The sequence below is a fragment of the Pelobates fuscus genome, chromosome 1, assembly GCF_036172605.1.
Source record: "Pelobates fuscus isolate aPelFus1 chromosome 1, aPelFus1.pri, whole genome shotgun sequence".
Taxonomy (NCBI): domain Eukaryota; kingdom Metazoa; phylum Chordata; class Amphibia; order Anura; family Pelobatidae; genus Pelobates; species Pelobates fuscus.
This window is the reverse complement of record NC_086317.1, coordinates 460,717,529-460,839,424: the sequence shown is the minus strand read 5'-3', so window position 1 is coordinate 460,839,424 and position 121,896 is coordinate 460,717,529. Positions and strand designations below refer to the sequence as shown.

The window sequence follows — 121,896 nt, the reverse complement described above, 5'->3', positions numbered from 1 at the left end:
GTAAATGTCATTAACCACATTTTTATAAGCGGATGAATACGTGACAGCCATGCTCCCCCAGTTATTAGTGTAACAGACAATTGCCCAGTTTCCATATATGCTGTAATTGAATTGAAAGTATGTGCCTTTCCCACTCTTCCCTTCCCTGTCTTATTGTTCTCCGGGCAGGGCATTGTTCCATTGTTCCAGGGACACTTCCAGACCAGTTCAAAGTGGCTTACATGTCACTCCTTTAAATCTCCCATGTGGTCCTCGGCCCTTGTTATTGTCTCTACCCACACTTCCTTATAACCACCGTGCTCCATTCACACTAGTTGTAATGTAATTAAGCTCTGTAGTGTAATTGGTTGCTATTCCAAGTCTATACTGCTATTGGTTAACTTGGGCTTACTGTACGGTTTGGGGAAGGGGGGAGGGGGGGAGTTACAGTTGCAGACCTAAAGGGGAACTTTGTGTACCACAGTAACCGTTATTTGAGAGGCTGTTGGAGATATAAATGAATGCGCTGTCTTGGCTAGTATTTCGGTGGAAGGGGCAATATGACTATAATTACTGCCTTGTTATAATCACTGTCCTATAGGAGAGAAAATCTCTAGAGCTATAATAACTGCAACCTGGTCCAAGGAAAAGGTCATCAGAGATCCCAGTCAAGCTTCAGACTTTGAGCTCCTGGTGGCATTGTCAGGACTACGCTTACCTGGGGGTCTCCCGCCACGTGTCCGTCCACTCCTGCGGCGGCCCCTCCTCGCTGCACACCCCGGACTCCAATGGGTCCGGCCGCAAGGACAGACGACCGGCATCCCACTGACTCGTGGAAGCGGCATGGCAGCTCTCCACACAATGCTGCGACCTGCGGGAAGCTCCAGCCGAACCCACATGTAAACTGCACTCACTTTAGATGCACGTGTCCGACAGCTGGCCTCTTCAAGGGACAGAACACCTGAAAATCTTAAAGAGCTAATCACTGTTTAACCAATGATATGTGAGAGGTGGATACATAAACCCAGCTAACCTCTACCTCAGTGCTCAGTTATACTGTGCTCTTCGGTACATACATTTCTGTGAATCCTGCCTTATCCAGCCCTTAACCTATCTGGCTGTTATACCATTCCTGAACTTGTGCTGCTTGTCCTCGACCTTGACTAACCTGACTACGAGACTGTCTTATCCCTAATTGGTACCTCACTTTTGTCTCATTACTGCCCCCTGGGCCCCACCTGTCAAAGACCGAACAGGCAGAGAAGAAACTGACCTAACAAAGGTACTTAGCCGGAGTACAGGAGCTCTGCCACCCTAACTATTGGCCACCTATGCTCTAGTGAGGCGGCGTTTCTTAACAATTCTTGCACCGTGGCCCAAGAGTTTCTAGTTACGCTCCTGGCATTAAAGGGAACCTATAGTGCCAGGAGAACAAAGTCCCGGAAGTCCCTCTCGTGACTGTCTGGTAGATTCCATGCCGTCCTAATGGTGTTATACCCCATCTGTGAAGGAAGGCATGAAATGTCCTAATGTCCAGAAGGACTTAATACTTCTGTTCTTCTTCTCTGCTAAAAAAGACTTTGACGTCTAAAATTTATAGCAGAGCTTCCTCTTACACATCTCATAATGGTCTGTGTTGTAAAGAATAACTCCATAGATGTAGTTAATAACATTATTTACAAAGTACCATCAACAGGGCCGGTGCAAGGATTTTTGGGTACATAGGCGAAGATGCATTTTTCCGCCCCCCCCCTCTAAAATTAACATCTTCACCTATGTGCCTCCTAACCAGCCCCTCCCTCTTCCCTGTCCCTTAGTGTTCCTCTCCCCTCCCACTTCCTTTCCCTGTCCCTTGGTTTTTCTCTCCCCTCCCCTCTCTGTCCCTTGGTGCACCCCCCACCCTCTTAGCGGTCACACTCCCCTTCCTGGTGTGCCTCCTACCTGTCTTGTAGCGTTGCGGAGCAGACCCTCTACAGGAGCTTCAGTTTTCTGTACCTGGCTGGACTGACAGGAAGTGCTCTCTCAGTGAGCACCTCCTCTCAGTCTGACCAGGTACAGGAAACAGAAGCTCCTGTACTGCGCTCTGCTAAGCCACGCTACAATCAGTGGTGAATACACACTAACAGCCACACACACTCAATGACAAACACACAGACGTCACTGATCTGACACACACTCATTCATTGACAGACACACACTCAATCACAAACATAATCTCACTGATTTGACAGACACTCACAAACACACACTCATACACTGACAGACACACACACATTCATACAATCATTCACAAACACACACAGACACACACATACACACTCACAGACAAACACATACACAGACACACTCACAGACAAACACATACACAGACAAACACATAGACACACACTCACAGACAAACACACACACACACTGACAAACACATACACACACACTGACAGACACACTCACACACACACTGATAGACACATACACACACACACACTGACAGACACATACACACACACTCACAGACACACACACACACTCACAGACAAACACATGCACAGACACACACACTCACAGACAAACACACACTCACACATACACTTTCAGACACATACACACACACTTACACTCACAGACAAACACATACACAGACACACACACACACACACTTACATTCACAGACAAACACATACACAGACACACACTCACAGACAAACACACACTCACACATACACTTTCAGACACACACTCACAGACACATACACACACACTTACACTCACAGACAAACACATACACAGACACACACTCACAGACAAACACTTTCAGACACACACTCACAGACACACACACTCACAGACACATACACACACACTCACAGACAAACACATACATACAAACACACATTCACACATACACTTTCAGACACACACTCACAGACACATACACACACTCACAGACACACACACTCACAGACAAACACATACACAGACACACACACTCACAGACAAACACACACTCACACATACACTTTCAGGCACACACTCACATTTACACTCACAGACAAACACAGACACACACACACTTTCAGACACACACACTCACACATACACTTTCAGACACACACAAATTAATAATAATATCCACCCAGCCTCCCTACCTGGAGAGAGCTGGTGTGGATGTGTCCCTGGGGTCCAGTGGGGCTTCAGTGCGGCAGCGTTCTAATGAGAGGCGGAAAGGGAGCTCTAACCTGTCTGCTCTGCTCCCTCGCGGGCTGTCTGCTGATGCTGGGAGCCGGAATATGACGTCATATTCCGGCTCCCGCAGAATCAGCACAGGGCGCGCGAGGGAGCAGAGCAGACAGGTTAGAGCTCCCTCGCCGCCTCTCATTAGAACGCTGCCGCCCGCCGGGGATCCAGAAGGTGACCTGGCAGGAGGGAGCACTTCCCTTCTGCCGGTCACTGAAATCTGGCGCCCCCAGAGCCGGTGCGCCCTAAGGCGGCCGCCTGTGCCGCCTTATGGACGCGCCGGCCCTGACCATCAAATATGTAGACCAACAAACAGATGGAACAAGACAAGTTCTACATAAATGGTGCAGAGGAATCTATTCAAACAAGATTGCATTCTAAGGGTGAGTGGGGTAAAATTAGGTAAAGGGTAAGTTGTATTTTATGTATAGAGACGTTGGTAGCAAGAAAAGTTTACAATGAAGGCTGGCACAGTTATTCACTAAAGGGGGAATTGAGGGGAATCGGAAGTGAATTTCAATTGTAAGGCCAAATTAGCCAAACTGAAAACAGAATTGACTTGGAAATTTCTGCATTGGTTATTTTGGCCTGAATTCTGAAAATTCACTCTTAATTCCCAGCAACTCTCACTTTAATGAATAACCCTGTTAGCTTTTTAAGTTGACACATTTAAGCAAGGTGAGTTAGTGCGGAATGGGGAGGATGAGGGTGGGAATGTGAAATTGTCATGTAATAGCTGTGTCTCAATGATTAATGCCAATGTGGTAATTACTTTTTCCATTGAATGAATTCTCATTGATTAATAAATGCATATCTTTCCTGCAGCATGTGAATTCTACATACACAGGGCAATACTTTTCATACCATGTCCATCTGCAAAAAGAAGCTAAATTCCCCAGGAAAAAAAGAAATGCATTCATTGTGTCAAAAACAGAATTTAGCATGTACATTTTTTTAGACTAACTTCCCCTCGCATATAGCTGAACTACAACGTCACTATTCTCAAGCAAGCTATTATTTTACAAAAATAAAGTCGAGGCAGTGCACACAGAGTTTAAGATCTCTACCTTAGGCCCATTCCCTGGGTTTTTGCTTCTCTGAAAGCAAGAGAAATTCAGGATTCCGAAGTTAATCCCATGTTTATTAACCGTGCAAAGTCCTGCATGCTACTTAAGATAATCACTAATGGCATGTTTTGCATTTCCACCAAGTCTCCTGAATTTGTATCCTGCCAAGGATTTCCAAACCAACCTGTCGAACCAGTCTTGCTGTTTTTACACCAATACATTAGGCAGGTATCATATTTCAGTGGCCATTGCTATTGCATTGCTGCACAATCTGCTTGAAACACATGGAAGCTGTAGGCTTAAAAAAAACAAGCCTCGTGTAGGTTAAGAATCATCTATAGCAGTCAGATGAATAGCAAGCACCGTAATATACCTTTCACTTTGACTATTGCTCTGCATCAGTAGGGATTGTATAAAGAGAGACGTACGCCGCTGTAGCAGGAGCTGTGACAAACAGGAAAACAACAACCTGAGACACCTGTACCTGGTCTATGGGAACATTCTAAACATTAACACATGCTCCTATTTAGCTTCACAGGGAGTACAGACTTGTTAAGTCTTTAAACATTTGTTAAGCTAGGTTTGCAATTATTTTATTCTATTTATTCTGTTCTACCTGTGTTCAAGGAGAAGTATCCTGACCGATGTACTGGTAAGAAACACCTTACAAAGTTCCCAGGTATGTAAAGATGGGTGAGGAGGAGGCTGGCGTGTGCCATACACACAGTACTGAAATTTAAAGTGCAATGGGATTTATCAGATGGTTAGAAATATAACTCATTACATGCTTTGCAATCTGTCATTTTTTTTAAATCAAATTAGCATGATCATTTTGCCCAGAATGCCAGGTGATAGGGAAAGGGGGGCAATTTTTCCAGTGTTGAAAATTATCTTTTTGGGATCTTGTAAATTGAAAAGCAACTAATATTGAAAGTACCCTTTCTCTAATCTGATCTAATCTGTATTGAGTTATAATACCTGATATATTAATACATTTTTATTTAATTACCTATAGTTGCTATGTACATGAAGTGAACCGAATATTTCTCCTTAGATGGATGACCTCAATACGCTCATCTGTTCTAGGTAATGTCAAACCTCCCAATCAGGTATTAACTAATAACAGCCTTACTACACATGCACATATTTAACTATATTAACTCTTTCAGTACATTACGGGAATATAATAAATTAAATATACTATTCTCTCCTGTGGAACAATTATATATAAAGAAATCAAAATTACATAATTTGTTAAAACAAAAAATCTTCATCGTATGCATAAAGGAACACTACAAGAATCATATTGGTGAAGTCCTCTGTTATATTATTTATGTCCCCCCTGCAGCTGAAAACATTGCCATTCTGCAGGAACGGCAAGATTTGCATTGCAGGGTTAAACTGCCTCTAGTCGATATGACGGCCAATAGAGGTGCTTCCGTAAAATAGCAAAGTAAAATTATAATATTTTAATCAGACGGTCAGGAGACTATCTGATGGGTGCAGCGTGCGATTTTTTTTGCCGTGCATGCACAGTAGTCTCCTAATGCTACCTATGGGTAAGGATTGGATGAGATCATCAACATTGATAATCTCATCAAAACAAAAGAGGCAGAGCTATACAGAGGAGGCTGGCGTTGCAAGGGCTGATAGGTAAGTAAATAACCTTTTTAAACTCTATCAGCACTGGCCAAGTCATGCAAACGGTGACATGGACACTATAGTGTTAGAATTACATATAGGAGATATTCTGTACCCCATATGCAGGCATGAGGGAAGGGAACCCTAGGCATCTATACCATTAGTTTACCACAATCATTTGCACTTGGATTGTGGAAACAGAGGTTCCATAGCACAGGTTCCCCTGTTTTATAGTAGGAAGTGGGGACACCCACATTGAATTATTCATTCACTGCGAAGGACGAGCGAATGAGCAAGTGGAATGTCAATTTCTATCTGCTTCAAACAATTAAATAAATGATGGTGGGAGAGAACATGGCTGCCATTATGTAACAGGGGATATGTAACTTGATTTTTTTTTCCATTCCTCCCTCCAATCCCTAGTTTCGTGTTTTAAGAGAGGGAGAATTCACGGACTGTACAGCTCTTCAACGTTTGTGGCGTTCACAGAATAAAACCGTATGGAATAAAGGTAGGCTGGTTATGGTTAGTGAAGAGTACAGACATGAACTTCACGGACTGTGTTTATTTACTTTTATTTCAATTTATCTAAGGGAAAAAAATATTAATAAACACAATCAAATCTATTTTCAAACTGACAAATTGCTCAGAACAGGTTACATTTAGAAAGTTTGCTCAAGAAGTAATTTGAATTGCCTTCAATGGGTGCAGAGCTTAGTAAATAACCTCACCACTATAGTGCAATGAAAACATACTTATTTTCCTGGCTCTATAGGGTCCTTGGGTCCCCCTCACCCTCTGGGCCCCCCTCCCGCCAGGCTCTAGGGTGAGGAAGGGGTTAATCCCTTAACTTTGTTCCAGCACCGTGCTCCCTCGGCGCTGGGGACTCTCCTCCTCCTTTCCCCGTCATCGGCAGAATGCGCATGAGCCACGCGTGCATTCAGCCAGTCCATAGGAAAGCATTCTCAATGCTTTCCTATGGACGCTGGCATCTTCTCACTGTGAAAATCACAGTGAGAAGCGCGGAAGCGCCTCTAGCGGCTGTCAATGAGACAGCCACTAGAGGCTGGATTAAACCAAAGTGAAACATAGCGGTTTCTCTGAAACTGCTATGTTTACAGCAGAGAGGGTTAATCCTAGCTAGACTTGGCACCCAGACCACTTCATTAAAGGACCACTCTAGGCACCCAGACCACTTCAGCTTAATGAAGTGGTCTGGGTGCCAGGTCCAGCTAGCTTTTACCCTTTTTTTTTTTTTATAAACATAGCAGTTTCAGAGAAACTGCTATGTTTATACTGAGGGTTAAGCCAGCCTCTAGTGGCTGTCTCATTGACAGCCGCTAGAAGCGCTTGCGTGCTTCTCACTGTGAAAATCACAGTGAGAGCACGCAAGCGTCCATAGGAAAGCATTATGAATGCTTTCCTATGCGACTGGCTGAATGCGAGCGCGGCTCCTGCCGCGCATGCGCATTCAGCCGATGACGTCGCAAGGAAGAAGGAGAGGAGGAGGAGAGCTCCCCGCCAGGCGCTGGAGAAAGAGGTAAGTTTAACCCCTTCCTCCCCCCAGAGCCCGGCGGGAGTGGGTCCCTGAGGGTGGGGGCACCCTCAGGGCACTCTAGTGCCAGGAAAACGAGTATGTTTTACTGGCACTAGAGTGGTCCTTTAAGCTGAAGTGGTCTGGCTGCCTATAGTGGTACTTTAATCACTTTCTAAGACTTGCACAGTTCAGGACTATTAACTATGGAATAAACACTGCAGTGTACAAAGTATCAAACACATAGAATAATATGTAATTTTAGAGTATGTGTTTGAATGGCTCCGTAATACCAGCTACCAGGCAATAACAAATACTGTTTATTTAAAATAGTTGTAATTGTTAGCCGAACCAGTGCCTGTATGCACACAATGCTATCACCTTCCCCTAAAGCAGATATAATGAGTTTAATCAATTAACTAGAGACTTTAAAGGCAAAAATAAAACTGTTTGTATGTATGTATGTATGTATATATATATATATATATATATATATATACATACACATATGCAGGTTTCGACTAAGACATCCCAATATGCAAAAACCCATTTCAGGGAGGAGGCTTCACCAACTACAGCCCCCCACCCAATGTATGAACACCACACAGAAGCACTAGAACATACACACTAGCACACACACTCAGATATACACTCATTTACAAACAGTGACATACAGGCACACATCCACACTCAGATACACACACTCAGATGCACAAACTGGCAAGTACATTCAGATACACACAGTGACATACGAATAGACACTGACACACATACTGACATACAGGTACACACTGGCACACACACCCACACACAGATACACACAGTGACATACAGATACACACTGACACACAGTTACACACACACTAAGATACACACCGTGACATACAGACACATACTGGCACACACACACACACTTTGTTTGTGCCAGGAAACCATTGTTTTCCTGGCACTATAGTTTCCCTTTAACGCCTTAAGGATACATGACATGTGTGACATGTCATGATTCCCTTTTATTCCAGAAGTTTGGTCCTTAAGGGGTTAAATGGAAAGCGTTTAGGTTTTGGAGGGGCTAAATTTAGTGTTAGATCAAAAAGTGATGTTTATGGTACAGACCTGTGAAATTGTTTTCAAAGTACTCACAATTGTACTATTGATAGCAGAGCTGCAGTTATACAATGTGCATTACTCAGTGCTATCCCTGCTCCTCCTGCAAGGCATTTCCATACCTTTCAACATTTCAAATGGACACTTTCATTTTAGGAGTGTGACTCAGGTTGTGACCAGGTGCAGGGCTGTTCTGAGAAATTTTAGGTGACTTACAAATAATTTTTGCAACTAAAATGTAATTTAGAATAAGAAAGATGCATCTTATTTACACACTGATTTCTCAAAATGTTTATTGTAGCTTTACGACACATTACTGGGAGCATTATTGCTGTGGAACTCTGTTACTTATTCAGACACACCAACAATATGAAAAAGAGGGACAGAGGAATTTGGGCCCAAAATAAGGACTGTCCCAACCAAACAGGGACACTTGGGAGGTTTTCCTGTGTGAGAGGTTATTAATGGACTGATGAGGCCCTGGGGAGAGAGCGCAGCTAAGCGGACAAGGGCTCATGTAGGAGTGTGGGGATAGATGCATGGGATTGGTTGGGTAAGAGTGTGTGGGTGGGATTATGTTCTGTGTAAGTTAGTGTGGGGGAGGTCTTACCTCAGTGCCACTTGGGATTCGGGCCAGCAAACAGCTTCCCTCCCGCCCGCCCTATTTAGTATATTTCGTCACAGCTAGCCGGGGGTATGTCCTTGCCAATTGAGTTTGAGGTTACGTGTAAGTATATGGAATGAGATGAACACGTTTTTAAGGTCTCAAACCTCCCCTGCTCCAAAGGTTAAACTTTAGGTTGCCTGAGGTCTCGGATAAGGTCGGCTGATGGCAGGCATTGGAAAGTTATGATTTTTATGACGAGGGGGGAGGTGAGAGGGAGTGGTGATTAGGAACCACTCTATGTTTATTGGCAAGGACGGTTGGGTCACTGTATAACACTACGTGTGGAGTTATATATGTATATATTAATTAATGCTTATTTATGTCTAACGTTTTGGTTACAGAAAAGAAGAGATTTAATAAATAAAGTTATGGATGTGTTATGCAGTAATTTAGTTTGTGATAATAAATGCTGTGGCCTGTTTCATCCATACTACGTGGTCTGTCGTTATTGGGGGGGTTGAATGGGGTTAGATTTTGTTCTAGGCTGCATCGCGATTCCCCACTACGTACATACATGATCCACTCCACTTCCTGCATAGCCCTACACACAGACACTGGATGAAATGGGGAGTTCTAAATGTAAGGCCAGAATACCCAAACTAAGCACAGGGGATTTAGGAAATGTTTCCTGCTTGGCTATTTTGACCTTAGATTTAAAACTCATTTTGAGTCTCACATTAGTAAATAACCCGGTAAGTTTTACAACCTCTATAATAGTTCCTGCAAGTCCACTATTAAGAAAATGAACTACACAAGACAGTGGGCAAGACTCCTGGTACTTCTCCCCAGACACCCTCCCCCCCCCCTCCCCCAAGCTCCAAAAATGCACATATTACACGTGTTGTAAATAGGTGCCCTCATAGAACAGGCACCTGTTAACATGGGCGTCTCCTATGTTGTATAGGTGCCCCCTGTAGGTCAGGCAACCGATGAAAGATGCCTTCTTTGCCTAATGAAGAAACCTGGCCCCAAATGCGAACCTGCTGTAGTTTTAGCAGACTAAGAAAATCACTTATTAATCCGGTCCACTATCTGCAAGATTGTAATGATGAAATCTGTTTAAAAAAAAAAAAAAGATATATATAAACATAGAATGTGACGGCAGATAAGAACCATTCGGCCCATCTAGTCTGTCCAATTTTCTAAATACTTTTATTAGTCCCTGGCCTTATCTTATAGCTAGGATAGCCTTATGCCTATCCCACGCATGCTTAAACTCCTTTACTGTGTTAACCTCTACCACTTCAGCTGGAAGGCTATTCCATGCATCCACTACCCTCTCAGTAAAGTAATACTGCCTGATATTATTTTGAAACATTTGCCCCTCTAATTTAAGACTATGTCCTCTTGTTGTGGTAGTTTTTCTTCTTTTAAATATAGTCTAATCCTTTACTGTGTTGATTCCCTTTATGTATTTAAATGTTTCTATCATATCCCCCCTGTCTCGTCTTTCCTCCAAGCTATACATGTTAAGATCCTTTAACCTTTCCTGGTAAGTTTTATCCTGCAATCCATGAACCAGTTTAGTAGCCCTTCTCTGAACTCTCTCTAAGGTATCAATATCCTTCTGAAGATAGGGTCTCCAGTACTGCGTACAATACTCCAAGTGAGGTCTCACCAGTGTTCTATACAATGGCATGAGCACTTCCCTCTTTCTACTGCTAATACCTCTCCCTATACAACCAAGCATTCTGCTAGCATTTCCTGCTGCTCTATTACATTGTCTGCGCATATATATATATATATATATATATATATATATATATATACACACACACACAAAGTTATGAATAGAAATGTAGTAAAAATTGACATTGGAGGGAGCATGATCATCTAGCTGTGGGTCCCAAGGGTCACCGTTTGACAATCAAGCACTAGCACATTGACGTCAATGTGATTAAATAGTTTGTATGCTTGACACATTTTCTATGATACAAAATATTTACGGTGCAGTTCTACCAACTTCGAAAGTTCTTCCCATCCCACACGATTATCTGACACATTGTTTCCCAAGAAATTAGTTTCAGGTGGTGCCACTAGGGGGTGTGAAGAGGCAGCTTTGAGCAGAGAAAAGTTTGCTGTAGTCGTTTTCTTACAGAGTTCCACTCATCTCTCTTTCTAACAGGGATTGTGCACTAGGGAAGCAGAGGTAAAGTTCAGGACGATCATGGCTCGGAAAAAGGGTATGAAGCGCACATTTGTAGTGGTTTTCATGTCTCTGGCTGTGTTCTTTTTCTTGGGCATTCTTGTAGGTAAGTGAATGTCACAGTTTGTTGCTTTTTAAGTAAATGTTGTGTTTTGGAATTGCTGTTTTTAAAGGGTAACAATCATTGTTACATATGTTGCCATCCACTGCCAGAGCTATTGATTAAAGGGACAATTCAATACGAAATAGCCAGGACTTCAAAGCAAGTCAGACAAATGATGTGATTTTTAGAATTCTAGGCCTAAGTAGCCAAACTGAAAGTCTTGATGATTTAAAGAAAGTTTCCAATTTGACTATTTTTGCCTACATTTTTTTTATTGACATTCTGAAAATTCACACTTTACCGGATTATTTACTGAAGGGAGAATTCAAGGTGGGTTTAAAATTTAAGGCCAGAGCAGCCGAAGTAACAGCATAGCTGCTTTAGAGAATTTTCCTAGTATGACTATTTTGACCCGAACTTTGAAATTAATTTTAATTCACGTGGAATTCTATATCCGTGAATAACCCTGTAAGTGACTATCATGCTGAAATACGAGGTATGAAAACAGGGCTTATGAAGAAAAGTCCATGGGACTGCAAATCTTAAATTAATTTGTCATATTGAAAAAATAAAACAAATCTGCAAATCTGTCATTTTACCAGATTATTCTGGCCTTTAGTCTGCAATTCGCTTGTCACTTTTTAAGTTTTAGTTTCGGTAATAAACATATATTTTAGTTATTTATAAAATTGTTTCAAAATATTTTTGATTAACCGCATAAAAAGATGTGTTTTTTAAAGGTTGAGCTTCATGGACCTGAGTTTTTTTTGTTTTTTTTTATATATATATATATATTTTATATTCTACGTTACTATGTGACTGACCCCAAACTCATTCCATGCCATGGACTTTGCAAAAGGGTTTAAGGTAATAAATGTGATTGATGTCAGAACACGTTAACACATTCTTCTTGTTGGGAAAACAATGGAGACCTACTGGAGCTTTAAAAGGGATGCCAGGGTAAATGAGCAGATTACAGGATTATGGAGAGTAATATTGTACTCAGCAGAGAATATTGAGATGTCAAACGATATAGAATAATTGTTTTATATAAAAAAACAAAAAAATATATATTTTTTTTGCATTGGTACTGACAGAGAATATTAATGGTCTTTTATTTTCAACCAGATGATTTGGAAATCAAGCTGATATAAAAGTGCAAGTGGGAACCAAAATGGGAGAGGGGGACAATTTGTCACAGGACAGGCAGACAGATATATTCCTTGGCTTGATGGGCAGTCATTCAAGGTCTCAGAGTGAATGTTACTGTGCAGTTCTAGGTCAAATAGTCCCCAAGGTAAGAACATCGTCCAAATACAAGCATGTTACTGTGCAGTTCAGTAATAACCCCTACACACTGCACATTGTATGCAGAGCTCTGTGATACTCCTCTACACACTGCACATTGTATGCAGAGCTCTGTGATACTCCCCTACACATTGTATGCAGAGCTCTGTGATACTCCCCTACACACTGCACATTGTATGCAGAGCTCTGTGATACTCCCCTACACATTGTATGCAGAGCTCTGTGATACTCCCCTACACACTGCACATTGTATGCAGAGCTCTGGGATACTCCCCTACACATTGTATGCGGAGCTCTGGGATACTCCCCTACACACTGCACATTGTATGCAGAGCTCTGTGATACTCCCCTACACACTGCACATTGTATGCGGAGCTCTGTGATACTCCCCTACACACTGCACATTATATGTGGAGCTCTGTGTTACTCCCCTACACACTGCACATTGTATGCGGAGTTATGCGATACTCCCCTACACACTGCACATTGTATGCGGAGCTCTGTGATACTCCCCTGCACATTGTATGCGGAGCTCTGTGATACTCCCCTCCACACTATACATTATATATGAAGTTTGACAATACCTCCATACAAACTTTACAGTATACATGGAGCTCTGCAGTAACCCCATATGCACTGCATATTAATGTGAAGCTCTTTGGTACCTCCATACACACTGCACATTATATATGGAGCTCTGTGATACCTCATTTACAATTCGCATTATTTGTGGAGCTCTGTGATACCCCCATGGACATTGCACATTATATATGGAGCTCTGTGACACTTCATTCACAATGTTTATTATTTGTGGAGCTTTGCAACGCTTCCATGCACACTGTATATTACTCTGGGGCTTTATTAATTCTGGTGAATGGATAGAACTCCAGATGTGAAATCTCATTATTACAGGGTTGATTGCCAATAGGACAGTTGTCCCAAATGGGGACACTGCTGCTGGATCCAAGAGAGTTGCTAGCATTACTATGGAGCTCTGTAACACATTCACACACATTGTATAGTACTGTGGAGCTCTGTAACACATTCACACACATTGTATAGTACTGTGGAGCTCTGTAACACATTCACACACATTGTATAGTACTGTGGACCTCTGTAACACATTCACATACACACACTCACATTACTGTGGACCTCTGTAACACATTCACACACACACTCACATTACTGTGGACCTCTGTAATACATTCACACTCACATTACTGTGGAGCTCTGTAACACATTCACATACATTGTATAGTACTGTGGAGCTCTGTAACACATTCACACACATTGTATAGTACTGTGGAGCTCTGTAACACATTCACACACATTGTATAGTACTGTGGAGCTCTGTAACACATTCACACACACTCACATTACTGTGGAGCTCTGTAACACATTCACACACACTCACATTACTGTGGAGCTCTGTAACACATTCACACACACTCACATTACTGTGGAGCTCTAACACATTCACACACACTCACATTACTGTGGACCTCTGTAACACATTCACACACACACTCACATTACTGTGGAGCTCTGTAACACATTCACACGCATTGTATAGTACTGTACCCATGTCATGGGAGCTACAGAATTCTTTGCACAGGTCTCAATTTTGTCACAAAAAAGTGGTTTGGATTAGAGTGTAAAGTGGACTTTTTGTTACAGGCCATTTTGGGATAACACACCCCTGTTACAGGCCATTTTGGGATAACACACCCCTGTTACATACTGACTGGGCCCTGCTTGGGGGCATTGTTCAAAGTAAGGTCCATCTCCACTATGAATCCAACACAGAAGCTTCAATGCCAGGCCATCACTGTCCAAATGTAAAGGCATCAGTCCCTCTATTCTTCCTGCAAAGTTAAAGATGCCCCATGGTGAATAATTGCAGGAACTAAATAGCATACCACTACCTGAAGGTGGTTCTCCTGCTCTTGCCTCCATTACCCCTCCAAAATATATATATATATATATATATATATATATATATATATATATATATATATATATATATATATATATATATATTCACTCTCTCGCTCTCAGATACAGGTGCATTCCCACACACAGCCTTTTTTTTTATTTATTTATAAAATATTTTACCAGGAAGGATAAATTGAGATTTCTCTCGTTTTCACGTGTGTCCTGGGTCAACTGTACTTGCTGACTAAAGCATGGGTACCCTCTGCTAGTGGTTCTCCTGCTCTTGCCTGTCAGTCAGTGATGATAATTTATTGAAAAGGGCAATAATCCTATATTTATTGTGAAACTTCTATGAAAATCTATTCATTGCTTGCATGACATGTTCTGTGTACTACATACACGTTACTGGTCACATGATCTAATAAACAAAGCTCGGTCTTTATTGTTGCCAACCTGTCATTGAGAGTAAAATGTTCAAGAAATCAGTGCAGTTGAATCATGTGTCCCGACCTGCAAAGCAAAAATCTGTAATTTCACTTGCATGTGACCCCTCACCAGACAGACTATGTGTAGTTATGCATTAGTTCCACTAATCCCCTTGTGTTGAGTCATTTCAAAAACTGCCACACACTTTCTATTTGTTACTTTGAATTTAGCCTGTGGTAGTTGCCCGTCAAGTATAAACATTGCATGATTTATTAGTTTAATCCCGTTTGTATAATGTGTGTGTGTGTGTTTGCAACATGCTATTTGTGATTTTATGTTTAGAAATACATTGTGGGAGTTTTTCCTTTCTTTTTCTTTATTTTTTTTCCTTCTTTTTTTCTTTTTACCTGTATATATTTTGCATTCGGATGTAGTATTCAAATCTTTATTTTATATATATTTCTTTAATTGGCTTTTATTTAATTTTTTGTGTATCATTCGCTGTAGTTTTATTTAAACATAGAATTAGGAGTTTAACTTTGTTTTTTCTAAAGTATAAAATTCTGACTCAATCTCCACATGGCTGAGTTCGTAATCCCCATCCTCTAGTCTAGAAATACTATGTAGTTTGGTTCACTGCACTGGCAAACACTATTTGTGAGATTCTAACTTCTAAAGTTAGGTGCCTCTTTATAGAGTTAAAGCATGTTGACATTGTAGCTCATGAATGAATATACTATAGTAGAACCAAATAAACTGACAGAACGATATATGTATGATGGCTTTGCAGAGAATTGTAATTAGTAGGATATGATTATATATCCAGGGCAGATGAAAGGATTTTTGGCTATACATGCGTTTTGCTCCTCACCCACTATTGTGCAGCTCTCACACTGATATCATGAGTCCCTGCAATCTGGATGTATGTGAGAGAGCTGCAAAATTGTGGCTCCCACACCCGCAGGGCAAGATTTACCTTTACCTGTAGGCTCAGAATTTTGGAAGCAATTCCTACCCCTCCAAAAAAAAAAAATACAATACACACTCCTGAACATGGAGCATATTACAGTTGGGCAGAGTAGACACCAGCCATGAAGATAGAATGTGGCCTACACTGCCTCGGTAAAAGCCCCCAAAGCTCTTGGCATTGTTTTTGCTGCTTTAGCCTTACCTACTAATATATTCTACATTTTTTGTAAAAGCCCAGTTAAACACGTAGTGTCTGGATCACAGCATCACTTCCAGCTACTTCAAAGGGAAGATATTTTGAACCAACCGTGGTGCACCAGGCCAGTCTGGTGTTATCACATTTTTCCAACTATGTAAAATATTTTATGGTTATTTATCTATCTCTGCCCTCCTTATGAAAATGTCTTTGAGGGGTACTTTTCTGCTGGGTTTCTGAGACCCACTGTTTAACCCGAAAGTGTTAGCACAGAGTTCCAAGTGCCACCTGAAGGCTTGGGGTTTATTGAGTTGTAGAAGTGGTAGTGTCCTTAGAATGTTCTATGGGGGAATTTATCAAGGCAGAAACAGGTGCTACTCTTGGCTAAAAAAGGAGTAGTCTCCATAGAAACAAATCTAATTTCTCTCAACACTTAGCAATAGCACCACATCTAAAATAGCACCTGATTTTGCCTTGACAAATCCCCTCCCCCCCCCCCCCCCATGTGTTTAGAAAGTAAAAGCTGATAAACACAAGGGTCAGTGCAATAATCATTTATCTTCAATACAATGTACATTGTGCACAGTTATAACATGCGTGTAGTGTTGTGACAATATTTTTTGCGTATTATGTACAGTTGGTTAAAAATAAAACCTAGAAAAACTGATTTATAATTGACACACATATGATAAATGTTATCCGGTTCAATGTATTAATGTTTGAGGTGGTGGATTATGGGTAGGTTGTGTACAATATGTATTGTGTTCATGTTAAGGCTTGCAACGCTACTTAAGTCTTTTGTCATAAACATGATAGATAATGATGGTAACAATAACACGCAATTAATATAGCCTGTAATGTGACTGTATGCAATATAAAGTGTTTTCCCTTCCATATCTACAGAATACTTTTCCGTTTTCTCTCAAGTCCTTTGAGTGCCAACGTATAACATACCTGTCTGGCACTTGAATGGTTAAAATATTCTACCTTCCATTTTATTTAGGGTTGCCTCTGATGGAGCTCAAGATCACAGGATACCCTTATAGTACATCATACATGCACAACAATGGTAACTGTAATTATTTTATTAAAATAGTAAAATAGAGAATCACATAAATGCCAGATATACAAAATGACCTATTTCTTGGAATTCAATATCAAAAGAAATAATTTTTTATGGTTTAAGTAAGTTCAAAAGCAACGAAAGTGATTTCCGAATGTTAGAAGTTCACTCACGATGGGCCTTCTTTATAGCCCTTTTATAGAGGTCGGAGAACGGTAAAGCGGAAGAATTCACAAACGTTTGGTCTAGAGATCCTGCTTTTTCCTGGCCTGGGAATGATATGAAAATAAGTCAATCTTTAGTGGTAGCTTGCAATGGGCAGGTTAGAACAGACATTTCAAACACTTTGTTTTCTGTCAGTCTGCTTCTCCAAATAATTCTGAGACTTGTTAGCTGTAGGCAATCAACATTTGGGGGTGGGAGAGGGGGGAAAGTTCGATACCCCAAGGTTAGGGGCGAGAGGGAGAGAGTTGTGCTCAAAAGTTTGCATACCCTGGCAGAAATTGTGAAATGTTGGCATTGATTTTGAAAATATAACTGATCATGCAAAAAATGTATTTTATTGAAGGATATTGCCCATATGAAGCAATTTACTATCAATGTTCGGCTCCTTTTTTAAGTCATAATGATAACAGAAATCACCCAAATGGTCCTGATCAAATGTTTATAAACCCTTGAATGTTTGGCCTTGTTACAGGCACACCCGGTGACACACATGGGTTAAAATGGCAATTAAAGGTTAATTTCCCACACTTGTGGCTTTTTAAATGGCAATTCGTGTCTGTGTTTAAATATTCGAGTTTGTTAGCTCTCACGTGGATGCACTGAGCAGGCTAGATACTGAGCCATGGGGATCAAAAAAGAACTGTCAAAAGACCTGCGTAACAAGGTAATGGAACTTTATAAAGATGGAAAAGGATATAAAAAGATATCCAAAGCCTTGAAAATGCCAGTCGTTACTGTTCTAACACTTATTAAGAAATGGAAAATGTGGGGTTCTCTTGATACCATGCCATGGTCAAGTATACCAATAAAGATTTCCGCCACAACTGCCAGAAGAATTGTTCGGGATACAAAGAGAAACCCACAGGTAACCTCAGGAGAAATACAGGCTGCTCTGGAAAAAGACGGTATGGTTGTTTCAAAGAGCATAATATGACAATAACAAAAAATTAGCTGCATGGTCGAGTTGCCAGAAAGAAGCCTTTACTGCGCCAATGCCACAAAAAAGCCTGGTTACAATATGCCCGACAACACCTTACAACGCCTCACAGCTTCTGGCAGTAAGTGACGAGACCAAAATAGAGCTTTATGGTCACAACCATAAGAGCTATGTTTGGAAAGGGTCAACAAGGCCTATAGTGAAAAGAATACCATCCCCACTGTGGAGCATGGTGATGGCTCACTGCTGTTTTGGGTTTGTGTGAACGCTACAGGCACAGGGAATCTTGTGAAAGTTGGTGGCAAGATGAATGCCGCATGTTATCAGAAAATACTGGCAGACAGTTTGCATTCTTCATGAAGGCTGCGCATGGGACGCTCTTGGACCTTCCAGCATGACAATGACCCTAAGCACAAGGCCAAAAAAGAAAAAAGTTGACGGATCTGGAGTGGCCATACCAATCTCCTGACCCCAATACCATTGAGACACTCTGGGAAGATCTCAAATGTGCGGTTCGTGCAAGACGACCAAAGTCTTTGCATGACCTGGAGGCATTTTGCCAAGACGAATGGGCAGCTATACCACCTGCAAGAATAAGGGGCCTCATAGACCACGATTACAAAAGACTGCACGCTGTCATTGATGCTAAATAGGTAAATACACAGTATTAGGAACTAACACACACACACACACACTGCACCCTAATGATGACTTTTGAACAGGGGTCATTTCATTTTTTTCTTTGTGGCATTGTTTTGTTTTATGATTGTGACATTCTGTTATAACCTACAGTTGAATATGAATCCCATAAGAAATAAAATAAATGTTTTTGCCTGCTCACTCGTGTTTCCTTTAAAATGGTACATACATTACCAATTCTCCAAGGGTATACAGACTACATAATAAATATATATATATATCTCTATCAGAGTATTGCAGTATGCGATGATACCTTTTTATTGACTAACATAATATTTCAAGACAAGCTTTCAAGAGGAGGTATACACACACACACACACACACACAAAAGCTTGAAGTCCCTAGTCCTTGCACACGATTAAAGTATGCCTCCAAATTTCAGGTGCCAGCCAGGGCCTTAAAGGGACACTATAGTCACCAGAACAACTACAGCTTATTGAACTTGTTCTGGTGAGTAGAATCATTACCTTCAGGCTTTTTGCTGTAAACACTGTCTTTTCAGAGAAAATGCAGTGTTTACATTACAGCCTAGTGATACCTTCACTGGCCACTCCTTAGATGGCTGTTCAAGATCCTTCCTGGGTCATGGCTGCCTAAAATGCATCCAAACATTCAGTGTCTCCTCCCTCTGCATGCACACACTGAACTTTCCTCATAGAGATTCATTGATTCATTTCATCTCTATGAGGAGATGCTGATTGGCCAGGGCTGTGTTTGAATCATGCTGGCTCTGCCCCTGATCTGCCTCTTTGTCAGTCTCAGCCAATCCTATAGGGAAGCACTGTGATTGGATTAGGCTACCACTTCTGATGATGTCAGCAGACAGTCAGGTCAGAGCCAGAACTAGCAGCTCCAGACTTTAATACAAGTCTAGATGTTAAAATATTTATGGAGGCATGAGGGGCCCAGGGGGGCTAGATGGGTGTTTTAACACTATAGGGTCAGGAATACATGTTTGTGTTCCTGACCATATAGTGTTCCTTTAAGCAAGTATCCAAATGAAGGAGGGAGGAAGCTCGGTCTTCAATTAAAATCCAAAATTTTACTCGATATGCATTAAAAAGATCAACGTTTCAGTCCTTTGTCAGGTCTTTCCTCTGGATCAAATGCACACATGCACATACTCTGGAAGGCCTACTCTCCAATTTTAGGTGCAATTGCTAAGCTTAATTTACTCATCCCTAATGGGGATGTGTTACGCTTCACTCTTAGACAAACGGTTTTAAAATATGATTTTATTTTTTTTAAAGTTGCATGTCAACCAGTGTTTGTGTACATGTAGAACAAATTATACATTGTTGCACTGCAAAATATGTTGGTACTTTATGAATATATATTATCATACTAGTTTATTGTATACACAGTGTGCTAGCCAAATTGAAAGCAAATGCGTATATCACGGGAAACAATGATTACATATTCTGACTTCATTCAGAACCTTAATATTCAAATGACCAGAGGATAATAATCCCATTTGTTTCATGTTGCATACATTTATTTATATATAGACAAAAATACCAAATTTATTTATATATATATATAATCTTTTTTGTATTATAATTTTTATTAAAGCATGCTTTTATTTTTTATTTTTTGGAACTTTTTATTGTATTTATATGGATACACATTATTGCATTATATCCAAAATATAGGTTAATTATGAATAAACCATACACAGTATGGATTTTGTTTACATTTATTTAGAACAGTAATTTTTGTGGAACATAATCATTTCCATTTAAGCCTAGGAACAATGATGGAGATGCAGTGATTGGGCTTTTTTTTTTTTGGACAGTTAAACCCTTCATTAGTTTGTGCCTGGGCACACTTTGCACACTCCTAGGGCTTCATGATTTTTTTAAAAAGGACACACTAAACTCCATTATAGTTGTACCTTATTGTAGTTTTTATGGTACTTGATGTATTTGGGTACAGTTCCCCTGTTTTTCTGAACCATTCTTGAACTGTTTTGACAAAAAGTAGGGCTTCACCAGCGCTCAAAGCCTGCCGTGATAATGATAAAATTCACTTCTCTCATTATTAATATACATTTGGATAGCAGTGAAAGGCAATGATTGCTGGACAGCCTATTATGGCTGTTAATATCTCACAAACTGATTGAAAAAGGTTTGAAGAAACCCTCTCCCCCCTCCCCCCCCCAAAAAAAAGTAAAAAAAAAAACTACACCCAACGCGATTACTTGCAGTTTATAAACTGTTGTGATTACATGCTACATCAATGATAGAATATTCTGTTTGGAAACTAAATTAACTAATGTTACTGAGCATTGCACAGAATGTACCACATCCATCAAAGTATGACCTATTGACACTAATTCCATGAATAGGTCAGCTTGCACTAAACTGTCCTGTAGTAATTCTGCATGTTCTATTTTATCATAGAAGGCTACGTATCTATTTTTTGCATCACCTAGTTAATACTGCCTAAACTTTAATTTGGCTTAACCCTTTCCAACATCTCATAATGTTTCCTCTCCATATAATTATGTAAAATCTGGCTTATTATGTGGTACAAGGTAGAATTAACTTTATATCTTCCCATGTTTAAGAAAAAGACATTTAATTAAAGAATCTAGGGGAATCCGGTATTTGTTTTTACTTTTTTTTACTTAAATGCAAGAAAACAAAACAAAAAGTAAAACTTCTTCAGATTGATACAAGAGAACTGGTCCCTGACTTGGGACCTTGACTTATTCCATCCAGCGTTTGTCTCTATTCCTAAGGTGAAATATAGAGACAGCCTTTCCTTCCAGTAATGCTCGATGAGTAACACCAAGGATCTTCCAGAGAGAGAGTTTATGCAGAAGTTCTCCAGACACTGGATAAAGTAGGGAACAGCAATGTAGACTTTATTTAGACTCATACATGTTTTTTATACATTTCTTTCTACAGTGAACACAAGTCAACCAATAGCAGTATGGACATGGGATAGCAGCCAATCACATTAAGAAGTTTAATTAAATTACAACCAGTGTGTATGGAGTACTGTGTTTACAAGGAAGGGTAGGGACAGACTATATCATGAACTGTAGACCACATGGGAGACTTAAAGGACCACTATAGTGCCAGGAAAACATACTCGTTTTCCTGGCACTATAGTGCCCTGAGGGTGCCCCCACCCTCAGGGTCCCCCTCCCGCTGGGCTCTAGTGGGTGGAAGGGGTTAAATTTACCTCTTTTTTTCCAGCGCCGGGCGGGGAGCTCTTCTCCTCCTCTCCTCCTCCATAGCGACGTCATCGGCTGAATGCGCATGCGTGGCAGGAGCTGCGCGCGCATTCAGACAGTCCATAGGAAAGCATTCTCAATGCTTTCCTATGGACACTGGCGTCTTCTCACTGTGAAAATCACAGTGAGAAGCGCGGAAGTGCCTCTAGCGGCTGTCAATAAGACAGCCACTAAAGGCTGGATTAACCCTATTATAAACATAGCAGTTTCTCTGAAACTGCTACGTTTACAGCAAAAAGGGTTAATCCTAGCTGGACCTGGCACCCAGACCACGTCATTAAGCTGAAGTGGTCTGGGTGCCTATAGTGGTCCTTTAAGGAAGTGACTTGGCAACCAGTGTGAACTGGCTTGGAAGTCTACCTAGAACTATTGGAAGACAAAAAGACTGGAAAGGGGGAAGGGTGGGAAAGGACATACAAATGGGTAATCAATACATTTAATATAATTCTAACTGCACAATATATACAATTCCCAGCACTTTAAACCAGATAAGAAATTAAAGGTGGGGAAGCGTGTTACCCCTCTTATGTGATTGTTCATTTCTAGATTCGAAAAAAAAAAAGTTTTAACAGAATATCAAAAAACAATTGCAACGCAGACTGGAACTATTTACAATGAGATATATTTAGCCGCCATTTGGGAATAATACAATTAACCAAGTAAGGAATTGCTCAAACTGAAATGTTATGTGTTTTTACACTTTTACTGTTGCAAAATACATTCTTTGTTTTTGTTTTTTTGGAAGAATATTTATCACATTTTCCCAAAACAAAACAAGTCATATTGTGTTGCAGTAAACACGAACAATTTTTAATTTTTTTTTTTGTTGATGAAAAACAACTCCGATATGAGCCAATAACTGTTATTTAACGTAATCACTTTTATAATAGTTTTTTTCTTTTTGTGTTGGTGGTTACAGTTTATAATCGTAGCCTGGGGAAAGTTGTAGAATGTTACATAACCATAACTGTGAGCAGGCAATAGTTTACTTTAGATTCATAGTCATGTACTGACATAAAATCCCACTACATATGATTCACGATCCTATGTCTATCCTGTGCAGTGTCTAGAAGAAAAATCGTTGACACTCTTTCTTCAGCCAAAAAACTGCAGAACTCTCCAAACCTCTGCTGTTTACTGCTGCAACTGTTGGCATCATGTTTTGCACTTACTATTTCAATATCCGTTGACCCGATGAAAGCTGCTGAGGTCGCAGGTCTTCTAAAAAGTTACCTCACCCTTTCATGGTGTCTAGTACCGGTTACAAGGTTCTCGTATTGAAGTAGTGAGCTTTGGTTTTGATTCCGCTTGGTTACTTGCATATCCAATCTTCTGTAATATTGAACTTTTTTTTTATAGACTTTGGTGTTTAAATGACTACTATAGGCACCCAGACCACTTCAGCTCAATGAAGTGGTCTGGGTGCCAGGTCTCCCAGGTTTTAACCCTTCAGATGTAAACATAGCAGTTTCAGAGGAACTGCTCTGTTTACCCTGCAGGGTTAATCCAGCCTCTAGTGACTGTCTCACTGACAGCCACTAGAGGCCGCTTCCGTGATTCTCACTGAAAATCAGAGTGAGAAGATGCTGACGTACATAGGAAAGCATTGAGTAATGCTTTCCTATGGGCGTTTTGAATGCATGTGGCTCTGGCCACGCATTCGCATTCGGCTCCACTCAGGAGCCAACGTCAGAAGGGGAGGAGAGGGCGCCAGCGCCGAGGGAGCCCAGTGCTGGATAAAGATAAGTGGCTGAAGGAGGGGGGCCATGAAGGTGTGGGAGGGAGGGGAATCTAAGGACTACTTAGTGCCAGGAAAACAAGTTTTTCCTGGCACTCTAGTGGTCCTTTAAGCTAGATCACTCTAAGGATACGTAATACACCTTTTATCTGGTTTCCTTGCTTTTCCCATAATTTTGTTGGGGACTGTTCTATACTAGTGTGTTTGGTTATACTACTTCCTGACCTTATGCTTTTGGAGGTAAGTATTTTGTCAAAAATCAGTAGCATATCCTGTGTAAATAATAAGAGTTGGAAGATCAGTCTCTTAACTGAAAGCTTTGGCTCAGGAATTAAACGTTTGTTTTCTTTTAAATGATGTGACTAAAAAAGTAATTTTAAATTTGGCCCAATCTGCTTTTCTTAGAGTACAGTCTGCATTGTATTCTTTGTCAAACACAGATACAAAATGTCATTATAAGACCTATGAATACGTTGTGCTTAAAACAAATGATTAAAAATACACCACTGTGCAAGAGTTTTAGGCAGTTGTGAAAATAAAATGCTCTTAAGTAAGAATGCTTTCAAATATAATTTAAAAAATACAAAGTGAAGTCTTGGCGTGTCCTGGTTGGGCCGCGTCACCTCCATTAAAATGAATTTATTACCCAGATTTTTATACGCCTTTCAACCATTACCAATTCCCTCTAGATGGTCTGGATTTACTAACTTACAAACCTGGATTCATTTGGACAGGGGCAAAGGCCACAAATTCACAAAACTGTTATGTAAAGTCACAAGGAGGATTGGGGCTCCATAGCTTCCTTTACTATTTTAACGCAGCCCGATAAAGCCTGAATTCAGGAATTGCATACTCCACCATGGCTAAATTTTTTTAGAGAGAGCATCTTTCCCTCTATATGTGGCTACCTACCCAAACCACATCACCAATAAATACCACCAATAGCCCCACAAGATTATATATTCACTAGATCTATGGGACCAGTTTAATTTTGAATTTTCATCCTTTTTATTTTGTCCCCTATCATACCTACACTTCGAAACAAAATGTTCCTGCCAGGCCAGACCCCTAAAATTTTGTATGTTTCGAAGAGAGAGACCTAATATGTTAGATATATTTTCCCTGAACAAAATAGAATACACAGATGTCCCGGACCAGACTTCCCTTACCACACTTGATTACTTTAGGTACGGGCAACTTCATAGTTTAGCAGCCCCACACCAGCTGGTACAGTCCCTCTCACAGATTTTAAACAACGATGTATTGGGACAATCAAATCTCAGAACTACACTGTCATGGCTACACTACACAAATCAACTAACCAAACAAAAATTTGCCTCCTGCCAACTGCTAAGTGCTGGAAGTGCTGCGGCAAGATAGGTTCTTTCATGCATTGCTGGTGGACCTGCCCAAAACTCAAACCTTTATGGCTTAAAGTTACCATCTTGTTAGCCAAACTACTAGGTAGACCTTACCCGATAGACCCATGAACCTATAGAGACACACTCACAAGGATTGGGAATAAATTAGCAGCTAGAATAGCACTGGCTACTCGCTGAGCAATCGTACAACTTTGGCTCTTTGCTCATATACCAACCCTTGCTACAGGAAGATAAATGACCACTGAAGCTTTAGAAATGGATAGGTTCACATCCCATATTCATGATTCTCCCAAAACGTGTCACAAAATCTGGTTATCCCTGGCTAAATGGAGACACCATTTCTTTCTTAGAAGAAATTATATTTCCCCATAAAGGGCCAATGAGGTGTTTTTGACAAGTTATGTTCCTACCCCCTTCTGCTGCCCACTCATCTAATCCATCAGTGGTTAGGGTAAAAAACAACCTTCCTCCCCCTTTTTTGTTTTTCTTCCTTCTCTTAATCAGTCTGATTTATCCCTAGCCTCTAACTCTTAGAGGTTTCTTCTTCTGTATTCCAGTTTTCACACCTGCAAATAAATTCCAAGTTACTTTAAAACCTTCCCACAATGGCCCTCCCAATACTCCTCAACATTCTAATAACATTCAACAGCAAGTATGGTCCTTCTTCATTCATTGAGACTCTTTCTATACTGAATTTGTGATAGGTACTGAAACAACTCCGACCTGAAACAGAATGGAATATACCCTTCCCTTGGTAAATGACCCACCCCCACATACATATAGGATGTCCATTCCATCATTCAGACAACCAGAGCTGTTTAATGGTACCCATCCAGACTATATGGCAACACTAGAGGTCATAAGTGTTGACCTATAATAATACCCCATATATCAATGTTTTCTTGCTACGTCATGATGCTCTCTTAACCCATTATTCAAATTGTTCTGACTGAACATTCTTACCACAAAATCTGTATGTCTACTTTTGAAAAGGATAAAGACTAAAAAAGCAAAGTGAGTGAACAGAGAAAAGATCTAAATCAAATCAAGTATATTTAGTGTGACCACAATTTGCCTTCAAAATGGCATCAATTTATATAGGTACATTGGCACAGTTTTAGAAGGAACCTAACAAGTAGCTTGTTCCAAACATCTTAAAAAATCTAACCACAGTTGTTCTGTGAATTTAGGCAGCCTCTGTAGTTTGTCTTTTTGTGTAATCGCAGACAGACTTGATGTTGTTGAGATCAATTTATGGTTTACCTGTGGACCATATCATCACTTCCAAGACTTAATTTCTTAATGACATTGACTGTATGTTTGGAGTCCTTGTCCTGCTGCAGAGTAAATTTGAGGCCAATTGGATATGTCCTAGATGGCACTACATGATGGACAAGTATCTGCCTAGATTTCTTAGCATTACGGAGACCATTATTTCTGACCAAATACCCGTCTCCACTTTCAAAAATACCGTCCCAAACTTGCATGATACCACCACCATGCTTTGCTGTTGCCTTGTACCACTCTCCAGACCTTCACTGAACAAACTGTCTTCTGCTACAGCCTAATATTGTAAAATTTGAAATCATTCTTATTTTAAGGCATTTTTTATACCTGCGTAAACCTTTTGCACAGTAGCATATATAAGTGCATAAATAATAAAAAGAACAGACTTAACATGTAGGTTTGCTCTTTTTTTTTTTTGTTTGTGTAAGCAGGTTACTCTGGTACTTTTTGGATTACCTCTTCGTTAGATTGAGTAAAACATTATTTTTATTTATAAAATACCAATATATTCTGCAGCATTATACAAAACTACAATAAATACAAGACATGTGATGGACTTAGAAGATTGGTCAGTTTGTCAGAGCCAAAAGAAGGCTAATTTGTAGTAGAACCAGTAGTGGAAATACTGCTGGTGCGCTGCACCAGGGCACGCTGCACCAGGGCACGCTGGTGGGTCCATAAGGTGGCCGATGCACTTAGGGATACCCAATTACAATGTGTCTGTAGGGCCCAGTCATCCACTGGAGTGGAGCCTCCGACTCCCAACAGCCTCAGCTAGTAGGCCAGACCCCACCTTCCTGTACACAAAAGGTAGGAAACCGGAGGGTAGCTAAAAAAAAATTAATTTTGCGTTAAAAACACACATACACCTACATTCAAAGGCAAACACGACACACAAGTAAACCATTGCTTTTAAATGGAAACAGTACACTACACACAAATACTCTACATTCACACACACAAAAACATGCTTACATTCAAACACAAACACTGTTCAGTGCTAAATACAACACTGCAAGGATGGACAAATGCTAGATCCCCAGCTGGTAAAGCATTGTGAGAGTTGGACACAATTGGCCATCCTTGTGATAGGGGGGCCTAAACAATTGTTGCACCAGTGCCCTCTCTACCTTAGATCCGCCACCGAGTAGAACAAAGTCTAAACATTGAGGTGGATGATGCTCCTCGATGGGTGACATTTCTGTCTCTCTCAAATTAAAGATTAACGTTAGAATAAAGGAAGTGTATAACTCTGCAATTAGTAGTGTTTTTAGATCTCCGTAGAAGGAATTGTGTGCATAAGATGGAGATGGCACACATATGCGCAATTGTGAGTTAAAAATGGAAGAAACCAGAGGAAACACAAACACAACATCGCAACCGTTTCATGGACATGGAGTTAATTGCTTCAGAATACATACATGATAAATACACACCACTGATAAACAAGCTTCAAGGTTACAAAACTGAATTGTATTTACAGTTTTTTTTTTTTTTTATTAGAAATAGCCCTATTTTCTTTTTATTTTATTTTTTTATTCCACTCATTCACAGAATGAATTCTGAAGATGTCCTAACATTAGAACGTTTGCAATTATTTTTGCAGGATGGCTTGTTTCGACCTCAAGAAATCAGCAGAGGAAACACACTCAAAATGTAAGAATGCAGCTTGTTTCTGAAATGAAGGCAGAAAATATAAAAGCCTTTCTCAGGTAAGGAATGCACCTCATAACTAACATGTGCATTAAAGAAACCAGTTTTCCTGGCACTAGAGAATCCTGGAGTGCCCCCCCCCCCCCCCCCCCCGTCCGTCACACACCCCACTAACAGTGCCAGGGAAATAAACCAGTTTTCCTGGCACTAGAGAATCCTGGAGTGCCCCCCCTCTCCCCCCCCCCGTCCGTCACACACCCCACTAACAGTGCCATGGAAATAAACCAGTTTTCCTGGCACTAGAGAATCCTGGAGTGCCCCCCCTCTCCGTCAAACCTCCTATCCCACGATGTCTCTCTGTGCTGGGTAAGACTTTGCCCACGGTTATGGTGCTGGTCACAGTGGAAGTAGCAGGAAACACATTTGAATTACTGTTATTGATGGGAAAATGTGTTGGTTTTAGAATACTAACTCGCATAAATTTAAAAATACTAAATTCACCAATTATTCTGCATTGGCAAGATGTTTGCCACAAAAAAATTAAAAGATGTCATAGTAGGCTTACTATTGCGTGTTGTTTGCAATATTCCACTCATACTTCTTGGACATTGTACTGTATAACTTAGTTTGTTTACGGTTATTGTATTTTCAGAGATTTCACAAAAACTCCTCATCTGTCAGGAACAGAGCAGAACCTTGAGCTTGCCAAACGTATTCAGTCCCAGTGGAAAAACTTTGGACTGGATAAAGCAGAGCTAGTACATTATGATGTCTTGTTATCATACCCCAATGAAAGCAATCCCAACTACATCTCCATTATTGATGAAAATGGACATGAGGTAAGGTATACAGAGTCCAAAATTACCAAATGATATTGTGTATTGATTCTAAATATTGACATAGTTATTATCTAAAGTGAGACTTTTTGGGTGAATTCAAAGGGAATTTCAAAATTAGGGCCAAAATTTGCCCCAAAATTCCCAAGCCAAAGCCACTTTAGTTTGGCTATTTAGTCTAGAATTTGAAATTCATTTTGAATTCCATTTGTATTCTAGAGAATTCTCACGTTAGTGAATTACACTGATGATTTTCTTGTGTTGAGTAAGATATAAAACAAAGGCAGATAATGGGGTAAATTATAATTTTTATTATAATTTATAGAGCGCCAACATTTTCTGCAGAGCTTTATAATATTACAAAGGGGATAAAACAGCAAATAAGAGACTATTACAAATAATAACAGGGACATAAGGTTGGTCCTACTGTACAGCGCTACAGAATTTGCTGGTGCTATATAAATATAATTATAAATAATGAACCCTGCTCAAAAGCAGAAACCGTGTAGAGGAGATGAGGTATATAAAAACACAGAAGGAAAAATTAGTGCAGTATGCAATGAACTCTAATGTTGGGGATGAATAATTAACCCATTTCCGTTTGTTTACAGTAGATACTTATAAACTACCTTGAATTGATGGCGCATTTTAGCCATCTATTTGCTAAGCCCCACATATTTTAACTAGGGTTTGATCAATAAACTGGGAGTAACTTATAAGAGCAGTATTTAGAGAGTTTTGCTAGACCTACCCATTTTAGTACTTCTTGGTAGTTTCAGCAGATCACTCATAAAATCTCCTGGTCACTAATCTCCTTGACCTTTCTGTGACTTTTGACACTGTGGATCATAAACCGCTTCTTCTCATCCTCCGCAATATCGGTCTACAAGATATTGCTCTCTCCTGGTGCTCCTCCTACCTCTCTTTCAGTGTTTCTTTCTTCTTCTCCCCAATTCCTCTCTGTTGGTGTCCCCTAAGGTTTAGTTCTTGATCCCCTACTGTTCTCCATCTATACTGCCTCCCTTGGTAAACTCATTAGCTCCTTTGGCTTCCAATATCATTTCTGTGCGGATGACACGCAAATCTCTGTCCTCTCCTGATCTCTCCCCGTCCCTCTTGACTAGTGTCTCTGACTGTCTCTCTGCTATTGCTAACTGGATGGCTGCCCACTTCCTTAAACTAAACTTGACCAAAACTGAAATTCTGGTCTTTCCTCCCTCAAGTGTTGCTACTCCTGTGTCTGTCTCCCTCCAAGTCAACGGTGTGCTACTATCAGCTCCACCACGCAGGCTCGCTGCCTAGGTGTTCTCTTTGACGCCAACCTCTCCTTCACGCCTCATGTTCAGTCTATCGCCAAATCCTGTCCTTTCTCGCCTTGACTACTGTAATCCGCTTCTCAGTGGTCTTACGTGCTCCAGGCTTGCACCGTTACAGTCCATAATGAATGCGGTGGCGAGGCTCATCTTCCTGTCCGCCCGTACCGCCCACGCCTCACCCTTCTGTCAGTCCCTACATTGGCTTCCTGCAAGATATAGGGCTCAATTTAAAATTCTGGTTCTTGCTTTTAAACCTCTATATAATGCTGCTCCCACCAATCTATCCTCCATAATACACAAGAATGTCCCATCTAGGCCCTTACACTCTGCTGAAGACTTGCGTCTATCTTCTGTTCGTACTCCCACCTCTAATGCTCGCCTTCAAGACTTCAAGACGAGGGCTGCACCGTTCCTGTGGAACTCTCTTCTCTCCTCCGTTAGATGCTCACCCAGTCTCCACTCCTTCAAAAAATCTTTAAAAACCCACTTCTTCATAAAAGCATATAAATTAAACTGTTAATAGCTCCTGACTGATTCCTCTTCTGCAACTGTCATTAGTATAATACTATCCTTACCTTTTGTGTCACTTTACCCCATTCCCTCTAGCATGTAAGCTCATTGAGCAGGGCCCTTAACCCCTCTGTTCCTGTGTGTCCAACTTGTCTGGTTACAACTACATGTTTGTTCGTTCACACACTGTAAAGCGCTGCGGAATTTGTTGCGCTATATAAATAATAACATAGTAATAATAAGCTAAGCACCTAATATTTATGGCAAGTCTAGTACACTCGAGGTGAATTCTGCAGATAGAACTTTCACTTACCATTCAGATACCAAATGCTGTGTTTATCTGAACGCATTCCTAGTAAGATAAATAAAGATCTGTTACTCTGCATAGACTTCTGAGAGTTTGTGATGTTTTATGAAGGTCAAAAAAGATCCTGATGCTGTTTCACATTGAAGATCTGTAATGAAGGCAAATTGATTGAAAATAATAATTGATCAGTTTGACCTACGTGTTATGTACTCTGGAGAGATTATCCAGACACTTCCAAAAATAAAAGGATCTAGAGTAGTTAAAACTCGGACTCCCAGCTGTTTTAGGTTTTGCATAATTCTTTTTTAGTAAAGTGTCAGACTGACTTTGGAAATGTAATCTTTATAGTTCTTGGTGAATAGGAAACGCTGAGATATTGCTTTCAGAATAAGTGAATATATTTGAGTGACTCCAGATCTAAGTTTTAAACCGTTTCTGTATTTCAAAATCTGCCACAACATTCCCGATATAACGGTTGTCCTTACTTTTCAGATATACAACACGTCACTGTTTGAAATCCCCCCGAAAGGATATGAAAACTTTACAGACATTGTACCTCCTTACAATGCGTTTTCTGCGCAGGGTGAACCCGAGGTAAATGCATGGCACCTGATGTTGTGTTTAGAACAAAAATGATGTCTCTGTTTTTTCAAAAACAATGTTCAGTATTCTGTTGTATACATTATATATAGAACATTTGTAAAGTTGCGATTTCTCTTCTTTCATTAGGTACATAGAGCACAAAAATGTTGAAGTCTATGAGGGGTTAACACCCCCCCTCCTATAATTGGCCCAAAAAAAAATACATTTACCGTAATTAAATTAAATCCACAGTATTTCATTAGTGCTATGTTAGTGCTGTTTTGTGTATTAAAATTAAGATTTGTGCTGCTCTTATTATTAAGATATTAGCAATTGTTTTTGAGTTAGAACAGATTTTAAATAAAGGTCACTAACCCTCCCCTACAACAGCCAAAATACATGAAACTGGCTGGTTGGTTAGTGCTGCGTTTGTACTGTTTAAATCTCAGTTCTCTCTCATTTTGTTTTTGAGTTATTAACGATTTAATAAAGGTCACTGACCCCCTCCTCCAATAGCCAAAGGACTCGAAACCGGACTTCACACAGCCTGTTTCTATTACTAGATAATAGTTGGAGCTATGGCAAGTGTACATTAGTTTTCTAATGAAGTACAGATTGTCCCTGTTTCTTCATCTTTCACAAGCGAAATTGACTTTCTGTTTTGAACTGACAGATTGTTAGCCTGTTGCTTTGATGTAATCCCTGTTATTTTTATTACCACCAGAAAAAAGTATTATGCCCTGCATTCCTTTTGGATTTTTATTTTTTCCTCCAAAGGAAAAAGTGTTTGGGTCATTAACAAGTTGTTCGATTTTGGTTTTACATGCTTGAGTTTAAACCCTGAACATACAGCATGTTGGAAACTAGATCAGCATTGTTACAATAACTATTTGCTGGCACAGCATCAACCTTTAATTATGTCCAGATAAGGTAAAGGGATAAGATAAACAATACTCCTTCTCCTGTTCTTATTAAGCCTGGGTACTGGTTCTAACCAAAGCTTCTGTCAACTCCATGCTGATTTATTGTAAAGGATAACAACTCTCTTTCTTTCTGACATGCTGTGCTTGTCTTTCTCCCTCGTAGTTTCAGCAGATTTTGGTTTATTTTGAGTGGTTATCGATGTATATATTTGAAACCTTTCAGTTAAAAAAAAAAAATTGTTTTCATGAAAGATGAAGTTTTAAATATTGACAAAGGAGAGACACTTCAGATAATTAAAAGTAAAGAGTTGGAACACAGGGTCTCAATTGAGTTTTAGGTTTCCATGCTCTATAGCAGATTTCTATGCTTTTAGCTTAGAAAGTTATATCATTTTCAGAAACCGAAATCAAGTTAAATTGTAACAGACCTTAAATGGTTACTGTGACGTTAGTCGCAATCACCTAGACCTTCAGACAGACTATGCTGGACTTTTCTTATGTTTTAGTCACCCTGTACCCATTATAGGTGGAGGGTGTGTGTAATGCAATTGTTTATAGTGTGTGTGTGTGTGTGTATACTGTAAAATGTTTTGCCTGCTATCGTATACTGCTGAGGATTGCTACCAACTAGGTGGATTTGGCTATGGAGCCTGTGTAGTGCCCTCTGTTGGTAGCAACAGCAATATGCACATCTGAATAGCAAGGCTGGTTAATTTGCATATTCTGGCAGATTTGCATATTGCTAATTCTGCAGACAGGAGAGATAGTTTCTGTTAAGTATTGTCTTCCCCACTCGTTTTTAAATATGTAATTGTGTTATAATAAGTTGCTATATGTTGTCTGCTATGATTTGACTGTTTGTGATTTTATTGAGTTGTTGCCGCAATCTTAATGTAATAATCATATGGACTAGTCCCGGTAAAAAGAAAAGTTTTGTATGTCAGTTCCTTTTGGAACTTGTGTCATGTGTGGATTTGTAGGGATCCCAAAGATAGTCTTTGGACCTGTTTCTGGTTGCAGGATTCCTCTAGCCCTGGGATAAAGCAAGAGAACTTGGCTTGAGAGCTGCAAGTGTCAGGGACAAAGACAACTTAACTGGCTTGGATGATCCCCCGGCCTAGGTAGGGAGGAGTGTAGATGACTGCCAAATATGAGCACTTGCCTGGTAACAATCAAAGTCATAAAGCAAGCAGAGACAATCACACAGATAGCAAAACATGTGACATACTTGCACTGGGCCAAGATCAATGTACAAAGAATCACTCTGGTCTCAAATTCAACACTTGATCCAGACTCCAGCCCTCATAAAAACATCACCTCTAAGAATTTTTATCTTTCTTGCAAGATTTTATTTTCGCTTGTTCTTTCCAATAAGTATTTTAAAATATGAGAGGATGTGAGGATCTTAAACAGTCTTACAATTGCAAGTTCCCTGCAATTATGGAAGTGACTAATCAGTGGTAGATGATGGAGGATCGACAAATTGGTCATTTGGGGCAGTTCAAAATGAGGATAAGCCAATGGAGATTAATATGCACCTTAGGAAGACTAATTCGGGGTTGCAATGCGTTGTGCCATTTCTTTTTACTTTCATTTATATTTTATTCCTTCAGAAAGCAATTTATACCAGCTCTTTGAAGCACAGCAATGTTTGTGGAAGCTACCAAAGAAAGTCGGGATTGATTGATTCACTATACCTGTTACGTTTAGGACCATGTTATAAACTGATCACTGTGCATATAGAAAATGGTGAAATATATGCACAAAGCAAACAAAATTGGCCTAGGCCCAATAAACCAAACCCTGCAACTTCCCTTAGATGTAGCAAATGCCTTTAACAATTATTTTGTCGGATGCTCCACCACCCGGATTGCCAAGCTAATAAATGACACGCATCCTGAAACGACAAATGTGGATCAGGCCCCACTAAATTTGCATAGGCCCAATATAGACAAGTTCATTTTTAGACCTGTACCTATTAGTGTCGTTAAACACCTAAACAATCTAAAAATGAAAAAAACAGTCTGGACCTGATCAAATCCTAGCAATGCTGTTGAAGCTCAGTGCGCCAGCAATTGCTAAACCCGTCGAATCCCTAATTAACGAATCCTTTGTGTCTGGATACATACCCAAACTTTGGAAGACTGCGAGAGTAGTGCCTATCCATAGAAGTGGTGACACTACTTTGGTTTCGAACTATCGCCCAATATCATTGCTTCTGGTATTGTCAAAAATCTTAGAAAAATGTGTCCATACTCAACTATGTGAGTATTACCAACAATCAAACTATCTGACCCCTGATCAATCGGGTTTTCGCCAGAATCACTCCATTACAACTGCCCTCTTAAAAGTTTGCAATGACATCCAAACTGGCATGGGACAAGGAGACCTAACTGGAGCTATTTTCCTTGATTTTGAAAGGCGTTTGACACAGACCACGACATTTTACTGCACAAACTCAAAAACTCAGGTATTGGTGATTTGTTCGATAACCTGGTATCGATCGTATGTATCGGATCGCTCGCAATATGTGTCCATTTCTGACAGCAACTCCCTCCCTCTCCCAGTCACGTGTGGTGTTCCCCCAAGGTTCCATTCTCAGCCCTCTACTATTTACATTAGTTATAAATGATCTGCCTAATGTCTGCAAATCCTCAAATGTACACATGTACGCAGACGACACCGTAATCTATGCGAGCAAATCTGAGCTACCGCAGCTTGAGTCTGTGCTCCAAGACCAGTTTACAGAGGTAGAAAAGTGGATCGCAAAAAACAAACTCTTCCTAAACACTGACAAAACTGTCACAATGATCTTTGGAACAGTACCTAAATTACACAAATTACACAATTCCCACCTATCCATCAAAACAAATTCAAATAGCACACTGACCGCAGTCCACTCTTTCAAATACTTGGGTATGTTGTTAGACCCCAATCTACCTTTTGGCCTCCACATAGAAAAGCTTGCATCTAAACTTTATCCAAAACTAGGTGCCCTGTGCAGAAACAAATACTGCCTAAGCCCTACAGTAAAGGAAAAGATTGTATAGCAAATGCTGATGCCAATCATTGATTACACCCTGTTCCAAATTATTATACAAATTTTATTTAAGTGTCACAAAGATTAAATATTTTGTTTTTCAGTTTAACTCATGGATGGCATTGTGTCTCAGGGCTCTTTTGATCACTGAAAACAATCTCGGACACCTGTGATAATTAGATTGCCAGGGGAGCCCAATTTAAGGAAAGACTACTAAAGGAAGGTGTTCCACATTATTAAACAGAGCACCATTTTCCTGCTGCCGAAAAGAGTGAAATAGTTCAATGCCTTGGACGAGGTATAAAAACATTAGATATTTCACGAAAATGTAAGCGTGATCATGCACTACTAAGAAATTTGTGGCTAATTCAGAGCACAGACAGGTTCGTGCAGATAAAGGCACATTGAGGAAGATTTCTGACAGATCCATGCATCAGATCAAGAGAGCAGCTGTTCCTTAAATACCATTACATAGCAGCAAACAGATATTTGAAGCTGCTGGTGCCTCTGGAGTCCCACGGACATCAAGGTGTAGAGTCCTCCAGAGTCTTGCAACTGTGCATAAACCTTCTATTCGGCCACCACTAACCAATGTTCACAAGCAGAAACGGCTGCATTGGGCAGAAAAATACATGAAGACTAATCTTCAAACAGTCCTGTTCACTGAGTGCCATGCAACCCTGGATGGTCAAGATGGATGGAGTAGTGGATGGTTGGTTGACGGCCACCCTGTTCCAACAAGGCTGCGACGTCAGCAAGGCGGTGGTGGAGTCATGTTTTGGGCCGGAATCATGGGAAGAGAGCTGGTCGGCCCCTCTAGGGTGTAAAGATGACGTCTGCAAAGTATATGGAGTTTCTGACTGACCACTTTCTTCCCTGGTAGAGAAGGAAGAACTATGCTTTCCGTAATAAAATCATCTTCATGCATGGCAATGCACCATCTCATGCTGCAAAGAATACCTCTTAATCAATGGCTGCTATGGGGATAAAAGGAGAGAAAGTCATGGTGTGGCCTCCATCTTCTCTTGAGATCCTATGGAGCATCCTCAAGTAAACGATCTATGAGGGTGGGAGGCAGTTTACATCCAAACAGCAGCTCTGGGAGGCTATTCTGACTTCTTGCAAACATTCAAGCAGAAACTGTCCAAAAACTCACAAGTTCAATGGATGCAAGACTTGTGAAGTTGCTATCAAATAAGGGGTCCTATTTTAAATGTAACGTGACGGGGCGGAGCCTGACCAGCGACCGTGCAAGACGTGTGTTGCAGGAGCTCCTGCCACACGGGCGCTGAAAATGCCTACTTTCCGAGTTACAGGGCTCATATCCTCTTACCATGATGCCCACGATGCAGAGGAGACCCGCCGGAGCACAGCGACACCACACCCGACGCCCGGGCTGATCGAGCACCGCAACGGCAGAATGAGGCCTGACTCGAGAGGAGGCGGGGAAGGACGGCCGCTTTCCCGCCAAAGGCAAACAGCCACAAATGAATATTCTAGCCTTCCCCCCCCCCCCCCCTATGGACCGGTGGGGGAGATCCCGGTCCCCGCTGGGCAGGGTGCCCCACACTCTGCACCAAATGAGGATGCCTCCAACTCCTCCAAGCAAGATGGGAGCTGGGGCGCCCAAGATGGCGGACACAAGCACAACCAGCATGAGAAAGAAGCAACAGCCCGCCGGACTAGGCAACGGCGCACAGGCAAGAGACTCAATAAGCATAATATTTGATTGTTTCTGGGCCAAGCTACAGGCACACATACAGTCAGCAGGTTCACACAATTCGGAACCTAAGAAACGCACAGCACGTGGTGTAGGGAGGCCTGGGAAACCCCCGCGGGGCACCATGGAGCACCTAGCGACAAATCCCCTAGATGGGGGCCCTCTCGGGCTGGGAGCAACAGGGGCAATACCCCACAGGTGCCGACCACACCGGCGGAATGGGACTAGAGGTAACCAGCCACAAACGAAGAACCATACCCACCGCAACATCCCGACAAGGAAGACCCAGGACCACTACGGAAACCTGGCTCGTGGCACAAGAGCACCAGCTCCAGTACAGCGTCGGGGCAGAAGGGCACAAACGACAGACAACAGCTTCAGACGCTCCTCAAGCGGATTAAACCTGGGCCCACTATGGAGACTTCAGGGCCGAAACGCACAGCCCATAATGCCCAGCGGTAAACAGAAGAATATCCGGCGCCCAGCAGGGCCACAAGAACACCGCCAGATACACCCAGAGGCACCCAAGACCCACAAGGCCATATCGGACAGCCACCTCAGACACGCAACGATAACGCCCAGACAGGGCATCGGCTGAACTATGCTACCAGGGACTCACAGAGACTTTCAGGCTGTACCGAGCTGAGACACTGGCGAACGGTGCCAAGCTGTCCCGAGCAAGGTAACGGCGCCTCATCTCACCCAGGACTAACAGCCATGCAAAAGCATAGCCGTCCCCAGTTAATTTTGAGCCAGTCCAATTTGCCTGCACTGTTATCGGGTAACACCACAGTTCTATATGATGCTATGTTTCGTTATTGTTTAGATCTGCATTTACTAGAAAGGGCAATGCAAGCCTCTCACCTGATACATTAATTTGTTTTTGTTCGAGCGGGCACCCCAGCATATCGATGGGCATATTTCATGTTTTGGTAATGACCATCTGTGCACTCAGCTAAAGTCACACATATGCAGCACCCACCATTATATATTGTAAATATCTTCTTACTCGACACTGCAACTTAGACCTGCACAGAGATAACATAACACTTTAAGCTTGTTATACACCAACACGATTGGTTTATTCCCACACTCTCCTTTCTTATAAAACAATGTTCTGCGTCCTTGCGACCTGGCATATTTTTCTGTAAAACGCTGACGTCAAGCATAACGTTTATCACATAATTTACTTAGTCACCTGAAGCGCAGCTAGCTATATCTTAAAGCATATTATACCGCATAAGCGATGCCTAATAATCTGTTACCTTCATATAATTTGTAATCTCAATCTACGTTTGAACCTGTTTGATATGTAACATAAAACAAAAAAAGTGCTTTGTCTACCTAATACCCACTGTAACAAATGTTTAGCAATCAACGTATGGAATGCCGTTGGGGTACCATATGTAAACCTGTAACCATTATAAGCACTGCAAAAATAAAGAATTTAAAAGAAAAAAAAAAATGTAACGTGACCTGTTAAAATCTTTAAAAAGTTAAAATGTTGTTATAAGTTTGATTGCAATAGCTTTTGATTTCAGTAAATATGCTGCAAACACAACAAATGACAATTTTCAGTTCTTTACAACCTATAAAGTGTTTTGAAACTTACTGTGCGTAATAATTTGGAACAGTGCATTGTAACTTTTTTATGTTTAAAAAAATACTGTTATCATTAGGAAGTTTGTTCAATAAAATTTAAATTGTACTCTTAATAGTTGATAACATGAGAATTATGCTGACTGTTATTTACATCAATTATTTAGGTAAATGAGAAAAATATAATTTGCATAATAATTTGGAAAAGGGTGTATGTGGATGTAGTATATGCATCTGCACCGCAATCCCACATTAATAAACTCAATACATTGTATAACTCGTTCTGTCGATTTTGTGCTACAGTGTAATTAAAGGCCCCACCATTGTGACATGCTAAAATAACTAAACTGGCTGTCGTTGGAATCCAGACGCACCCTTCATCTTTCCAGCCTTGTGTTTAAGAGCTTTTCTGGGAGCTCCCACCCTACCTGAGCAGAATGCTCTCCTCGGCTGTTCCCACCTCCTATAACCTCCGATCCAGTACCAGCACTTTATTTAGTCTACCTCAATACAAAAAGAAAGCGGCCCGATCCGCCTCCTCCTACAGAGCGCCGCAATTGTGGAATGACCTCCCGCACACTTTTAAATCTTCCCCAAGCCTAAAGTCCTTTAAGAGATCCCTCTCTACATACCTCAAAACAGAATGCACGTGTCATGGTTGATTATATATTTCCTACCTGTTCTGTGTTAAATTTTGTATATATTGTGTATTAATATTGTTTTTTGTATTTTATTGTACTATAATGTATCAATGCAATGTTTTGTGGACCCAGGACATACTTGAAAACTAGAGAAATCTCAATGTATCTTTCCTGGTAAAATATTTTATAAATAAATAAAAGGATCGGTTGTATGTGAGTGACCCAAATTTAGGGAAGCTTAATTTTATGTTTGTTTATACATTCTACGCTGATTTATTTATTAATATGTTTTTTGTAGAGTTGCCAAATACTTGTTTACAGATTGTTTTATTGTGGGTGTTAACTATTATTACTGTGTGTGTGCTTTCACCTGTTTGTGTTGTTCAGAAAAGTAAATGGATACTAAACAAGTGATTTAATTGGATATAAAATCGCTAAGAATCAATAATGTAACACGGAGTAAACTTTCCAACAATATGATTCATGGTTAAGGTTAAAAACTTCTTAAAATTAAACATGAAAAGCCACTGGTTTTGTGTATTTTTTAAGAGACACTTTAGGCACTAGAATCACTACGGCTTAATGTATTGGGTCAGGGGCAAATAGATTGTCCCTGCAGCCTCAGCAGTATAAGCACTGCCTTTTCTGAGGAAAGGCAGTGTTTTGCATCGCTGCCTTAGGCCACCTCTAGTGATTTTGGTTCTGACAGCCACTAGAGGCACTTTCTTGATGAGGTTCCATAGAGCTGCATTGACTCGATAAATCTCTGAGGAGATGCTTATAGAGCATCCCCTGAGCAGGTGCACTGGTCCCCTAAGGCTTCCTTACTTCATGAGGGGCTCAATAATCCAAACGGAGTACATATTTGTATTCCTAACACTAGAGTTTCCTTTTTACCTTTTGTGTGTGCGTAACAGAGAACCAATTTACATTAATTAAATTTGCTTGGTTACGCATTTTTAAAATATATAATTAGCTCAGTGAATCATTTGCAAATTTATATATAATAAACTACATTTTGCAAAACAACTCCACCAGTCTTTGTTGTGTCAATCAGCTATCCACTTCAATGGGGAAGGTATTGTTGATACAATAAACAAGTTATTGTTTGTCGTTGTCTGGGATCTAATGGAGATAATGTTCTGGTTCTAGATATTGATGTCCCTGATGAAGCCCTTAACTACTATTCCAGAGGTGTTTAAACTCGAACTATAAAATATAAAGAAAGAACTATCTATACTCAAATCTAAATTTCAATTTAATTGCAACCTGAAGTATATTGAATATTTAGGAATTCAATTATTTTTTTAATCAGGATATTATACACCAGAATTATGGGGATATTTATACCTTAATTGAGAGGCAATTGAATAAGTGGAGCAAAATTGAGATCTTGTGGCTGGGGCATCTAAATATAGTTGACGCCTACTTAATTCCGAATTATTATTTTTTTAATTTTATTTTTTTTAGATCTCTACCTTTTAGACGAGGCAAGGATAAGATTCTACAATAGCAAAGATTATTTTCAAACTTTATTTGGGCAAATAAACGCCCAAGAATTTCTCAGAAGATCCTATAAAACAATTATGATAAGGCTGGTATTTCATTTCCGGATGTCGCAAAGTTATGCCAAACGTGTCTAATTGCGAATGTAATGGTATGGAATAAAATAAATATCCAGAAAAAAGCCTGGTTTCAAATAGAGCAAGAAAACTATCCACATGTCAATTTGAATACTGTATTCTGGTCAATTAACTTAGACGTAATGAAACAAAGAAATCTTTTAAACCCACTGATTATGGATATGCTAGAAGTTTTAATTAAACTTAACCTTTCAGATTCCATTCTTATGCAAGCCCCAATAGAAATTCTGTTTTATATCAGGATTTATGGCACCCCTGGATAACATATAGGAAAAATAAAAAACTTACTCTAAATTAAGGATGGTTTAGTGGATTAAGATAATTATCCCCCTGCCTTCCTAATATAACAAGAGTTCCCTTGGATATACTGAAATCATCGCACCTGCCATTGGGTCCCAAGGATTGCAGTCCTCAATTATGTACGTCCATATTCACACTGTATATTTTATTATTTGTTTGGAATAAGTACACTGCTTTAAATTCGCTATATTTCTGTACTAGACTTATATGAATCTGCTATGCCGAATGGTAATGAAATAATGATTTATTTGTATTTGTTTTTTTTTCTATTTTTGGCAATGTTGATGGCAAAATAAAAAAGAATAAATATAAAAAAAAAAATAATAATTGATCACAAACTAAATTATTTATTTCTTGCATATCTTATGAGAATCGGTAAACACGTCTTAGTATAAAAAAATAAGATTCAGTAAAGACATGCTAGATAAGGACATACAATTGTCTTCAGGCTCAAACCATTTCACCCACTTACACAGTTACTCCATAAACTGGGAGTCATTGAGAATTGAGCAGGGAATTCCACATAATAGTGTAAAATCGCAAGGTTGGAAATATTCTTCAATCTGGCTGCATTTTTTTTCAGCTCTGTTATTTTAACCCAAAACTTGAAACTCTCCTGTTTGTACTCAACCATTTTCAATTGTGTGAGTATTTTCAGCAAGTATTCACAAGTCCTTCTCTTCAGTAGGTGGATATATGTATAGATGTACTAACTATCCCACATAGCCCTGCGCATGACATATACGAAGATCTAAGGCATTCTACTATTTTACTGTATCCGTAGGATTTAAAACGCGTGGAGTATAATCTAAGAAATGGTCAGGGATAGATAGATCTAACATTAATCATTGGTCTCCCGTTACTTCACAAGAAGACACTATTACCCTTTTAGCAACATGTAGAAGGGAGGCCTTTGAGTCATTGTTCCATCCATGTTCCCAGGAAGGATAGTGTGATATAATTGAAGTCTGTGAGCATTGTAATTATTGGATTTTTTTCTCTGTTTTTCCTCGCAGGGAGATCTTGTGTATGTAAACTATGCCCGGACAGAAGATTTCTTCCTTTTGGAGCGGAATATGAGTATTAACTGTACTGGAAAAATTGTTATTGCCAGATATGGGAAAATCTTTCGAGGAAACAAAGTATCTATCTATTTTCTTTTTTTAATTCTGTCATGTACACAGTGTTTGTGGGTTATGCGTAAAGGGAATTTCAAGGGCAAAGTCTTACATGTTGCAAATTCGACAGGAATGTTATTGTGGTTTCTATAAGGATTTCAGCATTTTTAGAATGTTTCCACCAAAGTTTGCATCTAGTGCGAGGAATTAACGAGTATTATTATTATTAGTTTTATAAAGCACAAACAAATTCCGTAGCGCTTGACAATAGGTTGACTAACAGTCAAGTAATTATAACTAGACGAGTTGGACGCACAGGAGCAGAGGGGGTTGAGGGCCCTGCTCAAATGAGCTCACATGCTAGATGTTAAGGGAATCACACGTGTAAGCCTGTGAATTATGGCTACAAAGAACAAAAGTTGTCAGTGTTGTTGTTGATGTCTGGGACACCTTAGCATGTGATAAGACAGACACTGAGAGAGAAACCATCAAATATCTCCAGTACAAAACCTATAAACAAACAGAAGAAGTCAGATAGCTGGCCTCTCCTCTTTCTCCACGCCATGTGCTGTTCAATGGAGAGCAATTTTAATAATTAAAATATTTAATGTAAAAATTAATTATACTAGTGTAGCTCACCTCCTCTCACCTGGCACAACATTTATGCTAATAAAAGGGCTTTTTTTTTTCCTCCTCATTTGAGCTTGTAAACTTTGACACCAAATAGTGAATTGCAGATGTATTGCAGTTTCTATTGGTTTGAATTAGAACCCTTGTGCTCCAATTGGAACCTTTTACCAACTGGTGTTGTAGCAAGTAAGTAGCCAGTTATTAATTTGATATATTAAAGTCAATTTTCTCTGACGCCAAAAAACAAGCTCATTGGGGTCTGTGAGCGAATCAGTTGTTGGAGAGAGGGAGACTTGCCATCAGAGATCAGAAACACAGACGTGTCTGTCGGGATACATGTATTTCACCCATGCTTTCTGCCACTTGTTGTGGATCAGAATGTTGATCTTTGTTATATTCAGAGGAAACCCAAATTGTTGTTACAAGTGCACTCGGAGAAGCAAGAATTAGACACCAGACACCTGTTGGTATTCAAAATAAGCCTCTGACGTTTTTTATTCATCAGCTGGGTTTTATACATTAAAAAGTAAGTGCTTACGTGCAAATACTCTTAGAACAAAAATAGCAAGGGAATACAGATAAGACATAGGAATGAGCGCCATGTATACATAACAAATACGTTTCTGAGTAAGAGAGAACAACAAGATTAGAGTAGAGACATCTTAGGTGGGGGCTCTCTGCTCCCGGGACTTAGACATATATGGTCTTAAGTGTTGTTCAAGCATCAAGCAATCAATCCTGATTCCAAGTTAGCCAATTTTAATATAGGATATCATTATATGACACCTATAAGCTTGAGCCTTGGAATCAAGATAAATTCTATCACAATCCCCTCTTTTGATCCAAGGGTCACCCAAATGTCCAAGGTATATCCAGGCCTGCTAGCCAAAGCCTGTGGGACTTTCATTTATTGCTTCACCACGGTTCCCTTGGACTGAGCGACCACCAGAATCAGCGGAGGAGAATTCCTTCATTTGTTAGGCGAGGTAACATCATAAAACCCTTCAGAAGTCGGAGCTGGAATGTAAGTTAAGGTACGACCAACAGTAGGTTTGCTTTTACATAGAGAGGTTAGTAGACATGAAAAAAATCTAAAGGTTAGAAAAATAGCCATAATGACAAATATAGCTAATAGCAAAAAGTACAAAATTTTCTTAATTAGTAAAGTCAACCATGTTCCTAGCCCAAATGTCCAATCCCAATCCTCAAAGAAGCCGTTATCTTGTTTGATATCCTGTACTAAGTCATGTAAATCTTTTATATGTTTATGGATCATAGTGCCATGGTCAGATAGGTTAAAACAGCACATACCTTCAATAGCTTCACATCCTAAGTCATGTTTCATTAGTAAGTAGTCAATGGCTGCTCTATTCTCAAGGATTGCCTTCTTATTTGCCTGGTTGTCCATAAGTAGCTCTTCTAGGGCCTGTGAAGTGGCATTTAAACCTTTTGCAAGGGAACAGGCTACAGCATTAACTACTCGGGTATTATACAGTGCTAAGCCTGGGACTCCTACCAAGGTGTACGCTAGGGCAGAGTATTCGGCTTTGGATAAGAGAGTGATTTCAGAGTTACAATCAGAAGTAAGGGTGTTTTTAACATCTCTCCTGTCTCTCAGCAGTTTGTGTAGCTGGGTGGTTTTAGTGATCAGGTCAGATTTGGAAAACATGGTCATGGTTAGTCGAGAAATTGCACAGGGACCTCCTGTAATGTTACCTGGGACATAAGCATAAGTAATATTTCCACAGGAGAAAGTCCATCCTTTAGGAAGATAGACATTGTAGTGGTAACTCATAACTTGGTGAGTTTTGGTACAATTCATAGTGGTGCTCAGGGCTCTACAATTCGTGGTATTTTTCCACCATGTGGGGCAAAACAGGGATTCAGTATTAGGGTCTCTTGAACAATTACATGAAAAAGACCAACATAGTTCAGCGCCTGTCACATTAATTGTCTTCAGGGATAGGGGGGGGCATGCCTACCAGTGGTTTGAAGGCATAAGAATATAGTTGTAGAGATTTATGGGGTCTATGGGTATGTAGGTACTTCCTCAACAGTGAGATTGGTGTGGGGACAGCTATAAGACAAGATTCTATGGCGTTTTCAGTACTAAGGAGAGGGTTGAGGCAAAAGGAGGTTAAATTGAAAGCCTTTGCTATCTGCAACCATATATTTTCCTGCCATGCATTATTATTTTCTGGTCTCAAGTCAGAGTAGCATATCTGAACAGAGCATAATATGGTAAAGGATATGAACAGCTTCATGTTGGTGGATCAGTCGGAGTGACTTGTTTACAGTGACTGGCGTGTATCCACGTGGCTTTTCCTTCTAGTTTTACCGAGGTAGCCGTAGTCAAGAGCACTTGGAATGGACCGTCAAAGCGTGGTTCAAGTCCTTTCCTCACATGCCTCTTTATCACCACCCAATCACCAGGCTGCAGTTTGTGAGTTGCAGAGTCAGAGTCTGGATCAGTTCCTTCAGAAGCTTACTCGCTGTTATCTTTGTTGTGGCTTTCGACACTGGGTAGGCCTCTGGCCAACCTTTTCTCCACATTTTGTCATCATCAGGTTCTGCATCTTGTTTCCTCCAGAGGTCATGTTCTTCCTTGCTTGCCTGTCTTTGTAAGCTCAACAGTATATTGTAGTCAACGGCGTCATCTGTAAGAACAACTTGTAGGAAGGTTTTACCTTTAGAGGGATGAACTTGAATTGCTGCTTGCTTGGCAGCTTCGTCTGCTCTGTGGTTTCCTCTTGAAATTTCATCTGTGATCTTCACGTGAGCTGCCACCTTGATGATGCCTACTTGAGTGGGTAACAGGATAGCGTCCATAAGTGCACTCACGGCTTCAGAATTCTTGATTGGAGTTCCTGCTGAGGTGAGAAAATCACGAGCCCGCCAAATAGGGCCAAAATCATGGGCTATACCAAAAGCATAGCGAGAGTCTGTAAAACTATTAGCAGTCTTACCAGAAGCCATTTTACACGCTTCAGCGAGTGCCTTCAGCTCTGCCTCCTGTGCAGAGCAGTGAGGAGCGAGTGGTTCAGCTTTTATTATCTCATGTGCAGAGACTACAGCATATCCAGTGTGGAAATTACCCTTCTCATCAGCATATCTGGAACCATCTACAAAAAACTCAAAATCTGCATTAGATAATGGAGAATCAGTTACATGCAAAAAACCTGCTGTTTCTTGTGCCATTAGTGCTGCACAATCATGGGGTACCTGGGCATCAGCTAACTCATCTGGTGAAAGTGAATTTACAAAAAGATCAGAAGTACAAGTACCATTCCCACTCCCCTCTTTTAAATCCAGGGGAAGTAATGTAGATGGATTTATTACCATACACCTTTTAAGAGTAACATTAGGTGGCATAAGCAAGGCACATTGCATTCTGAGATGCCTTGCAGTATGTATGTGTTTTGGTTGAACTTGTATCAGTGGCTTTGTCCAGGAGGGCAGTAACAGCCGCCACTGCCCTAACACATGAGGGGGCACCCCTGGCAACAGGGTCCAATCTGGTGGAGTAGTAAGCTATTGGTCTTTGTTTACCACCATGGTCCTGTGTAAGGACAGATGTAGCATAACCTGATTGCTCAGTACAGAACAGGTTAAAATTCTTTCTGTAATCTGGGAGACCCAGTGCTGGAGCTGACGTTACCAGTATCTTAAGTGTATAGAAGGCATTTTCTGCCGCATGGTTTAATTTAAATGGTTTGTTTTCGTTGGCAAGACAATCATACAGTGGTTGCATGTAGATAGCTACTGAACGCAGCCAAGGACGACAGTAAGATATCAAACCGAGATACGTGCGAAGCTGGGCTAGGCTGCGGGGGGTTTTAATATTTTGAACTGCAGTCTTTCTACTCTCTGTGAGATGTTTTATGCCCTGGGAAATGCAATGTCCTAGGAAAATAACTTTCTCTACACAAGCTTGCAGTTTCGTTTTTGACGCTTTACAGCCTGCTTTTGCCAGGAATTTCAGCAAGGAGAGAGTGTTTTCAATACAAGATTCCATATTATCGCAACATAGAAGTAGGTCATCGATATACTGCAATAAAATTACATTATTTGGCCTTTTCCATTCTTCAAGAATCTGGGCCATTGCCATGCTGTACATAGTGGGTGAGTTTTGTGCGCCCTGTGGCAATACTGTCCAAGTGTACTGTTTGTGTTTATGTGTAAATGCAAATAAAAACTGACTGTCGGGATCCAGGGGGACACTGAAAAATGCATTTGCCAAGTCACTAACAGTAAATACCTTAGAGGAAGGTGGTATTTGTGCCAACAAGGAGTGTGGGTTGGGAACATTAGGGGCAATCAGTTCAGTTACAGCATTAATTGCCCTCAAATCATGTACCATACAGTATACCACAGGTTTACCTTTCTCTTGCTTTTTCTTAATTGGGTACAATGGTGTGTTACAAGGGGAGGTGGTCTGGACAACTACCCCTGCCTGCAGAAACTCTTGCACAGATTGCGAAATAGCATCTTCCTGTGCTGGGCTTAGGGGGTATTGTTTTTGGTATGGAGGTTTGGCTCCGGGCAGGAGATTCACTTTGACTGGGGGCACAGAGAGTCTGCCTGTATCTGTCTTCCCTGTAGCCCATAAGGAATCAGGGACTGAGGACAAGTCAATGGTAGGTTCTGGCACATGGCTGGGCATAGTGAGAGTTGCCAGAACATTTGAAAGAGATATCATTTGTTTGTCCTCTAAAGGCACAGACAATGTTACTTTTCCAGTGGGGCTATACTGGATATTTGCACTAAGAGCAGACAGTATATCACTGCCAAGTAGATTAACAGGGGCATTAGGGCTGACAAGTAGCCTTGTCACAAGGGCAGTAGAGTCGTGTAGCATCAATTTCAGCTTGTGGGTAAGGGGAATGTCATTTTCGATACCATCCACCCCTACACATGATAATACATCATTAGATTTCTCATACGGGAACACATATTTTTCCTGTAACATCGATTTAGCAGCGCCAGTGTCCAACAGGAAAGGGACTATTCGGCCCCCAGGTAGTGTAACATCGAAAATGGGTGAGGGTCCTGCAGAGTCAGGGATATTTATAATATGTAGGGACACTGGTTTGCCAATTTCCTATTGGGGAGGGGGAGGTGGTGGAGGTGGTTGGCTGTCTTGGGAGTTATCATTAGAATCCTGGGGTTTTCTATTTTTAGGAGGACACTTGCAGTTACGTTTAATGTGTCCTTTCCTGCCACAATTCCAGCATTCTACCTGCCTTCTGTCTCCGTCAGCTCTAGGGACAGTTACAGCCATTAGAGGTGTGCTCCTCTTTCTAGTATTTAGATTAGCTTCCACTCCCCTAGCCACCTTCACCAGATCACCATAGGTTAAACTTCTCCACTCAGGTCTAGCATTTTGGAGACCAGTCCTTATGGGTATGTGGATACCATCCATGAAGCAGTTAATAAGCAGTCTGGTTGAAGTGGTTTCAATATCTTTGTAACCTAATGCCTCCCAAGCCATCTGTAGTCTGGTGAAAAATGTTTCTACAGGTTCATCTTTCCCTTGCAATATATCTCCTAATTTATGGGCTAGTTCCTCTGTCTTTACCTTAGCCCATTCTCTCATTGCAGTGACATAGCATGCTCCAGATGCAGACTTGGTTCTAAACCATTCATCTGTTTGCATGTTGCTTTTTCTGAGGTTATCTTCATGGGCATCAGTATATTTAGCAATTATTCTAGCCCAAATGGGGCCAGCTTTTAGTGCCACAATCTGTTTTAAATCCATCCAAGTACACTGGTAAGTAGCTTGAATTGTGGATAGAGACTGAACTAGAGCTAAGGGGGTCTTTTCTACATCTGGCAGCTGCTGTATTATTGCCAGTTGTTCACTGGGTGTCCAGGGCTTATTTTCTTCCCAGTATTGGATACTTGAGCTCGGCTGTCTGTTCTCATGGTACAAGCTCTCGACTTTTGGTATAATTGGAGTAGAAAATTGCTGAGCTAATGGCCCCACTGGGGTGTCTATGGGGGCAACTAGGGGTTCCTTTAAGTCTGGGCTATCTGCCTGCTCTAATGAACCCATAGGTCTTACAGGGGCTGCTAGGGGACCATATGAAGTCCCACTGCGTAATATTACTGGAAAGAGAGGTTTTGATCTCTGTAAAAGGGAAAGCGCCTGTCCTTTAGGGACCAAAGGAGTCCCTGCATTATCCTGGTAAAGGGGTGGGTTTACAAGATTTTTTTTCCCAGGATCCTGCCTACTCTGGGACCCTAGAGGTCCAAAACATTGATAATATGGTACACCTTTCCTGGTGGTTTCTCTACAACCACATTTAGTTAATTCAACAGCAGTATCATGCCATTTTTGTGCAACTTCTACTAAGTTATTATCTTCTAACCAACCTCTGTAATTTGCCATAAATTCACTCCATATATGTGGGTCTAGAGTGCCCTCTGAGGGCATGCCAGCTTTCTTAAGTAACCTCTTAACATTCTTAATTGCTCCTTGTCCTTTGTGATGCTTGACAATAGTCAAAGCCGTAAATCCCCCTTGGGTACTTTCAGAGCTACCCATCTTAAAACTTGTAAGGGTTAATTACTTCCTTACACAAGACAAACTGTACAATAACAGTGTATTTAAACACTTATGACCGCTGCAGTGGAATTTTCACAGTTCTGTCTTCTAAACACAGATCAGGAGATCTGCCCTTGGAGGATTCTAACTCAAATTATAAAACAAATGACAAGGCAAACAATACAAATAACTTACAACCCACAGTTCTATTCCACTATCTCAAGATTCCTTTCACAAGACATAACACAACCTCCACCTGAATATAACCATAATACCACAGAAAACAAGTTCTTTAGATCAGACGTTTTTAAAATCCTTACCCACCCGGACCGGGGTCTCAAAGAGCACCAGAGAGTCTAAATCATTTATAGGTAGAAAAATAAAAGCTTTTTCTTACCCGCTGCAGCTGATTAACCGTCTGGGCTCCGAGCCAACCCTTCTGGGTCCGGATGAACTGGATTCGTCTGATCCCGGGTTTCGGCACCAAATTGTTGTGGATCAGAATGTTGATCTTTGTTATATTCAGAGGAAACCCAAATTGTTGTTACAAGTGCACTCGGAGAAGCAAGAATTAGACACCAGACACCTGTTGGTATTCAAAATAAGCCTCTGACGTTTTTTATTCATCAGCTGGGTTTTATACATTAAAAAGTAAGTGCTTACGTGCAAATACTCTTAGAACAAAAATAGCAAGGGAATACAGATAAGACATAGGAATGAGCGCCATGTATACATAACAAATACGTTTCTGAGTAAGAGAGAACAACAAGATTAGAGTAGAGACATCTTAGGTGGGGGCTCTCTGCTCCCGGGACTTAGACATATATGGTCTTAAGTGTTGTTCAAGCATCAAGCAATCAATCCTGATTCCAAGTTAGCCAATTTTAATATAGGATATCATTATATGACACCTATAAGCTTGAGCCTTGGAATCAAGATAAATTCTATCACACACTTGATATTTAAACAGACTTGACACACATGCCCTCCTCCAGCAAGCAGTTGTTACTGGCAATTGTCAAGGCAGCAGTTTGGAGAATACAGTGTCTCATTGTTTCACGACTACTTCAGTGAGAATCCCACATTTTACATGATATTCATAAAAGGGAATCTAAGAACGCTACTGTACAGGTTTAACGGCAAAAGTAGGCAATACATTACTATCCGCAACCCGAGGTGTCTGACAAGCGATTACAATGAAACACAGTAGCACCCAGCAAAAGCAGGGCAACGCGCAACACATGTATTAGACTAAAAAATGAACACTACTTGTGAGATAAAATACGCTCTGGCTTTCGGTAACAATTTGAAAAGAGGATACAGAAAATTTTACACAACCTGCAGTCAAAAATAAGAAAATTACATTATCAATGAGAGAAAAAAAAATAAAAACAAAAGACTGGGAGAAATTAAAAGATCTGAAATAAAGCCCTGACTGTCAATTTTAATCTAAATATATGAAATGAAGGATGAAGCAAACCAAAAAAATATTAATACATCACTGAAAAAACACAGTACACTGTCACACCGCTGGCACTTTGTAAGTATAGAAGTAAAAACTACCACTGCTAACACGGCTAAGGAATTCTTAATTTTAATATTATTCAAACTAATTTCATTTTGTGTGATTCAGAAATGCTCTATCTAAATGCCGCAACCTATCCCAAAATGATGTTTATGAAAAATATAATTTGCTGTAAACCATATCCGTTTCTTAGAATGACTGTGGATTGATCCCAGTCTGTCATTATAAAAGAAGGGCGTATAGATCTGGAATCTTTCTTGTGTAACCACTTCCTATCCACTCTTAATTTTTTGCTTTTATCCTGAGCCCCTCTGATAATTAGCAGCTGATCACTGGACCAGTGCACAACCAAGATAAACACGTTCCATCTGCCTTGCGGCAGGGAGGCTCTGTGTTCTATCAAAGTGGCTAAAGCAGGGTTTTTAACTTGGCTGGAAACAAGAGAAAGAGGTCTTCTTCAACTGAACTTTTTATAATCTATTCGGCAAAGTTAAGATCTATCATATGCTTTGATCACATGTATAGTAAACAAACCTCACATTTCTCTAACCTCTTCTTTTCTGCTACACGTAATGAACAATAATGAATATTGTAAAGCGCTGCGGAATTAGTTGGCGCTATATTAATACCAACAATAACATACAGTTATTGTTGATTCCCATGTTATCCCATTAGCAAGGATTCTATCATAGCAATCGCAAAACACCATTTTAATGGACTCCTATTTTAATTTTTTTAAATTCTTTTTACTATTCTAATTATCTCAACCCTCTGTGCCCCCCAAAAATATACCTTGCTGCGGATCTATTGTTGATTATATATAATTCACATTTAATCTATCCCTGCAACCTGATGTTTTTTTTTTTCTTTTCATATTACTATATTTGTTAATTAATTCTCCTGTCTGCTACCTCCAACCAATTTCCCCCAGTCGATGTCCATTCCATATGTGTGCTAATTTAGTCTGTTTTATATTGAGGCATGTTCACTATAAAATATTATATAAAGATCATGTTTTGGCTGTTGTTGTTCTATATCCATGATCGTTATTAAGTATAACCAAGAATGTGTAGGGAAGCAGATTAGTCTTGCATATTTACTTAACACCGCAGTACATTAAGGATTGTCAACATTTTAAGCAACAGACCTAATCCACATTACTTCTTGCATCTTACCATTGTTTCAAGTAACGTGGTAACAACGTATATGTGCTTTGTTTACATCCCTACATATTGATGGCAGGTTCACAACTCCAAATTTATCAATGTCATATTGCCTTTAACTCTATAATCTGCAGACTTTAAGGGCTACCATTGTAAAACATTTCCAGGCAAGCTTTACTGCTGTCATTTGTGGAATGTAGAGGTGGGAGGCTTAAGGTCAGCACGTTCTAATCTATTTGTTGGTGTAGCACTTAGGAGTGTGGGTGATTTAGTAATTGGAACTTCATTCCAAGATGGGTTGTCCATCTCTCTAACTCTTAAACAAAAAAAGTTAATTAAAAGGGGGAAATTGGCCAAATTGAAAACAAACGTATGGGAGAGGAGACATATATTTGTGTTTAAAATCAGTTTGAACAGTTTGGTTGAAAGGAGAATCCTTTAGGGTTTATTAAATACATTGTTATGCATTTTTTGTTTTCTTGCATAGCAGAAATGTTTGGTGACTTTTTTTAATGTTGATTTGCTTTTATTTTTTTTATTAATTATGAACAAAAATCCCTTTTGCTAAAATATATTTCAAGTGTTTTTCATTATATTTCCACCTGTTGTCTATGATTTCTGACTCCCTAAATGAGCTACGGAGTGGTAATCAAAAAGTATTTTAGTGAAGGTTAAAATATTTTAGCACAGAGATACTTCTAAAATAACAGTTTCTGTTCTCCCCCATAAGGTGGACATTTAATCACCTTACCTGGTGTTTCTACATTTCCACCCAGGTTGTTTTAACACATTTATTCATAAATTGCCATAGACTTGTGTTGATATAATGGTGAGTTCACGTATATAACACTTTGATCTTCACATATACATTTGGAATATTCACTGTAGGCTTGATATCCCATCATGTCTTAATTTTGCATGTCAATGTATATTTTAATCTTTTTTTAGGTAAAAAATGCTATGCTGGCTGGTGCCAAAGGAATTATCCTGTTTTCTGATCCAGCTGATTACTGTGCTCCTGGTGTGAAACCCTATCCGGATGGTTGGAATCTGCCGGGAGGTGGAGTCCAAAGAGGAAATGTCCTTAATTTGAATGGTGCAGGAGATCCTTTAACTCCAGGATATCCTGCAAAAGGTCTGAAAGCCCAATCTAGTAGTAGATCCCTTCTATATATTTGGGTGTGGATTCATGAAATCAAGGGTATTGCTAGGGTCAACACCTTGGGCTTGAGCTCAAAAATAATTTGGTAACCCAAACACACACAAGCACACATAGATGCAGAAGGGCAAAAACACACACAGATATACAGGCACTTACGAACAGACAGACATGTACGCACAGGCATAGACAGCAGTGTGGGATGTGTGTGTTTGTGTAGGGATTGCAATGTGTGTTTTATAGGTGATGGGGTATGTGGAGATGTATATTATTTATTTATTTTTTGTTGGTGATGCAGTGTGTGCGTGCGTGTGCTGGGGATGCAGAATGTATGTGTAAGGGATAAATGAGAGAGCGAAATCTATCCTCTGGTTATCTTGGAGCAAGTTGGAAGGGTATCATTCATATCCCTGGTGGTCCAGTACAAAGACTAAGATTGTCTGCTCTCACTCTCTGATGTTGCAGACCTCATGTAATGGCTCTTACCAGCTCCGATCTTATAGTATCAGAGTGTTAATATGGTAACATGCAGCAACACGTTGAGCTGCTCAGATCTCACGTGTGCCTTTACAGGAAGTCTGCAAGAATAGGAGGGTTAGATCTGTGCATCGCCCAAGTCACCGGGCCAACTGGAGCTCTATCTCCTGCATGGAGCAGAATAGGTAAACATCTATGTATTTTAATATGGTAATAAATTATATAAAAGGGGCTTTGCTCCTAACCAAGAGTCTGATATCCCACATTACACAAACTAAATACAATCACATCCGTTCACTTGCCTATTGATGTTACTACTGATAAAATTAGGTCATTACAATATTGCCTTAGGTTCTTTCGATGGCATCACTCTCCTCTCTCATTTTACTCCTATAAGAAATGAAATTTACTTATACGTTTAGAAATGGTTTTATAGCTGAACTGTCAACATATTTAAACTTTTCTAAATGTTTATTACGTTTAATAAACTTAATGATTTTTTTTATTTTAATTTTAACAATATATTTTTGTTTTAAATGTTATTTTATTCAAAAAAAATACATTAATATACACCATTATAAAGATCATTAAGGAGTTACTCCAACCACCATGTCCACCTCAGTGATCTTTAGTAGTGGTCGTGGTGGTAAGAGTCAGTGTGTTCAGTCTTTCTGCTTGAAACACAGCACATTCAGAGATATTAATTGTGTGCTGGGGTCTAGTTGCACCTCCAGCATATGAGACTTAGGCATTCCAGAACTCTGTTACGGGCTTCCTAATGTTAATACTTTGCATAAATTACATCTGTTAACAGTGTGCATGGCACACTGACAACATACATGAACATTTCCCCATTGCAGGCAATGCGCTCCCTCCGCTTCCCACCATGCACATTGGTCCTCTTTTATAAAACATTTTTTTTAAAACCTCTCCCTCATCTCTACTCCATCCCTCGCCTGTTCAGGGCATGTTCTCTGAGCTGGTGAAATGGTCCAATATCTGAGAAGTCTGTGATTGGACTATGCGCAGCTCTAGTTATGTCAGAGGGGGGAGTGGAAGTGAAGCTTTGCCTGGTCCTGGTTTCAAGGTAAGTAAAACCTTTTATTTGGAGGTTTTACTGCAAATTGAGAGGGGGGGGATGTATTTCCCCATAGTGCCCAGTTGGGTATATTACACCAAAATGGTCCCTCCTCTCAAAAGGTTTATAGTAACCCTTTACATTTCATTAAGTGTAAAAAACTTTTAAAAAACAATAAGTGAAAATTTGGTGACCGTTGTCCTTTTTAATTTTAATTAAATAGCACATAGAAGCAGGGATTGTACTGTATATGCGCTAGATGCATCCACAGACTGATCAACCTATTTACTGCTGGCTTGTTTAGCTATATATGTGCAAATATACACTTTTTCCCCCACACACGGAAGATGCACTGCTCAACTTCTGATTGTTTTGGTAGACTATTAATCATAATTCTTTTCATATCCACTAAAATAGTATTTTGTTCTTGCTTTTTTTTTTTGTCTTTTTTGTTTGTTTGTTTTTTAATGGTACCAATTAATATAATGGAGGGTACACATCATTAGAACATCTGAACTAGAATCATAAATGTTCACTGTAACCACCAAATTTACCACATGGCAAAACCTACACAGTACGATAAAACACAGGAGCACACCAATTAAAAACAACAAAACAAAAAATACAATATTTATTAGAAATACAAAATAACTTAATCCACTAGGTTGTGAGAAACCATATCCCAGAATCCAAATATAGATAGATAAAGCATACCCAATTGTTCACACAGCTACTACTATAGGCATAGAAATTATAAGACAAATATGAGACAAAGAAAATACAAAAAAAAAAATAATACATACACGTATTGAAGTACATACCAGGCAATAGGAATACTCAGATGGGGTGAAAGAAGAGATAATCCAGATACCACAATAGAAATGCCCCCAATGTATCAGCCAAAGATCTTTCTCAGGAGAGGAGAACCACATAAGGCATTTTATGCCTATATATACACACATTTTATTTAAAAAATAAAAATAGGCGTGTTCCTGTGTTGTATTGTACTGAGTTTTTTTTTCTTGTTTTTTTTTTTTTAAAGGGTAAAGTTGAGACTAACTATTTTATATAAATCACTTTTTTGAGGCGCTAACACATTATGCGATACTATGTAGCTGAACATTGCTGTTTCCCTTTCACTCAGAATTCACATATAGGTATAACGCTGACGAAGGGGTTGGACTCCCGAGCATTCCTGTCCATCCCATAGGCTATCATGATGCCGAACAGATACTTAAGTGAGTTAATGTTTCTGTTCCTCCTAAATGGATTTTACTTCATAGATTATGAAAATGTATTTATGTCCAATAATTTGATGTAATGTAAGGGGTTGTTAACTATGGCTTCAATTATGCGTTTTTTAAATGTTTTTTGTATCATTAAGTTTGAGGTGAAAACGTTGCAAGTCAATACAGCATCTTGTCGTATATTTTAGTGTAACATTTTTTTTTTAACAATAATGTCATTGCTGGGATTTCAGCCTCTGTTATTAGTACATTTTCCTTTCCATTTTACAATCTGTCCAAATGTAATCTGTTTTATGACATTCTGTAGAATTGAAGAACAGATCACTAACATGGGGTGAAATGTATCAAGGCTAAACGGGTGCTATTCCGGGGGCAAAGTACTAAATGATGAGAAACATTTTATTGGTTTCCATAGTGACTGCTTCATGTTTTTTCCTTTGCCACCGAATAGCACCAGTTATTTCCTTGATTAATCTCTCCCCACTTGTTATTATGTTTGCAAAGAAACCACAAGTAATTGATAGACACAAATGTTTATCTAAATGCATTGTTTTTTTTTTGTTTTTTTTTTGTTTTTTTTATCCTGATTTTTCCCCTTTCAGACTTATGGGCGGACCCTCGCCTCCAAATTCCTGGAAAGGAAACCTTAACATTTCTTATAACATTGGGCCTGGCTTTCTGAGTAATGTTTCCACAAGGTAAGATATTGTTTATTCTTATGGAATTGAGCATCACCCACTTTCTCTTTTAATGCAGATTTTCAAATGAGCACATTTTTGCCCAGTTGATTGCATTTGATGTGGAAAAGGACAAGCTTGATAAAGGCTCCTGTGGGAGCCAAAACGTTTTATGGTCTGCTACAGACATGGTCACACTATGAAATGCACCTACACTGTTGTTGATACACACACAGAAACATGTGCTTCTAAACACACAAAAACACTCAACCAGAAACATGCACACACATACACTTAATTGCACATTAAACATGTTTATTTTTATTTTATTTTTCTTCTAACTACACTCTTACACTTTCATTTCAAAAGGGTGACTTTCTTGGGCCCAGGGGCATGAGAAATTGTCCAGGTTACTGGCTTGTATGTGTTATCCTTGAGAGGAAGTGGTATGACACCACATCCTCCACTGATGCCATGTAAGAGTTGCTGGCATTGAACTAAGGGAACCACTCTAGTGGATATCAAGATATTAATTTCTCAAAAATTAAAAAAGTTAAGTGTTTTTATACTTCCTAAGGTATAAGGTGTCATGGAAGAGCAGAACTTTAGGTGTAGCAAGTAAGTTGTTAATAACGTAACCAGACCTCCAAAGTGGAATGGTAGGGGGCAAGAGGGTAGCAACTACAAGGTGACACACTATGACCCCTTGACAAACTTATTTTTTGTATTGTTTTTATATTTTGATGTGTAACATTTGCCTCATAAATTAAATTGCTGGAAAAATCAAAGTAAATGAGTTAACGTACATATTCATTTCCTGAGTGGCACTTATAAATACATCCTCTGTTTTCCAGAAGGATCCGTATGCATGTTAACACCAATAACAAAGTTACCAGAATATATGATGTTATTGGCACTATCAGGGGAGCGCTTGAACCCGGTAAGTAAAGTTATTCAAGAGCCAGTCTACAGTTCATAGGGAACAGTTACTTCATTTACTACCCTTGAATGACAATTGGTTTTTTTTTTTTTTTTTTATAATTCTTTATTTTGTCAATGACAGACATATGTGGGTTATGCAGTTATATGGCTTGCGCAGAAGCCTCAAAATCGTACACGTGGTTTACATAATCAGCCATTTAGATCATACGTATGAAACATCCGTCTGTCATTGTTTTTCAATAATATTATATGAACAACACTTAGGAACAGTGATAACTTTAGCTTGCAACTTTTGACCAAATAACAATATTACAAAATTAACGTTTTGTTGCAATGGTGTGGGTGTGTTGAACGTATAGGCCGAGTTACCGGTAAGTTCGGCCTATAATTGAGGGAAGGGGTGGTGGAAAACTGTTGGTAGAAAGGAGTGGGGGGGGGAGGGGGAGGAGGAAGGGGTGGTCTTGGACGTCACTCGTGACTAATTAGTCGTCAGTGTAATTATCCCATGGTTCCCATACCTTTGTGAATGCTTTCATAGTGCCTCTCATTTGGGCCGTTAATTTGTCCATGAGATGACACTCTTTGATTTTGTTGAGCACCGTGGACAATGGGGGGGGGGGTGGGCTGCAACCAAGTTTGGGCCAGTGCCTTTCTAGCAGCTAGAGCTATCTTGTTGAGCAATTGTTGTTCTTGTCTGGGCAAATCGTCAAGGGGTCTGGCTAGGAGGAAGGTCCAGGGGTTTAGGCCTATTGGTCTATTTAAAATCTGCGATACAAGCTTCTGGATGTTTTCCCAGTAATTTTTTATCGTGGGGCAATACCACCACATGTGTGCATAAGTCCCCTTCTCTCCGCAGTTGTGCCAACAGAGATCTGTGGGTGTTTTCTTCATGTGATAGAGTTGGACCGGGGTAATATACCATCTGAGCATCGTCTTATATGCCTGTTCTTGCATCGTTACACAGATGGAGGTTTTGGCATTAGCTTCCCAAATATCTTGCCAGTCTATACCCTCTAGGGTTTCCCCCAAGTCAATTTCCCATTTATCAGTGTATTGCAGGGTCCCCCATTCCCGTGTGGTGGAACAGAGGTGGGAGTACAGCTGGGTGATTAAGCCTCTTTGATATTGTTCCGCTAGGCAGATGCGCTCAAAGAAGGTTGGAATGGTTTTAGCGGCGGTTTTTACCGTCGCTTGGGCCGCGTAGTGTCTGAGTTGTAAATATCTAAAGAAGTCGGCTGGCTTCAAGGTTGTTCTGGATTGTAGATCTGGGAATGCTACTATCGTGTCGCCTGTGTATAGTTGGTGCACCCTCTGGAGTCCTGCGTGTTCCAGGCCTCTAAAGTCCCGGGGTCTCATGCCTGGTGTGAATGCCCTGTTACGGTAAATTGGGGTGAGAGGGGAAGTCGCAGTGGTGAGTTCGTATTTGATGGCATAGGTGTCCCATAATTGGATAGAGTTGGTGATGGCCGGGCACGCCGTTCTCAGGAGCGCTCTGTGCTCCTTTGGTGTCCAGATGTAGAATTGTGGGAGGTCGGATCTTATTAGTGCTGATTCCAGATCTACCCACCTTCTGGTCTCTGGGGGGGTGTGCCATAGGGCTATTTGTGCCATCTGGGCGGCTATGTAGTAAAAGTGAAGGTGGGGTAGTCCCAACCCTCCTCTCGATCTAGGGCGATACAGTATGTTGCGGGCTACTCTGTGCCTCTTATCTTGCCATATGAACCTGTCTATTGCTCGTTGTAAGGGGATGAGGTTATGTTTCGTGATGGGTATGGGTAGTGCCTGGAAAAGAAATAAAATTCGGGGCAAGACATTCATTTTGATTGAATGTATTCTCCCTATCCAGGATATGGGTTTATCCGCCCAGGTCTCCATGTCCGAGATGAGTTTTTCTATCATAGGTGTGTAGTTCAGTCTGTGGAGCGTAGTTATGTCTGCTGGTAATTTGATGCCCAGATATGAAAGGCATGTTGGTGTAATACGTATGTGGTGTTCTGAGGTGATTTTGTTTAAGTCCGGCTGTGTGAGGTTTATTGGGAGTGCACTGGATTTTTCTACGTTCACTTTGTATCCCGAGATCGTCCCGTATGTTCCCAGGAGTGGGAGCAGGGCCTGTAGCGTGGGTATGGGTTCCGTTACGGTCAAAAGGATATCATCAGCGTATCCTGAAACCAGGAATTCTTGGTCGTCAATTTTGACCCCTTTGATTTGTGGGTGTTCCCGTATTGCCTGGAGAAGTGGTTCGAGTGTCAGCACAAAGAGTAGAGGGGATAGGGGGCATCCCTGTCGGGTGCCATTGGTTATGGTGAAGGACGGGCAGGTCGTCCCGGTTATCTTTATTTGCGCTGAGACTGATGTGTACAGTGCACGGATGGCTGTTATATATGTGGGGGGCATGTGTAGGTGTTCTAAGAGGGTGAACATATATGGCCATTTTACACGGTCAAATGCTTTTTCAGCATCGAGGGAGAGTGCCAGGGACGGTGTTTTTGTGGTTGCTAGGAACCCTATTAAGTCGATGTTACGTCTCGTGTTTTCGTATAACTGGCGTCCCGGTATGAATCCTACTTGGTCTGCATGGACTAGGCTTGTCAGGTATGGGTTCAGTCTTCCTGCTAATATCTTGGCGAATAGTTTGCTGTCGTGGTTTATGAGTGAGATAGGTCGGTATGCTTCTGGCTGTGTGTGGTCTTTGCCTGGCTTTGGTAGCAGAATGATGTTTGCCCGTGTCATGTCCCTGTCTGGTGGGGTCCCCTGCATTAGGTCCCGGAATAGGGATTCTAAATGTGGGACGAGAGTTTCTCTAAAGGTTTTGTAGTAGCTGCCCTCAAAACCGTCTGGGCCGGGGGCTTTATTGCTTTTGAGAGCGGAGATGGCTGAATCGATTTCGTCTTTGGTAATTGGTGCTGCCAGTTCCGTTATGGCAGCAGTGTGTAGTTTTGGTAAGTTTAAGTGGGTTAGAAAGTCCGTTATTTTCTGGGACTCCACAGCATGTGTGGTGTCATCTTGTGGGGAGTGGTTGTATAGTGTAGTGTAGAAAGTTGTGAAAATTTGGGCTATGTCGGCCGGGGACGTTTTCAGTGTGCCGTCTGGGGCTCTGATCTTGGTGATATGTGGGTGTTGGGTTCTGGGTCGTAGTGTGCGGGCTAAAAGTGTGTCCATTTTGTTGGACTTGTCGTAGTATGTTCTTCTTGTCCAGGTGAGTGCTCGGGCTGTGTCGTCTATGAGCAGTTGTCTGATCGTAATGCGGGTGTTTTGGAGAAGTTGTAGCGTTTGGGGAGTCGGGTCAGTTTTGTGGCGTTGCTCCGCTGTGCGGAGGGTTTCTAGTAGTTGAGTGAGTTTCTGTGTTTTTTGTTTTTTTTTGTGGGTTGCTATTTTGATCACAGCTTTGTGGGCTGCCCATATCGTGGTCATTGGGATGTCTGGTGTTAGGTTTTCTGTAAAGTATGTGGTTAATTGTTTCTGTATGTCGTCTACTACCTGGGGGTCCTTGAGTAGGGACGTGTTTAGTCTCCACGTCCATGGGGTGGGGCATTGGAGCCCTGTAAGGTAGATGGCGATGTCTGCGTGGTCCGACCACGCAATGGTACCTATATCTGTTTTTTGTGTTTTCGTGTAGGCTGCATGGTTGGTCAAGAACATGTCTATGCGCGAGTACGTATCGTGGGGCGGTGAGTAATAGGTGTAGTCTCTGACAGAGGGGTGTTGTGCCCTCCATGCGTCTATGAGGCCTGTTTTGCGGATAAAGTGGTGTAATTGTTTGTCTTGGGCGCCCATGCCATGGGATCTAAGCAATCCCGGGCGTGAGCTTCTGTCAACTGCCGGAGCGGGTGTTGCGTTGAAATCTCCGCCTAGGAGGAGGATTCCGGTGGGGAGCGCAAGGACCATGTCAGACATCTGGCTCCAGAATTGGGGTGTAGATGTGTTGGGAGCGTATATGTTGATTAAGTGGATGAGTTGTGAATGAATCCGGCCAGTCGCTACAACATATCTGCCGTCGGGGTCCGAAGTCACTTGGGTTATATGAACTGGGCATCGCTTGTGTGTGAGGATCGCTACTCCGTTGTGTTTACGGAAGGTGCGTGCCTCGGCGGCCAAGCGGTATGTGGAGTCGCGGAGGGAGACCTGGGTGGACCGAGACAGGTGTGTCTCTTGTATGAATGCAATGTCGGGATTTAACCTTTTTAGTTCCCTGAAGAGTGTTCTTCGCTTGTGTGGGGCGTTGAGGCCTTTAACGTTAAGCGAGGATATTTTAAGAGACATGATCAGGTAGTTTTGGTAGGTGCACTTGGTCCCGAGGGATACTCGGGCCGCTTTGTTGCTGCAATATGGGTCGGCTGGCGTAAGTATGTAACGGGGGGTGGGGTGTAGTCCCACCTCTGTTCCTTTGGGACTTTGTCAGGGAGAGGGATTGTGAGCGAGCATGTTGAGTCGCTAACTGCGTCCAAGACCGGTGTGAGCATGGGGTGGGTGGGGTGCCAGGGAGGGCACGGAAGAGAAAAAGAAAGAGAGAGGGGCAAGGAGGGTTTGGGCAAGGGGGGGGGGGGTAGTACGGTGCTGCCGTACGTGTCTGGTCTTATCCTGTGCCAGACCATGGGGGGGTGTACGGACCCTCGTCTCCCCTACGACTGCTACAGTCTGGGAGTGGTGGGTCATGAACCTGTCTGCCGGTGTGGCCCCCTGATACCATGAAACGAATGTCTGTTATAACTTTAGTATGCAGTGAGCTATTGGAGAACTTAGAGGGTAATTCAGCTTCCCCGCCTCAGGATCTTATGTACTGTGTTGCTTCGGTGCGTAAGTGAAGCGGGTAGCTTTTGGGAGTTAGGGGGTGTGGGGGGAGGGGAATGGGGAAAGCAAAGGCTTTTGAGGGTGAGCCCAGTTGGGTTACCCCGTCTGATCCTCAGTGGTTCTCCCGGTCGTGAGCACAATAGCGCCAGGGTTTTTTTTTTTTTTGGTTTTTTTTTTGCGTTGTCTTTATTATTGGATACCGGGGGAGGGGGGGGGGGTGGGGGTTCGGTTGCTAGGATCTTTGGTCGGTCTGTCAAATGGGCGGTTGCTCAAGGGGGGGGGGGGAAGGGGGGGGAGGAGGGAGGGGGGGGAGGCGGAGGAAGGGCGGGGACCTGTCATCGGTGGTTGCATACAGTATTACATATTCACACATATCAAGACATATCAGTACAAATCTGGAACATGACAATCCCTCTGTCTCAACCATTTCCATCATAATACCCCCTTTAAGTAACTTCTGTGTCCCGGTATGCGTGTGTTCCGCTGCCCACCTCGGCCCCGCCACATCCCCCCAGCCCACCCGCCACCCACCGTCCCACCCCCCCATCCCCCCCCCGCCACGGCCCGTGATTCCGTGTTGTCCGGGTGTGTGCTTCCCCAGCATAGTGTGTGACCCCCTGCCCTGAACCTTTGTCAGCGTGTGGTATGGATGTGTGGTGGGTTGGTGTCTGGAATAACGTGTTGCATCTATTGTGGTGTGTGTGCCTTGGCTAGCTGTCACATTAGCAAAAAAACAAAAAACTTTATTAAAGTCTATTAAAAGACTGGGTCTGCATAGTGATGGACAAAGTCCTATAAGGAGAGCGATAGCTGCATAGGTAGTCAGCTTACAATAGGCCGATTCTATTAGACGAGCCCCTTGTAGATCGAGGCAGTATACTAAACCATGCAGCAATCCGGGAAACTAGACAGCAGTAAGGACAGGAGGGGGGAGAGAAAAAGTAAAGTGAATGATCTCACACAAAACCCCTAAAGTCCTGTGCTAGCCCTTATTCTCCTAAATAACACCTTTGTGGGTGTTCTAATCTAAGACTCAACTAAGTCCATACACATATAGCCCCAGTTAAAACGCTAAACGAACATGAGTGCAGAAAAAAGTGCTGAAGTGCTCAAGTAAGTGAAGACTGACTGAACCCGACGCGCGTTTCGGCGTAACCGTACGCCGTCATCAGGGGTATCTGAAGGGAGGCTGTCCCCGCGGTTTATTTAAACCGATATCTCAATTTAGTCCACGTGGGTATCCACCAATCCCGTGTGTTCAGAGCATTTGCCGGCTGACGATTGGAACAAGGAGGGGGCGTGGCATGCATATGCCGTAAATCCAGCCCTTCACAGAGACCAATGCATATTAGACCAGGAGATTTTAACCCTTGGAGTGCCCAGTTGTTCCACTGAAGAAAGTGTCATATTAAATAAATATATATAAACAAGAGGCTGCTGCCAGTTTGGAGTATAATTTACATATATCCGTTATAGTCGGTTTTATAACAACCTGGTAACATACGGATACTGTATTACAAACAACTAACTATAGATGTCTTCCAAGTTTATATATTTAGGTAAATGATCTTAGAGTGACAGGGAATGTAGTAGAGCACTCAAGACGAGGGACCCTACTTCCCTCGTCTTGAGTGCTCTACTACATTCCCTGTCAATCTAAGATCATTTACCTAAATATATAAACTTGGAAGACATCTATAGTTAGTTGTTTGTAATACAGTATCCGTATGTTACCAGGTTGTTATAAAACCGACTATAACGGATATATGTAAATTATACTCCAAACTGGCAGCAGCCTCTTGTTTATATATATTTATTTAATATGACACTTTCTTCAGTGGAACAACTGGGCACTCCAAGGGTTAAAATCTCCCGGTCTAATATGCATTGGTCTCTGTGAAGGGCTGGATTTACGGCATATGCATGCCACGCCCCCTCCTTGTTCCAATCGTCAGCCGGCAAATGCTCTGAACACACGGGATTGGTGGATACCCACGTGGACTAAATTGAGATATCGGTTTAAATAAACCGCGGGGACAGCCTCCCTTCAGATACCCCTGATGACGGCGTACGGTTACGCCGAAACGCGCGTCGGGTTCAGTCAGTCTTCACTTACTTGAGCACTTCAGCACTTTTTTCTGCACTCATGTTCGTTTAGCGTTTTAACTGGGGCTATATGTGTATGGACTTAGTTGAGTCTTAGATTAAAACACCCACGAAGGTGTTATTTAGGAGAATAAGGGCTAGCACAGGACTTTAGGGGTTTTGTGTGAGATCATTCACTTTACTTTTTCTCTCCCCCCTCCTGTCCTTACTGCTGTCTAGTTTCCCGGATTGCTGCATGGTTTAGTATACTGCCTCGATCTACAAGGGGCTCGTCTAATAGAATCGGCCTATTGTAAGCTGACTACCTATGCAGCTATCGCTCTCCTTATAGGACTTTGTCCATCACTATGCAGACCCAGTCTTTTAATAGACTTTAATAAAGTTTTTTGTTTTTTTGCTACGTTTTGTTTAAGATTGGACTGGGCCTTTACCCATCTGGTTGCCTTATTACAAGACACCCGGGTTGGGTAATTTCTCCCTTTCACGTTTATAATTTCAGGGTTATGCCCTACTACCCAGTCTAGGTGACCATCTCTCCTGGGGTACGGAAGTTGGGTTTGGAATTTTCTTCCCAGTCTTCTGGCCCCTAGAGGCCTCTTATTTTTTCTCTATAGCTGTCACATTACTTCATACAGATTGCAGTTATATACATTACTCTTCCGTTCGGTGTCAGGAACGTGACAGCATTTATCAGTTTCTAATTTCGGTGCCAAAATGTCCACAGCAGTCCATAGACAGGTCCATAGTGTGGCTTATCGTTGTAGCTGCCACTGGGACAGGGGTTGGGAGGTTGGTGGGGTCAAGAAAGCTCGTCAATCAAGTGTTGGTAATAGTCAGTGTGGATAGAGTCCGTTGATTGGTGCGTGTGGCGAGGGTGAGCTTTGGAGTGTGAGTCCATCGTAGAAAGGGGCATTGTTTTTGGGTGTCGCGGTTTCAGTCCGACCGGTGGGTAAAGCGTCTCAGGTGCTCCGTTGCCTGGTGTTCTGCTGCCGGAGGATAGGAAAGGGTTGGAATGGCGCCGTGAAGTCGTCGGAGGGGTCTGGTGTGCTCACTCTCGGGAGGTTGATAGTGCCTTTGTTGCTGGTGTCAGTCTGCCGCCTATTTACTCCATGGCGGTGTGCCAGTCGCGTGGTAGGGGTTGTAAGGCTGGTAGAGTGGTATCTGGTAGCGAGAAGCTCTCTGGCAGTGTTATGCCCAGGGCGCGAAAAAAGGGTGCTGGGTCCGTGCCTGGCATGAGGATGTGAGGTCTGCCGTTTTTAAAGACCATTATTTTAAACGGATGCCCCCAGGCGTACCTGATCGCGTTGGCCCTGAGTAACTCAGTAACTGGCCTCCATTCTCTTCTGCGTTGGAGGGTAATGGGAGCCAAGTCTTGGAAAAGAGTGATTTCTCTGTCTTGGTATTTTATAGGGCTCTCTCTGGCCTTCCTTAGCACCGCTTCTTTTGTTTGAAAATGAAGAAAGCGGACAATTATGTCCCTGGGTCTTGTGTTGTCGTCTCTTCGGGCGCGCAGGGCCCTGTGGGCTCTGTCGATGTGCCAGTGCTCGTCTGGTATTTCTGGTAATAGAGGACGTAGGAGTGCAAGGAGCATGGTCGGGATTGGGCCTTCGTCCTGTTGCTCTGGCAGGCCGCGCACGCGTATGTTGTTGCGGCGCGACCTGTTCGCCAGGTCCTCCAGCGCTGCCTCTGAGGCCTCTAGTCGGGTGGTAAGTGTATTGACATGAGCGGTCACCAAGTTGTGGGCTACCGTGGTAGCTTCCACACGTTGCTCCAGATCTGCGGTACGCTCGCCCAACTTGTGGATTTCTGACATCACTGCCTTCGAGCTTCTGTCAATCTCTCGGGCTAAGTAGGTTTTCACCGCCGCCAGCTCGGTCAGTATGTGGGCCGTTTCCGATATGGCTGGGCCGTGAGGCTGGGGTGAGCTCGAGATTGCCGGCGAACCCGGAGCTCGCGGGCTGGATCCGCCGCCATCTTGGATGTCTTGGCGCGGCGTGCGAGAGGCCGCAAACAGATCGGGTACCGTGGCGGCTGTGTCTGCTTTTTTTGTGCCCGGTTTTCTCTGCTGGCGTTTTTCCATGGTGGGTAAGGAGTCGGGGGGTAAGGTTAATTAGTTGGTATTTAGCCGTTGTATGCGTTTGGTACAGTGGGTCAGCGAGGAGCTCTAGGCTTGCACGTCCAGCTTGGTTCCCGGTCAAGCCACGCCCCGACAATTGGGTTTTATTTCAACAGTGACCTACAAATAATCATAACCCTTATATTAATATGTTGTGTGTGTATAAATGTAATTTTGCTTTCTATTCCTCTACACCTCACTCAAATTATACTGCACAGCTGTGTATTATATATATATATCACGTTAATAAATACAAGATAAAAATGAAATACATTAATATTTACATCTAACTGTTGTAGTCTTGAAAAAGTTAGTTTGGTGTTTTGTATTTTTTGGCAATTTAAGTTATAGTAGGTGGGAATTGTACAAACTATTGAAATTACCATTCACTGCGAAGACGTCTGAATAATGGCAAACCAATGAATAAAGTAACAACATTAAGGGTGCGTTACAATGTGATGCTTGATATTAATCAAAATGTTATTTAACAATTAAGGACTGTCCGTAATGTTGAGTATTCGCAAACCCATTCAGCAGTTCTGAGTCTGTTTTCAATGTAAACTTGCTGACATCTTATGACAAAAATAAAAGGGGACTCCTAGTAAATCAACACTATGTTATTGATATAATTTATTTAAAAAAAAAATTGAGTTAATTGTAATTTAAGTCCTATAGCTTGTAAGCCCATTTGAGCATGGTCCTCCTCAACCTATTGTTCCTATAACATTGTATAACGGTCTTATTTATGAATTATAAAATGTCTCCCTTTTATGATATTGTTAAGCATTGCATAATACATTCGCGCTATATATATATGCCAATAATAATAATAATAATAATAAGTCCTTTTTTGGTTGAACTCTGGAATGTTGTGGGACAAGACTGTTTGTTTATTCGGCGCCTGTAATTTAGAACTGTACAAGTCTAGAAGTCGCATATGTAGGATTTACAAAGTTATTCACAAAATTGAGAAACAAAAGTGAATTTCAAATATAAGGCCAAAATGACCAAATTCTCTTGGAATTCACTTTAAATTCTCACTTGAGTGAATAACCGTGCTTTGATAGTTTGCCATCTGTGGCCAGATCAGACACAGCAGGTGGAAAACGCACAACATTTAAAATGTCCTCTATCGTAAAAAGGTTAATTTTTATGTCCGTTACTATATAAAGTAACTTGCCTAACTTCCGTCATACTTGGGTTAAGGCAACCAGTTACCTTATGGCTTCCATTGACATACTTTCACTGTATCCAAGACCTCAATCAATAATGTCATATTACAGATCGTTATATAATTTTGGGCGGTCACAGGGATTCTTGGGTTTTTGGTGGAATTGATCCGACAACGGGAGCAGCCGTACTGCAAGAAATCGCAAGAAGCTTTGGCAAAAAACTGAGAGAAGGTACAAATCTATCTTACTTAATTACTGTAATGTAATGTAAAATTTTATTTTTTTCATCAAATAAACTTTTTTAGAGTTATTTACTCTTATTTTAAAATGTTATATGGTAGTGCATAATTGTGAATATTGGCAGGACTGGGCATGCGCAGTAGTGAGAAATACAATGTATGCTCACTATAGCTATACAATGTATGCTCACTGAATTTGAACTTAAGGTAGTTGTTCTGGTGAGTATAGTCAGTCCTTGCAGTGTTTAAATACAGTATAGGAACAATTCTAGTGTCCACTCCAGGCCAGTGTTTGGCCAAGCCCTTGCCCTGCCCCCTCGATCTCAGCCACTCCAATGCTTTTCCTATAGAAAGTATTGGTTTGGCTGAGATCGTCAGTTGTGAAGATGTCACTCAAGGAGGTGAATTGGGGTGTGGGGTCAGCTCTGGCAGACCTGCGTGGTGCTGGAAATAAGGTATCATCAATGGAGGAAAAGCCACCTAAATGGTGGTTTTAACACTATTGGGGTCAGGAATACACGTATGTGTTCCTGACCCAATAGTGTTCCTTTAACCTACTTCTCCTTTCTTTGTACTGTCATAAAATGTTCATAGTTATGCTATCAAGGTAAAGGTACAGCGTTTGCCATTCATGAAAATGCATTGTAGATGCACTTGTAACTAACTCCCCTAAAACTGTAAGCTCCGGAAGATCCTCACCACCTTCTGCTCCTCTACATCCAACTTTTTTTGCTACTAAGCGTGGGTAGAAAACTCTAGCCCTAATGAGTGGAGAAAATGGTATGAATAAAAGTAAATATATAAATGAATCAAATATTGACAGGTAGAAGATCTCAACTAGTATTACAAGCCCCCCATTAAGGCTAGAAAAAAAGTAAATAAATAGATATAGGTACACAGCCCTAAGCGTACCAGGAGATCTAATACTGACTGGACGAGATTCAGCAGCAAATTTCTTTAATGCTGCACTTAAAAAATAAAAAAATGTTATGCTGCTGAATCTCCCTCCACTTAAGAGTCGGTATTAGATCTCCTGGTGCGCTAAGGGCTTTGTACCTATATCTATTTATCAACTTTTTTGTTGTTGCAAGTACTTGTTTGTTGTTTGACCTATTGTACAGGACTTCATTATAGATAACCATAATAATAAATGTAGAATTTGCTAGTGACTCATTCTCCCATTGTAATTTAAAATATAGTATAATGTAAAATGCAAGCTATCTATGAAGTACATTAAAATCACAATACAGAACAGAAAAATGTAAGGGTAAGGGATGGCCCACAGTGTGTGTGTGTGTGTGTGTCTACATGTCTGTGTGGATGGGTCTGTGTGTGTGTGGAAATGTGGGGGGGACCACAGTGGTTTCTAGTTACGCCTCACATACACTAACACACCCACGCATGCAACATGTTTAAGTCACCCTCCTGTTTCCTACCTTTTAGGTGCAGGAGGGTGACTTTCACTGGGGTCCAGTGGTGGCTCAGCCTGATGGGAGTCAGAGTACACACTCTGACTCCCTCCTCTTCATCCTCCCATGTGGCTCCTGGTGGTTGCTGGGAAGAAAGTGTCTATGGCAGTCATTTCCTCTTAGCTCTGATGTCCTCACAGGGGGCTCGGTCGCGCTCTTAAAGCGCCGTAGCGCTGACCGGGCCCCCTGGATATTCTTTGCCATTGGATGGCCCTAACAGCATGGACCGCGGAAGGCACCTCAGTCGCTGCGACCACGCTAGTACCACCTCTGCATAGGGTTCATGTTGGAAGCACCTAAGTTAGATATTAGAGTACTTAAATGCATCCCTTCCTGAGTGTAGTAGTATTTTGCATTTGACATGTGATAAACTAATTCCAGGCTGGAGACCCAGAAGAACAATTATTTTTGCAAGCTGGGATGCAGAAGAGTTTGGACTGTTAGGATCCACTGAGTGGGCAGAGGTGAGATATACATATATATATATATATGCATTTATAAATGATGTTTTGTTTTATATTTTTAACCCGAACCTGCAGTCGCCATTTAAAAAAATAAAATTTTTAAAGCCACAATTTTTAAATTTTGAAGGTGCAATGAGTTTGCCCAACATTTGTTTCACTGTTGAGGCTTTCTAGAGACGCATTACTTACCTGCCTGAAATCAGCGAATCGAGAATAAACCCAGGCCGGACACTCAAAGGCACTTTAACACAATAACTCCATAAGTTTATCTGTATTGTCCGTACAGCTATTCATAGCAAAATAATTTCTGCTGACCAATGTGAATAGCTAACTGGAACGTGTGACAAAGTGACGGGTGTGCAATATATCACCAGTTGTTTGAAATGAACAACCAGCCATGTGATCATATTAACCATGTGTTAATCTTACACACAAAGTGAACTTCTGGAATAATATAAACTGATTTGGGCACACTGGGTCTTGGCTTGTAATTATCTCATTATGTTGCTTTCCATGTCGATGACTAACAATGCTAAAAGTTGCCATGGGCAATGTAATCCCAGCGCACGGAGCTGGTTCTTTGAACTTCTCATCAAAAAATATTTACCGTGTATAAATAAATGTTTTGCCTTGCTTGATATGTTTGTTTTTAAATAATTAATAGTCATTAAGTTGTATCTGCACTGCAAGGATGACCGGTAAGAGAGGATTGAATTTTATTCACTAAACAGGGAATTAAAAATAGTAAACTGAAAACAGAGTATTGAAGTTTAGGTGTAACTAGCTAATTATAGTCCATCTTCGCTATAATAACCGCTTTGACTATTTTAGTCTGAATTTTGCAATTCAGTTTCCAGTCAACCACAATCCACTGTTTGGTGAAAAACCTCTGATGTTCTACCTGTAAGTGAAAGGGGGAATAGATAATGTATATTAGATAGATTAGATAGGATATATGCACTGCAGATTGTCCGCACACTTGGAAACTTACATAAATGTGCAGTGAACAGTTTGTGTAATGCAATATATCAAAAGCTAGTTACATGATAAATTCTCTTGTCTACTGTTTTTTTTGTTTGTTGGTTTTTTTGTCAACGGTAAATGAGGAAACGGACTTATAAGAAATATATGCATCCTTATATAGTCCATGTTAAGGAGAAACTAAAATCTGGATATTTAAAATGCCCAAATATTTGTTTTAACTTAAAAAAATTTTGAAAAATAAACTGTGTGTGGGGCTGCAACCATACATGGTTCTGCCATAGCACCTACTCATTGGTGGCTAGGCAATATACCTTCTGTAGAAAGATAAGTCCTGTGCTCACTCCCATCACTGGGCGGCAGCAATGACTACAGTACACATCAGCCCCAATATATAGTAAAAACCAAAGAAAAACAAGTTACCTGCGCTCTCTTCTTAATCCCTATGTATTTTTAAACAAATGGAGGTTTTTTAGTTACCTCCAATAGCCATGAGAGGATGAGCCCACCTGCCAACGTCAAGGCAGTCCTCCTTTTTTAGTTACTCCCCAATGGCCATGAGAGGATGAGCCCACCTACCAACGTCAAGGCAGGCCCCCTTTTTTAGTTACTCCCCAATGGCCATGAGAGGATGAGCCCACCTACCAACGTCAAGGCAGGCCCCCTAGGTGGGTCCTAACTCTAAACATTCACCCTGCTTCCTTGAGCCTCTGGAAAAAATCTCTACTGAGACAGAATGGGGTATTTTTTATATACACCCCTATATATTATTAACCCTTAATAGGGAACACATGGGATGGGCAGCTGCATTGTAACAAGGCTGTGTGATACAAAAAATGGATAAAAATGCAGAAAGAGAAGTCCTGCGCTCACTCCCATCACTGGGCTGCAGCAATGACTACAGTACACATCAGCCCCAATATATAGTAAAAACCAAAGAAAAACAAGTTACCTGCGCTCTCTCCTTAATCCCTATGTATTTTTTAAACAAATGGAGTTTTTTTAGATACATCCAATGGCCATGAGAGGATGAGCCCACCTGCCAACGTCAAGGCAGACCCCCCCAGGTGGGTCCTAACTCTAACCATTCACCTTGCTTCCTTGAGCCTCTGGCAAAAATCTCTACTGAGACAGAAAGGTATTTTTTATATACACCCCTATAAATTATTAACCCTTAATACTTTCTGCATCTCCAACATGACTGTTATATTATGACTGTCTTGAGGACTGGTACCATCCCCATATCCTTGCACAGGTACCCTCTCATTACATTTAAAACTGAATGTGTAAATGAAGACAATAGCAATTCATCCTTTTTGGAGAACAATATGTTTTATGATCATCCTGATGATGGACCAAGTTGATAAAGTGGGGAGAATATGCAACAACGGTACCAAAACAGGTCACCTAACGCTGTACCTTCTATCATTTCCAAATGTTAATTTAATTTATATTTAATATTTTCTGCAGATAATTTAGCCTTTTATATAGTGATCTGCTCAGAAATGCAATAGACACTACATATAATTTTCTTTTCTTTTCTTTTTTTTTATCTGAAGGAAAATGCAAAAATTCTCCAGGAACGTGGTGTAGCTTACATTAACTCAGACTCTTCTATAGAAGGTATGAAATTAACCAGCCTGTTTTCATTATCCACACAGGTTTCTTAAAGATTTTTTTTTTAAAGGTACGATTTTCCAGCAGTTGCACTTATGGGTGGAAAAAAAAAAGTTGATTTTAAGTAGAATGCTTACGCAATAAGACAAAAAAAAAAAGCGTAAATATTAAAAACAAAAATTAAAACATTGCTAATTTTGGGTTTTAATTGGTAATGAGCAATTTTTAACACAATGGAGTTGTAGACGTATTACAAGAAAGGATTCAGCTTCAAATAAACTGAAAACCATTTGGCAAAATCACACCTACCATTTTTAACTCCCATCAACACACAGGATGCATAGCACAAGACAAATATATTACATATTAAAACACAGACATGTATCAAGAAGTGATACAAGAAGTGAGTGTGTCTAGTTTAACCTTTATTTTCAGGTAGATCCCTCACCTCCCTGGTCAAAGCATCCATCACGATGACATGTCGCAAAGGGCACCTTGCTACCAATTTATTTTTTCTCTTTTTCAGGCAACTACACTCTGAGAGTTGATTGCACACCACTGTTGTACAAACTGGTTTATAATCTGACCAAACAGGTAATTTATTTAATGAGTGTCTTATTCTTTTGTACAGGAACGTGGGTATAATTCTTCTAAACGGTAGTAGCAAACAAATTCAGTTTGAATCCGTAATCTTGGTGGGAAACAAAAGTCCATCAAGTTCAACCATTCAGCCAAAGCTTTAGCTGTCTGTCCAAATCTTTATTCTGAATTCAAATAATGGAATCGGATTTGATTTTATTTGAATTTTATTTAATAAATTCATTAAGAAACAAAATTAGGACGAACTTAATTATTTAACATCTGTGCGGTGAATAAGAGAAATTGCATACAACAAGGCTGTCGGCTGCTTCTGTTTTAACCCCTTTAGATGCCACAATTATCCTTTAATCCCATGTGTCGTGTGATTGGGGGTCCCACCCAATTCAGAATCCTCCCTTGTCCCTCATCCATTGCAGGTGAGGTACAAGTAGCCACCTACTAAGGTGCCTGTCACTTTCTCCCCAATACACTGAGCTGTAGAATTGGGGAGGTTAATTATTTAACATGGAGGGACCTCTTACAGGGTTGTCCATACCCTTCAACCATTGCCAGCAGGTGTGGAGGTAATAACCTTTAAAGGGGAGCTGTAACTTTTTATATTAAATTAAATTTTGATTTTCATTAAATTATACATTGAAAATTACATTTCCCACTTCACAAATAGATATTGTTTAATGTAGGGATAAGTAAACACCATCATATTTAAAACAACAACAAAAAAAATTGGTTTATGCATTGTTCTGGAATTAATTTAATAGCCATAGAAGTTTGACCGCAGTGACCGCAGATGTGAACCATTCGACCCATCTAGTCTGCCCAGTTTTCTAAATACTTTTATTAGTCCCTGGCCTTAGCTTATGCCTATCCATGCATAATTAAACTCCCTCAGTGTGATGACCTCTACCACTTCAGCTAGAAGGGTATTCCATGCAGCCACTACCCCTTCAGTAAAGTAATACTTCCTGATTATTTTTAGATTTTGGAAATAAAAACAAAGCACTGTTAAGTGGATTGCCCTCCAAGGCTCTGTGTTGAACCATAGTAGTTCTTTCGAATCAGAGTAGCGAGTGCAGATACCAATTTTAAGAACTGTTCCTATACATTCACACTGCGTTCACAACTGTTCTAGAATGCTCTCTGATCTCGTGTTCCTAATACATGACAATGTGTTCTTTTAACGTTAGTTTTTATTTCTAGCAGGTAATACATTCCAAATGTATTTTTACTCATAGTTTATAAAAACACACACTTTATATTCATTATAATCATTTTTCAACAAAGTGCAAATTTAGCCTTGTCCTTCTATCTTTAACTTTTTGTTTTATATGCCACCGTTTTAATTTTCTAAAAAAATACTAATTATGTCATTCTTGCTATGACCACTAGGTGTCACTCTTTTCCCATATTTCTTATACATATATTACTGTGCGTTAATAATGTGCCTAAATTCCCAGATTTTTACTATTAACATGACGTAAAGTCATGATTTTATTAAAGACACGGAGGCAAGTATTATGCATATCTCTTTCTTTATCACTCTCAGCAGAAAAGATAGAGAAATATAAATATATCAAAATGAAAGAAAAAACTGTATAGGCACACAGGCAACCAATCACATAACAGAGGAAGTGACTATAAAAGGCCTGTGTCTCCCACAATCCCTCTCTTTCTTGCGAACCGAAGACCAGGAAACATGAACCGACATCACACACACCGATAAGAACAGGAAACAGCAACAAACCGAACTTCAAGCTACAAAAGAGGGAGAAATATGGTAAAATCCAAACTCCAAACTGAAACTCACCAAATAAATCCATCAGGAGCAGTCTAGGAACTCAAACCTAGAATACATAAAATTACCATTAGTACCAAACCATGGAAAAATTTAAACTGCTTCAGTAAATATACACAATAAACACATACAGCATCTCATCCTAAAACCCAACACCGAGAGGGTGGGTGGGAATAATACTCGCCTCCGTGTCTTTAATAAAATCATGACTTTACGTCATGTTAATAGTAAAATCTGGGAATTTTCTTAAAGACACGGAGGCTCCTATTATGCAAGTTCAAAGCTGAGCCACCATATGAGATGCAATGTGATCAACGGCCTGAAATAGAGAATCACGAAACTCGACATTTGCCACCGGACAACAGCCGGTAAGGTTTCCTCCAAACGACAACCGTCCTCTGAGGTCCTGGACGTCATACCTCCATGTACCAAGTGGGATGCAACAAACGACATGTCGATACCAGCCAACATAGTAGTCATTAAACCCATTGCACCAATGTAGGAGTGGACACCGGTAGGTGGGGAGCGCCAGAAGGAAAGAACGTGCACGGTCCGGAGAACGTAGTGGCTGCATAACCTCCAGGTAAGTCTTCAGACACCCCACCGGCCATAGCGTCAAAAACGTCCTGAATGTAGGGTAAAATTTCTAGCTCCAGGTGGCCTAGCAAGGTGAATCCTCTACATAGATGATCTACGAAGGATATTGACCAACTAGGAAAGAAAAATCCCAAAATCCAATGTCGAGGGTTAGATACGGAAACCAGTGTTAGTCCCACGCATCAACCGGACCACACTTGTCATGGTGACCTAAGGCCGATCGATTACCCGGCGTCCATGTGTTACAGAGGAGACAGGGAGTAAATCGCGGAACGTCCGAGATAATCCAAGCGCACCGAAAGGAGTCACGTCATCCGGTGTAGAAGGCCTTGGTCCACTAAGTGTGTTCCCACTTGGTCTAGAAGGGTTCTGAACGCTTGGAATCAAACCTGGGCCAACTATCGCCATTCTCCGTAATCGAGGAAACCATGGGTGCGACCTTCGCAGAGCAGCAATCAACACCAACGCAACCTAGTGCCGGGCCAATTTCAAAAACCTGCGAGCAACCAAGTTGAACGGAGGGAAGGCCTACATCCAAGTATCCGGTCAATCCTGAATGAACGAGCCAACCACTACAGTCGATAGGTACCGCCTTCCAGCCCTAAAACTTTGGCAACCAGGTGTTAAGGCAAGATGCCAACAGATCCACTTCGAACAGCTTCCACAACCGTTGCAAAACGTGAAAAACACCGAAGCGTATATGCGCCAGTCTCCAGAAACTCTTGAATAATCGTGAATTCCAAGCGGCCCTAGAAATGTCTAGGCCTGGAACGTGTTCTGCTGTCACCGAGACCCTGTGAAGACAAAGTCTCCAGAAGCCTTATGCCACAAATAGCCACGTGTGCGATTTCATGCCCTGTAGCTGGTCGATGGAACTCATCGCTGACATACAGTCCACTCAGAGCATAACGCAGTCATTAGCGCGACCCGGGCAACACTGCAAAAAGCAAAAGGTTCCCGCCAAGAGTTACAAACAGTTGATGTGAAACATCTTCTCAAACTTGGACCACTCGTCCCTTGAAGAAAAAAGATTCACAGCTCACAGAGGGTCCCGCTGATCCAGGTCTACCTATGAGCCAAGCCATCGGATCAGTTAGTCTCTGGACCTGTCGTCCAAATTCCGCCTTGCCTCATAAGAGTGATCCGGACAGAGATAGGAATCCTTCTGACTTGAAGGGATCGAAAGTGAGGTGGTCCTGGAGATGTAGTCCGGATGGAAGCCATAGGCAGGTTTGGTACCCTCACGAAATGCCTGATCACCAGGTCCTCTGTTCTAAAAGTCCACATGACTACCTTGGTCATGGTTTTCATCTTGGAGCCAGGGAGGAACAGAAACAGCCTGATAGAATTCCATCGTGAAACCCAAGAAAACTCCACCGTCTGTGAGGGATACAGAAAACCGACTTTCCAACTGCTCATAATAAATTCCATCTCTGAAGCACCGTAAACGGTTAGTTGACATGCAACCGTAACTGGTACCTGGACAGGGACATGACCAGGACGTTGTCTAGGTAGATATTCAGACAGGTATCCCTTGTACCTCATGGTGGGATACCCAGAAGCCGATGAGAGACCGAACAGTAGCCCTAGAAAAAACTAGAACGTTTCCTTTGCCAGGCAAAAACAGAGAAAAAAACCCTGTATTCCGTGCTTATAGTAACCGCTACAGGATATTCCTCCAATTTCAGATTGGCCATCTAATCTGATGCCTAGAGATGATCCCGGAGGCAGTGGATGCCCATCAATGGAAGTGTTGGTACCAAAGGAAAAACAGAGAGGTCGGGTAGCGAACCCCTCCCTGCCGTTTAGGTACCAAGACTAGGCTGACCTGAAGCTCGGTAACCACAGGGCAACTCTCGAATTGCCCCTAAGGCGAACAGATCGCGGATCTCCGTGGAGAACCACGATTCCGGTCCCCCTGACAGGCAAGTGCAATGGGGCCAAAAATGCTGAACAGGCTAAGATAGAAAAAACTCTAGACGGTAGCCCCGCACCGCTTGGAGAAACCATGCGCCTATAGTCAAGGCAGCATCCGTAGTAGAAACTGGGCCAAACCTGTCCGCCACCCGTCCTTGAGGAGGAGGGGAAACAATGGGTATTCATCAGAAGGGCGTCCGCCCGACGTGTTACCACGGGGTGGTAGGGACTTAAAATATATTCTCCCCCCTGCTGGGGAGGAGAGTGGAGGCTAGAGTTTGTGGAAAATCCCGCATAGTGAAGAAGGAGCTTTGGCGTGTTCGGAACAAGTTCCGTAAATCACGGCCAGACGGGCGGCTCCCATTACGCCCGGCCCCATGCAGCCCGATGCAGCCGTCCTGTCAGATTCCCCGCTGTAGCGGAATCAAGTAGAACATATACTTTGTACAGAAAAAAATGAGGGTGGGGGACCCAGTGAATCCATAAATAAATCCTGAAATTCTCCAGGGAGAAGCCCAGAGCTATTGAGGTTATCAGCCCGATTCATTAAGAAAAACTGGGGACTACCCAGAAGGGGTCGGACCCCTAACACCTACCATAACCTCATAATCCTTCTCCTCACTCCAGTCGGTAACCGACCTCTCAGTACGGGGTCTAACCCGTATCCACAGTTTGGTCTTTTTAGCCCGACCAGGGGCTCTTATGCATGGTGGGAGCGCGCCATCTTTGACCGCCTCAGCGAGTCCGTCATAGCAGGCAGGACCTGCATCAATGAGTGGGATATGAGGTGATAAGCCTTTGCCGTAGCCTTACGGGCCCCGGGCAAGGCGGGGCAGCAGGGGGGTCCCAAACCCAGTAGAGTAGGGGTAGCCGCAGGGGGCACTAAGGGAGCTTGCATCAAAAAAACTGGGAAAGCAAAGTCGACTCCGCTCCCAGGGTAGAGATAAAAATATTTATGGCATGGACCACGCCATGCTGGAGACTAGTAAGGTCTGACAAAAGCTCCCAGGGGTCACAGACTGCTCTGTTGCCCCTGGGAAAAAAAATCATTAAATCGGCCTCCAGGCCCATCACCCTCAGCCTGCATAGCAAGAAGGGTTAGTATATAAAATGAAAATGTATTGTCTACTCGACAAAAACAGACTTAACACAGACAGTAACACATATAGATCTAAAAGGAAAAATATATAATTTATTTAAGATAAATAAAATAAACAGTCAGATACATACAGCAAGATCAGGTCCCTCTGGTAAGAAAGTTAACTTTTAAATTAAAATCTTAACATGTATGCTGATGCCCAATAAGAAAAATTTAAAGTATGAACCTATCAGGACAGGGTTGAGTAACCCACAGGAGGAAAAAACTGTTAATTAGACTATATATATATATATATATATATATATATATATATATATATAAACAGCAAACAAAAGTACCTGAATGGTGGTGTGCCCAGGAAAAAAGAAAACCCCAGAGGCTGACAGGGTAAGGGGAGGACGGCCAGGTAAGAGGAGAGGGGACCCAGTAAGCCCGCGGTAAAATCGCGGCAATCCCCGATCCAAGTGGCATGAGCACCTCGTATACAGCAAAAAACTGCAGGGGAGGTTCGCGTGCACAGCACCCACGCGCTCCAACCCGTCTGCACCCAGGGAGCCACCGCTGACAGGAGCGGAGGCTCGCGAGTGCCTTCCCGACCGCAACACACATGGCCACCCACAATAAGAGGAGAGGAGTATGAGAGGTAGGAGAACGGCGGGGAAAGCCTGACCGGACAGCAGGGGAGAAAACCAGGCAGGGGCACACCACCCAGGCACAGGATAGGGCAAAGATAAGCAAAAGCCCCAAACAGCACAGCAAAACATATAAGATATACAATTAAAGAAATTCAATAAATTAAAGATTAGACCTAGTGTTGAGCAAATGAGTACTTAACTGGTCTGAGAGCAGCAAAGAAAGAGGAGGATTGTGGGAGACACAGGCCTTTTATAGTCACTTCCTCTGTTATGTGATTGGTTGCCTGTGTGCCTATACAGTTTTTTCTTTCATTTTGATATATTTATATTTCTCTATCTTTGCTGCTGAGAGTGATAAAGAAAGAGATATGCATAATAGGAGCCTCCGTGTCTTTAATAAAATTATCTCTACTCCTTATACCTTAACATTTGAAAATGTCAAGAATACAGTATAGTAACCCTTTAAGAACTGCTGATATTCCAGACACATTGCAATATTTTGCTGCACCATTAATCGTTTAACTACAGATGTTATATTTTCATATTATTATATCACTTTTTGTACTGTGCTCACTTGCTATTAGACACACAGATAACAATGGTATATAAAAGTTCCTTTAGACTGCCAGATGTTCAATTAACTCCCTAACTACAAGATGACAGTAGTCAGTGTGCATGGCAGAGCGCACGCATGGTGTAAATGCTTTTTATGTCAACAACGGTTCTACCGACAGGGGCATTGAGTAACATTTCACACAATCAACACAGACCATTACGAATAGGTTTTAAAGTATTTATTTACACATCAGGACCCCAAACCCTCACTACTTAAGCACAAAATAAGGAACAATATCTTAATACTTTTAGAGCTGTTCCTGTCTAGAAATCAGGATAGCTGTATGTCTATCCAAATCTTTGGGGACTCGTCCATTGTATTGGGCAAACCAATGCTGGTAGAATATTTCAACGATTTGTTGCTTTTTAAGAACAGTTACATAATCTCCACCGAGGAAGAATAAATCAGTATTTTTTGATAAATTGCTTATAAAATGCATTTACAGATATTTATTATAATAATTTATGGTGTAACTCAGCTGCTATCAATCATGACCATCATTCTTAAATGTACCGATATCTCAAACAAATGAAAGAATTGTATTCACTGTGTTATTCATTGTTCGTGCCATTTCTTAGCGATATTTATTCATTTACTGAACCATGGCAGCTAGTTAATTCATGATATATGAACAGAATTTCCCAAATTCCAAATGCTCAATGCATAAATAGTTAATTTGACCCTAAACTGGCAAATATGTGATGCTCTCAAAGCATCTTAACCCCTTCTTGACAGCGGACAATGTGAATTCCTTTATCGTGACATTAAATATGTGAAAAAGGAAAAAAAGAGTAATAGAATAAAACTCTAGATAATGTTTTTTGTTTTTCTACTGGATTCACTTTCCCTTTGTTTAGCGCAGGGGTTGCCCAAATTTGGCCCTCCAGATTTCATTAGACTGGCAGAGAATTCTAGCACTATAATTTATGTACTTTAAATGCTGCAGATCATATATTGCGAGAAGCCTTGGCAGTTGAAGATTTAAGAGTGATGGATGTTGTGCTTAATGCAACTTTAATATTTCAGTAAAAAAAATAAAACTCTCAGTTTGTAGATGCAAATTAATTTTCTTGTCATTTAAATGTGTTGGGTCACTAACCCGAGCTGCCTGGAGCCTTTATATCTTGGCATTATTTTCAATTTGTCACGTTCCGTCCTGTCCAGAATCCAGAGAGGTAAAGTGTGAAGGGATTTCACTTTATCTCTTTCTCCACACACGCGCTGCCATGGTTACTCAGTCAAAAAAGATCAGATTGTATTGGAAGTGGTTACAAAAAATAGGATCCCATGCGGGTTTAGGTCTGGAAGCAGCTGGGTCGAGAATATACTGTAATTCTTCTATTTGCTTTTTTTCTTTTTGCGCTTTTTTTTTTTTTTTTCTTTTTTCGTCTCTCAGCAAAATCTGTTACGGAGCAGTCACTAACTCCGTTCACCTTGTTACTGCTCATCCCAGTTCCCCTTTGCCTGCGTTTAACATGCACTGGTTGTGGTATTTTCAAACCTTCACGTTGCACGCTTCACCTGCAATTAGAAAATTGATTTTAGAATAAAAGTTAAGCCAAAAGCACCATAAGCCAAGCGTTTAACGTGATCGCAGTAATCCTCTGAGAGAAGGAATGATGGATGATAAGTCCGTCTGAAAAGAGTTTTGTTAAAGCTAGTCTCACCTTCTCCTCCTGTTATGATAACCCAGACTGGCACTGGATCTAATCCCATATTTCACTATGTTGGTTTCAGATTTTTATGATTTCAGCAATATTTATGAATTTACTGACCCATGGCTGTCCTTTACAGATTGCTAGCCCAGACGAAGGCTTTAAAAACAAGTCTTTATATGAGAGCTGGCTTCAAAAAGACCCTTCTATAGACAAACCAGATTTGCCAAGGTAAGTACCTGCTTTCACTATATACCATACTGACACATTGCCTCTGTGAAATTTGAGTTACAATATACAAGTGAACAAAATAAAAATACAATGAAATCATAATCAAAAGATTATTAATGCAACAGAAATAAAACAAAGAGAAGCATGACCAAAAAGTAGGGTATCTCAAACCAGATACTCGCTTCTTCAATCCTGAGATCATTTTAGGTGAATGATATAATATATGTTTTATGTCTTGATTTAATTATTGCTGTAGCCACTTGTTAATCATTTATTTGGTAAATACTTGTTTCCTTTTGGACAGGACAATATCAAGATTATATTTTTCAGGCTACAATGTGTGCACTTTAGGAGATGAGAGATACTGTCTTACTTGAAGGCGGAACAGTCACACAGTAAGCCTCACCTGATCTTCATGATCGATTTGTCTGTAACCTCGATACACCGATCAGTCACAACGTTAAAACCACCTGCCTAATCTTGTGTAGGTTCTCCTCATTCTGCCAAAATAGCTCTACTGTGTCGAGGCATGGACTCCACAAGACCTCTGACCGTGTCCTGTGGTATCGGGCACAAAGACATTAGCAGCAGATCCTTTAAGTTCTGCACATTGCGAGGTTGGGGCCTCAATGGATCTGATTTGTGGTTTCAGCATATCCCACAGATGCTCAAGCGGATTGAGATCTGGGGAACTTGGAGGCCAAGGTAACACTTTGAACACTCTGCAGAGAATTGTTCAGCATTGCTTTGAAGAACAGGACAGGGAACACTATTTCCCTGCAGGGTTGTACATTGTCTGCAACTATCTCTAGGTAGGTGGTACATGTCAAAGTAATATCCATGTGAATGCCAGGACTCAATGTTTTCCAGCAGAACATTGTCCAGAGCATAACGCTGCCAATACCAGAGTGCCTTCTTCCCATAATGCATCCTGCTGCCATCTCTTCCCCACCTAAACGATGCACATGCACCCAGCCATCTACCAGATTTAAAAGAAAATGTGATTCACCAGACCAGTCAACCTTGTATCATTGACCCACGGTCCAGTTCAGATGTTCATGTTCCCATGGGCACTCTGACCAATCTGCAGCTACGCAGCCCCATATGCAGCAAACTGTGATGCACTGTGTGGTCTGACACCTTTCTATCATGGCCAGCATTACGTTTTTCAGCAATTTGAGCCACAGTAGCACTTCAGTGTGATCAGATCAGGAGGGGCTGGCCTTCGATCCCCACCGGCATCAATGAGCCTCAGGAGCCCAAAACCCTGATGCTGGTTCACTTGCTGTCTTTCCTTTCACTACTTGTGGTAGGTAATAACCAATACCGTGAACACCCAACAAGACTTGCTGTCTTGGAGATGCTCTGACCCAGACATTTAACCATCAGTATTTGGCCCCTGTCAAAGTCACTCAGATGATGACCTTTTCACTTGCCCATTTTTCCCGCTTCCAACACATGAAAATCAAGAACTGACTGTTCAATTATGCCTCCCCTTGACAGGTGTCATTGTAACGATATAATCAATGTTATTCACTTCACCTGTCAGTGGTTTTATTGTTGTCGCTGATAAGTGTATATTGTACAGCGCTGTGGAATCTTCTGATGCTAGATATATATTGATATATCTGAATGGCTACAAAACGTCTTGATTACATTATTTTTCCATAATACAATCCTTCTTTGGCATACAGGTCCTTTGAATCAGGCCAGCACATGTATGTTACATTGCTGCCCAAATATTAAGATTTATGGGAGGTCCACTCTCAGGCATCCCTTGCTGTTTGCTGTTGACACATTTAATTCAGCTCTTCTCCAGATAGTGATGTGTCAGAACAGAAACCCTGCAGCACACCTTTTAGGGAGTAGTGCTGAATTAGAGGCATTTTAGGCTCCAGCGTTTATGGTTTTGGACACCCTAAATTCATTATTAACTACATGGTTTTTCAAACAGGATAAATAAACTCGGATCCGGAAGTGATTTTGAAGCATACTTCCAACGACTGGGGATTGCATCAGGACGAGTCCGCTATACCAAAAATAGGGTAAGGATGATGATAAATGTTGGGGGACCATAGACCAGATCTGTGCAGTCATGGCCAATTGGCTGTGGATTGTGGGATCAACAGTCCATGAACAGTTGAAGTGCTGCAGGTCTCCTTCTCTTAATAGACCTAACATAGTTCTGTGATTTGGGGAACTGAAGCTAAATTGACAATAGCAAACATCTGCTGCCCAGTAATTGAATGAATGAGTAGAATATTCAATATTCTGCAAATTGTAGAAGGCAATGTAAATCTCATATAGCTCGTTAAAGATTAGTTCATCAGACTACAAGAGCAGTCAAGTGAGATATATAATAAAGGAGAATTATTAAAGTTATTAAATAGATGAGCTTTGTGGGCTATTTATATAGAAGTCGTATTACACATGATGCAAAACACATCTTTTCTCTGAACATTCACAAACATTTTAACAGTATTTCATCAATATAACACCAACATTTCCGTTATTTTCTACAAGACTTTTTGTAAAATAGGTAAAGTTGTAGTAATAAAATAATACTCAATGCACCATAATCACTACAGGACATTTAATGCCCTATTTAATATTGTAGTCCTGTGAGTCTTTTTTTCTTCTTTTTTTTTTCTTTTTTTTATTCACCAGTTATTTTTCCAGGTTTATTTGTGAGTGACTCCCTATTTAGATTGTCTCTCTGTCTCAGTTCATGTATCGCTATTAAAATGAAGTAAAATGTGTTTAAAGTGGGTTCCAAAAGATCATAACAGAAATGTGTCCGAAATGTGATTTTGTATTCTGCAATAAATCTATTACCTATTTTAGAAATGTATGTCTATCTGCCTGTCTATTTTATTATATAATGCATCTTTATATCTAATTTGTCTATGCACACCATAAAGTACACACACAACTCACCTTCTGTTATTAATTCTGTCATCCAACTTTAATTCCCAACCCTTTCCTTGCGATTATTGATGTTCCAGTAGGGCTGAGGGTTCAAATCTGGCTTTTAATAGCAGACGATCTTGTTTACTTATCACATCAATAAATTGAATATCAAGATCAATATCAATATGATAGCACAGCTCTACTAATATTTTGGAATTTAACAATGTTTGTAATTAATGCTACACATACCATCAAATTTATTATTAATTTTTTTTTCTGCATTTTGCTACAACTCCTATTTGGACATTACCGTGGAATCTAGTGTTTTCAAGCACATTCTATTTTCAAATGTCCTCTAAACAAAACTAACATTTTGAATACATGCATGGCAATATGGTGCACCCCTAATCTGGTCATCACCTGGCATTTCTTTTTTCCTTTTTATTTAGAAAACTGACAAATACAGTAATTATCCCGTATATCACACTGTTTATGAAACCTTTGAGCTTGTTGACCAGTTTTACGACCCCACATTCAAAAAACAACTGGCTGTTGCTCAGATGAGAGGATCGCTGGTTTATGAGCTTGCGGACTCCATGGTTTTACCATTTAATGTCCAGGACTACGGGGAAGAGCTGAAGAATTATGCAGACAGTATTTATAAACTGGCCAAGAAGAATGATCATGAAATGGATGAATTCGGTGTATCATTTGGTAAATATGTAGACATGCAAGATATGGACTCTTTCTGTAACATAACTGGCATGCACATTCAGAAAATACTAAATGTTAATATTATGGGTCATCCAGTTATGGGTTCCTATCTGAAAACATAGATTTTTTTTGGGTGGGGGTGGGGGTGGGGGGTGCTTCTTTTTTTTTTTGCATTTACTTTTTTTGCAGAGGGAGCTTAGCTAGCATTTCAAAACTTTCCCAGCTCTCATTAGTGATAAATGAGGGGATGATGGATAATTTCCCCTGGTAATAGTATATGTTTATCCATTTACAGACTGAACGTAGTTCTGATTTAATGTATAAAAAGTGCTCAATTTCTTGGCCTCTTGAAATCTAGTTCTCGGGAACTCCAGTCTTAATACAATGAGTGCAATGTATCCATGTGCTGCAAAAATGTAAAGGGGAGCAGTCACCAATTCAATGTGCCTGCTGGTTTCACTGGTGACTACTATTAGTACTTTAGACCAAATTTCAAAATAAAACCCCCCACAAAAACCAGAAACCCCAAATTCATCAAAACTCTTCACCCCTACACTACAGTAGATCAAATCTACCTTTAAAATATATATCAAAATTTTCCTAAATGCTGGATATTATTGGTTTATATATTTGGCACAGTGAGTCACATGCTGCACATCTAATGCATGTTAAACAAATAATTTATTTTAGTTTGATCTGTGTTTAATTTTACATCCAGCTAATTGGTAATCACTTACTACCAATGCAATATAGGTTATTGATTTTTGAAGTGCGAAAAGTTAGTATACGTTGATGAATCACCCACCAGTACACTAATCGCATTCTCGCTGTAACCAGCAACCCATACCTAATAACACTCAGTTTCTAATGATACTTCCTCCCTTCGTCCTGTCTCGGTTGGAGTCCACCAAGTCTCTGTCCTTGGTCCCCTTCTATTTTATCTCTATACTGCCTCTCTTGACAAACATATTTCCTCATTTGGATTCCACTACCAACTGCACGCCGATGACACCCAGATATACCTCTCCTCACCGGACCTCTCCCCTGCTATCCTGTAACGTCGCCACGCTTGCCTTTCTTCCATCTCTGACTGGATGTCCTCCCGCTTTTTGAAACTCAAGGTCGTTAAAACTGAGCTCCTTCTCTTTCTTCCTCCTTATACTGATCCTCCTCTTTCGCTCTCCATTCAAGTTAGTGGTATCCACATCAGCCCAACCTTGCAAGCATGCTGTCTTGGTGTTACACTTGATTCAGGCCTCACCTTTGAGCCTCACATCCAGTATGTTACTAAATCCTGTAGATTAAATCTTAAAAACATAGCCCGCATCCACCCCTTTCTTAAGCAAGATGCTGCTATGGAGCTTGTTCATGCTCTAGAAATCTCTTGCATAGATTGTAACACTCTCCTAAGTGGTCTTCCCAGAAGCCGTATTGCCCACTACAGTCTGTAATGAATGCTCCAGTCGCTCCTCTCATGCCTCACCCTTCTGTCAGGCTTACTGTATCCTATAGGAGTCAATTCAAAGTACTAATCCATACCTACAAAGCACTGAACAATTCTAGCTTCTCGTATATCACTTCACTGATCCATAGGTATGCCCATTCTCGATCTCTCCTTCCTGCCCATGACCTTTTTCTGTCTGCTGCTCGCACACGTACGGCCAACTCACGCTTGCAGGACTTCTCGCGGGCGGCTCCTTTTCTTTGGAATAGCCTGCCTACCACCATAAGACTTTCCCCTAGTCTTCAATCGTTTAAGAAGTGTCTTAAAACCCATCTCTTCAGGAAAGCTTATGGCCTCCCAGAGTAACCTCTACCTCACATACCTGTCTTTTGCTCTCTCCTAAAGGGCAGCACTCTACTCTCTCCTCCAGCTCTGCTTCACTCCACCACCTTATTTGATTGCTACCTCCTGTCCTATTGTGTTTTACACCCCACCTGCTATAGACTGTAAGCTCGTTTGAGCAGGGTCCTCATCAACCTTTCGTTCCTTTAAGTTTTTGTAATTGTCTCATTTATAGTTAAATCCCCCCCTCTCATAATATTGTAAAGCACTACGGAATCTGTTGGCGCTATATAAATGGCAATCATAAAATTGATTTGTAAATATCTACTCTGCATGCTGTATAAAGTAGCTTTAAATCATGCGTGTAACAAGTGTAAAAAAAGTGCAAACCTGGTGCAAATTTGGAGCAAAATAGTGCTCCTACAATTACCCAGTGCTGGGTCGCTCCACACAAAATACAGTGTAATCTCAACTAAACCAAGAAATATGTGAGAGCCCACAACAGATGGTTTGATAAGATATTACCATACACTCTTACTGATTTCTTGGTTTGTTTGAGATTAAATAATATGTGCTTCATTTTTTTCATCTTATACAGACCCACTCTATTCGGCCATTAAAAACTTTACCGCTGCTGCTAATGGGCTCCATCAAAGACTTGACAAGGTTGATTACAACGAGTAAGTATTACATCTGTGGTGGGGGTTTTATGTAGTTGCTAAATCCTAGGTATTTTAGATGTCCTACTGAAAATTTGCTTGAATATATAAACATTCTTTGTAGAGGGCCAAATTGAGTGAATGATTACGCAATATTTGCGTGAAAAAGTATGTGATGTTTAGGCCCAGAGTCCGTCTCAATTTCTTCTAGAATTTCTAGACTTCATTCATGTTGAGCTTAGGACAGTAATGTATGAAGCGGCAGATGTTGAAGGATCGCTGTATGTCCATGGTGCCTGCCATAGTTAACATAGCTAATTTGAATACTGAATCTCTCTTGATTCTGGCCAGGGCTCTTTATTAACCCTATTGTGGTGGTTTTTCAACTTTATAAAAAAAAACAAAAAACAGGTAGATCTGAGTAAGATGGAATTTCAAAAGTTGTTTTTATTTTGTTTTATTTTTTATTTCCATTATAGATATTGTTTGATGTGATTTATTTCTCTAGTGGATGAATACAGAAGTATCAGGAAACTGCTGATTTTTTTTATTTGTGTTTTCAATTAGTAGAGAATCTTTTAAAACCAAGGGTTCTAATTCCGTTTCTCGCTTGCAGTCCTCTAGCTGTACGCATATTGAATGACCAGTTGATGTTTGCGGAACGCGCTTTCATTGATCCATTAGGATTACCTGGGAGGCCATTTTACAGGTAAGCACAAATGCATTTCACAGAGAATGTATCAGGAGTTGTTGGATATTATTCCTGCTTGTAAGTGAACTATAAATTGTGTTTTATAGTTCTATGTCAGGCTTAAAGGAATACTTCTATACCAGAGCAAAACTCCTAATTGGTGGAGCCACTTCCTGCTCCTGACAACTGTGCAAAAGTAAAGGAACATTTCAAGAGATATGCCCAGTGGTGCAGGGATGTGCTCATTGAATGGGAGCACTCAGTTGATGCACTCAGTCTCATAGACGATGTGAGATGTAGTGGTTATGGTGCTTGGAGTGTTCCTTTAATTAATTTGAAAGTTAAAAGGAATGGAATGCCTAGATTCCAAAATTAGTGTTTTTATTCATTTGAACAATGCAGTTAAAAATATGAATTTAACTTTTTCAAAATTCCCTTCCCAATTACATTTTCTTGGCTGCTTCTGTTATCTAACACAGGAAGCTGCTGGCAGGGAGCAATGCATTATACTGGAATTAAAAGGAAATTAATAGATCTATGCTTCAGATAAGTTAAACAAGAAGAAAATCAGAACCCCCCCTACTTCTTAGGAAGTATTGGAGGCTTTGAGATGTGTGCCTAGAGACACAGAAATAAAAATAAAATAACTCCTAAACATCAGATAATTGAGCAGTGAAATTGCAGACACATGCTGACTATGTTAATATTTTTAGATTTTTTTCATTTTTTGCAATATTTTGTTTATGTAATGCATTAAATGGGAAGGTTCATTTGCTAACAATTATGTCCATTTGATAAGTTAATTAATACACATTAACTTCATCTTTAGATGTTTGATCAGCAATGGGAAGTTGTGAACTCAAAAAGGTTGTATATGTTTTGTGATAAAAACACACAACCAAACTGCTAATATTTTAAGATAGTTCACTGAAACGACTTACCTGAAAACCGTAACTGGCACCAGGAAACAGATCCAGAGCAAAGCATATGTGCAAATGATAATTTTAACGTAGAACACCTGTATCATCCCCTGCCCTTTTTGACATACTTTATTTTCTACAATATCGTGAGTGTGGTATTGGTACAGGATTCTTGTATGAATAAGGGTTACACCGTCACAGTTTGTGTTTGACGATAGGTACGCTCAGGGGTCAAGTCCTGGGGGAAAAAGTGTGGGAACTTACCCAATATCCACCCCGCCCCCCAAAAAATAAAAAAAATTATACACTCCTATGCATATACAAATGCGTGCACATACACTCACAGGCACACATACACTCACAGACACACACATACAGACACACATAGAATGTGATGGCTGATAAGAACCATTCGGCCCATCTAGTCTGCCCAATTTTCTAAATACTTTCATTAGTCCCTGGCCTTATATTATAGTTAGGATAGCCTTATGCCTATCCCACGCATGCTTAAACTCCCTCACTTTGTTAACCTCTACCACTTCAGCTGGAAGGCATGTCCCAGAGTGTATCAATGAGTGTATGTGAATGTGTTTGTGCGTCATTTAATTTGTGTCAGTATGTGTACCTGTATGTGTGTTTGTATGGGTAAGTGAAACTGTATGTCAGTGAGCGTCAGGAAGTTAAATCGTTTTTCTGAGTGTATTATACATTTGTATATTGATGTACATTATAGTGATATATCTATATTGCAGGCATACTTTTAAAAATATGTTCATAATATATACACAGACATGGATACAACATACATACATTAGTAGAAATGCATCTATGCAAAATAAACATCACATACACATAAATCAAATTTAATGAGAGCTGCAGATTCCTCACAGGTTATTCACTGAACTTTGAAATGTATGAAGTGAAAATCCAGATGGCATTATTTAGGCCAAGCAGCAGATTTGGAAGCATCTACAGTGACCGAAGGAACACATACTCATTCACATACACTCCACACAGAGACACACACATGCACTCACACACACATGCACTCACACACACATGCACTCACACACACATGCACTCACACACACATGCACTCACACACACATGAACTCACACACACATGCACACACACACACATTCACACACTCACACACATACACATTCACACAGACACACTCACACACACACACTCACACACTCAGATACACTCACAGACTCAGACCCACACACACTCAGACCCACACAGACACACTCACACACACAGATGCTCAGACTCACACACTCAGACACTCAAACACAAATTATTTATATTTGTAATATTTACAATTGTCCACGCAGCCTCCCTACCTGGAGACCTGGTGTGGACCTGTCCCTGGGATCCAGTGGGGCTTCAGTGAGGCAGGTGGCTGTCTCCCTGTCATGGGGGGGCCACCTGATGGACCCCCCTGGCGGGCGGCTGTCTCAAGTATTTGATGGAATTAAATTTATTTACTACACGAGATTGGGCTTCATATTTAAAGTAAACATATGAAGAGAAAAGTTTTAGGCACATCTACATAATAATAATATATTAACTATGTCTTCGTTTTTAAAAAAAGAAAAAAAATCCAATTACCTAATTTTTTACTTGGCCATTGCTGTTACCCGCCCAATCTTTAAATCCTAATTAGAGGAAAATATTTTATATATCACTGAACATAAAATATTTAGTGCTACTTGCTACCAACTCCATATTTACCAACAGGAGAGGAAGGAGGTGGTTGAGATTTTCAGTAGAACACATTTTTTTTTTTTTTTTTTTAAAGCTAATTTTATGCGTGGTTCTCCTGTCACAAACCGAGCATGTGCCATAAATCATGAGTGGATAGATGGCACAGACCATCAATTGTGATCCACTATATGTGTGTCGAAAAACCACGTACAAATCCACACTATATGCCTTACAATTGGGATTGGTTTCATTTATATCTAATGCCTGGTTCTCAAGGCATACCATGTAAATTAATTTAACTGTGCATCTGAGAACTAAATGACATTTCCCAGGGCATGTGAAGTATAAAAACACACTTATCTATGCAGTACTTACACCGTATTAAATACTTCAGTCGAATTTAAAGAAGTGAACGAGTGAGGAACTGTCACTTTTAGTGAACGGACAGTTCCGCTTTTATTATTCATAACTGGTCAATTCATGTGAACTGGGTGATTGATAAAGAAACCCCTGCTGGGAAAGGACAAGTAGAGAGAGATTGCCTATTGGTGTTAATTACAATTTACCACCAAAGATTCATTTGTGTAATCTCATTAAATGAGCTGAAATGGCACATAGTGAGGATTGTAATTCTTGAATAAAATGTCTGAATTTTAAACTCTGCTAGATAGCAACTTTTAGCGTGTAATACAATATATACACATTTGAAACAAGATTTGAATATGTACAACTACTATTTTTCTTTTTCTTTTTTAACTCCTATTACCCTTCTATTTTTTAGGCATATCATTTTTGCTCCAAGTAGCCATAACAAGTATGCAGGGGAATCATTTCCTGGAATCTACGATGCTTTGTTTGACATTGAAAATAAGCACGATCAGCGAACAGCTTGGGAAGAAGTAAAAAGGCAAATTTCAATTGCAACCTTCACCGTGCAGGCTGCTGCCGAGACTCTCAGGGAGGTTTCTTGAATATCATCAGTTGAAGTTACAGAGCAAGTGACTCAAGAAACTAGCAGCTATTTAACATGAAAAACAGAAAATAAATCTGTTTGCTGTATGATACATGTGTAAATCACTGGCAAGCTCATTTAGATGAGTGTATTGTTTGACATTGGTGCAATAATTCACAGTATTTTTCAAGCTATTTTGGTTCACCACTTCTGAAGTGATACTCTTGGACCACGATCAAGGTCTTTCACTGGTTCCAGGGGAATGTAGAATGCTGATGTATATATGAAATGTCACGTTTTATTTCTATGCAATATGTACTATTAAATATTTTTTAAGTGAATACACAATTTTTTTTTTTACAAATTTTATGGGGGGGGGGAGGGAGGTGGGGGTTGGGAGGAGATGGTGGGACCTTGGGAATATTTGCTGATGTTGGAATTTACCAATGCACATTAGAGCACAGTGTATTCATAATTATGTGTACGGAATGTGCTTGCGATGAGGCATGTCTTTTGACATGGTACAATATCTTGGTAGAAATGTCAAGTTATTTTCAAGGAGAGAGAACTCCTAAAATTAAAATTTATGTTGCTGAGCTTTGTATCTTTGTGTTAAGTGACTCCTATGTCCAGAAAACTTCCAGGCTAAACATGGCATCATCACTTATGGGTAGCTCCTTCCTAGCTTAAGAAACAGAAATGATTAATTACACAATTAACAACGAAAATCCCCCTCCTCTCAGCTTAAATTATGTTCTAGTTGAGAGGCAGAGATGATTGTCCTATTTTTTTTTTCTTTTTTTTTTCAGGACTCACTATTAGCCTCTCTACCCCTGATGGAACCAGTAAAACAGTCTGCCTAAGCAGGACTAACTGTTTTAGGTTTCTTTCTATTAAGAAACTGCTATGGAGGAATGTCATATTGTCTATTTTCTGAAAAAAAGCAGCCGTCACAGTTATGGAGCCTGTATACTCCCTCCCTCATCAGCCAGGGGAGTGTGAGATGTCACCCTAGTTTTTCTGGGGTGTCTGCAGTATTTGGGGTTCTGGGGACCTCTCTTTATTCCTGGCCTCTTCTATGAGGGCGGAGTGCCGGTTTTGATAGTGTTTCTTCTCTCTGGTTTCTGCATTGTGGTTGATTCCAAAATGACCACTCCCTCTATGATGAACTCATCTGAGTTCTTGCACATACGCAATGTAACAGAATCTCAAAGCGTCATCCACACATGTGACAATGAACAAGAGAGAAAACTTCAATCACTTCTCGGGCTGTGATTCTAAAGTCCCTGATGGTAAGAACCTATGTTTTCAAAGACTGGAAGAAGTGGCAAAGAGACAAGCCGAAAGGAGCTCCCCGCAACTGACTTTAAAAAAAAAAAATTTAAATGATATCTCAAGCTTTTGTAGAAAGCTTCCAGTCTGCTATAAGGAGATTGGCAAAAGTAGCCCGGTCTCTGCAGAATCCAGCCTTGAGATAAGTTCTTACAGGAATCTGACTTTTTCATATTCGTTTACTATAACATAAACGAAAAGAAAAATACAGAATGCATTTGTTTTCATTTCCGTTATTTCGTATTATAGACTAACACTGCACATGCGCAAAAAAAAAGCCAAGGAGGGAGCCGGCAGCACTACCAGCTCCCTCCTTGTAATAAAAATTAACAATTCCTATCCCCTCCCCCGCATTAAAAACTAGGGTCGCTACGACCCCCATATTTTTATTTTTTTTAAAAGGGAGGTTAAATCCTCCCTCATGCCCCTACTCGCGCCATGCCGAGTATCAATTAAACTGTTAATAGCTCCTGACTGATTCCTCTTCTGCAACTGTCACTAGTCTAACACTATCCTTACCTTTTTGTGTTACTTTACCCCACTCCCTCTAGCATGTAAGCTCATTGAGCAGGGTCCTCAACCCCTCTGTTCCTGTGTGTCCAACTTGTCTGGTTACAACTACATGTCTGTTCATCCATTGTAAAGCGCTGCGGAATTTGATGTCGCTCTATAAATATCATAATAATAATAATAGGGGCATGTTGCCTCAACAGCGAGCAGCCTGTGGCTGCTTACAGTCATTTACAACTACTGCCCAGTCGCTAGTGCAATAAGGGGGGGAATCCAAATAACTAAAATGGGGGGATATAGTGCCCCCCCGCACCCCAACCCATGACCCACGGTTGGGAGCTATTAATATAAATGGGGGACCTAGTGTGCCCCCCTGTGACCTGGGTGAGGGCCATAATTAATTAAAGGGGTCCCCACCCATGAGCAGTGAGTGGGGACCCTAATTAAATAAAGGGGGGACCTAATGTCCCCCCCTTATCACCACCCATGAGCGGTGGTAAGGACCCTAAATAAATAACAAGGGGATCTAATGTCCCCCCCAGGTCCCACCCATAAGAGGGGGGTGGGAACCACAAATAATAAAGTCCTCAAGCTAATACCCTGTAAAATAAAATGCCATACTTACCATTAGATATCTTCTTTCTTCTTTTCTTTCTTGAGCCCCAAGAAAGGCCAAATAAAAATCCATAATACCCATCGAACCTATAAAAAAAAAAAAAAAGCGATGGGTCATGCGGGAGGATTTGACCTCCCTTTTATTAATATGGGGGTCAGAGTGACCCATATAGGTTTATGGGGGAGGGGGGAGGGATAGAATTGCTAATGTTTATTACAAGGAGGGAGCTGATAGCGCTGCCTGCTCCCTCCTTGCATTTATGTTGTGCATGCGCAGTGCTATTTTCGTTGAAATTTTTATTTAGTAGACGTGCAATTCGTTTTGGTCTGAATTTAAATTCTGATGAATTTCAGTAATTCGGACATTCGGATGCTTCCAAATGGCCAACTTTCGGAAGTGCCGAAGTGCTTTGGATTTCTGAAAAGTGACAAAACAGGAGAGGGAGGGAAAATTAAGGGAATGATGACAGAAATCTAACCCTAAACCTATCCTAATCCTACTTCTACTCTAGACCTAACCCTTGCCCCAACCTTCCTCAAACCCTAACCCTTACTCCAACCTTCCCCTAACCTTAGGTAATTGCCGATGTCCCGAATTTCGGAAATACCGAAGAAATTTTTTGCCCATGCACATCCTTATTATTTAGTACGAAATCATTCGTACAACACGAAAATTTCACTGGTGCACATGTCTAAAATCTATCGACTCAAGAAGGTGTATAAGTTAATAGACTTGGTCAGAAGTACTCTAAAGATTCCGAAAGAGAAGACTGAAACATCTGCATCTGACATATAATTTGAGGACCTATGAGCTTCAAATTCTACTTTTCCTATCCACACTACTATTAAAGATCTTATCCAGTCAGAATGGACAAAGCCAGAACAAAGATTGTCCATTCAATCTAAGGCAGCAAAAATGTACACCTTTTGTCCAGGAGGAGTCTAAACTTTGGAGTATTGTTCCTAAGGTAGATACTTAAGTCAAGGCTTGCAAAAGAGACTATAATCCATAATAAAAGCATGGCATATCCAAAGGAACCTATGGAAAAATTATTGAACTTGGACATGGTAAAAGCATACTTGGCTTGTGGCTCTGGCCTTCATCCTGCGCCTGCTCTAACCTCAGTCACCAGAAAATTACAAATTTGGAATGAGAATCTTCAAGAGGACATTGCTAGTGGTGTAAGTAGAGACCATCTCCTAGACTCACTTAATTATTTCAAGTTTGCTTCACATTTCATTACAGAAGCTTTTCTTGATATCACCAGTACTCTGGCCAACAGTGTAGCATTATCCATGTCTACTAATATTTTGAGCCACAAAGTTAACGGTAAAATGCCAAGGCTCCTCAGCAGGCCTTATATGAGTGTAGCATTTTGTGGTTTCATGAAAAAACAAAAGGATAATTTCAGAACGTTCCTGGAATAGTGTGTATGTGGGCATGTGATTAGAGTGTTTTAATGTTTTGTTTTTTTCCCCAAAAAAACAAATATGCCCTTAATCCAGCATGCCAACTGCAGCCTTGCATTCCTAATGAACTAACGTACAGGACTAGAACCCATCATGGTAACTTGTAAACAAAGACCATCTACTTGAAGATTTGTGGCTTCAGAAATATCCTTCAGCAACCTTAAAGAGAGGGATTTGAATATTTGTGATTTGTCATAATTGGACAATTCCTTTTAAGAGACAGAAGTTCTAGATGTTTGTTTTTAATTTTATGTACTTTGTAAACTGTAAGACGGTATCATAAAGAAAAAAAAGGTCACTTGTTTCAGATGTTTGAATTATGATATCATGCCAGCAATCATACCATGGTCGGTAAACCTATGTTAGATTACTCAACGTCCATGTACAAATGGTTGAACATATGCTTAAAGTTTTGAATATGTCTGCAGGCATTATAGAAAAGGCAACAGCCATGTAATATTCTTCGTAACTATTTGTATTTGTGGTTTTGCTTTATTTGTTTTGTGTTTGGATGACCAAGCAATTGGTTTTGGATAAAGTAAAGCCCAGATTTGTTATTAAGACATGTCTGTGCAACAGTTATTCCTTGTATAAATAGTTGCTCTCGTTTGTTTTGTTATTTAACATTACAATTTTTTTTACAGATGAACAAACGGTCATGATAACCCGAATGTTGAGGAGTTCTACAAAGAAAATGTATTTTACTAAATAGACTTGTTTAAATCAATCTGAAATTGTTTAAAATTAAAACTACTAACTTTAAGAACAAAATATTGTAACATGCAAACCAATTTAAAATTCTCACTACACAAGTCCCTTAATCATCCAATACAAAGCTAACATTGTACTCTGTAGCACACAGATTTATACCACCTCTGTGAGTAGTAAGTATCTGAACTCTAAATTTTATATTGCTCTTGTCATCCAGAGAAAGTAGTATGGATTTTACTGTATTGTACTTTATATTATACTTTAATGTTTCACAGACAGACAAACTCTGTTATATTATTTCACTGGAATAGGAATTACATGCGTCTTTTACCTTTGGAATTTTTGGTTCGCTACAATGAATAAGTGTTAGTAGACAACTGCTGCAGCAATCAGTGTCCCCAAACAATGTTTAAAATGCTACATTGATGGCGTACTGTATTTCACAGCATTTATATAAATGTCTTGCTTCTAAACTTATTTATTTTTAGTATACTTTTGGTTTTATTATTTTTGTTATAAATAAAATTAGTTTTTATCTCTGAAGATTTTTACCTGGAGGATCCATACATCGGTTTCCTAGGTGTGGAAGATGCCACCTAAGCTATATAGGATTAAGGATAACTTTACTGTGATCTATGTTTGTGTATACCTCTTTTTATTATTTTTTAGCTATACAGAGAGCGCTATCTTCTGTTTTTATTTTAATTTTATACGCTGGTGAACTCTCACTGTGATGAAACGGCATATTGAAAGAGACCACTTCTATAAAGCTGACCACCACACGCTGCTGATCGGCCTAAGGATACCTTTCCACATATGATTAAGACCGAGACCAAGATCAGCATATCCACAGACGGGGATTTTACCGTCCAAGCGCAAGTGCATTTCCTTTATTTTATTTTTAATCACCAGCATCAAAAATACTACACTACATTCCGTTTTATTTGTCCTCTTTATTTTTTTACATATCGTTCTACATTTGAGTTGAGGACACTTGTGAATATATATATATATATATAAATAAAGGAAAACTCTGAGAAGGTGAATGAATATAAATAATTAAATATAATACAACCTGAGGTGTATACTATAAAATCTAGGATAGGAAAAACACAAATATAGTGTAATACAGTTACAAATAAAATACAGTGAAAGGGGAGGTAGAGAACTCACAAGATCTAGGTAAGTTTTAGGCATATCACCCCATAAGGGTATCTATCTTGCAGTACTGTCTTATTCCAAAGGTAATCTTGTAGTATACTCTATTAGTATAAAGGAAAAGGAAAATAGTGCAATAATGTATACATAAAAATTATATTGTAAATAATAATACACAAAGTGGCCTTTAGTGCAGTGCCTAGTGACTTCTCATATGGAAATGTCATAGGATGTCATCAGTTTAAAAAACTCAAATTTTAGCCCTTCTAAAGCTGCCCTAGTCAGGTTCTCGACATGGAAACATCTAGAGGTAGAAACCACTAAACCTCATAGGGACAAACTGCTCACATAAAATAAGTGCATAGGGGGCGGAGCCAACGGCGCACCGAGGCAGTCGCCATTTCCGAACGCTCAGCACGGCTGGCGCAAAAGCTCCCAAAAAAAGGGCACACCCGCAACCCATCGACCTGAACCAACGACGGGCACAGCTTCCAGGCATCCTGCTGAACACGCAGATGCCTTTTTTCCAGCCGTCGGGCACGAAGCGCCGGAGCAAGGGGCAAGGGGCCTATCGCACACGCGACCAGTACCTCACCAGGGAGCTGACAACGTGGCTGGAACAAAGCCCGCAGTTAATAGAGGCAGACTCCCACGCAACTGCAGATATGGGACGGAGGTCCAACAAGCCGACCGCAAGTACCACCACACCTAATAGGGACATCGGCAGCATGCTGCAGCACCCTCCACCCGCACAAGCCCAGGCTCCCACGGAAACCTCACCTAAGAGGTCTGACGATGAGGACTCAGTATACAGCACAGCTGAGACCACTGCAGGCACCTCGAATGCACAGGCCACTAATGGAATAACCCCAGCGACAAAACTGGACATCCAGACCATGTTAATGGGACTCCAAAATAACCTGCAAATAAAGTGGCAAGCTGACCTGAAGGCAGTGGCGGATCCAGAGCCTGATCTCGGGAGGGGCACTTGTAGATTATTTTAAAAAAATAATCCTAGCACAATAACCACTACAGCTCAGTGTAGTAGTTATGGTGCCAGTAGTGCCAGGATCCCACCCCGGAGTAAGTAGTCATACCGTTTAAGAACAGTTTGACAACTTACCTGGGGTCTGCTGGGATATAGGGCATAGGAGAAGTGGTGTGTGTTAGGGGTGAAGTGTGTGTGAAAGGTGCAGTGTGTGTGTGAGCGGTGAAGTGAGTGTGAGTGCGTAAGGGTGGTCTGCCTTGACGTTGGCAGGTGGGCATTTCCTCCAATGGCCATTGGAGCAACTAAATGACCTCCATTTGTCTAAATATACATAGGGATTAAGGAGAGAGCGCAGGTAACTATTTCTTTTCTATGGTTTTAACATAGATATCATTATTTGCTAGAGGCATAACGTATTTGACCCACCGGGCTAGGGTAGAGGTAGATAGCGGAAGACGCAACTTTTGGAAGGAGAAGAAGAGTTCCTGTTTCAAAGGATTACGTAACGTAGTGGGACAAAGTTCATACTCCCATAAGCATGCAACAGGGCAAAGAAGAGATCTATCAGGAAAAGCAGGGTATAAAATCATTTTAGAGGAGGTTTTTGTCCTCTGAGAAATGTCAAAGAGAACACCTCCTAGAGTAAAGGAATGAGCAGTGTGATAGGCTTTACCTTCATCATTCAAAAAAGTCTGAAAATTGAGGACAGACATAAAAGGAGCCGATATGGGATCCAAATTTAATTTCATGCACCAACTATGTCATCTGCTCCAAGCATATTTATAAGCCTGTCTCGTTTTGGGTGCCCATGCGCCCTTGATAAGTCAGAGAGTTGATTGCGAAACCCCCTTGACCGACCAAGGTGCCCTGAAATCAATCACACCATGAGATGCACGAGACTTTGGAGAACAAGGGGATGAGGCAGACCATCCGGGTCCTGAAGAAGGCACTCGAGAGGTGGAAGTAGACGTGGAAGGTTGATAGCCATCTCCTGAAGAGGTTGGGATGGCGATAGAAGAGCCACGATCACCAGGGTGCTTGATTGGCAACGTAGATGGAAAAGGCAACGGGGAATCAGTGCAAAGGGCAGAAAAGTGTAATTCCCTTTATATACACACATATATTGGGGCTGATGTGTACTGTGGTCCTTGCTGCCGGCTCAGTAGTGATGGGAGTGAGCGCAGGACTTCTCTTTTTGTATTTGTATTTACTTTGTATCACACAGCCTGGTTACAATGCTGCCGCCCATCCCATGTGTTCCCTATTAAGGGTTAATAAGTATATAGGGGTGTATATAAAAAATACCCCTCTCTGTCTCCTTAGAGATATATTTGCCAGAAGCTCAAGGAAGCAGGCTGAAGGGTCAGTGTTAGGAATTCTTAGGGGGGTCTGCCTTGACGTTGGCAGGTGGGCATTTCCTCCAATGGCCATTGGAGCAACTAAATGACCTCCATTTGTCTAAATATACATAGGGATTAAGGAGAGAGCGCAGGTAACTATTTCTTTTCTATGGTTTTAACATAGATATCATTATTTGCTAGAGGCATAACGTATTTGACCCACCGGGCTAGGGTAGAGGTAGATAGCGGAAGACGCAACTTTTGGAAGGAGAAGAAGAGTTCCTGTTTCAAAGGATTACGTAACGTAGTGGGACAAAGTTCATACTCCCATAAGCATGCAACAGGGCAAAGAAGAGATCTATCAGGAAAAGCAGGGTATAAAATCATTTTAGAGGAGGTTTTTGTCCTCTGAGAAATGTCAAAGAGAACACCTCTTAGAGTAAAGGAATGAGCAGTGTGATAGGCTTTACCTTCATCATTCAAAAAAGTCTGAAAATTGAGGACAGACATAAAAGGAGCCGATATGGGATCCAAATTTAATTTCATGCACCAACTATGTCATCTGCTCCAAGCATATTTATAAGCCTGTCTCGTTTCGGGTGCCCATGCGCCCTTGATAAGTCAGAGAGTTGATTGCGAAACCCCCTTGACCGACCAAGGTGCCCTGAAATCAATCACACCATGAGATGCACGAGACTTTGGAGAACAAGGGGATGAGGCAGACCATCCGGGTCATGAAGAAGGCACTCGAGAGGTGGAAGTAGACGTGGAAGGTTGATAGCCATCTCCTGAAGAGGTTGGGATGGCGATAGAAGAGCCACGATCACCAGGGTGCTTGATTGGCAACGTAGATGGAAAAGGCAACGGGGAATCAGTGCAAAGGGCAGAAAAGTGTAATTCCCTAAAGAAGACCAATTTTGGGAGAAAGCATTTGTAGCCAGTGCTGTCGGATCTGCTCTCCAACTGAAAAAACAGGGAAGTTGAGCATTCAAATGAGAAGCGAACAGATCTATTTCCAATAGACTCCATAGGTTCCAGATGTCTTGAAAGACAGTGGAATTCAAGTGCCAGTCTCTGAGGTGGCATGAATACCAGTCCGCCATTGTGTTGGAGAGACCTTGAATGTAATATGTCGTGACTGAAATGCCATGCATCAGGCAAAATTGTCAGAAATCGCGAGCCATGTAGGTCAGAATTTTTTATTTTGTGCCTCCAGGTGATTTATGTAGCGGACAGCTGACACATGGTCCATCTTCAGAAGGATAGCGCATTGGGCTTGAGTTGGAGAGAAACTGCGGACTGCAAAGGAATCGTCCAGAAGTTCCAAACAATTGATGAGGAGTGTCGATTCCAGATCTGATCATCTGCCCCTGTTGGAAATATTTCCGGATTTCCCAACCGTGCAAACGTGCGTCGGATTTGATTATCAAATCTGGAGCTATAAAGAATATGGCGCATTTATTCCAAGCTTCCATGTGAAGAAGCCACCATTGGAGTTCATCCATAGCTGAGTTACCATATTCATGTATGATGCGCTGCCCTTGAGATGAAGCTTGTAATCGTTGTAGGGCTCGATAGCCAAGAGGACCTGGAAAAATGGGCTGTATAGATGCCGCTAGAAGGCTGTTAAGAACGCTGGTATCCCGAATACATGTTCTTCCAGAAACTCCCTAATCGGCTAGGTACTTTGTAATTATAGCCCTGTTTGCCTGGAGCGCTGAGTCGACTGTTACCGAAATCCTAGCGAGCAGAGAGGAGAAAACATTGCAACACAGCAATCGCATACCCAAACATCAGTCGAATTTAGATGAAGGGTACAACAGGAATGTTTTATTCAGGGAATCGGTACTAAGGTCCCCCCGAATGCAATCCAAAAATTACCACCCCAAATATGTAGTTTCGTCACAAAGGCCTATCATTCTCGACAGTGTTCACCTATCTCCTTTTTGATATTGGCTAATTTTGCCACCGGAAGGTGTAGAGTTTGAAAGGTAGAATCTACGATAACCCAAAATAACCCAGAGATTTGATTTGTTGCGTGGGAACGATAATGGATTTATCCCAATTGATCAGGAAGCCTAGGTTCTCTAACACAGTGTTTCCCAACCCAGTCCTCAAGGCACACCTACCAGTCCAGGATTTAAGGATTACCCAGTTTTGTCTAAGGTGTTTTTTCTTTTTTTTCTAAAAACACCTTAGACAAAACTGGGTAATCCTTAAATTCTGGACTGGTAGGTGTGCCTTGAGGACTGGGTTGGGAAACACTGCTCTAACAGATTCAAAGTCCATGCAAGGTGGGTCCGGGTTAATTAAATAGACTGAGCCAGAATGAAAATGCCGTCTAAATATATTATAAGACGTACTCTACCAACTCCGTAGTAGGGCGACTATAGATTTCATGAGCTTGGTGAAACACCATGGAGCCGAAGACAGTCCGAATGGGAGGCACCTGACCCTCATTTTCCTGCCCTGCCTTGTGAACTGCAGGAAGTTCTTGATATTCATGTTGGACTGCGATGGGCAATATGAGATATGCATCCCCTCTCTTAAAGGGGTGGCCATGCCCTGCTGTCTGCAGGGTTCGGGGTGCACCGTGACAGGCTTCCAAAGTAATTTGCATGTTTTCTGTAGTCCCAGAAGGCACAGAAAGAAACCCATTTAGATTTCAGGCAGTTGGGGGCAGAACAGCAGCCAGACAGATCAATTAAGGGGGGGGGGGGGGGGGGGGAGAGGGATAAAGATCCTCAAAGATGTCCATGAGCCCCAATTGATGGTAATCTTGGGGCAGGGAGGTCAGAGGGGAAAGAAATTATAAAAGGATATACAATAAAGCATATAACTGAATTAAATAAATCAAATTAAGTTAAAAGTAACTAAATATATTTATAAATAGGAAATATAATTAAAATGTAATAACTATATTACCCACAGTAATGATATGAATAAAAGTGAAAGATTCCACAGTTAAGAACCGTGGGACCCAGTGTCACTTAACTGAGGGAGCAGCAAAGAAAGAGGAAGTAGTATACTGGACACTGCCTGTTATGCTATAAAGAGGATGCTGATTAGCTGTTCCTGTTGCTAGAAAGATATACCTCTCACGTTATTTACTGGTTTATTTTTATACTGATTTAATGTTATTTTTCTTTGTTTCTGATGGAAATAAAGATAGAGTGCAGCATAATAGGAGCCTCCGTGTCTTAATAAAATTGCATTTTAATCAGTTTGGACACTTACAATCGAGATCCAACAGTCTCTGGAAGCAATATTAACATCTCACCCTGTTTATTAGTGAAGATAGGTATAGTTAGGTTAGATTTAAAACTGTATTTTGGTATGTGCATTATTCTTTAATCTGTATTGTGTATGTATGAGTACAGAACATAATTTTTTTTCTGTGTATCATCCAGATACAGATTTTGGTTTTGTGGTTTAGGCCACCCTTGAGGGTATTATGTTTCTAACATAGGGCAACGGGTAGGGCTTCAGCATTCCAATCTCTCCACATGTAAAGGAATGTTCACACAAACAGTTGAAGTAGATTAGTATGGAAGACTTTAACATGTTCCTGGGTCTGTTGTCCAACCCATGTGTTCCCTGTCATGGGTTAATAAGTGTGTAGAGGTTTAGAAAAATACATCTTTCAGTCTTATTAAAGATGTTGCCATTTAAGCTCAAATAAGCAAGGTGAATTGTTAGTGTAAGGAGTCGCCTGGGATGTTTGACTTGATGTGGCAAGTGAGCTTGTCTATTGGAGGGATACTAAGAAACCCGAGCTGTTTATACATTTGTCATCAATGTGAATACCACAACCTATACATTAAATTATATTAAAGGGACATGCATCCTTTTGGTAAATGGCCTCATTCTGCAGTCAGAAAAAGCAGGTAAATATGATTGTTTCTTTCATATCTACCTGATTCTTCCCTTCGTTTTCAGAGATAAAAACAGTAAGTCCTGCCCACAATAGTCATTTTTAACTATATGCTGAGCTGGATATATTTGTGTGTATATGTGTAAAAGTGTTTGTGTGTGTGCGTGTGTGTGTATATATACACACGCACACACAATCGCTAAACTCGCTCTTTCTTCTCTGTATGCAGAGATGTGGAGGATCCGTTTTTTTATTATTCTTCCCTTGACTCCGCATCCTTTGCTTTTTTACTATGCCAAAGTCATGAGTGTGCACATTCTCGAGCATGGTCAGTGCACATAACTGAAATGGGAGGTTCATGGAGAGAAGGATAGGAGAGAGAAGGATACAAGGGGGCTGGAGAAACTCCCCAAGTTCAGAGGTATGACCCAGAAAGGAAATAGTTTAGTAAGTTTTTAAAACGATTTGTTACATACCATACAAACTTTTCTTGATTTATTTTACTTTGTCTACTTTGGTTTAAAAAAACAAAAACAAAAAACCAGACAAGTGATACATGTCCCTTTATTTATAAAAAGTCTATTTTGAATGACGTACTTTTTTTTTTTATTATTCTTTTTTATTGTTGTGCTTTAGATTAATAGACAGTTTGGCACTGCCCCAACAGCAGTGGCAAGATACGTAGCATATACAGTTATACAGTATAGGGCAGTCTATAATACAGCACAAGAGTAAGGTTTTCGTTCAAGAGTGGTACATACAGGCTAAGAGACATTTTACCTAATAATCATGAGAGTAAACATTTATCCAACAAATGTCATAAGAGAGACATTGAACTTTTTATGGCACTTAGGAAATATCAGATTTGCAGAGCAGTGCTAACGGTAGGCGTATAGTTAATGGTACAGTAACATGGTGAAAAGTCAGTAGTTAGCTATGACTAAAGAAATCACTATAATAGGGAGGCTGGTTACAGGCCAATATGAGTGGGAGTCAGAGTTTAGAGATGCATGCTTTACGCACTGTGGCTATGTAAAATCCATCCCCTATGTCCCCTAGGTAAGCTTAGGTATGAGTCCCTCACTGAGGGCAGAAAAGGAAGGTTAAAAAAATAAAAATAAGGGAAAGCAAGAATGGAGCGCAGGAGGAGGTAAATTGAACTATTATTATACTTTGTGCATGGTGTAGGTATCTTGGGTGCATTACTGAGAGACCATGTGTAAGATGGTGGTTCCCGTGCACAGTCTCATGGTCAGCCAATGCCCTGCTGGGGTGCTCTACCGTCCAGCCAGGAGAGTCTCATTGCCAGGCTCAGGCGGTGGGACCTGCAGATATAGTGTGGGAAATATGGCAGGCGTATTGAGGCTTGCAGGGGCTGTCCGAGGGGATCCTGAAACCCGCGGTTAGCTGTGAAGCAGGCTCTTCGAGCTAGCCGGGTCTGGATGTGCCAGGTGTCTCGAAGACGGAATAGCTGTGTTTCTTCATGGTCGTGTACTGGATTTAGGTGGATTTTAAGTTTTTACAGATGAAAATGAAGGAAAGGGACCTCAATTAAGAAAAAGGATAAATGAGTTATTTATTACACGTGAGTTTACAGAGGAAGAGGTTCTATTTCAACTCTCAAAAGTAAAGACAAAAAAGTCAATGGGACCTGATGGAATACACCCAAAGCTATTAAAAGAGCTTAGTGGTGTACTAGCAAAACCATTGAAAAGAAAATGTTACCTGCGCTCTCTCCTTAATCCCTATGTATATTTAGACAAATGGAGGTCATTTAGTTGCTCCAATGGCCATTGGAGGGAATGCCCGCCTGCCAACGTCAAGGCAGACCCCCCTAAGCGGGTCCTAACACTGACCCTTCAGCCTGCTTCCTTGAGCTTCTGGCAAAGATATCTCTAATGAGACAGAAAGGGGTATTTTTTATATACACCCCTATACTTATTAACCCTCAATAGGGAACACATGGGATGGGCGGCAGCATTGTAACCAGGCTGTGTGATACAAAGTAAATACAAATACAAAATGAGAAGTCCTGCGCTTACTCCCATTACTGCTGGGCCAGCAGCAAAGACTACAATACACATCAGCCCCAATATATAGTAAAAACCAAAGAAAAGAAAATGTTACCTGCGCTCTCTCCTTAATCCCTATGTATATTTAGACAAATGGAGGTCATTTAGTTGCTCCAATGGCCATTGGAGGGAATGCCCGCCTGCCAACGGGGCTGATGTGTATTGTAGTCCTTGCTGCTGGCCCAGCAGTAATGGGAGTAAGCGCAGGACTTCTCTTTTAGTATTTGTACTAGCAAAACCATTAACAGATTTATTTAACCAATCATTGATAACAGGAGTAGTCCCAGAAGATTGGGAGTTGGCAAATGTTGTGCCCATTCACAAGAAAGGTAATAGGGAGGAGTCGGGCAACTATAGGCCAGTAAGCCTTACTTCAGTAGTGGGGAAAGTGATGGAAACCATGTTAAAGGATAGGATTGTTGAACATCTAAAAACACATGGATTTCAAGATCAGAGACAACATGGATTTACTTTAGGGAGATCATGCCAAACTAATCTTATTGATTTTTTTGATTGGGTAACTAAAATAATAGATCAGGGTGGTGCAGTAGACATTGCTTAACTAGATCTCAGTAAGGCTTTTGACACTGTTGCACATAGAAGGCTTATCAATAAACTGCAATATTTAAGTTTGGATTCCAATATTGTTGAATGGGTAAGGCAGTGGCTGAGTGACAGGCAACAGAGGGTTGTAGTCAATGGAGTATATTCGAAGCTTGGGCTTGTCACCAGTGGGGTACCTCAGGGATCTGTACTTGGACCCATTCTCTTTAATATTTTTATTAGTGATATTGCAGAAGGTCTTGATGGTAAGGTATGTCTTTTTGCTGATGAGACTAAGATATGTAACAGGGTTGATGTTCCAGGAGGGATAAGCCAAATGGCAAATGATTTAGGTAAACTAGAAAAATGGTCAGAAATGTGGCAACTGACATTTAATGTGGATAAGTGCAAGATAATGCATCTTGGACGTAAAAATCCAAGGGCAGAGTACAGAATATTTGATAGAATCCTAACCTCAACATCTGAGGAAAGGGATTTAGGGGTGATTATTTCTGATGACTTAAAAGGTAGTCAGACAATGTAATAGAGCAGCAGGAAATGCTAGCAGAATGCTTGGTTGTATAGGGAGAGGCATTAGCAGTAGAAAGAGGGAAGTGCTCATGCCATTGTACAGAACACTGGTGAGACCTCACTTGGAGTATTGTACGCAGTACTGGAGACCTTCAGAAGGATATTGATACCTTAGAGAGAGTTCAGAGAAGGGCTACTAAACTGGTTCATGGATTGCAGGAAAAAACTTACAAGGAAAGGTTAAATGATCTTAACATGTATAGCTTGGAGGAAAGACGAGACAGGGGGGATATGATAGAAACATTTAAATACATAAAGGGAATCAACACAGTAAAGGAGGAGACTATATTTAAAAGAAGAAAAACAAGAGGACATAATCTTAAATTAGACGGACAAAGGTTTAAAAATAATATCAGGAAGTATTACTTTACTGAGAGGGTAGTGGATGCATGGAATAGTCTTCCAGCTGAAGTGGTAGAGGTTAACACAGTAAAGGAGTTTAAGCATGCATGGGATAGGCATAAGGCTATCCTAACTATAAGATAAGGCCAGGGACTAATGAAAGTATTTAGAAAATTGGGCAGACTAGATGGGCCAAATGGTTCTTATCTGACGTCACATTCTATGTTTCTATGTTTCTTGCGGTAGAGCTTAGCCATCTTTAGGTTTTGACTTTTGGGTCTGTAAGCCCGTGGGAGACGTTGCAGTCTTCGGCACCATGGTCTGGCCCTCTGTGTTCGAGGGTGTGCGCGGCCGTGAAGGGAGTGTGTGTCGGCTGCACCATAGGGGAGTACTCCTCATGCTTGTGGCGTTTGGCCTGCTGCTCCCTAAGTGCCAATTTTCTCCAGAAGTCATTGAATAGGTCGTCCAACCTAGTCTGCAAGTCAGGCTGCTCTTAGTCGTGCTTGGGAGCACACGTGGCTTCCGGCATGTTGCTTGACTCAGCCCGTACATTCCGCTCGTGCAGCAGCTTTGTTTGAGTTTGTTACAGGTGGGTTGCCTCTCAGGAGCAGACCGGGTTAACCCCCCACCAGTCCGGGGGAGGGGGGGGGGGGAGGTAGAATGCTGGTGGCTTCACACCCTCGTGGTAAGGGCGAGGAGTGCGGCCGTCTCTCCCCAGCTCAGTCACCCGCAGGCCGTGATGAACCACCTCGGGCCCCCGATCTCCAAAATCGCTCAGGTAAAGTATCAGGCTGTTCACCAGGGCGTCCTGGACTCAGGTATTGCACTCTGGTTTGTGTGGGTTCTCGATTATGGTGAGTATTCTCAGGTATTCAGCTTTTGAAGCAGGAGCCCAGCTATCATGCGACTGTTCAGCGTGTTTGTTAGGCCCTGCTCCCTTGAATGATGTACTTTTGAAAGAGACAATTTCTGTATTGATCTTTATGCCGGTCACAGACATTTATCATTTACAGGTGTTAAAGACAAACTACCGTGGAAACAGGCCGTTAAATTCAATTCATATATTACCAAGAGCAAAAGAAAAATTAGATGCAAGTAATTTTTTACAAATACTACAACTACATTGCCTACATACAGTTAAATGCATGACACTAGGAAAAGGAAAGAAAAATTAGAATGCGGTAAAAATTGTTTCTGTTAATATTTCACAGCATCTCTTACATCAAGGCAATAAGTTATTGAAATTTGGAACTACAGATTGTTTAGCCATCTGTTGCAACAAAACTTTTTGTGAACTAAAAAGTTTCCACTTATATATGTATATAGTTCTCTGAAAATGTGTCACAGTCATTCCATGTGTTCTTAACCAAAGTCCAGGAGCCATTTATCTAACTTAAATTTTAAAGCAGAAGTATCACAAACATTAGATTAGTAAATACAGTTAAGACTAGTTTTAATAGTTTAGTTTAAAGGGTTGGTTATCACTTAATTTAAAACGTTAGGGGTCGTGGCTGTTATGCATTTTACTTCCGCAAGAAGAGAAAATAAAGAAAAAATAAGTTAAAAAAAATAACTAAATGCTTCCTCACCACACAAATTAGCTTGAATACAGCTGGGATCCAATCACGTGAAGTGACCACGAAGGGTGCAGAAAAGCAGAAAAGAAATGACAGCTTCTTTTACAAATAGAAGTAAAAACTGCACTTTTCTCTTATTGAAATGTGGTCTTTTGAATCACCTTAAAGGGACACTCCAGGCACCCAGACCACTTCTGCCCATTGGAGTGTTCTGGATGCCAACTCCCACTACCCTTAACCCTGCAACTGTAAATATTGCAGTTTTCATAAGTTTTCTCACGCTATGTGAGGACCTCCAGCGTCACTGAAATCCCCATAGGAAAGCATTAGGTCTCCCCTGCCAGCGGCCGCGCTTGCACAATTGGTCTCCCCTGCCGGATGACATCAGAGGTGGAGGAACGTGGGCGGACCCTGAACCAGTGCAGAGGGACATCGGCGCTGGATACAGGCAAGTCACTGAAGGGGTTTTAACCCCTTCAGCAACCTGGGATGGGGGTGGGAGGGAGAGGGGACCTGCAGTGCCAGGAAAACGGTTTGTTTTCTTGGCACGGGAGAGTCCCTTTAATCCGATGAATTAGTCACAAAATAAATCATACGATTTAAATGGACACTATAGGCATCAAACAACTTAATGAATTAATTATGGTGCCAGGAGGCCCCTGGAGGCACTTACCTAAAAGGGTTAAACCGTTCTGAAATTAAGAACAAAAAAAAAAAAAAGATAGAGTCCACTATAATTCCTATTTTGCCTCCAGCGCAAATCTCCTCTTCCTCCCAGGCTGCATCTGGCTTCTGAATTTTGCGTAGGGCCGCCAGGCAGGGACGCCGATGATTGGCTGAGAGCAGTCTGCTGCTGATCCCGGCCAATTAGTGACTCCCCATTCACTAAACTCACTTGGGGGGGGGGGGGGGAAATAAATAAAAATCTTTGAGCAGGTTGTGGTTCTTATTATTAGTGCACATTGTCCAGTTCACTAAACAGTAACTTGGGTTGTGTGTAAACTAAAAAATACAACCATGACATTGCCATCAATCTACCAAACAGTAATGTTTTGTGGTTATTTAAGCGGATCTTAAATGGACTGCTTCTCTGTCGCAATAAGAGTTTCTTCCTAATTAGGTTGGGGTCAGCCTGCAGTTGCTACTAAACAAAGGAATTTTAAATAGGTGAATGTCTTTATTATTATTATTTTTTTTTATATATATATGTTAATGCTGTAAGCATATGGGGCATATTCCACTCTATAGTTTAGCTTTGTCGGATAAGCAGTGTAGGGCTTGACATTTTAATTATATAAACTAATGAAAGGAATTTTAGAATCATTACAGTACATTTAAACAACTGCATCTGAAACTCCTTTCCATTGCTGTATAGCTTACATTGTTTTAAAAAGAGAATGTTTAAGTGATAAATCCCACTAGGACAGTGCCATTTAAAAACTACAAAAATGTGAAATTAAGTGAGAGAATAGGAATAAACCTACGAAGAACAATTGCAAAATGTTTTAAACTGTAAAACCAATTTACAAAGTAGGTTTATTACAGATCATATATTAAATTAAACAGAACCACTTTACCTTAAAACTATAAAAGCACAAAAAAAAAAATTCAGGATATAATAAGGTTATTCTAATAATGAAGACAATAAAATAGATAAATGTGCCATAGAGAACACCAATGGTGTTTATTGTCCAACCTTGGCTCTCCAACTTCTTTAGAACATTCCAGAGAGACTTGAGGTTCAGCAGCAGGGCGTACACAACAATAGGGCTTACACAACAGTTTGAGCAGAGAAAAGCCCAGGAATGTGCTCATCAAAGTGAAAATATGAACATTGTATCAACCACAAACAAAGTGATAGAGAAAAAAAAAATTGGAAATTTATTTCAACATAACAGTGGGAAAAAAAAACCTAATCCATACGAAAACAAAATATGGTTTGAATGGGATAAATTCTTGCATTTAATGTCACTTGCTTAATGTTACACTTTTGTCAATGCAAAGTTTCAGGTCTGTCAATTATCGGAAGGATAGAGACAGATTAAGACCTGCTTCAAAATACATTTTTAGATCTATAGGAGACCTGAGATATTCCCACCACATTATTTGGTCTCAAAAACTGATTAACTGGGAGGAAAGGACAAATACATATTCATCAATTGAAGAGCTCGTACTAGAACATTGGTTACTCTACATAAATATGCAGCTTTGAGTTATAACCATCATGCTTCTGAGCTTTTATAAGCAAGTGAACAATATATAAAACGAAAATAAAAATTTGCGTGTACATTAAATATATAGCATGCCTGAGCTCAAAATAGAAATCTGTACAAAATAGGATGCTAAAATCACGGAGTCAACAGGAGTTCAATAAGTCCCTGGATCATAAGAAACCGAGAATTGAAAAAAAAAAAAAAAAAAAAGATTGCCTCTGGTGGGACATTGTCGGCATCTTTTCCTCAAAACACAAAGAGACAAAATTCAGGTTTTGTCGCCTTGAACAATTTAAATTTATGCCATGACGGCTTCAGTTTTCTACATCATGGAGACCACTAGTTCTCACTGATACAGGAAGCAAGAACACAAAAGGTATTTTTTATTAGCAGCAAGATTGATCAGAAAAGTGCCTATAAAATGGCCTAATATTTAATGAGGAAAAGATACCCATCTGCTCCCACTTTAACCTAATTAAAGTGATTGTGCCCAAGATTATAATCTCTCAGAGTATAACAAACGCAGAGGATAGCATTAACAGTTCAATTATACTGAACATTTAAAAGCATTCATCATTAAACATGGATCATGTTTAAAACGTTAAAATAAAAAAAGCCCCTTATAAATTAACATGAAGTGTAACAACGTTTGAACAGTTGAAAAGTTTAAATAATAACATGCAATGTCATAAAGGACTTTTTACAAACCAAAGCAATACAAAAGGTTTGTAGAACGTATTAGCCAGCCTTTAGGACACTAAAGGGATACTATAGTTCCAAGACATAGCTATATTCTTGCCACTATAGCTCTCTGCCTTCCCCTCGACGTGAATAAAGGGTTAAAAGCCCTTTATTTACTTACCTGATCCCATCTCCGATGTCCGTCAGAGCTCTGCCGACTATCCGCCCCTCCGACGACGGGGTGTTAATGCTGTGAGCGCACATTAGACATCCCCATAGGAAAGCTTTGAATAAATCCTATGCAGAGCATAAGGACGTCCAGCATCCGATACCGGACCAAAGGTCTGTTTCAATCCAGGAAGCCCTCTAGTGGCTGTCTGATAGGACAGCCACTAGAGGCTTACTTAGTGCTGCAATGTAAACATTGCAGTTTCTCTGCAACTGCAATGTTTAACATTGGAGCACTAGGTGCAAAAGGGACACTGCACCCAGACCACTTCAATGAGCTTAAGTGGTCTGGGTGCCTATAGTGTCCCTTTAAGTCTGGCTCGAAACTGACGTTCCTGTATTACAATAGCAGAAATATCACCTGCTGGTAAATCCACTGATTTTAGATAACAGATTGCACATATTCAAGGCAAACTCAATTCTTTAAAGGAATCCGTCATCACACTTATGCCTGGGCACAAAAAAACACCGAAATGTAATTCAGAATGTGACCTTTACTCAGCCTCTTTAAGGGTTATAGAGGCAGTGTAAAGGTCACATGAAGGATGACAGCCTGTGTCTTAACAGCACTGTAATTTTAAGTGATTTACTTAACCATTAAATGTCATTTTACATCCAGTACCAATTTTAAGTACATATGAAATATGTTTAAAACACGACTAATAAAAAGATTTGTGTTTTTTCAAATGGCATTAATCCCTTCATAGAAGATGATGTGCCAGGACTATCAATATATAGGATTTCCTTATTTTTGTGTTATTCAAATAAAGCACCAAAAAAGGTGAGATTTAAAAACATGACTCTTCATTAACAGATGCGTGTTGCAGAAAATAGACCAATAATAAAAAAAATAATTCTGAGAGTACGTCAGGATAGGATCTATTTCGCCTGTTGATTCTCTAGCCATTTGTAGATGTCAGCTTGACTGACCAAATGGGCTATACAAAAGAATTAGGTGGTCTGTTTTTTTACAGTCAATCTGTAGCAACACATTTAAAGTCAATATTTATCAGATAACTTGCAATTTGATGTAATAAAGAAAAAGCCTTTGAAAAATGTTCTCAAATTCTCCTACTTTTACAAATCGGCTGCCAAATTACAACAGCTTTCTATATAGCAAATAAAAACAGTAGTTAGCAAAAGTAGCAGGATGCTTAATAAAATAAATTAATTGCTTTCAGTGGAACACTATAGAATTAGAAATACAAACGTGGCCTATAGCCTCTACTTAGGCCTGCCAAAAGTTTGAAAGGTGTGTTTTACTTACCTTCGAGGTTTTAAAGCACAGGTTTCTGTTCTGCTGCTCTGCCTCCTTGGCTGAGATCATCAAGTTTGATGATCTCAGCTAATCATAGGGAAACATTGGGAGGCTAGTGAGCATGCGCAAACAAATGCCACAAATGATCTCTACGAGGGTCATTTGGTCACTTGACAGTTTCTCTCAGGTAGCTCTTGTAGACAGCCAACCAGCGGTATCACCATTTTATTGAGATGAAATGGCCTAAGTGCCTATTGTGGTCCTTTTAAGAGACCAATAAGATAGGACCTGGTAAAAGAAATGGCTGGAAACAATCTGTAGTTTTAATCTGTTAACTAATATAGAAAGGAATGACTCTTTTATACAATCTTCCCTACCAAAAAAGGTATTATAGATACAGTACAAATTAAAACATTAAAGTATGCATGTTTATTTGTTTATAATGGAATGAATATATAGATTTGTATAAAAGCTACGGAACATAAATACATTTCTGCACGACAGATTCCCGTTCAAGCCGGGAACTTTGAGATCAACCGTCAGCTGTGCTACCAAGGTCAGTTAGAGAAGTAAGGTTCCAGACTGGATACTTAAACTCATGCCAGTGATACACGGTGCAGCATTTGGAATTCAGAAATACTTTAGCATATTTGTCATTTATGAAGGCAAATCATTCAATTCCCTATGAAAAACTCCACCAACACCATGGTGTTTGAAAGCTATTCTGGTTCCTCCGAAGCGGTGTCCTGTTTTGGTGGTGATATAACAGTTGGAGGTAATTCTAATCGTGCCCAAGTCATCGGTTCAGCTTTTTTCAAGAAAATCTCCACCTTGGTTGCGGTCAAAGTGACATAACTTTTCTGAACATCAATCACCTGAAGGGGGAAAAAAGTTCAATATAAGGAAAAAAACAAAAACAAATACTTTTATATTACAAGAGACTGATTATTTCCACTTGCCACTGAAATCTGAACTTGGTCATGGAGGCTTGCAGTATTTCTGGATGTTTCTGAAGAAAAGTTGCATGGAACTGTGCTTCTTCTAGTATTGATAAGCAGATTCCAAGTGGCACATGTAGTGAGGAGTTTCAAACAAACATGTTCACCCTCTAAACCAGGATTATCCAAACTACAACTCTCATCATTCTCTTGCTATTAATTTTATTCAAATAATCATTTATGTTGTAGTTCAGCAACATCTGGAGGGCCAGAGTACAAATACTACCATGAATTTATCGACACAATGACACTGCATGCTGAGAATTAACTGTAAGTCAGTTCTAAGGGTTACTTTTGTCAAACTACTTTTAAAGTGGCTCTGTCACCTCTCACTTTTAATAAAGATAAAATAATTACCGACTCAGTCAAAAGAAATATTATGGACTGCTATGTCAAGCTCTTAGCCGTCACTAGTGATGGGTGAGGGGACAAAATAGAGCGGGCCAATTCATAGACATCATTGTTGCACTCTTTTGCATGCACAAGAGCACAACTTTGACGTGGGATCCTAGCAGATAAAGTGTCAGAAGCGGGCGACGCCTGGCACCCCTTGGCCACCTCAGTGCCAGAGTCTCTGCAAGGTTTTACTGCTCAATTCACTGTCATTTAGGAGTTAAATCACTTTGTTTCTATTTATGCAGCCCTAGCCACACCTCCCCTGGCTCTGATTCACTCAGCCCGCATGAAAAAAAAACTGGTTTCACTTTCAATCGGATGTAATTTACCTTAAACAATTTTATCTCTTGCTCTGTAAATTGAACTTTAATCACATACAGGAGGTTCTTGCAGGGTCTAGCAAGCTATTAAATAGCAGGGGATAAGAACATCTAAATTAAACAGAACTTGCAATAAAGAAAGGATAAACTTTAGATGACTTTACAGGAAGTGTTTATGGAAGGCTGTGCAAGTCACACGCAGGGAGGTGTGACTAGGGTTCATAAACAAAGGGATTTAACTCCTAAATGGCAGAGGATTGAGCAATGAGGCTGCAGGGGCATGTTCTATAGGGATCGACCGATTATCGGTCTGGCCGATATTATCGGACGATATCTGTATTTTCAGCAATAATCGGCATCGGCCAATAAAGATACAGATATTTTGCTGATAATGCAGACCAGGGCCGCCATCAGGGTCCTGGAGGGCCCAGCACACTTGTACTTACCTTCCCAGCAGTTTCCTTCAGCTCTCCTTGGGTTAACATGGCAACGCTCCGCGCAGTACAGGGGCCGCGAGAGTTAGACAGGGGAGCTGAAGGGAGCTGCTGGGAAGGTAAGTAAGAGTGTGCTAGGACCCCTCTGTACAGTCCATGCCACCGGACCACCAGGGAATGCCATATCCCCCCTCCCTGGCCAAGAAGCAGGGCGGGGGGACTAAAACATAATTTAAATTTTTTTTAATATTAAAACAAAAAAATATACACACACTACACAAACACACACTGCATCTACTATACACACACACCCACACTGCATCCACTATACACTAACTACACAAACACACTGCATTCACTATATACACATTACACAAACACCCACACGGCATTCATTATATACACACACTACACAAACACACTCTGCATCCACTAATCAAATGCTCTCACTGCATCCACTATACACACACTACACAAACACACACTGCATCCACTATACACACACTACACAAAAACACTGCATTCACTATATACACATTACACAAACACCCACACGGCATTCATTATATACACACACTACACAAACACACTCTGCATCCACTAATCAAATGCTCTCACTGCATCCACTATACACACACTACACAAACACACACTGCATCCACTATACACTAACTACACAAACACACTGCATTCACTATATACACATTACACAAACACCCACACGGCATTCATTATATACACACACTACACAAACACACTCTGCATCCACTAATCAAATGCTCTCACTGCATCCACTATACACACACTACACAAACACACACTGCATCCACTATACACACACTACACAAAAACACTGCATTCACTATATACACATTACACAAACACCCACACTGCATCCACTATACACACACACTACACAAACACACTCTGCATCCACTAATCAAATGCTCTCACTGCATCCACTGCACACATATATTCTTGAAAACATAAACAATTCTGACTGGCATGCATATTTTGTGCATTTACCTTAATAAAAAAAAAAGATTTGCAAAAAAATAAAAATAATAAACATGTTCAGTTAACAGTAGATTTGTGTAGAAATTGTTTTTTATTAAAATGGTAAATGTACAGAATAACGGTAAGTTATCGACTATCGGCCTGAAAGTTTTTAGATTATCGGTATCAGCTCTAAAAAAAAAAAAAAAAATCAATAAAATAAAAAAAAAAATAAAAAAAATCAATATCCGGCAATCCCTAATGTTCTATACACCGAAACTGCTTCATTAAGCTAAAGGTGTTTTGGGGACTATAGTGTCCCTTTAAAAAGGCTGCAGTCAAGAGATCTGAAGGTTTTGCAAGCTGGTTTTAGCTATATCCCCAATGACAAAATGCATGAATTAATGCAAGCACACTTTCATTGGCAGTATACCTGCTAAATAGGGATTTAAAAAATATTGAGGGGCAATGGAGTGTTACATCACATTTGGTCATATGGTTGGATAAGTTTTAAAATTATTAACAAAAAAAGAGCATTGGGGCAGAATTATTGCACATAAGATATAATGTCCCCAATGTGGGGAAATACGGATGTATAAACTAAAAAATCTCAAATCACTTACCCCCCACAACTTTACATTCTGCAGAAATTCTTTCTCGCCTTCAAACACGATCTGTATATTTACCTACAGGGAAAGTAAGGATTTTAATGATCTTGTTAGACTACATTTGAGTTAATCATATTTTCACATCTACAATTAAATGGAAAAGTTATGGAACAAAACTACCACCATCAGTTTTATAAGCTATACTGAAGAGATACTACAGTTAAAAAAAAAAAAAGATCACATCATTTGGAGATTATAGTTATCTATAAAGGGTGCAATTTATTGATAGAAGATGAAGGAATTCCAAGGGGATTGATAATAATACAATTAGTGGATACATTAGCTGAAGGTGCATCCTTACAAAAAACATGACAGCAGTGAAGCTGGGGACTCATAGCATGTCTGCCAATTATTATTATATTGTTGCTTAAGTTCCATTGATAATTTAACAATGCTTCGGCTACATAAAGGATACAGCAATAGACAAAATCAGAATGAAGATGTTAAGGTCTGAGGAGGTCCCCAGGTGCTGGCTTAAGAGGTTAAACCATTACCAGCCGAATCTGGTGTTTGATCGCTCTAACCTTCTCCTTTAGCCGCTGTTTCAAGGATTGAGACATTCACAAAACAGTTTGAGAAAAATACGCTTCTAAGCCATTTTGTGAGTGGGGAGCTACTAATAGAGAGAGTGTCAGCTGTTGCTCTCAGTGGTGCCCTTGTCTTTGTTAATGGTTTAACCCCTTAACTTAATGCGGCTCTCAAGGACCTCATTGAATAAAGTTGTTCTGGTGATGTGAGCATTCCTTTAAGAACCAATGAACAAATCACTCAATCACAATCTATTCTCTAAAGACCCTATACCAACATTAGATGACCTACACCACATCAGTTTTCTGTTAACCCACCATCCTGGTCCTTCAAAAGGAAGTTGTTGTTTTTTGATCCAGCCTTGATACACAAAATTCCATGCACGTAAAATTAATAGTAGCTCTACCGGAGAACAGAACTGGGTGAACAGTTATCTCAAACATTAAATTCACATTTTATCTTGCCCAAATCGCCAGAGCAGTTTTATATCAGATTTCCGTTCCAGATTATTTTACCATTTACCCATCTCTGACAAATAAGGTTGAATCTTACTCTAGCAATCCTTATTACTAAAATGTAAAGGTTACTTAGAATAACACACAGTGTCTTTCACCTTGTTGTAAATGTCCCACATACCACTTACCAGTGTACTATTTGCTTCTACAAAGCTCAACTCTGGCACAGAGTTTTTTGCATAAATTGATATGGTAACTCCACCTCCGGTCTGATGCCAGTCATGCCTACATGGAACTACTTTCTTACCCTAAGAACAATCAGAAAAAAATTACATGAGATTAAGATTAACTTTGAAGTTGATAATGCCACACAAGTCAGTGTTTTCACTAGTCGTAAAAGCTGTTAATTTCAGTTAAAGCGTTAGATTTCTTTCCCAAGCGGAGAGTACGTAAGGCTTGATAATACTTACATCATCTTTCTTTATCCATAGATGTGTACCAGTGGAACAACCTTGTTGAGACAAAAATGTATTAAAATCAGAGGTTTTCCTCTTGCAGCAACTCCAATACTTCATCCTTAACAAAATAGAAAATTGAAAGGCAAGTTTGAATAAATAAAAATGTCTGCATATAAATTCAAAAGGAATTATGGAACAAGCAATAATCATATAAATACAAATGTTCCCCTTTCTTCTCTAGAAAGTACAGTAAATAAAATTTTATTAAAAATTGCTTATAGCCTGCATTAACCTTTTTTAATTGAGATTCATTTTAAATTTGTATATATAAAAAAAAAATTAGCAATGGTCATCACAACTTAGTTTAGTCCAGGCACAGCCAAGGCACACATTGCAAGTGAGGAAGAGAAATAAAAAACACTGTTTCGTTTCTCCTCTTCTATGTTTTCTTTATGTCAACTGCAGAGGACAGAGTTTATAACTGTGATTGGAACTGTCCTGTGCTTAAAACACGTATTCCAGATTTACTGTTGGAATGTGTGGGTGTCATGGAAACCTCCTAAGAATGGGGTCATATGGGAGTAAGTTTGAGGAGTTAGGGCAAGGCATTTCCAAGTCCCCTCTTATGTCTGCCACCCTGTGCTTATTGGGGGCACAGGGTGACCAAGAAATCCAGGCTGGCCTGCCTAAGTCAGACTTCCACAGACTAAGTAGCTATGGGGGTCCCATGCGCCTGATTGGGACCAACCAAGAAACTGTAGAACTGCCAAGCGGATAGGAACTTTGGCACACCCCACTGAAAGCTGTAGCTCAGACTCCCTGAGGCGGATCACAGTGCTATTTTGCCAGTTAGAACACTCTGGTGTGAGCTATCTGGGAATTTCACGTTTGTGGGGTTTACTTATGTATAAATATATGGTTTTAGGCATATTCAGTTAAGGCTCCTTGTTGCCTGGAGGCTAATTAGCTTAATAATTGTAATTGAGCTGATTATCTCCCAGACACAGGGGCATCAATGAGGGAACCTATTGTAACTGTTGATGACCCCATGTTGTGACTGTCCCAATGAATACACGCGCTTTGTGACAAAAAATGAGTGTGTGCTTTACCCTTCACCAAGTGTCATCTGGTGGTTGAGGAAAGGGCTATATCACTTTAGAGCTGTATTCTCCAGCAAGAGGGAACCTGCAACAGAGGTACTCAACGTACTGGAGCTCTGTTACATAGCCACCAAGTTACAGGACAAAGGAGATATGGATTTCTGCATTTAATTATATTTTAAACATTTCACAAGACAGTTATTAAATAGAACAGTAAACAAAATATTAAAAATCCCAAATCACCTCCAAAGCGTATCCATCACATAATACTATAAAAAATATTATTATAGACTACAGCTTATACAATTATGCAATGAGAATAGAAGTAAAAATCACTCAAACAGTGAGGAGACAAAAGGTGTATACTACAAAGCAAATAAATTGGTCCCAAAACGCTATGCAAAAAGTTTCACACATTGCTCGTTTGTTTTTAGGTCACTTGCATTACGGTTCAGATACGAGACTCCCAGTTGTATTCTTAGCATAAATGAAAAGCTATTTTGAACACTTTCAACAGAGTGGAAAATGAAATATACAAATAATAAAAGCAAAAATCTCTTGACATACCCTTCATGAAATATAGGAACTCCAGTGTGATATCGGCAAACTTCTTCGTTGGTTTGTGGTCCAGCAAAGGTCTGGATATAAAAAGCAAGAGTGTAGTTGTGGATTAGTAGGATTTATTAAGTTACACAACAGTTAAAATGTCAACATATAGATTACACATTATGTTATGCGTCCATGGTAGGCTTGCTACAAATAAGAGCTAAGCCTGATGTACTTCCTGGAATTAACTACATTGCGTATTCACTCATTTCACATCTGAAAACCATTATGTTGGCAGAAACATGCCATAAAACATGTGAAAACCACATCTGAAATGGAATCTGTTGTGACAAGCACCAGGGAATCTTCATTTTGCTCTGCCATACAATATAAATGTACCTTGTAAAAAGGCAGGAAATCACTTTATTTTAAACATGCACTCTCAGTACCATAACCACTACAGCTATTACAGTGGATATAGGTCATGGAGATTTAGTGTCAATCCTCTGATTTTTGTCAAACTGCTCATAA

General features: G+C 40.6%; 2 protein-coding genes across 3 annotated transcripts in view; one reads left to right on the top strand and one right to left on the bottom strand.

The window, feature by feature from the left end:
• The first annotated feature begins 6,336 nt into the window (after window positions 1-6,336).
• On the top strand, window positions 6,337-93,304 carry NAALAD2 (N-acetylated alpha-linked acidic dipeptidase 2). Of its 2 annotated transcripts, XM_063430799.1 has the most exons (21): window positions 6,337-6,432; window positions 11,352-11,478; window positions 17,316-17,381; window positions 28,494-28,599; window positions 29,193-29,379; window positions 32,002-32,103; window positions 42,974-43,099; window positions 53,889-54,075; window positions 56,799-56,892; window positions 57,504-57,599; window positions 58,433-58,518; window positions 68,817-68,936; window positions 70,795-70,877; window positions 73,418-73,481; window positions 74,002-74,069; window positions 82,526-82,617; window positions 84,572-84,662; window positions 85,977-86,241; window positions 88,626-88,707; window positions 89,303-89,395; window positions 92,793-93,304. In XM_063430799.1, exons 2-21 carry the CDS (start codon window positions 11,394-11,396, stop codon window positions 92,980-92,982), a joined length of 2,283 nt encoding a protein of 760 aa, XP_063286869.1. In that variant the 5' UTR covers window positions 6,337-6,432; window positions 11,352-11,393; the 3' UTR covers window positions 92,983-93,304. The 2 variants fall into 2 exon arrangements, with proteins under 2 accessions (XP_063286869.1, XP_063286878.1); XM_063430808.1 differs by lacking the exon at window positions 17,316-17,381.
• A 21,568-nt stretch (window positions 93,305-114,872) lies between these two features.
• The window catches only part of CHORDC1 (cysteine and histidine rich domain containing 1), a 15,268-nt gene continuing 8,244 nt past the window's right edge, over window positions 114,873-121,896 (bottom strand). Inside the window, exons 7-11 of the mRNA XM_063430842.1 lie at window positions 121,387-121,457; window positions 119,732-119,837; window positions 119,450-119,569; window positions 118,234-118,296; window positions 114,873-115,341 (exon numbers count right to left, since the gene is read on the bottom strand). Coding sequence (XP_063286912.1) covers window positions 115,186-115,341; window positions 118,234-118,296; window positions 119,450-119,569; window positions 119,732-119,837; window positions 121,387-121,457 — 516 coding nt within the window. The 3' untranslated portion in view covers window positions 114,873-115,185. The remainder of the gene's footprint in view (window positions 115,342-118,233; window positions 118,297-119,449; window positions 119,570-119,731; window positions 119,838-121,386; window positions 121,458-121,896) is intronic.

What these genes read in the sequence shown, in the direction of transcription:
- NAALAD2 (XM_063430799.1), top strand. Translation starts at nt 11,394, where the DNA reads ATGGCTCGGAAAAAGGGTATGAAGCGCACATTTGTAGTGGTTTTCATG. An exon ending in TTGATGAAAATGGACATGAG is followed by an intron (nt 29,380 to 32,001) that starts GTAAGGTATACA and finishes CTTACTTTTCAG; the next exon opens with ATATACAACACGTCACTGTT. An exon ending in CTGCGCAGGGTGAACCCGAG is followed by an intron (nt 32,104 to 42,973) that starts GTAAATGCATGG and finishes TTTTCCTCGCAG; the next exon opens with GGAGATCTTGTGTATGTAAA.